Source organism: Aquarana catesbeiana, linkage group LG03 (genome assembly GCF_042186555.1).
Source record: "Aquarana catesbeiana isolate 2022-GZ linkage group LG03, ASM4218655v1, whole genome shotgun sequence".
Lineage (NCBI taxonomy): Eukaryota > Metazoa > Chordata > Amphibia > Anura > Ranidae > Aquarana > Aquarana catesbeiana.
This window is the reverse complement of record NC_133326.1, coordinates 691,817,289-691,923,621: the sequence shown is the minus strand read 5'-3', so window position 1 is coordinate 691,923,621 and position 106,333 is coordinate 691,817,289. Positions and strand designations below refer to the sequence as shown.

Genomic DNA, 106,333 nt, shown 5'->3' with positions numbered 1-106,333 from the left:
CTGGAAATGTTGGTGTAGATTTGGTTTTCGATGCTTGATGGTTGTTCACAATTTTGAAATGGTCTCTCCATAAAATATTTGAAATAATCTGGTAATAAACATTGATGAAATAATGTTAGGAACAATGGTGCTAGTTATTCATGAAGCATACAGCAGTACAGATATGCTTGAAGTATACTTAGTATGCCTAAAGGAACCTCAGAATGCAAAAGGAGCTAGTTCCTGCTGTCAATGGTTGTGAAGGATGCCAACGGGTGCAGGCACCTCTAGGTCCTTAAAAGAGAAGTATGTTTTTTTTTTTCCAGTTTCATACTTACCTAAGTGGATGCAGCATCGGTCTGATGCTGCATCTGTACCGGCGCATCTAAACTGAGAACCGAGCGCCGATGGCTCGGTTCTCTCAGCTCCCCAAGCAGAAAGCTGCTGACTGTCAGTCAGCGGCTCTCCGCTCTGCCCCGTCCTTGCTCACTGGAGCGTGGGGCTGTGGAGGGGCAAGACGTGGCCCTCTCAGGCTCTCAGTGGCTCACTGAGACGGGTATCAGTCCAGGCACCTGGCGGATCCAGACATTATTGTCATGATGACTTGGTGCCTGGACTGATATCTGTGACGTCAGCAGAGAGCGGACTTAGGTGCAAAACGAATTGCCCTCCTGTGACCCATAGGAGAAGCCCAGCCAAATGAGCTCAGGCTGGACTTCTCCTTTAAAGTGTTTTAAAGGCTCACGTTTTTTTACCTTCATGCATTTAATGACGTCATTGACCATACATTAGGGAGACCCTCCCCCATTGTGTATAATGGCTGTCATCCACCAAACTTTCCATTCGGTGGATGATATGTGAATAAACAGGACGGATGTAAAGGCAGCTGAGGTTTTTTTTTTTTTTGGTGTTCACATGGAGCTGCATTGCTGGATGACATGATTGACAATATATTTATATTAAGGGAGTTTTGGGGGATTTTTAATTTTTTTTAAATAAATTACTTATCAAATGTTTAGGCGTCTTTGTTTCTAGGGTCACAGGTTTTTCTTTTGTGAATGAGATTGGTATCATCTATTTCATACTCATCGGGAAGATGGAAGTCACCATCAGAGGTCTTAAAGAGGAACTGCAGTTTGCTCACATAATTTGTAATAAAAGCATCTTTGCCATTCTGAAGCTTCCCTCCAACCACTTTGCATATTATTTTATATATACTGTGATTCTGTACTTGCCAAATATGCTGCAGAAATCTCCCTCCACTGAGTCTGGCTGCATCCATTTTAATTGTGGGCAGCTGAAGCTGCTGCCTCTTCACTTCCTGGATTTACACAGACACACAGAGGAACATCTCCAGCTCTACAGCTCTCATTGGCCCTCTTATGACTCATCCCCCCTCCCTTCCTGACAAACTCTCACAAGAGTGAGAGAGAGAGATCTGTGAATGATGTCATAAGACTAGGCGCTTTACCAGACAAGAAACAGGAAGTGGGCTGTATAGAGTATTTACTGGCAGAAAAAAATGTATTACTATCCAAAGTTAAAACAATCAGGGCAGAAGATTTACTAGATGAAAAGTTGAAAAAATGGTCTGAATTTCTGCTTTAACTCTCCAGCAGCCACCAACAATGAAATCTCTGTTTTAGACTGAGCTAAATGAAGCCTGAGATTTCAAAAATGACACCAAGAAATGAGTTGTGTTTGACTAGAAGGTGTAGAGTGAAATTTAGACTCACCCCTGTAAAACAGGCAAAGCCCAATACGCCGAGAAAGACACCACGTTTCTTCATCTTCTTCAAGTGAGGTTTACAAGCGTTATTAGTCCATAACATTCATATCTATGACAGCTTTGTAGGACTTTTTCCTGTTAACATAGTGATAAAAAAGAGAATGAAAGTTAATATTAAGTTACCGTAATATTGCCATCAGCAATCTCAGAGGCAAGCGGGTGTAGATAACTCCCCCATAACAGAGGGAATCATGGAACTCTGGTAAGAGTTCATTTCTGCTGATAAGGTGGTGGATTCAACACAGCCTTTTACTCGCAGTGTTTCTGAGGATGGCTTGTTCACAATTTATGGATTTTTATTTTATAATGCACTGGTGATTTTCATTTGTTTGTTCGCCATATTCTGTTTTTTAATTGTATTTATTTTTTTCACAATTCATGGACTAATTTGTTTACATTGATATATATAATTTTTCATCTGATCACTTATGGATTTATTAAGTCTGGTTTATATTGATTAAGTTGTATATGCACTATACAGTTTTTGGTAACTTTTTTGATTTTCATTATCAACATTTTTTTATGGTTTATATATGATTTTTCACAACCATTGTGTGTATTTATGACACTAGTTTGATTCTTGGTCAGAATTTTATGGTTAGCGCGATTCTAATTTTTCGAAACTTTTTTTCTATATTGATGTCATACATGAGAATTGCAGCTCCCGAGGGGTTGCACTCTTGGAAGTAATCTCTTCTAATTTTTATTTTTCTATCTTAACGCAGTTTTTTATTCTTTATTCATACACCAAACTTTTACTAACACGAGATTAGCGGAAGGAGCCCAAAGGGTGGTGCACTTGGTATTGATCTTCCTCTTTCTAGTGCCGTCGTACGTGTTGTACGTCACCGCATTCTTGACGTTCAGAATTTCCGACCAACTTTGTGTGACCGTGTGTATGCAAGACAAGTTTGAGCCAACATCTATCGGAAAAAAAAACATGGATTTTGTTCTCGGAATGTCCGATCGTGTGTACGAGGCATTAGGGGGCCAGCAACAAATGTGTCCACAGGCAAAGGTGGACGTGGTATTCAGTCCTCAGGCAGGGCATCATTTCCTCTGTTTAGTGAGTTTGCCCATGCTATCCAGCCACAGCATGCAGAGGAGGTGGTGGACTGGCTTACTAAACCTTCCTCATCCTCCTCATCCTCTGTCATGCAAGCAGAGACAAGTGTGTAGTTCCCTGCAGTTGCCAGAGTGGATAAACCTGCTTCCTTGTCCACATATATTTCAGCCATAGCCCCAACTTCAGCCATTGAGGAGTCAGCTGAGTTATTTGACCACAGCATCACTTGCCTCCTTGATGATGCCCAGCCATTACTGGATTCAGATGGTTCTGAGGTTGCGGATGACAGGAATATGAGCCTAGAGAGAGGGAGGAACACTGGTAGACAAATTGGCATTCATGTTCCCCAAACCACAGTGTATTGCCAAGTTGTCTCCAGTGGTAATGATGACGATGGAGGAGATGGAGATGATGATGATGATTATGATGATGATGATGATGAGGTCACTAATGCGACTTGGGTGCCAGATAGGGCAGAGGAGGAAACTGAAGGTGAGGTAGCACATCCCCAAGGAGGCCGAAATCAACAAAGAGTAGAGAGCAGCCACCCTATTCCATCACATTCTGCAGCTGTTATCTCCCGGCCCACTCCCCAAAGCTCAGCTGTCTGGGCCTTTTAAAGCACATCTGCAGCAGATCGCACTGTTGCTATCTGCAAACTGTGTCTCAGGCAATTCAAATGTGGCAAAAACACCAACCATTTGGGTATTTAACATCCAACCATTCAGCCCGTTGGCAAGAGCACCTAAAAGCAACACAAAAGGGGCACAAATATGTCCCTCCTCCTCCTCCTTACCCACTTCAGTCTGCCCCTGCTATACTGAGTCATTACCTCTCAGCAGCCTACACTGACAGGGATGATGGTATAGCACAGGGTGTCCCAGGTCCTAGCAGCACATCTGCCAGCAGCACACCACCAGCTGTAGACTGTAGCTGGCAAATTTCTCTGCCACATCTGCTGCAGTGGAAAAAAAAATACAGTCCCTGCCACCCACATGCCCAGCGTCTAAATGCAAGCTTGTCAAAGCTGTTGGCTCTCCAACTTCTGCCTTTCAGCCTGGTAGATTCTGCCCCCTTCTGTGAATTCACACAATGTGCTGTACCACAATGGCAGGTTCCCAGTTGCTACTACTTTTCACATAAGGCCATTCCATCTCTCTACCATCACCTGGAAGGGAATGTTCTGGCATCGTTGGGCAAGGCAGTAAGCCGTAAAATCCACCTTACTGCTGACACGCGTGGTCCAGCAAGGATGGACAGGGATGATATATTTTGTTCACAGCACACTGGGTAACGCTGCTTGCAACTCAAAAGGATGCAGGACAGGGCTCAGTGCTGCAGCTTGTTGTGCCCCCAAGTCTCCATACAGCTGGTGGTGATGATGCCAGACCTGTGAGCTCTACCCCCTCCTCCTCCTCCACCCCCATGCCCTCCTCTGCAGAATTGTCCTATGAACATCAGGTACCCCCTATGCGTTCAAAGGGCTATTTCTAGAGACAAGCTAAAAGGTACCATGCAGTGCTTCAGCTGGTGTGTTTAGGGGACAGGAACCACACCAGAGCAGAGATTCTTGCAGCTCTGCAGGGACAGGCCCAGAGGTAGTTCACACCACACCAGCTCGAGCCAGGAATGGTGGTGTGCGATAATGGCTCAAACCTCCTGGCCACCCTTCGACAGGGAAAGTTGACACATGTGCCATGCCTGGCACATGTCCTCAATTTGGTGGTGCAGCATTTCTTAAATACATACCCAGGGTTGCAAGATGTGCTAAAGCTGGCCAGAAAAGTCTGTAGCCATTTCAGGCGGTCATACACAGTCAGTGCTCTGTTGGCTGAAATTCAGCGGGAAATCCACCTGCCCGTAAACCGCCTGATTTGTGACATGCCCACCAGGTGGAACTTGACTCTGTTAATGCTGCAGTGGCTATACATGCAGCAGAGGGCTGTCAATGAGTACCTGTGCGAATATGGAACGACAGGCTCAGGCCGCCTCTGCTTTTTTTCCCCACGCCAATGGCTGATCATTAAGGATGCATGCACTGTATTGTCACCATTTGAGGAGGCCACAAGGATGGTGAGCCGGGACAGTGCATGCATCAGTGACACAATCCCTGTTGTGTTCCTGCTGGAGCAGACTCTGCGTGGCATTATGAACAGGGCACTGGAGGCAAAGCAGCAGGAGGAAGAGGAGGACTTCCTTTCCTCTCAAGGCCCACTTTATCCAGACACCATCATTCCTATGTCACAGAACACACAGGAGGAGAGAGGGGAGAAGGATGAGGAGGAGGATTCTGGCACTTTCATAGGCTTCGAAGAAGAGGAAGACACATGTCAATCTGTAAGTGATGGCTTTCCAACCCCAGGACCCTTGGGAGTAGTACGTGGCTGGGGGGAGGAAGTTCCAGATGCTGTCATCCTGAGTTACCCCGAAGAGTCTGCTTCTCAAGCCTCTGCAAATTTGAGGCACATGGGCAACCTCATGCTTCAAAGCCTGCAAAAGGACCCAAGAACATGTGACATAAAGGAGAAGGATGATTACTGGTTGGCAACCCCCCTTGGCCACCTTTATAAGGGGAAGATCTCAGAACTCATCCCGTCTCCACAGAGAGTGCAGAAGATAAAATCTCTTGAGGACACATTAAAGAGGATTTTATTGAACATTTTTCCTGACTACAGTAGGTTACAGTATCCTGGAAAATGTCATTTTGAGTCTTCTGTTGGCCAAGAGAGGAGCGTTGGAGAAGGCGCCCGCCTAAGTGAGGCATTTTGGAATTTTTTTAGTCCTTGCTGCTCAGGGCTGTCAGCTTCCACATCCCATCGGCAGTGCCTGAATCACATGGTGGACGATTACCTTGGGGCCAAAACAGAGACGGAGAGCTTTCCAGCTGACGATCCACTGACTTACTGGGTCATGAGAATAAACCACTGGCCAGAACTTGCCCAGTATGCTATTGAGTTATTTGGCGGCCCTGCATCCAGTGTGCTTTGAAAATGGGCATTCAGTGCTGCAGGAGGTTTCGTTACTGATCATAGAATGCGTCTGTCCACAGACTCCGTGGACTGTTTGACTTTTATAAAATTGAATCAGTCCTGGTTTACCAGCTATGAAGCCCCTGATGCTGATGTCACTGATTAAGTCTTTTTGGGATGTGGAATCTCTGCAGGACTTCGAGTCTGCCTAGCTTTTAGGGTGTTCAATCATTTCATCTGGAAGAATGTTTTTGATATAGGTTCCATTGGCACAATTAACACCCAAAGACCAATTTTTCAGCACCTATTTGACAGGTGCATATCATTGCAATTTTTTACAGCAAGGCCAATTCCTTTCATCAAGATTACCTCTATAGTGTTACGGTGGGAAGGCGTCACCAACACCCAAAGACCAATTTTTACGCACCCGTTACTTCTACACAAAGTCAAAGTGACACCAGAATGTATCCAAAAAATCTCTAATCTTGTTTCCTGTGCACTACACTGTGGCCTCATCATACACACTGGCTCTCCAGCTGTTGCTGAGCAAAGCCAAGGCAGCTTGCAGGGAAAATGTCATTTTTTTTGGCTTTATAAATGCAATTATTGCTGCAGAAGATTCTAGATATGGCACAGATCTGCCACTTTACAGGTAGACTAAGGTGACCCCACAGGCACTATATTGGAAGAAGTTTTTCATTTTTAGGCTTTCACTTTAAAAATAAAAAAATCACTGCTCATTTAAAAATGACGTTTTTCACAAACTTTTTTTTTATTGATACATGTCCCCCGGAGCAGGACCCGGACCCCTATAACCATTGTATGCCCAATTATTTACATATAAGCCTTCAAAATGGGCACTTTTGATTTTTGACGTTCGGGTCCCATTGATTTTAATGGGGTTCGTTATTCAGTCCGAACTTTTGCGGTGTTCAGAAGTTCTGGTGCGAAACGAACAGGGGTCCGTTCGGCCCATCCCTACTCTCTAGCTCCTGTCTGACCTGCCAGTCCAATCATTCTGTCCTTTGGATACAAGAACTTTAGGTTTCATAGACTGCAGTGATGGTGTCATTTTTCTGCCCCCTCTGCCCTCAGCCATTTACGGAATGCTGTTCATTTTGTGAATGACCAAGGAGTGGGGGGCATTACATGTCCACTAGTGACATGGCAGGTATTGTTGGGTAGAGGGGATGGAGACCAGCGAATTTCCCTTTGCTGATCTCCCCCAGCTAGAATGAATGTGGGAGCATCGCTTCTGGATTCGGTTTTACTTTCCTTGGCCACTATTGGTGGAGAACTCCATTAGCTTCAGTGGAAGGCAGGAGAGACATCATGGGCTGAACAGACCTCTAATATCTCAATAAAGAGAATCTGTCGTACCAAAATGCTATCAAAAACAATCCCCGATCACTTAATGCAGCCAGATGGCACCCCTACCAATTACCCCCATGGTATGTCTAATGCCACGTACAAACGGTCGGACTTTCCGGCGGACCAGAGTGTGCCGGACAATCCGCCCGTGTGTAGGCGCCAGCGGACTTTTCCGGCGGACTTTTTCCCCAAAGTCCGCCGGACCAAGATTTGAAACCTGTTTTAAATTTATCCGCCGGACTCAGTTTCGGGCGGAAAGTCCGCTCGTCTGTGTGCTGGTCCGACGGAAAGCCCGCTCGTGTGTATGCTGGTCCGACGGACCAGATGCGACGCGAGGGCAGGGTATTGCATCTCGCGCTCGCTGCAATAGGAAAAACAGATTTTCCTATTGCGGTGAGCGCGGGGCATACCAGGCCCCTAGGTCTGGTATGGATTATAAAGGGGAACCCCCTACGCCGAAAAAACGGCGTGGGGTCCTCCCTAAAATCCATACCAGACCCCAATCCGAGCACGCAGCCCGGCTGGTCAGGAAAGGGGGTGGGGACGAGCGAGCGCCCCCCCCTCCTAAACCGTACCAGGCCGCATGCCCTCAACATGGGGGGGGTGCTTTGGGGGAGGGGGGCGCCCTGCGGGGCCCCCCACCCCAAAGCACCTTGTCCCCATGTTGATGAGGACAAGGGCCTCTTCCCGACAACCCTGGCCGTTGGTTGTTGGGGTCTGCGGGCGGGGGGCTTATCGGAGTCCGGGAGCCCCCTTTGATAAGAGGGCCCCCCAGATCCCGCCCCCCCACCCTATGTGAATGAGTATGGGGTACATGGTACCCCTACCCATTCACCTAGGGAAAAAGTGTCAATAATAAAACACACTACACAGGTTTTTAAAATAATTTATTAAACAGCTCCGGGGGGTCTTCCTCCGGCTTCGGGGGTTCCTCCGGTTCCTCTTCTCCCGGCGTCCGGTTGGTTCTTCTCCCGGTGTTCCAGTTCTTCGGCCGGCTCCTCTGCTGTCTTCAGGTAGCTCTCTTGCCAGCAGAGGTCCGGACTTCTGGGCTTCTTGGCTTCTTCCCTCTTCTCTTCTCCAGATGTTGACACGACGCTCTCTCCGGCTGGACTGCTCTCTGAGGGCTCCGTTGTGACTTATATAGGTGGAGACCCCGCCCCCTAATGATGTCACAGTCCCTGGGCATGCGGGACTGTGACGTTTTAGGGGGCGTGGTTACCGGGCGATGACCCATCGCATTATTAAATTCGGATTATAAAATATTTCCAAAAATTTGAGCCAACAGACTTTCGCCATTATTGCCATCATTGATACACAGAGATCAGGTAGGCTTTATTCCAACAAGACATGCAGAGGATAACACCAGACGAACGATAAACATGATAGACCTCCTAACTAAGACGAAACGCCCTGCCATTGCTTGAAGTTTCAATGCACAAAAAGCCTTTGATCGCTTAAGCTGGCCATTTATGTTTGCAGTCCTTTCCAGATATGGGTTCTCGGGCCCTTACATTGAGGCTTTAAAGGCTCTATACTCAAAACCTTTTTCCCAAGTGTGGCTGTCTTCTCATCTGTCGCGGACGTTCCCCCTGAGCAATGGCATCAGACAGGGTTGCCCTCTGTCGCCTTTGCTTTTTATTCTCGCCTTTAACCACTTGCCGACCGTATAACATAGATGTACAGCAGCACGGCAGCCCTGCTGCACCTGATCACGTACCGAGTACGTGATTTGACACTTCTGGATGTGGTCGCGTGTGCTTGCCGCCGGTGACTCGGCTCTGCTGTGATTTTACACAGCAGACGCTGATCAGTGGGTGCCATTCAATAGATTACTGGAAACACCCGCTGATCATCTGGAACATACAGGACAAAGCTCTGCATCCCTGCTGACAGGCTCTGTCCTGTCAGCAGGGATATAATAGATTTACCTTCCCCCCAAAGCAGGGAACTAAATCAATTACTTCCCCTAGTAAAAGCACCGCACTGTGTTCACATAAACACTGGCTAGGCACACAGTTAACCCTTTGATCACCCCTGATGTTTGACCCCTTCCCAGCCAGTGTCATTAGTACAGTGACAGTGCATATTTTTAGAACTGATCACTGTGTTAGTGTCACTTGTTCCCACAAAGTGTCAAAAGTGTCAGTGTCAGATTGTCCACCGCAATATTGCAGTCCTGCAATAAGTCACTACCTTTACTAGTAACAAAAAAAATACAAATGCTACAACTTTTGCACAAACCAATAATTATACGCTTATTGGGATTTTTTACCAAAAAATATGTATCAGAATACATTTTGACCTAAATTTATGAAGACATTTTTTTTTTCAGTTTTTTTTTTCTTATTGGATATGTTTTATAGCAGAAAGTAATATATATATATATATATATATATATATATATATATATATATATATTTTTTTTTTTTTTTTTTTTTTTTTGTTAATGGTCTGTCTTTTCTTGTTTATAGTGCAAAAGAAAAAATGTAGAGGATCAAATACCACCAAAAAAACCCCTCTATTTGTGGGGAAAAATGGACATAAATGTTATTTGTGTACAGTGTCGCACAACCACGTAATTGTCAGTTAAAGTAACGCAGTGCCGTATCGCAAAAAATGACCTGGTCAGGAAGCGGGTACATTTTCCGGAGGTCAAGTTACATAGTTGGTGAGGTTAAAAAAAAGACACCAGTCCATCCAGTTCAAGGAAGGGAATTTCACATGCTTACCGCTCTGACAGTAGAGAACCCTCTACGCAGTTAAAGGTTAAACTGCTTCTCTTTTAATTTTAGTGAATGGCTGCATGTCTTTTTAAATTCCCTTTCGCTGAAAAGTTTGTTCCCTATGCTGAGAGTCGCTAGTACGGTATTTGTACATTAATATCATATCCTCTCTTAAGCGTCTCTTCTCCAGCGAGAATAAGTTCAATGCTTGTAGCCTTTCCCCATAGCTGAGGTCCTCCAGTTCCTTTATTAGCTTTGATGCCCTTCTCTGGACTCTCTCCAATTTCAGCACATCCTTCATGAGGACTGGTGCCCAGAACTGGACAGCATACTCAAGATGCAGCCGGACCAGAGAGGTTGAGGTGCAAGCCACCCTTAGCATCTAAGATGTACATCCATGAATGGCAAGCTCTGTGCTTTTTAAAGCCAAATCATTCCATTAACCACTTCCCGTCAGGAAGGAAAAAGTGTGGAGAAGGCTTGGAACAGCTCATGATCCAAAGCACACAACGTCATCTGTAAAACATGGTGGAGGCAGTGTGACGGCATGGGCATGCATTGCTTCCAGTGGCACTGGGTCATTGGTGTTTAACCACTTCAATACCAGGCACTTAGACACCTTCCCGCCCAGACCAATTTTCAGCTTTCAGCGCTGTCGCAATTTGAATGACAATTGCGCGGTCATGCTACACTGTACCCAAACACATTTTTTATCATTTTGTTCCCACAAATAGAGCTTTCTTTTGGTGGTATTTGATCACCTCTGCGGTTTTTATTTTTTGCACAACAAATAAAAAAAGACCGAAAATTTTGAAAAAAAACAAGTTTTTCTTTGTTTCTGTTAAAACTTTTTTGTAAATAAGTACGTTTTCTTCTTCAATGACGGGCACTGATATGGCTGCACTGACGGGCACTGACGGGCACTGATACGGCGGCACTGATGGGCACCGATGAGGTGGCACCAATGAGGTGGCACTGATGAGGTGGCACTGAAGGGCACTGATGATGGGAACTGATAGGCGGCACTGATGGGCACTGATAGGTGGCACTGATGGGCACTGATAGGTGGCACTGGTATGCGGCACTGATGGGCACTCATAGGTGGCACAGATGGGCACTTATAGGCGGCACTGATGGGCACTCATAGGTGGCATTGATGGGCACTCATAGGTGGCATTAATGGTTACTTATGGGTGGCACTGATAGTTGGCACAGATGGGCATGGATGGGCACTGATAGATGGGCACTGATGGGCACTGACAGGTGGCATGAATGGACACTGATGGGTGGCACTGATGACACTGCTTGTTTGCAGTGATGCCCCTAAGGGTGGCATTGCTGGGCATCACTGCAACATAATGGTGACAATCAGTGCCCATTTGTGGGCACTGATTGGCACAGATTTGGCACACTGGGCACATGTGGATGGCCATGGGGTACATACCTGGCCATCCACATGTTGCCCCTTCCCTGGTGGTCTTAGTGGCGATCCCTGGTGGTCCAGTGTGGTGATCTGCGGGGGGTCTGCGCTGATAAACAATCAGCGCAGACCCCCCCTGCCAGGAGAGCCGCCGATCGGCTCTCCTCTAATCGCGTCTGGCAGACGCGAGTGAGGAAGAGCCGATCAACGGCTCTTCCTATTGACAGCGTGATCAGCCGTGATTGGACACGGCTGATCACGTGGTAAAGAGCCTCCGCCGGAGGCTTTTTACCAAGATCAGTTAGCGGTGTGTCAGACTGACACACCGCTCCACCGATCGCCGCGATGCGCGCCCCCGGGGGCGCGCTGCGGCATGTTATCCTGCTGGACGTCATATGACGTCCAGTCAGGATAACAGAACCACTTCCCGGACGTCAATCCGCTATAGGGCAGGCGGGAAGTGGTTAATGATGATGTGACAGAAGACAGAAGCAGCCGGATGAATTCTGCAGTGTTTAGAGATATACCGTCAGCCCAGATTCAGACAAATGCAGCAAAGTTAATTGGACGGCGTTTCACATTACAGATGGACAATGATCCAAAACACACTGCAAAAGCAACCCAGGATCTTTTGAAGGAAAAGAAGTGGAATATTCTGCAATGGCCGAGTCAATCACCTGATCTCAACCCAATTGAGCATTTCACTTGCTGAAGGCAAAACTAAAGGCAGAAAGACCCACAAAGAACAACTGAAGACAGCTGCAGTTAGAACCTGGCAAAGCATCAGAAAAGAGGAAACCCAGTCCTTGGTAATGTCCATGGCTTCCAGACTTCAGGCAGTCATTGCCAGTAAAGGATTCTCAACAAAACATTAAAAATGAACATTTTATTTATGATCATATTAATTTGTCCAATCACATTTGAGCACCTGAAAATGGGGGGACTGTGTAAAAAAATGGTTGCAGTTCCTAAAATTTGTACTTGATATTTATGTTCAACCCCTTGAATTAAACCTGAAAGTCTGCACTTCAAATTCATTTGGATTGTTTCGTTTTAATTTTATTCTGGTGGCATACAGAGCCAAAAGTATGAAAATTGTGCCTGTGTCCAAATATATATGGACCTAACTGTATACTGCGGCAGGTCGGCTCTATTGCTCCAAACGACGTACCTGTACGTCATTTCGTGCAATAGATACTGTGGGCAGAAGCGTGCGCCCACTCCATGGAGTGGGAGCCAATCAGCGGGTCTGGCGGACCCGATGTCCGCCTACCACCCCCGACAAAGCAGATCCCCGTTCTGACAGGGAAGTACACAGAGATCCTCTGTTCCCTGTAAGCACACGAATCACTGTGTTCTTCCTGTCAGTCCATCCCCCACACAGTTAGAAAACCCTCCCAGAGAACACACTTAACACTTTAATCGCCTCTGATGATTAACCCTTCCCTGCCAGTGCCATTTATACAGTAACAGTGCATTTTTAAGCACTGATCACTGTATTGGTGTCACTGGTCCCCAAAAAGTGTCACTTAGTGTCAGATTTGTCGGCCCCAATGTTGCAGTGCCGCTAAAAATCGCTGATCGCCACCATTACCAGTAAAAACAATAAAAATAATTAAAAGTCCATAAATCTATCCCATAGTTTGTAGACGCGATAACTTTTGCGCAAACCAATCCATATACGCTTATTGGGATTTTTTTTACCAAAAATATGTAGAATACATATTGGCCAAAACTGATGAAGAAATTAGATTTATTACATTTTTTGTTGGATATTTATTATAGCAGAAAGTAAAAAATATATTTTTTTTTTCAAAATTGTCGCTCTTCATTTGTTTATAACGCAAAAAAATGAAAACCGCAGAGGTGATCAAATACCACCAAAAGAAAGCTCTATTTGTGGGAAAAAAGGGGCATCAATTTTATTTTGGTACAGCGTCGCACAACCACGTAATTGTCAGTTAAAATAATGCAGTGCCGAATTGCAAAAATTGGCCTGGTCATGAAGGGGGGTAAATCTTCCGTAGCTGAAGTGGTTAAGGTGTTGAGGTCATAAGCCGTCATGTACAAAGTAGGCCAAAGTGCAAACAAACATCTCTAGAAAAATTGATGACAATCAGTGCTTGTATAGACAGAATGTGACTGCACATCAAGGCTTTCAATTGCCGTTCATATCCCTTCTGTCTTCCCTGTGTTACACATGGCACTGGCAACATTTCAAAGGATTTAAGAACCTTGGAGGTCCTTCACTTGAGCTTACAGCCTAGTTCTTTTAAAATGCATGTCAGGGCAGAAATTCAACGTATTCCATATATCATTGCAAAACAAGTACATCTCCCCATGTTTTATCCTTTTAACTTGTTCCCCCATAGAAAACTTTTTATAATTTACACCCATGTTAAAAACAAAATTTTTGGGCCAAAAAATACTTAAAATCCCCACTAAAACATTAGAATATTAGTGTAAGCAAACACCCATTTTTTTGTAAAATAGTAAAATATTAAATAGGGAGTTTCAAGTAAATTGATACAAAGCATATCAAGTATTAAAATTTGGTACCCAAAAAGAGACCTCCACCATGTCAGATGTAGAGTATGGTGGGCCCATCCCTGGTGCAATAGAACAAAAAGAAATATCCCCTGAATGGAACTTTGAAAGACCACCAACTATAAAGTATAAAAAAGTATCTTTTAATTGAATATGGTCTAGGATAAAAAGACGTATAACGTCTACACATTGCATAAATACATCAAACAAAAAACAGAACACCAAATACATAGAATGAAATACAAATTGACATATGTACTCAGATGTGGAAATACGGGGCAATTTAGGTAACAGCGATCACAGGTCAATTAGTTTCAGTATAAATCACACAAATAGGAAACATGAAGGGAACACAAAGACACTGAATTTCAAAAGAGCCAACTTCCCTTACTACAAACCTTGCTAAAAGGCATAAATTGGGATAAAATATTAGGAACAAAGAATACGGAGGAGAGATGGGTTTGCTTTAAGAGCATATTAAATAAGGGCATTAGCCAATGTATCCCATTGGGTAATAAATTTAAAAGAGCGAACAAAAATCCTGGATGGCTTAACTCCAATGTAAAAATGCATATAAAAGCAAAGGAGAAGGCCTTCAAAAAATACAAGGTTGAGGGATCATCCTCAGCATTCAGACTTTATAAAGAATGCAATAAGAAATGTAAGGGTGCAATTAGGACGGCTAAGATAGAACATGAAAGACACATAGCGGAGGAGAGCAAAAAAAATCCCAAGGAATTCTTTAAGTATGTAAACAGTAAAAAAGGGAGGACAGACCATATTGGCCCCATAAAGAATGAGGAAGGACAGGAAGTCCAGCTTGAAAACAACAGAAAAGGTACAAAAGGACAAAAAAGAAAAAAGATATCCAAAAATGAAGGGAGTGGGGTGCTCTATTGTTCAAGACCTAATTTCGTTTTAGCCTGGAACTCGGCTTTAATGACCTGTAAAGGCTTTTAAATCTGCGCCTATGGAGAATTTTGGAACAAAAAAGAAATACCCCCTGAATGGGACTTTGAAAGACCACCAACTCTGAAGTATAAAAAAGTATCTTTTTTCCTGTCCTACCTTGCCGCGGCGAGGTACGTAATTTCTGTGATTGCATCGGCCCCTCCACCTCCTCCCCTCTGTCTTCTGGGACCTGTGTGTGTCCTAGAAGATGACAGGACTATTCAGAAAGCACAGTGCAACTCTCGCATGCGCAGTAGGAAACCCTTACGTGCAATGCCGGCGCCTGCACCTGAAGCCAATGAGCGAATCGGCTTGGGGTGCCGCCCTGGACAGATAAGTGTCCATATATTAAAAATTAGCAGCTACATTATTTGTAGCTGCTGACTTTTAAAAAAAAAATTTTTACCGGCTGGAACTCCACTTTTTAATTTAGCGTTACCAAGAATTATGGCCCTAGAATTATTGCTTTCACTGTGACGTTTGTGGCACATCTGTGATGCAGTTGCGGTTCACGAACACGTGCGCACTCTGTCGGGTACTGTTGTATTTATAGGGGTGTGAAGGGTAATGAGGTTAAAGCGGAGTTCCACACAAAAATGGAACTTTTCGGAACCCTCCCCCCCCTCCGGTGTCACATTTGGCACCTTTCAGGGGGGAGGGGGGTGCAGATACCTGTCTAAGACAGGTATTTGCACCCACTTCCGGCATAGACTCCCATGGGAGTCTATGCCTCTTCCCGTCCCCACCGTGCTGTCTGCTGGGAACACACAGCTCCCAGGAGAGAGCGGGAACCACCTGGGACGTGCAGCGCGACTCGCGCATGCTCAGTAGGGGACCGGGAAGTGAAGCCGCAACGCTTCACTTCCTGATTCCCTCACCTAGGATGGCGGGTTCTCGGCGTCGCCTGCCGACATCGCTGGACCCTGGGACAGGTAAGTGGCCATGTATTAAAAGTCAGCAGCTGCAGTATTTGTAGCTGCTGGCTTTTAATATATTTTTTTTTTGGCGGTGTGGGTGGACCCCCGCTTTAAGTTTATTTTTTTTATTTTTTTTATTATATATTTGTGGCTGTTAATGGTTGCTAAGGAAGCAGCTGCTGCTTAAGGGTCTGTTATGTATTTTGGGGACATTTGGAGGGATCTGTGTGCCATTTTTTTTTAAAGAAGCCAGCAAGGAAATGTATCTTGCTGGCAATTAAAAATACCCAACCGATTCGAAGGGAATAAAAAAAAAAGGTTGACATTGTAACATGTTCCCCAGGGCAGTGCCCATACACCATGCTATTTTATGACAACCCTTCGCCTATTAGCCTAAAATATGGAAATTTTGATATTGACAGATTTTGCTACCATTAATTTTGATGAGGTTCAGGTTCGGCATCTGAATTTTTTTTTTTTTTTTTAATATGTTTATTTGGTTTTTAAATGGTAAAAGGTACATCAATAACAACGCAGTTGCAGCCACTTTGATAAGATAATACCAGTATAGGTAACTATATTAGTGTAAACATAGTAAAACGAGTAAATTCGTACTGATATGGTGCAATGTTCCAAGTATAGAGAATACAAAAGGAATACAATGCAATACAATTACATCGAGAATACCAATATGGGTATAAAAGGGGAGTACAAGGCACAAACTGATTTTTTATCAGAGAAGGGTGTATATACCAGGTCAAGGCATACATTGGAGTCACTTGGTTACAACAGTTAGGTTTGAAATACTGAGAACCTATGAGGGGTACCCAAGGTTTCCATATGAGGTCAAAGGAACGGAATGACTTGTGTTGTAAGGCGAGAGATTTCTCCCATAGGAAATGTTGGTGGGTGATATTAATCATTTCTGATGGCTTAGTGGAGGCATCTGAACTTGTTTGAAGTTCACCAAACCCTGCACAAATCAAACCCAGGGCAGTTCTACTCATCACTATTCCTTACTACAAGAATAAGGTAAAATAAGAAAATAATCCTAGGACATGACTTATGCCGCGTACACACGGGCGGACTCTTCGACCGGACTGGTCCGACGGACCGAGTCCGTCGGACAATTCGACTGTGTGTGGGCTTCATCGGACCTGCAGCGAACTTTTTCGGTCGAAAATCTGACGGTCTTTAGATTTGGAACATGTTTCAAATCTTTACATCGGAACTCCGCCGGACCCAGTTCCTATCGAAAAGTCCGCTCGTCTGTATGCTAGTCCGATGGACGAAAACCGACGCTAGGGCAGCTATTGGCTACTGGCTATCAACTTCCTTATTTTAGTCGTGTGTACGTCATCACGTACGAATCCATCTGACTTTGGTGTGATCATGTGTAGGCAAGTCCGTTCGTTAGGAAATTCCGTTGGAAGTCCGCCGAAAGTCCGTCGGATAGTCCGTCGGACCAGTTTGGTCGAAAAGTCAGTTCGTATTTACGCGGCATTAGAGTGGACAATGGAGATTTGGGGTAACATTTGCCTTGACATACACTTTACCTTTAAAGGATGCTTCAACTTCCATGTATTCTGTCATTGGTCCCAACATGAACCAAGACAATTCTCAGTAATTTGTATTACACCACCTAATTCAACTTGTAAAATATGTTTGGGTGGTCAAACACAGAACTGGACTTCCTTTTCTGAGACCCGGCTATAAATCCCACTGAACACAATAATCCAGTATCTGATCACCTTGAGTCATCCTTACCAACCACATTCACTAAAAATGAGCAGGAAACTACTACCAAGGCTGTCAATGTTCCTCAATGTTGCACATTTTTTCCTTCAGATCTCTAATGTAAATTCCATAATGGAAACATAATTTGCCACCACTCATCATCCCAATTACAGCCTACACACATTATTTACAGAAAAAGAAAACTTTTACTTACAGACGGTAAGCTCCTGCATTTTAACTTTTGACTCCCACTTTGTCCGCAAACCAGTATGTGAGTAAAGTCCCTTCAGTTCAAAGCTGCTGAGCACACCTAACCCCTCCCTTGTGTTAATGTAGTCAGGCAGTGAAGAAAAAAATGAGCTTTAGAATGTAACATGAGAGTGAAAGATGAGAGAGTGAGAGATGAGAAAGAAATAAATATATTTTAAAAGGGGAAGTCCCTGATTCACAGCTTGTGGCCCTTTGGTACTTGCATGGCCCTTGGGTCACAGCAGTCTGCAGAGGCAGTGGGATGGAGAGTGGAAGCATTGATTTATAAATGGATAATAGCAGTGATCACTAATAGTCTCATGCAACATGTACTGTACTTCACTGTCTTCTGCAACATTTCTCTAGTTTCCAGCAATACATTCTCTAGTATGTCTCATTCATCCGATGGCAATTTCTAGTATTACATATACTTTACATAATGTGCTGCAATTTGGTCAGGGGCTGCATTTGAGGGTGACTATACCTCGAAAAGTGGGGTTGAAATTCATGTTTGGGTCTAAAATGGTTTTAAGGTGAGCTCAACACAGGGCCAGGGCAGGATGAGGAGAAGGCGCACTTGCTCTGAACGCTAATGTAATTTAATATGTAAAAGGGGAGCCCCAGTGGTATCACTGCATGTTCCTTGCATCTCCTGTGGGGTGTCCTGAGTCCATGACACTGCAGCAGCTGGAATCTTCCCCAGTGTTGTAAATGTCAGAGCCAAGGGAAGCTTCCTCCTCAGCTCTGGTGTCTCTTACGGCAAAATATGAGGAGGAGCCTGTGAGAAAGGACAGCTCCTGCACTGAGAGAGAAGCTCCAGAACTATTTTTGGAGCGGCGCATGGTGTGCAGTTTTCGGTGCGTTTCCTCCACTTGGGGTGCCTTTAACATGTTATGACAACACAAACATGATGCACAATTGCAGCATTTCTGAGACGCACGGCAAAGCACACGTTTTCTGTGCAGTTGTATTCCACTTAAGAAGTTGCCCACTTCTAAGGAACTGGCTTCCATTTTTGCTCTGGAGATCTTTCGCTTACATGGGCTACCCAAGGTGATTGTCTTGGACAGGAGTAGTCAGTTTGTGTACCAGTTCTGACGAGCAGTTGGGAATTCAGCTTGCTTTCTCCTCTGCGTATCACCCACAGTCTAATGGGCCCACAGAACGAGCCAATCAGTCCTTGGAGCAATTCCTAAGTTGCTATATTTCTGACCATCATAACAACTGGTCAGACCTCTTACAATGGGTGGAGTTCGCTCACAATAGTGCCTTGAATTCTGCTTCCCGATTGTCCACGTTTATGGCGAACTATTGTTTCCAACCTTCCATGTTACCTGACTCATTTGTTCCGCAGAGTATTCCTGCGTTAGAGGAGCATCTCCGTGGTCTTTGTTCCACTTGGGCACAAGTCCAGGAGGCTTTGCGACATGCTAATGATATGTACAGACTCCATGCTGACCGCTGACACCTGCCTGCGCCTTCCTACCAAGTTGGGGACAGGGTCTGGCTGTCATCTCGCAACCTCCGACTTTGTGTTCCCTCTCTGAAGTTCGCACCTCGGTTTATTGGGCCTTTCCATATTCTTTGCAGGATTAATCCAGTAGCTTACACATTAGACCTTCCTTCTTATATGAGTAGTTCGAATTTATTTCATGTCTCCTTATTAAATCCTTTGGTCTGCAACCGCTTTACCACCTCGGTGCCTCGTCCTCACCCTGTACAGGTTGAGAACCATGAGGAGTATGAAGTACAGTCCATTGTTGACTCCCGTAGGTTCTGTGGGCGCATACAGTACCTGGTGCATTGGAAAGGGTATGGTCTGCAGGAACACTCCTGGGTCTCATCCTCGGACATACATGCCCCTGTCCTCCTCTGTGATTTCCATAGGCATTTTCCCTTCAAGCCTGGTGGTCCTCTGAGGGGGGGGGGGTCATTGAGGAGGGAGTACTGTCAGGGCTGGGCTCAGCCCTTCCTTCTCAAAGCTGGCCGCTCAGCTGTCTGCTAATTGCCAGCTCCTATCTCTCCACAGTGACTCCCCTGTTGATGATATCCTGCTCGTCAGTCCTGCCTACTTAAGCCATCCAGTCCAGATGATCTCTGCTTTCATGTAGTCACATCTCTAGAGACGCTCTCCTGTATTCCTGTTTAAGACTTGCTTGACATACCTTCTGGCTCAAGATCCTGCTTGCTGTTCTACTACGTGCATCTCTGGCTCCCTGACGTTTTGGCTTGTCTGACTATCTTTTCTGGTTGACTAAGTTTACTCTGTTTATCTTTTTTTATTATTATTAAACAAGTGTGATTTAACCACTTGCCGACCGCCGCACGACTATATACGTCGACAGAGCGGCACGGGCAGGCAAAAGGACGTATATGTACGTCCTTGCCTGCCCGCGGGTGGGGGGTCCGATCGGACCCCCCCCCGGTGCCTGCGGCGGTCGGCAAATCTCCCCCGGCGATCGGAGGTGAGGGGGAGGCCATCCATTCGTGGCCCCCCCCCTCGCGATCGCTCTCAGCCAATGGGATCATTTCCCTGCCTCTGTATTGTACACAGAGGCAGAGGAAATGATGTCATCTCTCCTCGGCTCGGTATTTTCCGTTCCGGGCCGAGGAGAGAAGACTGCAATGTAAGTGCACCAACACTACACACACAGTAGAACATGCCAGGCACACTAAACACCCCGATCCCCCCCCCGATCGCCCCCCGATCCCCCCCCAATCACCCCCCCCCCCCTGTCACAAACTGACACCAGCAGGTTTTTTTTTTTTTTTTTCTGATTACTGTATTGGTGTCAGTTTGTGACAGTTACAGTGTCAGGGCAGTGAGTGTTAGGCCCCCTGTAGGTCTAGGGTACCCCCCTAACCCCCCCTAATAAAGTTTTAACCCCTTGATCACCCCCTGTCACCAGTGTCGCTAAGCGATCATTTTTCTGATCGCTGTATTAGTGTCGCTGGTGATGCTAGTTAGGGACGTAAATATTTAGGTTCGCCGTCAGAGTTTTATAGCGACAGGGACCCCCATATACTATCTAATAAATGTTTTAACCCCTTGATTGCCCCCTAGTTAACCCTTTCACCACTGATCACTGTATAACCGTTACGGGTGACGCTGGTTAGTTTGTTTATTTTTTATAGTGTCAGGGAACCCGCCGTTTATTACCGAATAAAGATTTAGCCCCCTGATCGCCCGGCGGTGATATGCGTCGCCCCAGGCAGGGTCAGATTAGCGCCAGTACCGCTAACACCCACGCACGCAGCATACGCCTCCCTTAGTGGTATAGTATCTGATCGCATCAATATCTGATCCGATCAGATCTATACTGGCGTCCCCAGCAGTTTAGGGTTCCCAAAAACACAGTGTTAGCGGGATCAGCCCAGATACCTGCTAGCACCTGCGTTTTGCCCCTCCGCCCAGCTCGGCCCAGCCCACCCAAGTGCAGTATCGATCGATCACTGTCACTTACAAAACACTAAACGCATAACTGCAGCGTTCGCTGAGTCAGGCCTGATCCCTGCGATCGCTAACAGTTTTTTTGGTAGCATTTTGGTGAAATGGCAAGCACCAGCCCCAGGCAGCGTCAGGTTAGTGCCAGTACCGCTAACACCCACGCACCGTACACCTCCCTTAGTGGTATAGTATCTGAACGCATCAATATCTGATCCGATCAGATCTATACTAGCGTCCCCAGCAGTTTAGGGTTCCCACAAACGCAGTGTTAGCGGGATCAGCCCAGATACCTGCTAGCAACTGCGTTTTACCCCTCCGCCCGGCCCAGCCCAGCCCACCCAAGTGCAGTATCGATCGATCACTGTCACTTACAAAACACTAAACGCATAACTGCAGCGTTCGCAGAGTCAGGCCTGATCCCTGCGATCGCTAACAGTTTTTTTTGTAGCGTTTTGGTGAACTGGCAAGCACCAGCCCCAGGCAGCGTCAGGTTAGTGCCAGTAGCGCTAACACCCACGCACGCACTGTACACCTCCCTTAGTGGTATAGTATCTGAACTGATCAATATCTGATCCGATCAGATCTATACTGGCGTCCCCAGCAGTTTAGGGTTCCCAAAAACGCAGTGTTAGCGGGATCAGCCCAGATACCTGCTAGCACCTGCGTTTTGCCCCTCCGCCCGGCCCAGCCCAGCCCACCCAAGTGCAGTATCGATCGATCACTGTCACTTACAAAACACTAAATGCATAACTGCAGCGTTCGCAGAGTCAGGCCTGATCCCTGCGATCGTTAACAGTTTTTTTGGTAGCGTTTTGGTGAACTGGCAAGCGCCAGCGGCCTAGTACACCCCGGTCGTAGTCAAACCAGCACTGCAGTAACACTTGGTGACGTGGCGAGTCCCATAAGTGCAGTTCAAGCTGGTGAGGTGGCAAGCACAAGTAGTGTCCCGCTGCCACCAAAAAGACAAACACAGGCCCGTCGTGCCCATAATGCCCTTCCTGCTGCATTCGCCAATCCTAATTGGGAACCTACCGCTTCTGCAGCGCCCGTACTTCCCCCATTCACATCCCCAACCAAATGCAGTCGGCTGCATGAGAGGCATTTTTATGTCCTCCCGAGTACCCCTACCCAACTAACCCCCCCAAAAAAGATGTTGTGTCTGCAGCAAGCGCGGATATAGGCGTGACACCCGCTATTATTGTCCCTCCTGTCCTGACAATCCTGGTCTTTGCATTGGTGAATGTTTTGAACGCTACCATTCACTAGCTGAGTATTAGCGTAGGGTACAGCATTGCACAGACTAGGACACACTTTCACAGGGTCTCCCAAGATGCCATCGCATTTTGAGAGACCCGAACCTGGAACCGGTTACAGTTATAAAAGTTACAGTTACAAAAAAAGTGAAAAAAAAAAAAAAAAAAACACAAACAAAAATATAAAATAAAAAATAATAGTTGTCGTTTTATTGTTCTCTCTCTATTCTCTCTCTCTCTATTCTCTCTATTGTTCTGCTCTTTTTTACTGTATTCTATTCTGCAATGTTTTATTGTTATTATGTTTTATCATGTTTGCTTTTCAGGTCTGCAATTTTTTATACTTTACCGTTTACTGTGCTTTATTGTTAACCATATTTTTGTCTGAGTACAGCATTCACGACTTTGAGTGGTTATACCAGAATGATGCTTGCAGGTTTAGGTATCATCTTGGTATCATTCTTTTCAGCCAGCGGTCGGCTTTCATGTAGAAGCAATCCTAGCAGCTAATTAGCCTCTAGACTGCTTTTACAAGCAGTGGGAGAGAATGCCCCCCCCCCCCCACCGTCTTCCGTGTTTTTCTCTGGCTCTCCTGTCTCAACAGGGAACCTGAGAATGCAGCCGGTGATTCAGCCAGCTGACCATAGACCTGATCAGAGACCAGAGTGGCTCCAAACATCTCTATGGCCTAAGAAACCGGAAGCTACGAGCATTTTATGACTTAGATTTCGCCGGATGTAAATAGCGCCATTGGGAAATTGGGGAAGCATTTTATCACACCGATCTTGGTGTGGTCAGATGCTTTGAGGGCAGAGGAGAAATCTAGGGTCTAATAGACCCCAATTTTTTAAAAAAAGAGTACCTGTCACTACCTATTGCTATCATAGGGGATATTTACATTCCCTGAGATAACAATAAAAATGATTAAAAAAAAAAAAAAATGAAAGGAACAGTTTTAAAATAAGATAAAAAAGCAAAAAAATAATAAAGAAAAAAAAAAAAAAAAAAAAAAAGCACCCCTGTCCCCCCTGCTCTCGCGCTAAGGCGAACGCAAGCGTCGGTCTGGCGTCAAATGTAAACAGCAATTGCACCATGCATGTGAGGTATCACCGCGACGGTCAGATCGAGGGCAGTAATTTTAGCAGTAGACCTCCTCTGTAAATCTAAAGTGGTAACCTGTAAAGGCTTTTAAAGGCTTTTAAAAATGTATTTATTTTGTTGTCACTGCACGTTTGTGCACAGTTGTAAAGCATGTCATGTTTGGTATCCATGTACTCGGCCTAAGATCATCTTTTTTATTTCATCAAACATTTGGGCAATATAGTGTGTTTTAGTGCATTAAAATGTAAAAAAGTGTGTTTTTTCCCCAAAAAATGCGTTTGAAAAATCGCTGCGCAAATACTGTGTGAAAAAAAAAAATTAAACACCCACCATTTTAATCTGTAGGGCATTTGCTTTAAAAAAATATATAATGTGTGGGGGTTCAAAGTAATTTTCTTGCAAAAAAAAATAATTTTTTCATGTAATCAAAAAGTGTCAGAAAGGGCTTTGTCTTCAAGTGGTTAGAAGAGTGGGTGATGTGTGACATAAGCTTCTAAATGTTGTGCATAAAATGCCAGGACAGTTCAAACCCCCCCAAATGACCCCATTTTGGAAAGTAGACACCCCAAGCTATTTGCTGAGAGGCATGTCGAGTCCATGGAATATTTTATATTGTGACACAAGTTGCGGGAAAGAGACAAATTATTATTATTTTTTTTTTTTTTGCACAAAGTTGTCACTAAATGATATATTGCTCAAACATGCCATGGGAATATGTGAAATTACACCCCAAAATACATTCTGTTGCTTCTCCTGAGTACGGGGATACCACATGTGTGAGACTTTTTGGGAGCCTAGCCACGTATGGGACCCCGAAAACCAAGCACCGCCTTCAGGCTTTCTAAGGGCGTAAATTTTTGATTTCACTCTTCACTGCCTATCACAGTCTCGGAGGCCATGGAATGCCCAGGTGGCACAAACCCCCCCCCCAAATGACCCCATTTTGGAAAGTAGACACCCCAAGCTATTTGCTGAGAGGTATAGTGAGTATTTTGCAGACCTCACTTTTTGTCACAAAGTTTTGAAAATTAAAAAAAGAAAAAAAAAATTTTTTTTTTTGTCTTTCTTCATTTTCAAAAACAAATGAGAGCTGCAAAATACTCACCATGCCTCTCAGCAAATAGCTTGGGGTGTCTACTTTCCAAAATGGGGTCATTTGGGGGGGTTTTGTGCCACCTGGGCATTCCATGGCCTCCGAAACTGTGATAGGCAGTGAAGAGTGAAATCAAAAATGTACACCCTTAGAAATCCTGAAGGCGGTGATTGGTTTTCGGGGTCCCGTACGCGGCTAGGCTCCCAAAAAGTCCCACACATGTGGTATCCCCATACTCAGGAGAAGCAGCTAAATGTATTTTGGGGTCCAATTCCACATATGCCCATGACCTGTGTGAGCAATATATCATTTAGTGACAACTTTGTGCAAAAAAAAAAAAAAAAATAAAATAAATTGTCACTTTCCCGCAACTTGTGTCAAAATATAAAATATTCCATGGACTCAACATGCCTCTCAGCAAATAGCTTGGGGTGTCTACTTTCCAAAATGGGGTCATTTGGGGGGGGTTTGTGCCATCTGGGCATTTTATGGCCTTCAAAACTGTGATAGGTAGTGAGGAGTAAAATCAAAAATGTACGCCCTTAGAAATCCTGAAGGCAGTGATTGGTTTTCGGGGCCCCGTATGCGGCTAGGCTCCCAAAAAGTCCCACACATGTGGTATCCCCATACTCAGGAGAAGCAGCTAAATGTATTTTGGGGTGCAATTCCACATAGGCCCATGGCCTGTGTGAGCAATATATCATTTAGTGACAACTTTTTGTAATTTTGTTTTTTTTTTTTTTTTTTTTTCATTATTCAATCACTTGGGACAAAAAAAATGAATATTCAATGGGCTCAACATGCCTCTCAGCAATTTCCTTGGGGTGTCTACTTTCCAAAATGGGGTCATTTGTGGGGGTTTTGTACTGCCCTGTCATTTTAGCACCTCAAGAAATGACATAGGCAGTCATAAATTAAAGACTGTGTAAATTCCAGAAAATGTACCCTAGTTTGTAGGCGCTATAACTTTTGCGCAAACCAATAAATATACACTTATTGACATTTTTTTTACCAAAGACATGTGGCCAAATACATTTTGGCCTAAATGTATGACTAAAATTGAGTTTATTGGATTTTTTTTAGAACAAAAAGTAGAAAATATCATTTTTTTTCAAAATTTTCGGTCTTTTTCCGTGTATAGCGCAAAAAATAAAAACGGCAGAGGTGATCAAATACCATCAAAAGAAAGCTCTATTTGTGGGAAGAAAAGGACGCAAATTTCGTTTGGTTACAGCATTGCATGACCGCGCAATTAGCAGTTAAAGCGACGCAGTGCCAAATTGTAAAAAGTGCTCTGGTCAGGAAGGGGGTAAATCCTTCCGGGGCTGAAGTGGTTAACTGTACTTCTGTCTCAGTCTGATTCATGGTTTCTGACACTTCTCTCAAGAGGCTACTCCCACACCAATTTAAGTAAAAGCTTTTAACCAAGCTCTAGCACGTTCCAGAAGCTCATTGCTTTACACCACCCCAAAACCACAACAAGCCGATACATTACAAAATACTCTGCCCACCACAAACAACTCAGAAAGATCCTGTCCAACCATTGGCATCTACTTACTGACCACCATGTTCCTCAATAGACATGTGAGATCCACCTCTGAACTTGTGTTCCGGAGAGCCTCCTCTCTAAGAGACCGTCTGACTCATAGCCACTATAAGATTCCAGAGTGACCTGTGACCGGACCATGTGGAACTTTCCAATGAGGCCTATGTCCATGTTGCCCTTGGATTCTTGAGGGTACTAAAAACAAGTTACCTAATGGAGAAACGTTTGTCCCATACATCCCCTCTAATTGTGGTACAATGGGGGTAATTTACCTACTGACCTGTAGATGCAATGCCTTTTAAGTGGGCAAAACAATTCAAGAACTCCGACAGAGAATTGGAGATCATTTGGATTATTGCAGTAATGGCAAGCTGACTACTGTTGACCGCCACATGGGATTACACCACCGTTTTGATCTAATGGCAGTCAGATTCCTGGTCCTTGGGGTGGTTTGTCAGAGCCCAAAGGGGGGTGACTGGGATAGGATTATCCTACAATGAGAAGCAATGTGGATTGAACATCTCAATGCCACTATCCCTCCAGGTTTAAATTAAATGATTCCCTATAAACCCTTTCTGTAAGGTCTATATCCCCTCCCCCCTCTTTCCATCCCCTTCTCTCGTTTTCCTCTCCCCTCACCCCCCCTTTTTCCCCCCTCTCCCCATTCCCCAGTCCAATCCCTTTTTCCATACTTGTATGGATTGGTTCCACAGATGTCCCCTGGCCCTCCACATCTAGTGTTCACCTATCCGTCCATTGCTTAATAGAGGCCATAATTTTGTTAAACCATAATTCTTTCCTCTTTTTTATTTCCTATATAATCCTATGTGTTAGGAATTTGATGTTGTCTCCAAATGTGTGTATTATGCCTTTATTTAATTGTATTTGCCTTGAACAATTTGTATTTGAGCATGGGTCCTGTCTTTCTCTGATGGTCCTCATTTAGCCATGCTTGCTTTGTCGCTCTTTTTTCCCAAACCGGAAGATATGTGACTACCCTGGTGGGAGCGTTTCTCTCCTCTGAGGGCCACCCCACACTCGTATCGTCCTTGTATCGTCCACCCATTTGACACATACAATGCATATCAGCGTGGTTTCACGCACACGCAGTGCGTGGAGCAGAACCCCGTGACGTCACACGCCGCCTCATGGTGTCATCGGGCATCTTCCAGGTTGGGGAGCTCCTAAGCGGTCCCTTCACCCACAAGTGAGCATTGCGGACTCTTCTCCAAGGTGGGATGCCTAGCTGATGTAATGGAAATTTGTAAGTTCTGTATATAATTGTATTGTATTTTGTATGTATTGCACTCTGCCCTCACTGTGCACACGGCACTAATAATGTTTTCAGTAAATGTTTACATTCTTTTGAGTCCTGATTAGAATAAGCCTGCCTATGTAACTCCCCTTGTTACCATAAACGTACAATTGTAATATTAATGTGATACCTACGTAATCATGTGCATAAAAACCTTCAATTGCGTCATAATAAAGCAGAACAGTAATTTGGAAAGATGCTGAGCGTATCTTTTGTGTCTGTTCCCTACTGCAGTAGATATTATTAATTTGGAACCACTAATCAATATGAGGATAGGAGTTGCCTATCATCAATTTAACCGAGTCATGCATGGCGAGCTTTGCCTTAGGAGGGGATTCCAGGTGAGCCTGAGTATCCGAAACGAGGAGCTTGAGACGATCCGGGAATTTCTGATAATCAGCCGGCTGAGGTAAGCCTTTTGCTTACATTTGAGTTATCAGACTTCCTTGATCGGTAAGGCATTTTCGGGACAAAGGGTACCTATTTTACTCCCCTTAATCGAACTGTATTGATTGGTGGTTATATGTTATGTTGTCCCTGTCTATTGTCCATTGGAGTGTTATAGATAAGAAAGGGAAGAATAGTGCTGTTCACAGGTATATGTAGTAAATCTGCTAGATAAAGTAGTTTAGAGGCAAGAGAGTATAGGCACAAGTAGAGAAGAGAGAGAAGACTGGCCAGTCATTATGGGCATTAAATTAAGTAAGGGAATGAAGGGTAAGAGACCCTCAAAAATGCCCAGCGCAAGAGGAGCGCTATATATGAACCAAAGGTGCGGTTCCGCCTATACTGAGCCCCTAGATTAATGGTTAGAGTGGACAGGGATCCACATTGGGTAACTGGGTTACCAAGGTCCACAGGGACTAAGAATCGTGCAGAGTAAATAGCTAAAGAAACAGTTATCTATGTGAGCAGGATGGATCAAGGGTGACATTAACACTAGACAGAAAGGGACATTTTCATGTTAAGTTGTGGGATGAATTCGGGGTCAGGCACTACAACTATTAGAGTCAGAAACAGAGAAATGAGAGGTAAAACAGAATACTTTATATGTTGTCAGAGAGAGAAGATGGGATGAGTACTCTGGCTGACCGTCTGATCATAGAAGCTAGATATAAAAGTTATCTGAACAAAAATAAAGAAAGTAGAATTTAGGCAGGGAAATATTAAAGAGTTAAAAGAAATTCAGAGAATGATATGCATGTGTTGTGTACAAATGGGAAAAATGTAAGCGATTTTAGAGAGATATTGGTGTACGTGTGTGCGAATGCTGGGACCTTTAGTTCTATTGCTTGTGTGTGTCATGTACGCAGATGTGACCCCCTCCTTTGTGCTCTCATGAAAGAAATGTGGCTGGGATGAGAGGTTAGTGATAAGCTGGAAGGACATCATGCCAATTCCAGTTTTTTAGACAAAACATTTATAACAAAATGTGCCGGGTTAACGAATCTAATGGTAAACAATGTGATCACAATTATTTTGAATCTGTTTTCCAAACATGGTAAAATGAAGGTTACATTTAACCGTGTATTACACAAATTGAATATCCTTTGATAGTGGAAACAGTGCATTTAAAAAAGGGAAATTAAGTAAAATTAAGTAATAATGAGTATTAATTTCTAATATGAGTTTAACAATTTTATTAATAATATAGATATATTGAAACTGGTTTAGACAACCTTTGGTTGGAAATGAAGTCAAGGTTAATGGGGAAATTTGTAATGAATGAGATTAGTTTAGATTAAGATAACAATTTTGTAATTTTACATTTATTCAATAAGCCCTTATTGAGAGAAAAAAAGATTAAGATGAGGTTGTTATTTGGAATAAAGCTGCCATAATATTTAACAAAGCCAAGATGGATGGGATACATAAGAAGTTTTTCTACAAAAATGAAATTTTAAGGTTTTTGATGAAAACCTGATGTGCGGTCCATGATGTAAGAGTAATAATAAATAAAATTTAAATATAACAGACCCATCACATCAAGTCCACACACCCTGTTAGGATAGATGCCGCCTGCAGCCAGTTGTTTTATAGTTTTTGATGCTTTCTGGTCCATCATACAGATTCTTGGTCCTTTTGTTTTTATTTATTTTTATTTTTGAAATCCAAAGCAGAATGTGTGGATTGTGAAATGATGTGCCCATTTTTCTTGTAAGTGCAGTGGTATAAGCAGAAGAATAGTTTGGATTTATGGGCATCTCTCCATGACCGCAGGGTATTGTTATCATTTATTATAATATTGCCAGGAAAAAGTTGTCTTTTGAAACATGAAACTGGAGTTCTTACACAAATAGTGTGATAGAAAACAAGACATTGTAATATATTTATGCAAGCTGGACCCAGTAATGAAGGGTTCACCCCGATATATCAGAGCTGTAGCTTTTATGCAAAGGTGCTATTAGACAAAGTTAGATATTGTTTTGGTCAATGGTCCGACATTCTGTGCAGCAAATTTACAGCTAACTAAATGTTTGTCTAATGAAAGGTTTAAAATATGAGTTTGTTTATGTACAAATCTAACAATGAAAAATGCGTACATTTATTCAAAAGAAAGGAAAAGACGCATGTGTTAAATTGATGACATAGGAATCAGCTGCTGTGAGTCCAGTGCAGGACACACTCCCTGAAGACCCAAATATTACATTTTTTGTAGATTTGAGTATGCAGTTTATCACCCAGAAGGATACCCTGTATTCAAAGTCATTGGATCCTTTTTCCCCAGCTCAAGAAGCAGAGCTCCATGTTTTAGCAAAGCCTGTGAGCTATAAAAAGAGTGTATATTTATATAGATAGTCGAGATATAGAGAGCTTTTGGTTCCATTTAAAGGGCCAGAAGTTTGTTTTTACTTCGGCAGGTAAACCAACCAAGCATGCCAAGTTAATTTGATCGGCTGTTTTCAGCCTTCCAGGTTCTTGCTGAGGTAGCCATATTAACTTTCACACATGGAAGTAGACCAGGTGACTCTAAGGATGCTGCATTTACAGCCCCGGACACTTGATGGGTCTGTGCAACTCACAGATTCCACCCTAGTTCTGGCCCAGTATAGCTGGGATTAATAATTCAACTTTAAGGACCCCAGAACGAGAAGAACAAGTGGTCCACAGGGGGCAACTTCTTATGAAACAGGACTTTGGAAAAGGTGATCATTTATGTCTGCCAGCCACTCTTTTCCCTTCAGCTTGACACATGGACAGTGTCATCAGTCACAAGCAGTTATGGCTGCCTTAGTAAATGAGCATGGGATAGAGCCAGGGTTCTCCACAGTTGTTTTTATAACATACCACTTCTTGTTTTACCTGTTACCAAAGGTGTTACCAAAAGCTGAACATCCCTCCCAGAGATTACAAAAAGATATATCCAGATGCCCAAGTTAGGATCTTACGAGTATGCATTTTGTCTGTATGGACATGTTTTTTGGATGTCCAGTGGCAAATGCTACTGCAAAGGCCACAGTAAAAAGTGTTATCAGAAGTAGTTTGTAAGTACAGAGTGCCAGGGAGTACAGAGAGTAACAGAGGAAATCATTTTTTATAGGAGAGTCCTTACTAGAAGTTTTGAGGTTTTATTTTTACACCCCCTACTGTCTACAATATAGCGGACAAAGTAGAGTAAGAAACTAGAAAACTTTTGCCTGAATGTTTTCTTAAATTTTATGAAGCCCCTAAGGGGGATATTGGACTCTCTCCCTATGGGATTTGGTTTGGGAGTGTGTTACTCACTTGCTTATATTTTGTCTCAGCAGCTGAAGTCCTCCATTCGGATCTCACGGAGAATGTTGCTGATCTTTTAAGGTTTTTTACAAACTCATTTATGTGTTTTCTCCCTAATTCCAGATCCTAAAAGTTTGGAAGGATCTAAAACTAAAGCCAGGTGACTTGTGGATTGTTAAGAGACATTTATATATAAGGAAATGTTTGGAGACTCAATACAGCATCTATTTCATGTACAGTTTTTGCAAAACTTGAAGGAAAAGTCACCTGGATCCACACCAGACACTGCAAAAATGACTTAATTAAAGAAATCTCTGTGTTTGATTTGTTTCCCTCTTGTGATCACAGTCTAGGGTACTTTTTGATTCAGTTACTTTAATTGTAAGGGATATATATATTTGAAAAATAGTTTAGCCATGTTGAAGTCATATTTGTCTTTTGTACGTCTTCCATTTTATGTAGAATTGTCTGTGTTTACATATGCTGATAAGTCAGCATGCCAACAATTAAGCTAGAAGGCCATTCTGGCCACAGGAGTGTACAGCCAGTACTCTGTAATTATGTCTTATCAATCATTTGTTCTTCACAATGAAAAGTCATTTTGTAATGAAAAAGTTGCTCAGCTATTATTTTCTCCACAATGGAGTTTTTTTGCCTCTTTGGCCAGGACTATCTCCACCTTAGCATGTGGAGGTTCCAGGTTAAAGGTGATAGCAGGTATGGTTAGTGATCAAAATATTGATCAAAAGAGGGGAGACTGTAATGGAAATTTGTAAGTTCTGTATATAATTGTATTGTATTTTGTATGTATTGCACTCTGCCCTCACTGTGCACACGGCACTAATAATGTTTTCAGTAAATGTTTACATTCTTTTGAGTCCTGATTAGAATAAGCCTGCCTATGTAACTCCCCTTGTTACCATAAACGTACAATTGTAATATTAATGTGATACCTACGTAATCATGTGCATAAAAACCTTCAATTGCGTCATAATAAAGCAGAACAGTAATTTGGAAAGATGCTGAGCGTATCTTTTGTGTCTGTTCCCTACTGCAGTAGATATTATTAATTTGGAACCACTAATCAATATGAGGATAGGAGTTGCCTATCATCAATTTAACCGAGTCACTGAATTATCCACCAAGGCAATTATTGATCCACCAACCCTGGCTGTCCCTTGTCATTTGACACTGTACAGCGCAGTGCCATTAGTGATGGACTCTGTGTTTACCCTGTGCCCCCAGACTTAACCGGTTGGACCTGGACCCGTTTGGAAGTGTATAGCAGGAACTGTGAACACATTCTTTCATCTGACCCTTTATCCTATGCGACTATCGAAACAAGTCTGTGATAATTTACCAATGCTTTACATCAGCACAGCCTACCCTTTCTTGCCTTATGAGAGATTTGCTTCAAACCCTCCATTTCTCTTCCCCCCTTAGTATTACTGGTATTTTTTAACACACTTTACAGTGTGACATACCAGGTAGGTTGCCTGGTTGTAGGTTGCCATATGCCTACTATAGTACAAGCACCATCCGGCCTGTTTCTACTTGACTCTTTGACTCTTCCTTTCCTCGCCTTTCCCTTTCCCCTACTTCCCCTACCCATTCCTTTTCCCTCTCCCCCCGTGCTACCCTTCCCACCCACCCACCCCCCCCATTTCCTCTTCCCCCTCCCTTTTTCCCCCTCCCTTTTTTCCCAGCCCCCCTTCTCTTCCCTTTTCTCCCCCTTCCTCTCCCTTTCTTTCCCTTCCTTTCCCTTTCCTTCTCCCCCTCCCTCCTTTCTCCTTTTTCCCTTCACCCCTTTTCCATCCTTCTGTTTTCTTCCTTTCACTTCCAACAGGCTTGGTATTATTACAACTCACTTTTGGGCTCCCTTTTGCCAGCAGTTTAGACATTAATGGCTGTGTGTTGAGTTATTTTGAAGGGACAACAAATTTACACTGTTATACAAGCTGTACACTCATTACTTTACATTGGAGCAAAGTGTCTTTCAGTGAAATTTCTTCAGTGTTGTTACATGAAAAGATAGAATAAAATATTTATAAACATGGTAGGGGTGTACTCACTTCTGTGTATATTTACATTTTTATCTAGATATATTATCCACATAAATCCCCCTTGTTCGTTGCGGGGGTATATTTTGGTAATTAAAGCTTGCCTCTGGCTTTGAACTCATGGGTAAGCGACCGCACCTAGGCTTTTTGCTGTTCTTTGCTGTATTTGTTATATACATGTTTTTGATATATTTCTAATGTAAACTTATTTTTCTATGTTGCACTGTTACCTTTTGTACAGGTTTTCAAATATGTAATTTATCTTATAGATTTATCCTCCTGGCGAAGCAGTCTTTTGATTGCGAAACTGGTAGAGGATTACATAATCTGTGAGAAATTTCCATAACCAGCAATTCTTCTGGAAGTCTACAAGTATATGTATACTGTATCCACTTTCTTTTATCATTTTTATGTTTTGACTTTTTGTAATCATATGTGTTTTATATGTAATAAATAATAACTTTTATTCAAAGTTTACTTGTGTTCATCAGTACCGAGATAGTCCACTTTCCCCTGTTGTTGTAGGAAGACAGCTTTACTAACTGTCCCTACCTTTTTTCCTTTAGCAGCAGGAATAAGAGGAGGACTTGCTGCTGTCTTGGTGCCAACAGGATCCTTTTCCTACTGCCTCCATCCCTGTAAGGCAGAAGCAGCAGGGGGCAAGGAGAATTATAAGATGGAGAAGGACTGGGGTCCAGGCAGTAAGTAGGAGCAGGAAGTAAGATGGGCATCAAGGGGGAAATTTCATCCCCTAACCCCCAAGAGCTGTATGGGGATGGGTGAGGTTTGTTTAGAACAGTGTTGTCCCAGGTCTTATTGTCCTCTGCTGCTGGAAATCCTTGGAAATCCTTGATGAATGGCCTTTTTCATGCCCAGGTGCTTGCACATGTACTCCAAAACTCATGGCATGAAAGGAAAACTTTTGGATGACCAACCTACTGGATCCCAGACACAAGGGAGAAATGACAATCTCATGCCGCCATCCCATGAAATAGTACACAAAATAAAGCACTTTTAGGAGCTACTGTGTAAGAACCTCTTGGCTGAATTTCCTGATGGTGTCAAGATCCCCACTTATGACTAATGTGCCTCTGATTCTCTGATCCCTGAAAGGAGGTGCAATCGTTGTGGACAGGTCCGACCGCAGGAAGCACTCACAGGCAGCACCTGAACCACATGATTGTCAACTTCATCAGGTCCAGGACTCATGGAGTATTTGGTGTTCAGGCTGGGCCCTTTGCTGGAGCTTTTACAATTTGCCCTAAAGATTCTGACTTGCCCTGAAACCAGTGCGCTATCTGAGAGAAACTTTAGAGCAGCTGAGGCTCTGGTACTTGTGGTCAATATGTATGTTGTCCTGACACTGTGGACCTGTGGATCTTTAATTAAAATGAAGCTGTTCTACCCCCCCCCACACACACACACACACACACACACATACACACACACACACACACACACACAAAATGATACCTGCCACCCTTACCAGTTCCTGCCACCTTTCCTGACCAGTTCCATTGTTCCGGCAGTTGGCATTTGGTTCAGTTGGTGTGGGAACACACATCAGTGTTTAGCAGCAAGCCCAGTAATATAACAGTCTGATACATTGATAGAATATCATAGTAGTGTGGTGTTTTTTGTGCATATACCTTAATGTTTATTTCAACATACAACATCACCCTCTCTTACAATGCAACCTCATCAAGCTGCTCACATACTGTCGAGCCACTGTACAATCTTTTTGACTATTGTCCCTGAATAATACACTCATATTTACTTTAAGATAAAACTTGCCTTGTCTCTCCTTATTAAATAGGGGCCTTATCACACTGCTTATATACTGTACAGCTGCTGTACAATGTCTGTGGCTATTTTCTCTGAAATATTACGCTCTTGTATTAATTTTCAGTTAAAAACTTCCTCTTACATTGCAGCCTTACCAAGCTCCTTAAATACAGGCAATACTTGTGACTACTCCTTTGTTGCCTGTCTGCCTTTTTGTTCACAGCTTTCAGAGTTAAGATCATTCAAGTCTGGTATAGATTTTAAGGGGGGACAAACAAAGATTTTTTTTTATACCAAAACCTTATCTGAGCAGGCAGCCACACAGGCCGGGAAAAGGGAGAACAGGCATGCATCCCTCCTTCCCAACCATACCAGGTTACATGCCCTCTACATGGGGAGGGTACCTTGCCAGGAGGGACCATACTAGACCCAGTGGAAAAGCACTGTATCTGCTTATTCATGAGGGCTAGGGCCTCTTCCCTGCAACCCTGGCCATTAGTGGTATGAGTCTGTGGGACAGGGGGCTTATTGGAATCTGGAATCCCCCTTTAAAAATAAAGAAGACTCTAGATAATTTTTTTAACAAACACTGAAATTTTGGATTCAGAACAATTGCATTCCATTTTGATGATGTTGGTGAGAATCTCTCCTGAAAAAGCCCCCCCCCCCCCATGTTGAGGGTATGTGGCCTGGTATGATTCGAGGGTGCCCACTTTTTAACCCCCCCACTTTCCTGGCTGGGCTGCATGCTCATGCTGTTATGAATTTTGGGGGAACCCATGACATTTTTTATTTGGTGTGGGGTCCACCATTAAATCCATACCAGACCTGAAGGGCCTGCTATATTGAGGGAACCGTCAGATGTTTTGTTTACATCGTGCTGTCAGCTTGGAATCCCCCGCTGACAACAATGATGACTCATCAATGTTAGGAATCCAGTGAATTTTGGCTCCTTAAAGAGGAGGTCCAGCCCATAAAAAAAAAAAAATGTAAAAGTAAGCAGCTACAAATACTGTACTGTAGCTGCTGACTTTTAATATTAGGGCACTTACCTGTTCAGGGAGCCCATAATGTCGGCACCCCAGCCGGTCTTCGGATCGACTCCCAGGTGCTGCCGCTGCCATTCCTGGTAAGGGAACCAGGCAGTGAAGCCTTTTAGCTTCACTCCTGGTTCCCTACTGTGCGAAGCGAGCTGCACTTTCTAACTGGCCCAGCTGCGGGGGAAAGAGGATGGGGCCTAACTTCTGGGACATCGGGCCGTGACTCGTCTCCCGGAAGTGGGACCTGTCGTAAACAGGAGGGAGGGACAGGGAGGAAGCATATAAGCGGTAGTTCCACTTTTGGGTGTTGAGTCACTGTAGGGTGCAAGCGGGTGCCAGCTTCTAACAACCAGCACAAGTCACATTCTAAAACGGATCAAAAAAGCATGCAGATGCGATCCATTGACGTTTATGGACCACAAAATCGCATTGCATCACTTCAAATTTGCACAGGACCCTTTTCAAGGTTGGATTCTAGGGCTTTGTAGAAACTGATGTTATTTCACTTGTCATGTGAGTCACAGCGATCCAAATCACAATGAAATTTCATCAGTGTGAATTGGGGCTAAGTGAAGATGCTATTTTTATTTTTAAAGGAAGCTATAATTCACCTTTATGTCAGTGTGCACTGCGAATTCTCAGTTCTGTGGGGATTCCACACAGCATGCAAATCGCACCCCGTTCGATGCAAATCGATGCGGTGTGTATGTTAAGTTAACGACACCCCGAAATCGGTTCGCAAAGCACAGTGCAATTTGCAGAATCGGATCGCATTGGTGTGATTACCTATGCGCTCCGTTTCTGGTTCGGCCAAAAAAAAAATGTCCTGCACGAATTTGGTGCAATTTGAGCAATACAGAATAATGGCTCAAATCGCACTGCTGAAGATTCACATGTGATTTAAACAGGAAGGCGGTGCGGTTCCCTGCAATGCATAGTATGAACCAGGGCTCAGAGCTGTCTGTAACCCACCTTCTCCCTGGGAATGCAAGTATAAATGCAAACAGCTTTGTGAAACAACAATTGATGTTGCAGCAAGCACTGGTCTGCTCAGATAAAGAGACAGCAAAGAGATTGTGCTTGTATGTCCAGCCAGCCTCCCCTGCAGCTTGCCAGGCTGAAGCAGTTAATATTTCACTTATTTTTTTTATTTTTTATAACCCCCATATACATTCTTTTGTTAGATAAACCTAAACAGTAAATGCTACTTATTTAGTGGACCTTGCCATTAGAGAAGTTATATATTTCAGAGATGAGATAACAAAGGCTGCGTACACAAGGGCGGACTTTTCAACCGGACTGGTCCGACAGACTTTCCAGCGTACTTTCGACAGACTTTCGACGGACTTTTGACGGACTTCCGACGGACTTTTTAACGAACGGACTTGCCTACATACGATCACACCAAAGTCCGACGGATTCGTACGTGATGACATACACTGGACTAAAATAAGGAAGTTGATAGCCAGTAGCCAATAGCTGCCCTAGCGTCGGTTTTTGTCCGTCTGACTAGCTTACAGACAAGCAGATTTCTCGGTCCGGCGGAGTTACGACGTAAAGATTTGAAGCCTGTTCCAAATCTAAAGTCCATCAGATTTGCGACTGGAAAAGTCCGCTGAAGGTCCGGTGAAGCCCACACACGATCGGATTGTCCGCCGGATTTGGTCCGTCGGCGTCCGTTGGACAAGTCCGGTCGAAAAGTCCGACCGTGTGTACGCTGCAAAAGGGTAACTCCACTTTTGTGGGGGAAAAAAAGCAAAAAATAAATAAATTATAAAATCACTCCCATTCACATTCACCTTGCCCATGGACACAGACAAGCAAATGGCTAATGCCGCGTACACACGGACTTTGCAGCATACTTTGCCTGGCGGACTTTTCGACGGACTTTCTGAATGAACGGACTTGCCTACACACAATCAACCAAAGTCCGACAGATTCGTACGTGATGACGTACGACCGGACTAAAACAAGGAAGTTGATAGCCAGTAGCCAATAGCTGCCCTAGCATGGCTTTTTGTTCGTCGGACTAGCATACAGAGGAGCGGACTTTTCGACCGGACTCGAGTCCGTCGGATAGATTTGAAACATGTTTCAAATCTAAGTCCGGCAAACTTTTGAGAAAAAAAAGTCAGCTGGAGCCCACACACGATCGAATTGTCAGACGGACTCAGGTATGCCGGAAAAGTTTGCTGGAAAGTCCGCTCGTGTGTACGCGGCATATTTCTTTAGAATAAAAAAAAGGTAGGAATCTGCAGCAATGTTTGTAAAAATTCCTGCAATGTACATAGATCACCCAGAGTGATGTACACGTTATTTAGTAGACGCGTGCACTTCTGAAAAAAAACAGAAAAAAAAATTTGGATCACTTTTATTCCTATTACAAGGAATGTAAACATCCCTTGTAATAGAAAAAAAATTATGACAGGACCTCTTTAATGTGAGATCTGGGGTCAAAAAGACCTCAGATCTCATATTTACACTTAAATGCAATAAAAACATTTTTTTTTTTTTTTGAAAATTTTTTTTTTCCCCTTTAAGGCCATTGGGTGGAACTGACCTTTGATGTTGCTTCCATCATTCAAGGTTATGGAGCCGAGTGGGGGCCATATTTCCCTCACTCGACTCCAGGCCTCTCAGGGGAAAGGATTGGATCGTCTCCGCCGCTACCAGCGGCTTCGGTAAGCAGTGGAGATGACCAGGATGCGGCAGGCACCTCTCCCGCCGCCGATAAAAGTGATCTTGTGGTGAGTCCACTTACTGAGGACCGCCCGCCATTTAAGAATATACTGGGGTTATGGCAGCTATCTCCGCTGCCATAACCCCAATATGCTATGACAAAATACCAACGTACAACGACGGCGGTTTGCGGGAAGTAGTATATATATATATATATATATATATATATATATATATATCATACTTGCCAATAGTCCCGAATTTCCCGGGACATGCACGAATTCGGGGGCCTTGTCCCGATTTTTTTATTTCCCGGGATTTGTCCCGAATTTCCGTGCTTGTCCCGGAGGATCGTATATTCTTTTGGGCAATAAAAGGGTTAATTAGCATCGCCGCAGCCTCGGTATCCTCCCCCCTGCCTCATTTTGTCCTCCTTGTCCTCTATTGGACAAGGAGGACACCTGCTCCTTCTGCCTGCCTTGATTTGCCAAGTATGGCAAGCAGGGGCGTGGCTACTTCGCAGTCGGAGCACATGGATGGATGGGGGAGGAGGTGCGCACCGCTGTGTCAGTGCCAGAACTCTCACTCGGAGGAGGAAGAAGTTTGCCTCCTCCTGTTTACACAGCACCAAGGAGGAGAACGTTAAAGGTCCGGGGGAGCCCGAGGCCGGGACCACCAGGGAACAGTCGGCGCCACGTGGGGGGGAGCTAGTGTGTCACTCGGTAAGTCAAAGTGCTCCCAGCTTCTGTTTGAGGGGGAAAAAAAATTCTCCCTCCCCTCCGCTGCAATATCTGATGTAAGGGGGGACTCCGCTACAATGTCTGATGTAAGGGGGGGACTCCGCTGCAATGTCTGATGTAAGGAGGGACTCCGCTGCAATGTCTGATGTAAGGGGGGACTCCGCTGCAATGTCTGATGTAAGGGGGGGACTCCGCTGCAATATCTGATGTAAGGGGGACTCCGCTGCAATGTCTGATGTAAGGGGGGACTCCGCTACAATGTCTGAAGTAAGGGGGGTTTTGCTGGCAATGTCTGATGTAAGGGGGACTCCGCTGCAATGTCTGATGTAAGGGGGACTCCGCTGCAATGTCTGATGTAAGGGGGGACTCCGCTGCAATGTCTGATGTAAGGGGGGACTCCGCTGCAATGTCTGATGTAAGGGGGGCTTTGCTGGCAATGTCTGATGTAAGGGGGACTCCGCTGCAATATCTGATGTAAGGGGGGACTCCGCTGGCAATGTCTGATGTAAGGGGGACTCCGCTGCAATGTCTGATGTAAGGGGGGACTCCGCTACAATGTCTGATGTAAGGGGGGACTCCGCTACAATGTCTGATGTAAGGGGGACTCCGCTGCAATGTCTGAGGTAAGGGGGGCTTTGCTGGCAATGTCTGATGTAAGGGGGGACTCCGCTGCAATATCTGATGTAAGGGGGGTTTTGCTGCCAATGTCTGATGTAAGGGGGACTCCGCTGGCAATGTCTGATGTAAGGGGGGCTTTGCTGCCAATGTCTGATGTAAGGGGGGACTCCGCTGCAATATCTGATGTAAGGGGGGTTTTGCTGGCAATGTCTGATGTAAGGGGGACTCCGCTGGCAATGTCTGATGTAAGGGGGGACTCCGCTACAATGTCTGATGTAAGGGGGGCTTTGCTGCCAATGTCTGATGTAAGGGGGACTCCGCTGCAATATCTGATGTAAGGGGGGTTTTGCTGGCAATGTCTGATGTAAGGGGGGGCTTTGCTGTGGACACCTGATGGCATCTGGTGGCAGGTGACACGCTCAGGGTTCCCACTGATTTCTGCATTATGGTGAGTTAAATAATTTCATTTTATATTACAATGTAATAATAGAAATAATGCGCTTCAATCATCCTGACACCATTACAACCATGGTGCCGGAATGATTGAAGTGCTAACACCAGGTGTTTAGAGTATCTTTATCTGCTGATTGTTAAACTTTCTAGAATACACATATTTTTATTGTGTAGGATCTAGGGCTGCTGTCCCGTCATTCCCGTCATTCCCCCTCTCCCCCTCTCCCCCTTCCCTCATTCATCTCAGACTCTAACCACACCCTCTTGAGCCACGCCCATTTAAGCCATGCCCACTATTCCACGTAAACCACGCCCATTTTTTCCACGTCGCGCTGCGCGCGCTGCACTTGTATTTTTTGCTAGGCCACGCCTACAAATGAATGCCCCCCCCGATTATTGTACAGCTCCGCCTACAGCCAAAAAAGTGTCCCACAGTTTTTTTTTGCAATGTTGGCAACTATGATATATATATATATATATATATATATATATATATATATATATATATATCCATATACAGTAAATACATATACAGTATATACACTATATTGTCAAAAGTATTGGAACACCTGCCTTTACACGCACATGAACTTTAATGGTATCCCAGTCTTAGTCTGTAGAGTTCAATATTGAGTTGGCCCACCCTTTGCAGCTATAACAGCATCAACTCTTCTGGGAAGGCTGTCCACAAGGTTTAGGAGTGTGTTTATGGGAATGTTTGACCATTCTTCCAGAAGTGCATTTGTGAGGTCAGGCACTGATGTTGGACGAGAAGGCCTGGCTCGCAGTCTCCGCTCTAATTCATCCCAAAGGTGTTCTATAGACACGTACGTTCAACTCGAACATCGGGCTCATCCCTGATATACAGTATATATATGGACTTGAGTAAGACACCACATCCTAAAATCACATTATAAATGAATACCTTAGAAATGGAAGGTGCCAGGACATTGACAACAAAAATTGTCTTAAAACTAAATCTAAACCTTTTATTTTTTTACATTACAGCTCCCCTATGTACTTACTTTGCAGAGATGACAAAGCTTTCTATTTATTCTACACATGCTTACCTCACTGTCTTCATGGCATTACAACCACTTTAAGACTATTTCATGTATGTAAAAGGAACACTAGATGGTGCTAGTATACAGCGTATCCGGAAAGTATTCACTGAGCTTCACTTTTTCCATATTTTGTTATGTTACAGCCTTATTTCAAAATTGATTAAATTCATTATTTTCTTCAACATTCTACAAACAATACCTCACAATGACAACATGAAAGAAGTTTGTTTGAAATCTTGGCAAATTTATTAAAAATAAAAAAAATCCCATGGACATAGGTATTCACAGCCTTTGCTCAATACTTTGTTGAAGCACCTTTGGCACCTTTTACAGCCTCAAGTCTTTTTGAGTATAATGCTACAAGCTTGGCACACCTATTTTTGGGCAGTTTCTCCCATTCTTCTTTACAGGACCTCTCAAGAGCTCTCTGGAGCAGGTTTTCATTAAGGATGTATCTGTACATTGCTGCATTATACAGCGATCAGAGCTAAAAAATAGCCACTGATGACTGTATAAATGTCACTGGCAGGGAAGGGTGGTTAACACTAGGGGGCGATCAAGGGTTTAAGTGTTCCCTAGGGTGGTGTTTCTAACTGTGGGGGGTAGTGTATTGACTGGGGGTAGAGAGAGATCGCTGTTCCTGATCACTAGGAACAGCAGATCCCTCTCTACTCCCCTGTCAGAACGGGGATCTGTTTGTTTACATACACAGATCCCCGCTCTGGCTCGCTATGGAGCGATCACGGCCGCCGGCCACACGCATCGGCACCGGCGTCGCACGCCCCTATACCTCCTAAAGCGGCCAATGTACACCTACGGCAGTTTGCGTAGCCGTGCCAACCTGACACCGTATAACGATGGCGGCTTGTCGGCAATAGGTTAAATAGCCCATCTGGCACCAACATGGATTGTGTGTGCGCCCGTGCGCATTCCTGTGTGCATGTGTGTGCCTGGTCAACATTCTGCGCACATGCACAGTTCTGCGAGTGAAAGTCTGTATGAAAGTATGTTTTGCTTTGAGCGACAGTACCTGGAAAGGAAACACAGAAGAGGATAGGTGGAGGAACTTTAAAGGAGAAGTTCATCTTTAAAAAAAAAAAATAATAATTTTTTGCAGGTAAAACAAATGTGCATTTTTTTATTTTTGTTAGGAGCCCATAAAGCATTCATCCCTGTAAAGCATTCTGACCCCTCTTCCCCCCATCGGCGGGGAGAGGGGTCACATTCTGAACATGTTAAATGTTATACCCTAAGTTTGGGTGTAACATATAACATGTTCAGAAAGGTGAACTTATCCTTTAACAACTTCACATCCTTACGTCATTTATAAACGGCCTCAGGTTGAAGTGGTTATACGGGGATCATGACTGCAGCTATATTTATGGCCCTGGTATCTTTTTTTGCAGCCAGCAATTATCTTTTTAGTAAAAGTAGTAATCTGAGCAGCTTTACAGCCACTAGATTACCATCACAGGTGGCAGAAGGGGGTCCACCCCACCCCTCACCCCACCCCACCCCACCCCCCAGATTAGGGAGTTCGGTAAGGTTGTGACCGGTAGCATTTGTTACCTGGGACACAGTGAGAGGAACTGATGGTGTTCCTACCACTGTGCATGGGCGGCCGCATGGGGGGGCAAGTGCCCCCCCCCTTTAGTAGGGTGTCTGCACACGCAACCCTCAAAATTTCCACTCACCTGCTCGCATATGGCGAGTGGAAATTAGCGGAGGGCGAGTGTGGAGCAGGGGTGGACTGGGCTGACAGTTTCCTGGCTGATCGCTTCTGGCAGAAGCGGTGCAGCCATAAGAGTGGCCTGGAGCGGGGCTCCTTTCCCCCGGGTCACTCTGATGGTCTGTAAAAAAGGCCGCACCACTTCTGCCAGAAGCGATCAAACAGTTAGAAGGATCAGGCAGCCGGATGACACAGATCAGGGATCTCCCGCTAAGATGTGGCTTGTATGTGAATAGCCAGCCGCTGTCAAACAAAGTCCCGCCTCCTGGACCGGCATTGGACCAGTGTGCTGTCTTGTTAGAGTAGCCGGTCTAGGAGGCAAGACTTCGTTTAACAGCATGGCTATTCATATACAAGCCGAAACTCAGCGGGAGATCCCCACTCTGTGTCACCTGGCCGGCAGACCCTCCTGATTCCTCCCTGATGCATTACTGGGCACTGATGAAGCTGCACATATGGGCAATGCTAGGCTGCATTGATGGATACTGATATGCTGCACTGATGGCCAATGATATGCTGCACATATGGGCAATGATACGCTGCACTGATGGGCAATAATATGCTGCACTGATGGGCAATGATATGCTGCACTGATAGGCAATGATATGCTGCACTGATGGGCAATGATACATTGCACTGATAGGCAATGATATGCTGCACTGATGGGCAATGATATACTGCACTGATGGGCAATGATACGCTGCACTGATGGGCAATGATATGCTGCACTGATGCCCAATGATAAGCTGCACTGATGGGCAATGATATGCTGCACATATGGGCAATGATATGATGCACTGATGGGCAATGATACGCTGCACTGATTGGCAATGATATGCTGCACTGTTGGCCAATGATACGCTGCACTGATAGGCAAAGATACGCTGCACTGAAGGGCAATGGTAAGTTGCACTGATGGGCAATGATACGCTGCACTGATGGGCAATGATACGCTGCACTGATGGGCAATGATACGCTGCACTGATGGGCAATGGTATTCTGCACTGATGGCCAATGATATACTGCACTGATGGCCAATGATATGCTGCACATATGGGCAATGATACGCTGCACTGAAGGGCAATGGTAAGCTGCACTGATGGGCAATGGTATTCTGCACTGATGGCCAATGATATACTGCACTGATGGCCAATGATATTCTGCATTGATGGGCAATGATATACTGCACTGATGGCCAATGATATGCTGCACATATGGGCAATGATACGCTGCACTGATGGCCAATAATTTGTTGCACGTATGGGCAATGATACGCTGCACTGAAGAGAAATGATACGCTGCCCTGATAAGAAATGATACGCTGCCCTGATGGGCAATGGTATGCAGCACTGATGGACAATGATAGGCTGCACTGGTGGGCACTGATAGGCTGCACTGATGGGCTGGATGTTTTCAAAGGTTGGAGGTAAAAGATGTTAGTCTTTATTAAGCCCTTACTGTATTCTGTTGCAATTTTATTAACATAGATTGCTCAAGCCCCGAAGAAGGGGAGGCTTGTTTCCCTCAAAACATGTTGAATGCATTTGACGCACTTAACCGTTAAATGTTTCAAAAATCCTTTAAGTCAGATGAACATTTGCAGCAGGTGCTCCTCCATACACATCCAAGAATTTACCATCTGGCGTGTTCTCCCTTTGCCACTATCAGAGAAGTCTCAGCCTAGGACCAGAACAGGACCCTTCCATGCTATATTTTATTCATGGGTCTGCTTCTTTGAGGTAAAGAGCACTTTACGTTATATCCATCAGAACCAGTTTTCACTTCTATCAGTCTAGCGCTATCATACACACATGAGGCAGCTAACAGGATCTCGGCCAGTTCCACATCATACTGCACATGCACACCGAGGCCCTATTCATTTTTATGGGCTTAATTACTCACAGCGGTATCCATCAGTCCCTTTAAGTAAGTGAATAAGATAAAAAAAAAAGCTGTGTGGCCACAGAAAAGATCACTGGATCAGGGAGGACAGTTATTATTATCCTAGGTGGGCTGCACATAGGGAGATGGGGGAAATACAACTTTACTACAGGTTGTCCTAGAAAAAGGTCCACTTCTGCATTATCCTATTTGCCTGATCCTAATGAAATTCACTTTAAATAGGCCAAATAATAGAACGCATTACATTTTAATTTAACAATCGAGTTTACTCTGAGTAGCATATGGATAAAAACTGCAGTCTGATCAAGCCACAGTGGGCTGGTCTACATTTGAATATGTTTGCTATTTGCTCAGAAGATTTGTCCATCAGCAACCAGAGCAGTTCATAATATTATGTGTTCTTTCTATAGCAGGTGCTACTAAGTTCTGCAAGAATGTCCTCCAAACACTATTAAAACATGGTTCTTACTGAGGACATATAAATGAAAGCATCAAGTCTACCTCATTTTTAATAATTATCTTTGGGGGATGAATATTTTCAGGTTCTCGGTGGCAAGAGGTCATCTGCCAAACGTCAAGAATGGTGACTGGTAGCTTAGAGAACATAGCCCTCATTAATGTGTCCAGCTGCAATGATAACCAGTCACTTCCATGGTGAAACCGGTAGCCAGTGTTGGCCGATTTGATGATGATCTTCGTTTCAGGGCTGCGCTCTAACAGCTGAGCTACTGCTTCTCGAATGTGATATAGCCGTCGGATATACGGTCCAACAGGGTAGGTAACGAAGTGACTCCAGCATGGTATCACAATGACCATCCCTTTCCGGATCCCCAACTCATCCAACTCTGAAGCAATATAGTGTATGTCACGTACTCCAATACGTGCCATGCGTAAAGGTTTCTGGTGGGCTCTCCACTGGACCAAATAATTGAGTTCTGCATCTGTGGCTAGAGCTGGACCTATTGCTTGAGGCGCATGAAGACTGATCACCTTCAGAGCTAAGATTTTGAAAATAAAATAAAAGGCATCATTAACAAATGAATCAAAATTAAAGGGGTTGTAAACCCTCTGTGCTTTTTCACCTTAATGCATTCTATGCATTAAGGTGAAAAATCTTCTCTCATGCTGCAGTCCCCCAGCCCCCCCCCCCCCATTTTACTTACCTGAGCCCGGTCTTTCTCGCCCTGGGTACGAGCACACCAGCTATGGCTGGTGTCTCGTGTCCTGATTGGATAGATTGATAGCAGCACAGCCATTGGCTCCCGCTGCTGTAAAACAAATCCAATCACGTGGGCACCAGGGGTCGAGTCGAGTCCTGCTTTTTATGTCAATAGACACGGGAGCGCGCCTGCATAAGTGTCCCGAAGGCGCTTCTCCGATGGGGCACTCGAAAACAGGAGGAGCCACCAGCGCCGCTGAGGGCCCCAGAAGAGGAGGATCGGGGCCACTCTCTGCAATACCAACTGTACAGTGGAGTTAAGTATGATATGTTTGTTATTTTAAAAAAAAAAATGCGGGTTTAGCAACCCTTTAAGATAATGATTAAAGTGCATTATTTTTTCCTATTCATTGTCCTGTTTGGGAAATTTTTCACCACTCATCTAACATGCACACAACTGAAATAAAAAAACTTTATATGTAGTTTCAACTTTAGAAAACAAAAAAAACACCATCACATGTGCCGCACACAAAACAATGGCATAAAATATATGAAATTAATTTTACAATATGTGACAATACACTTAAAATCACCTGGGAAGAGTGTATGAACTTTATAAATTATAGTATATATGGTACAATAAACTAAATGCGGTGAAACCTGCATCCAATTCGCATAAATGTAAACCCAGCCTAAAGGTCAGGACACACTTGTTCCCCTTTAGTAAGCAGAGATCAGATGACTACAGCCATCTCTCCATGTGGATCACTCCCCCTTCTCTTAGATGAATTCACCATTGAAAGCAGCTACAAAACATATAAAAAAGGGACCCAATAGTGGTTTCTGTTTTGAACTGTAGGTCACTTTATTAAAACATTAAAACCACTACTCAGCGTACATTGTTGTGCATGAGATAAGAAAAAACACACATAGAGGGGTATCCCCATAGCTCGTCACCGCTATACAGGAATGTCCCACTGACAGCTCAGGGAGCCGATGGACACTCTGTAGCTACCATACCTGGGGAACCACTGTTCTGGAGGCACAAAGAAAAAGTCTCAGCCCTACGCGTTACGTCCAAAAATCAACTTAATCAAAGCCTGAGCCTTTTTGTTTGTGCCATCCAGAGCAGTGGTTCCCCAGTCATACCATCTACAGACTGCCCATCTGCTCCCTTAGCTGTCAGTGAGAGATTCCCTTATAGTGGTGAGCCACGGGTATACCCCGCTCTGTGTGTTTTTTCTTATCTCATGCACACTTATGTACTCTTAGAAGTGGTTTTAATGTTTTTAAAAATTAACCCACAGTTTAAAAAAGGGATCACTATTGGGTCCCTTTTTTATATGTTTTTAAACTCTTTTTGATGGTGAGTTCATCTGAGAGAAGGGGGAGAGATGCATATAGAGAGATGGCTGCAGTAAGCTGATCCTGGTTTACTTAAGAGAAACAAGTGTGTCCTGACCTTTGGAATTAAAGCTTTATGGTTAAGGTGAGCGGATAATATGTGTAGTGGTGGTTCCTTCCCCAGCACGTTTTGGAGGTGATTGATCCTATTTTACAAGATGTTTTAAATCTACTTCAGGACTTGTTTCTATGTTTATGTTTCAAGGAGGTGGAACTTTCATATACTCACATTGGTGGTTCGTTTACATATACTTCCAAACCAAGCCAATTCTGGCATTCCTCTTCTACATGTAAAAACCATCATTTTTTTTTTGCTAGAAAATGACTCAGAACTCCCAAATATTATATAAACATTCTTTATCAGAGACCCTAGGGAATAAAATGGCAGTTGTTGCAATTTTTTATGTCACATGGTATTTGTGCAGCAATTTTTCAAACGTGATTTTTTGGGGGGAAAAAAAAAAAAACACTTTCATGAATTAAAAAAAAGACACAATATTTAACCCAATTTTTGTATAATGTGACAGATTATGTTATGCCGGGTAAATAGATACCTAACAGGTTAAACTTTAAAATTGCGCCAAACTTCGGTACTTAAATGTCTCCATAGGCAACACTTTAAAAAATGTTTACAGGTTAACAGTTTAGAGATACAGGTCTTGTGCTAGAATTTTGCTCTCACTCTCACTACATTTGTGGCAATACCCCACATGTGTGGTATGAACGCTGTTTACATATGCGGGTATGAACTACTTACGCGTCTGCTTCTGCGTGCGAGCACGAGGGGATGGGGGCGCTTTCAATTTTTAATTTTTTTTTCATTTATTTTATTTTTATTTTTTATTTTTACACTTTCACTTTTTATTTTTTTGATCACTTTTATTCCTATTACAAGGAATGTAAACATCCCTTGTAATAGGAATAGGGAATGACAGGTCCTCTTTACGGAGAGATCTGGGGTCTATAAGTCTCCTCATCTCTCCTCTATGCTGAAAAGCCTGAGATTAAAAAAAAATGGATTTAAGGCTTTCCCGACAAAAAAACGGCAGTGTTTACATCATGAGTCGGAAGTGATGTCATGACGTCGCTTCTGGCCTCCGAGGGTCATAGAGATGGCTGGGGACCATCTAGTCCACAGCCAGCTCTATGGTAAACCGCTGCCACCGACAAATTTATTCTCTGGCTCCCCAATTGCACGGAAGCAACCAAAAAAGCACTGTAAAAGCAATCAAGCGGCTAAACAGCCACTAAGATGGCTTTAACACGTGAGGGAATTGCCAGCTGAAAAAAAGATATCTGGATGATGTCTGCAGCTCCAGCCTCCACTCAAAGTGCAGGACTTCATTTGACGTCCACCCAAAAAGAAGCAGTAGTTTAGAACACAATCAAAGACTTTTGTTTGAGATGCAAGCACATTATACATTATACCTTATATAATTTTAATGTATTGATGTATTGTCATGTATTGTAAAATAATTTCACACATATATATATATATATATATATATATATATATATATATATATATATAATTTATTTATGTATTTATTTTCACTATTTTGTTGCACATGTGATGGTATTTTTTTTCTTTTTTTTATAAAGTTGGAAACTTTATGTGCTGTAGCCACATTTTTTGGTCTTTGTGATTGTTATACTTTATTTGATAGATGAGAGCAGGAGTGTTTTGCATTTTATTTAGGCACATTTATCCACTACTCTTTTTCAGCACACCATGAATGCATTGAGATATATATGTAGTGTGGGAGAAGGTTGGAAGCAGTGGTAAATTGTCATTGCTGTATGTTTCCCTATGGGAGATGTGCCCTTATTTCCTTCCGCAATGACAACTTTGTTACTAGGTCAGGAAGCAAAGGGAAATCTACACAGCAGGACACAAAAAGTGCGAAAACCTGACAGGGGATCTACTTGTTTTCTGTTGTATAACATACTTGGTATGAAAGCCACAAGGTATTCCCACCACTGTCGCATTGTGGAGTCTCCAAACATGTAGACAATCTTCCCAGCAAGGCATTTTGCTGCTTCAATATGATTATCAAACTGTTTATTGGAGCAGACCAGAGACTTCCAGACATCTTGGTAATAGAATCCTGAGGGGTTTGGATTCTTTAGTCCAGGATTACATGCAACTTTTGTACCTAGAGCAAAAATAATAACAATCACTATTGTCAAAGATGCCATCAACATCAAATATTTATATTTACTACTGTGAATGTGGCTAAGGCTCACAACCTGAAAGCCGTGTGTGACTTGCGGTGCGACTTTGCCAGGCGACTTGAGTACTACTTTGATAAAAAGTATGGAATAGAACTCACATAGCAGTCACCTTGAAGGAGTGCAGGAATGCCTTCAGTAGTGCTAATTAAGAGAGCTTTCATTGATGACTAACTTTGAATTTGACATGTCATTCAACTTTGGGTCTCACAAGTTGGATCCCAAGTCTAACACTGGTTTTTACCATTCCCTATTTAATAAAAACAGAAAAAAAAAAAAGAATAAAATATTATCTTTGAGCATGGAGACTTGCTTTAATTGGGAAAGCTCCTTTATGCACATGAATTGGCAAATATGATAAAAAAAAAAAAAACTGAAGGTTTGATAATAGTTTGGCACATGGTTCAAGCAAGTTGGATTCAGTTGCATTTCGTAAGAAACATGTTTTTGAAATTAAAAAACATACCTTTTGTGACATTCTTCCTAGGAAGGACGTTAAGCGACCCAAGTTTTGATGGGATTTCTTGGTCAATGAGTGACCTGAGAGGGTTGAAGAAATAAGGTTCTTAAAAGTTGAAACTGTGGCATTTATTCCTTAATAAATCGTATGGTGCCATTAACAAATAAAAAATGTTGGACAGAAAACTAGTACTGTATGCCTGTTTGAGTATTTTTTAAAGATATTTTTTTTTTTAGTTTGCGTGAAAAAAAAATGAACCTGCGTTAGTGACCTGCTTCTCTTAACTATGTTTCAGCCTTTTGCCCAGTATCCCTTCATTGGGGTTGGGGGTGCCTGTGCTTGCTCAATGTGATATTCATTTTAGACATACCTGGGATGTTACTTCAGTGCCTTTCATCACTTCCAGAGCAAACAGCCTATGAATGTTTGTGTGAGCTAACTGTCCCATCCTTCTGCCTGGTTTTAAAGTAGACTTGTCTGCTGTCCAGCCTGATCTGTAGCCTGAACCTAACCACATCTCTGTATTATTTTGGCACTTTCCTGGCTTGCTGTCTATTTGTCATTTGTTCCCCAAGAAAGCCAAAGAGCTGTAACCTCACAGTTTCCAAGCAGGTCTAACCAATCACAATTTTGGAAAGGTTACTGTTGAAAGTTTTGTGGGTTCTTAACTAATTCATGGGATTTACCTTATACTGTACATCTATTATTTTTCCACACTGGGTGCAAAATGCCAGGATCCCCTATCAGCTTGACACCCAAGGTCTAGATCTGAGCAGCTATGGAGGAGCCCTGGGGCCACCCTAAACTTTTTTAAACACAATTCTGAGTTTCAAAATCAGAATTCTGAGATTAAAAGTCAGAATTCTGAGATTAAAACTTTGGGCGAAAAAAAAAATATTAAACACAATTGTGAATTTGAAAGACAGAATTCTGAGATTCCCATGGAAGCCAAAGAGCTGTAACCTGAGATTTGCCAAACAGCCATGACCAATCAACTTTTTTTGGGGGAAAGGTTACTGTTAAAAGTTTTGTGGACCCTTAACTCATGCTCTAGGATTTACCTTGTACATCTACTATGTTTTCACACTGGGTGGATAGTGACAGGAACCCCTGTCAGCTTGACACCAAAGGTCTAGATCTGAATAGCTATAGAAGAGCCCTGGGGCCACCCTAAGAAATTTTTAAACCCAATTCTGAGTTTGAAAGTAAGAATTCTGAGATTAAAACTTTGGGCTGTACAAAAATGTATTTTGATACAATTTTGAGTTTGAAGGTCAGACTTCTGAGATTCAGACTTCGGAATTCTGACTTTGAAAGTCAGAAGTCTGATTATCAAAGTCAGAATTCTGTCTTTTAATCAGAGAATTCTGACTGTCAAACTTAGAATTGTGTTTGATGCATTTTTAGATGGCCCTATGGCTCTTCTATTGAGTAGCAGAGCCACTGTGTGGATCTTTTTTCACCAACTGCTGTAATAGCATTTTATTGTATAGTTTCTTGTTAATATGCAAACAAAAAATGTTGCAATGCAATTAGCTGCAGTCGTAAATTGCAGAAAACTATAATGTAACTTTTGTTTGATCTGGAAGATGGCCAGCCCTGGATCGCAAAACAGCAAGTCAACAGGAGACAGCACAGGGTGAGTATTGCAGGGAGTGGTTTATTTATTTATTATTTTTAAATGTGAAACACATACAATTAAAAACATGGGGACTGGAGTTGGGTTATAACTAAACTTTATATATATCGTGGCTAAAACCACTCAATGGTTAATAAACAGTATTGCAGAACAAGGTGAAATTAGAAAAAAAAAAGTTACATTGAGAAGAATGGTTTCTCTTCTTTGCTTAGGACATCGCGAATTCCTCCCATTGAGTGGTAAAAATAGGAGTCACATGGGAGAACTTTTGGCCGCTGACACACCCACTTTTCTCCATTGCGCTGATCATAATATTCACAGACGTCCTGCCCAGGCAGATCAAAATTGCATTCAACCACTTCCTGGGTCCCATTTTTCTCAAAGTAGCCATTAAAAAACACCTGTAAGCCAAAAATAAAACACATTAGGGGAGATTTACTAAAACTGGTGCACACAGAATCTGGTGGAGCTGTGCATGGTAGCCAATCAGCTTCTAACTTCAGCTTGTTCAATTAAGCTTTGGCAATAAAACCTGGAAGCTGATTGGTTACTATGCACAGCTGCACTAGATTCTGTGTGCACCAATTTCAGTAAATCTCACACAGTCTAACAAAATATTCATGAGGATTTCCAGTAGAAATAGAAAAATAACTATATGACTGGGATCTATCCTTGTAGTAAAATAGAACCATCCCTACCTACCCTTACAATTTCCGAAGGAACAAAAGTGAAACTCCCATTACATTGTTTTATATATATATAGATATATATCTATATATCTATATATAGATATATAGATATATATATCTATCTATATAGCTATATATATATATATATATATATATATATATATATATATATATCTATATATCTATATATATATAGCTATATATATAGCTATATATACACACACAGTTGTGCTCATAAGTTTACATACCCTGGCAGAATTTATGATTTTTATGATTTCTTGGCCATTTTTCAGAGAATATAAATGGTAATACAAAAACTTTTCTTTCATTCATGGTTCGTGTTTGGCTGAAGCCATTTATTGTCAATCAACTATGTTTACTGTTTTTAAATAATAATCACAACAGAAACGACCCAAATGACCCTGATTAAAAGTTTACATACTCCCTTAATACCGTGTATTGCCCACTATAACATCAATGAAAGCTTGAAGTCTTTTGTGGTATTTGTGGACGAGGCTCTTTATCTTCTCAGATAGTAAATCTGCCCATTCCTCTTGGCAAAAAGCCTCCAGTTCCTGTAAATGCTTGGGCTGTCTTGCATGAACTGCACGTTTGAGATCTTCCCAGAGTGGCTCAATGATATTGAGGTCAGGAGACTGAGGTGGCCACTCCAGAACCTTCACTTTATTATGCTGTAGCCAATGACAGGTCAACTTGGCCTTGTGTTTTGGATCACTGTCATGTTGGAATGTCCAAGTACGTCTCATGAGCAGCTTCCTGGCTGATGAATGCAAATGTTCCTCCAGTTTTTTTTGATAACATGCTGTATTCATCTTGCCAACAATTTTAACCAAATTTCCTGTGCCTTTGTAGCTCACACATCCCCAAAACATCAGCGATCCACCTCTGTACCTTTCATAGGCCTTGTTGACTCCTCTCCAAATGTAGCGTTTATGGTTGTGGCCAAAAAGCTCAATTTTGGTCTCATCACTCCAAATGACTTTGTGCCAGAAGGTTTGAGGCTTGTCTCTGTGCTGTTTGGCGTATTATAAGTGGGATACTTTGTGGCATTTGCGTAGTAATGGCTTTCTTCTGGCAACTCGACCATGCAGCCCATCTTTCTTCAAGTGTCTCATTATTGTGCATTTTGAAACAGCCACACCACATGTTTTCAGAGAGTCCTGTATTTCACCTGAAGTTATTTGTGGGTTTTTCTTTGCATCCTGAACAATTTTCCTGGCAGTTGTGGCTGAAATTTTAGTTGGTCTACCTGACCGTGGTTTGGTATCAACAGAACCCCTCATTTTCCACTTCTTGATTAGAGTTTGAACACTGCTGATTGGCATTCTCAATTCCTTGGATATCTTTTTATATCCCTTTCCTGTTTTATACAGTTCAACTACCTTTTCCCGCAGATCCTTTGACAATTTTTTTGCTTTCCCCATGACTCAGAATCCAGAAATGTCAGTGCAGCACTGGATGAAAGATGCAAGGGTCTGTCAGGAGTCCAGAAACTCATTAACCTTTTATACACACACACTAATTACAAGCAAACAGATCACAGGTGAGGATGGTTCTCTTTAATAGTCATTCAATCCCCTTTGTGTCAATATGTGTGCATGTTATCAGGCCAAAATCACCAGAGTATGTAAACTTTTGATCAGGGTCATTTGGGTAGTTTCTGTTGTCATTCTGATTTAAAAAATAGTAAACACAGTTGATTGATAATAAATGACTTTAGCCAAATACTAACCATGAGTGAAAGAAAAGAGTTTGTGTTATCATTCATATTCTCTGAAAAATGGCCAAGAAATCACAAATTCTGCTAGGTTATGTAAACCTATGAGCACAACTGTATATATATATAGTATCTCACAAAAGTGAGTACACCCCTCACATTTTTGTAAATATTTTATTATATTTTTTCATGTGACAACACTGGAGAAAATAGTGAGTGTGCAGCTGTATAAAACAGTGTAAATTTGCTGTCCCCTCAAAATAACTCAACACACAGCCATTAATGTCTAAACCGCTGGCAACAAAGGTGAGTACACCCCTCAAAAGTGAAAATGTCCAAATTGGGTCCAAAGTGTCAATATTTTGTGTGGCCACCATTATTTTCCAGCACTGCCTTAACCCTCTTGGGCATGGAGTTCACCAGAGCTTCACAAGTTACCACTGGAGTCCTCTTCCCCTCCTCCATGACGACATCACAGAGCTGGTGGATGTTAGCGACCTTGCGCTCCTCCACCTTCCATTTGAGGATGCCCTGCAGATGCTCAATAGGGTTTAGATCTGGAGACATTCTTGGCCAGTCCATCTCCTTTACCCTCAGCTTCTTTAGCAAGGCAGTGGTCCTCTTGGAGGTGTGTTTGGGGTCGTTATCATGTTGGAATACTGCCCTGTGGCCCAGTCTCCGAAGGGAGGGGATCATGCTCTGCTTCAGTATGTCACAGTACATGTTGGCATCCATCGCCTGGTGATTTCAAAGGGGTTCTGGTTTGGCATCCAAACTACTTTGAACCCTACTTAAACCAGTTTTACCCATCTCTGTCAATTGCTTTATTGAAGTATACTCCTAAGTGGAGAGCTGGACGTGCACCTGTCTGTGTAATGTGGGCAAGTGGGGACCAACAGTAGTGGTATTACTGCTTTCTGTATTTGAATTATCATTATTATTATACAGGATTTATTTAGCGCCAACAGTTTATGCAGCGATTTGCAATGTAGAGGAACAGTACGATTACAACACAGTTCAATACAGAAGGAATAAGAGGGCCCTGCTCATGGAGCTTACAATCTAAAGGGAGGTGGAGATGGTACAAAAAGTAATAGCTGTGGGTGATGATCTGATGGAGGTGGCTCGGGTACAGTTCTTAGGTTGAGATGGGGTAGGCTTCCCTGAATAAGTGAGTTTTCATGGATTGTCTTAAGGCGGACAGGGTAGGGGCTGACCAGACATACTAGGGCAGGGAGTTCCAGAGGATGGGAGAGGCTCTGGAGAAGTCCTGGAGGTGAGCATCGAGGAAGTAACAAGGGAGCAAGAGAGCAGGAGGTCTTTGGAGGAGCGGAGAGGACAATTTGGGTGTCATATGCAGATGAGGTTGGTGATGAAGGTGGGGGCGATGTTGTGGATGGCCTTGTATGTTGTGGTTAGTATTTTGAATTTTATATGGTGGGGTAGGGGAGGCCAGTGAAGGGATTGGTTGAGAGGGGGAAAAGTCAGGGATCGGTTAGTAAGGTGTATTAGTCTGGCAGCAGCATTCATAATAGACTGAAGGGGGGATAGCCTGTGTAAAGGTAGGCCAGTAAGGGAGTTGCAGTAGTCAAGGTGGGAAATAACTAAGGAGGGAATACGTTGTTTTGTGGTGTCAGGAAGGGGCGAATTCTGGAGATGTTGCGGAGGTTAAGGTGGCAAGATTTAGCCAGTAATTGGATGTGGGGGTCGTAGGAGAGGTCAGAGTCAAGGATTACACCCAGCACCCTGGCATGCGTGGAGTGACCAATGGTTGTGTTTTTGATCTCAATGGTAAAGTCATGGGGACGGGATATTATAAGCTCAGTTTTAGAAAGATTGAGTTTCAGGAAGTGGTATGACATCCATACTGATATAGTTACATAGTTGAAAAAAGACACAAGTCCATTAAGTTCGACCAAAACAAAGAAATACAATCCCTTATACACAAACCTACACCCACAGTTGATCCAGAGGAAGGCAAAAAACCCAGCAAAGCATGCTCCAATTTGCTACAGCAGGGGAAAAAACCTTCCTGATCCCCCGAGAGGCAGTCAGATTTTCCCTGGATCAACTTTACCTATAAATGTTAGTACCCAGTTATATTGTGTACATTTAGGAAAGAATCCAGGTCAATCGACTGAGCTTGCCAGAACCACCTCTGGAGGGAGTCTATTCCACATTTTCACAGCTCTTACTGTGAAGAAACCTTTCTGTATTTGGAGATGAAATCTTTTTTCCTCTTGTCGTAAAGAGTGCCCCCTAGTCCTCTGGTATGTCGCTCAGTAAGTTTGTGATACATGAGTAATTCCACATTTATATGCACATTGAATTAGGCAAGGCCTGTGATGAATATACTACAGAGCAGATACAGCAGATAAGCAGCTTAAAGCAGAGTTCTGCCCAGAAATGGAACTTCCATGGATCGGATTCCTCCCCCCTCAGGGGGGAGCGGATACCTGTCAAATCCAGGTATCTGCTCCCACTTCCGGTGAAAGATCAGCGCACTCTGTGCAGCGAACTACGCAATGTTCAGCCCCTCCTCCTTCCCCCCGGTGCCTTCTGGGAGACACACAGGTCCCAGAAGACAGCAGGGAGTATTCACAATGAGGCTTCACTTCCTGTTCCCCTTAGTAAGGATGCCAGCGCCTGCACCCAGAGCCAAGGCACGGGTCGGCTTCGGATGCCGGCGCCTGCACCCGGAGCCAAGGCACGGGTCGGCTTCAGATGCCGGCGTCTGCACCCAGAGCCAAGGCACGGGTCGGCTTTGGATGCCGGCGCCTGCACCCGGAGCCAAGGCACGGGTCGGCTTCGGGTGCTGACACTGCGGGCTCTCTGGACAGGTAAGTGTCCTTATGTTAAAAGTCAGCAGCTACAGTATTTGTAGCTGCTGACTTTTTTTTTTTCCCAGGCAGAACTCCGCTCTAATAAACAAAAATAGGAGTATCTGCTTTAGCACAATTTTTTCAACATCAAAATTTATTTAGATGAAAACGCTCTGCTCATCGCTGTAAGCAGAGGTAAATGCTGCTCTTTCTTGGAGAACCCTTTCATTATTATCTTAACCAACCATGCGTTGCATTACCTTGTCTGGTCGAGTATCCCTCTTCTGATGTAAAATTGTGATAGCTTCACTGGAATGCATGAGTCTAACAGAGATCATAGTTTGTCCAGACCACTGAAAAATAAACCTTGCTGTATAGGAACCATTATTATGGTCTGTAACAGAGCCACTCACTCCGGCTTTCAGACTCAAAGAGTGAAGCTTCACATGAAATAAATCCCCGCCATAGTTTTTTGGCCGACCTTTGTGGTCCTTAGCTATAATTAGAACCTCCAGTGATTCACCAATCACATAAGTAGCCCGAGGATTGATGATAAAATATTTGGAAGTCTTTGAATGGGTGGAAAATTCCAGGGATACATTGGGTGGAGCCAGGGGCCATTCAATCATCTTCAGCAGATTGTTAAGCTCTTCACTTTGAGGGCTGGTCACTGGAAATGTTGGTGTAGATGTGGCTTCCATTGTAACTGGATGATTACCCACAATATTGAAATGGTCCCTCCATAAAATATTGGAAATAATCTGGTAATAAACATTGTTTAAATAATATTAATAACAATTGGTGCTAGTTATTCATAAAGCATAAGTACCGTTTTGCCTGACAGGTTACTTAATATGAAAAAGGAACCTTGATATGCAAAAAGAACCAGCTTCCTGCTGTCAATGGTTTCTAAGGATGCCAACGGGTGTAGGCACTTACCTAGCTAGAAATCCCCAGTCATCTAAATGAATGTTGCCAGTGACTTTAATGGTCATTATAGACACTGGTTGTGCAGGCACCATCGAGTCCTTCACTAATAGTGATGTCACCAACCCCACTGACTTAAATTGACAGGAATCCCAGTCATGTAAGCAACTTCATATAGGAGGGAGACCCTGCCCCGTTGTGTATAATGGCTGCCATCCACCAAAATTTCCATTCAGTGGATGATATGCGAACGAGCAGGACATGTCTCATCAGCTAAAGGTTTTATTTTTCTTTTGGTGTTGACATGGATCTGCATTGCTGAGCAACATGATTGCCAATAGATTACAACAAGGGAATTTTGGGGGCTTTTTTTTTTTTTTTAAAAAGGACTTGTCAAATGTTTGGGCGTCTTTGTTTCTAGGGTCACAGCTTTTTCTTTTGTGAATGAGTATGGGTATTATCTACTTCATGCTTATCAGGAAGATGGAAGATACCATCAGAGTTCTTAACTCTCCAGCAGCCACCAAACATTGAAATATCTGTTTTAGACCGAACTAACTGAAGCCTGAGATTTCAAAGATGACACCAAGAAATGAGTTGTATTTGACTAGAAAATGTAGAGTGAAATTTAGACTCACCCCTATAAAACAGGCGGTGCCCAATACACAGAGAAAGACAACTAGTTTCTTCATCTTCTCTAAGTGAGGTTTACAAGTGTTATTAGTACAGAACATTCAGATCTTTTACAACTTTGAAGACTTTGTCCTGTTAACATAGTAAAAAAAGATAAAGTAATGAAGTAAATATTGCAATCAGCAATCTCAGTGGAAAGCCAGAACAAAACAATGTCAGTGTAGTATATAATGCAAGCAATAATGTGTAGCTAGCATAATCCAGTTACAGAATGACAAGTGTATCCAACTGGTTTGTGTTATTTACTAAACCTGAACTTCAGGTAAAAAAGTTGAACTCCCATTTTCACCTACCAAAGAATTTACTCAGCTCTGCCAGTCTTGTGACCTAGGTATCCCTGCCAGACAGCATTGCCAGATTCTTGAATCCCTGAGGCCTCTCAGTCTGTATCTGAGTAATGCAAACTGGTCTACGGCCGGTGTCTTGCCGAGAAAGTTCCCCTGGCGGATAAGGACCCCCCTGTACTGCGCAAGCGCTGCCCTTGCGCAGTACGAATGACTAGGAGCCGCTGAAAATAGCCGAAGAAGAAAAACTTCAATCAACTGTACACGGCGCCTGTGCCCTAGGTCCAGGTTCAAGCCCCACCATCCAAGTGGACCTAGAGGGAGGATAAAAAAGTGCTGAGCGCAGCGAGGCTGTGCCCAAATTGCGGCGAGGGGCCCTCTCACAGGAGCCGTGTACAGCTGATTTCTTCTCTATTTCACTTTGGCTATTTCCGCTGGCTCCTACTGCGCAGGCGCTGTGCCTGCGCAGTAGAGGGGGGTCCTTATCTGCCGAGAGGAACTTTCTCGGCAGAACACCAGCTCCAAACTTTGAATGGACTTTTGATAATTGTTTACACAGGAACAGCAGTCCATCAACTATTATCATTCTACTCCTGTCAGGAAGCCTCCAGTGTTAAATGGACAGCACTGTGTAATAAAATTGAGACTGACAATAGGTGCGCGCACAGGGTGTGCTGGGTTTGTCCTGCTCCCTGGTGCCACCTGTTTCCCCCTTGCATAGCAATCAGCTTCCCCCCTCTCCTCTCCCACTGGCTGCTGCGGGGGAAGTTTCAGTATGGAGAGTGGAGAGTTCCTTTTCTGTTTAGACACTTGATATTTCACCAAAGCACCCCCATGGTGCTCTGAAAAAAAATAGAAAAAATGATATTGTAAAAAATCATTAAAAAAATGCAATTGTAGAAAATGATACAAATAAAAACTACTGACACCAATCTCTGCTCTACTAATATACATGCAGGGCATTCTTTCAGAGGGAATGCGGGGGAACGCAGTTCCGGCACCTCCAGGACTCACTGTAGGTAATGGCATGTAGTGCTGGGGTTTGCTGCAGGGTCTATTGATGCTTGCTGATGGGGGATCTATTCTAACTGGAGGGGATCTATTTTTACAGGGGGTCCATTGTTTCTGAGGAGGTATATTGTTCCTGGTGGGGGACCTCTTGTTGTTGGGGGTTGGTCTTACATTGCTGGGGGTCAGTTGTTGCTGGGAGAGACCTACTGTTAAGGGAGGGGTCAGTTGTTGCTGGCTGCCAAAGAGTCTATTGGTGCTGGCTGTGGGAAAATGTTGTTGCTGCCGGAGATCTATTGCTACTGGGGGGGGGGGGTTGGTGTGGGTTGTCCATTTTTGTTAGGGGGATCTATAGTTACTGCCTGCAGGAGATCTATTTTATTCCTTTTCTTCTTATCATTACCAAATTCCATACAAATTACTTAGCACCACAAAATGTTATGGGGGGCAGTACTGGGAGGTAGGTAGAGGACAGAGCCAAGGAATGGTGCTGAGAGGTGGGTGGGAGCAGAGAAAAGGGAGAATTCCTGCACCTATTCTCTGAGAAAAAAAGCCCTGTATGTGTGTTTGTGCTCTGGAGTGCACACCCTAATTCTATAGGCTGCGCACACCAATGAGACTGACCTACAGTCCTGCTCCTCCGCTACACATTCCTATTGGCACATCACTATGGTGAACATGCAACTTTTACTTCCCAAAATAGCCACGTGACCATACTTGGTCAGTGAAGCCAGAGCTATTCCTGTCCCTTTGCTTATATGGATGGGGATTATAAGCAAATAATAGAGTTGTAAAAAAATGTTACTATATACAGTATCTCACAAAAGTGAGTACACCCCTCACATTTTTGTAAATATTTTATTCTATCTTTTCATGTGACAACACTGAAGAAATGACACTTTGCTACAATGTAAAGTAGTGAGTGTACAGCTTGTATAACAGTGTAAATTTTCTGTCCCCTCAGAGTACAGCTTGTATAACAGTGTAAATTTTCTGTCCCCTCAAAATAACTCAACACACAGCCATTAATGTCTAAACTGCTGGCCACAAAAGTGAGTACACCCCTAAGTGAAAATGTCCAAATTGGGCCCAAGTAGCCATTTTCCCTTCCCAGTGTCATGTGACTTGTTAGTGTTACAAGGTCTCAGCTATGAATGCGGAGCAGGTGTGTTCAATTTGGTGTTATCGCTCTCACTCTCTCATACTGGTCACTGGAAGTTCAACATGGCACCTCATGGCAAATAACTCTCTGAGCATCTGAAAAAAAGAATTCTTGCTCTAAATAGATGACATAGGCTATAAGAAGATTGCCAAGACCCTGAAACTGAGCTGCAGCGAGGTGGCCAAGACCATACAGTGGTTTAACAGGACAGGTTCCACTCAGAACAGGCCTCGCCATGGTCGACCAAACAAATTGAGTGCACGTGCTCAGCGTCATATTCAGAGGTTGTCTTTGGGAAATAGACGTATGAGTGCTGCCAGCATTGCTGCAGAGGTTGAAGGGGTGGGGGGGGGTCAGCCTGTCAGTGCTCAGACCATACGCCGCACACTGCATCAAATTAGTCTGCATGGCCATCGTCCAACAAGGAAGCCTCTTCTAAAGATGGAGCACAAGAAAGCCCACAAACAGTTTGCTGAAGACAAGCAGACTAAGGACAAAGATTACTGGAACCATGTCCTGTGGTCTGATGAGACCAAGATAAATTTATTTGGTTCAGATGGTGTCAAACTTGTGTGGCAGCAACCAGGTGAGGAGTATAAAGACAAATGTGTCTTGCCTACAGTCAAGCATGGTGGTGGGAGTGTTATGGTCTGGGGCTGCATGAGTGCTGCCGACACTGGGGAGCTACAGTTCATTGAGGGAACCATGAATGCCAACATGTACTGTGACATACTGAAGCAGAGCATGATCCCCTCCCTTCAGAGACTGGGCCGCAGGGCAGTATTCCAACATGATAACGACCCCAAAAACACCTCCAAGACAACCATTGCCTTGCCAAAGAAGCTGAGGGTAAAGGTGATGGAAAGATATAATAAAATATTTACAAAAATGTGAGGGGTGTACTCACTTTTGTAAGATACTGTATATAACGTTTGGCTCTCACAGAATGAGCAAGAAATCTTGCGTTCGAAGAACACCAAACAGGCAAAGGTTGGTCCAAACCTGTGTTCAGCCTGCACTGAAAGCTGATTTTTAACTTTAACTTTGAGTAATAAATACATGAAAAAGAAAAGTGCCAGTACTATATAGGAATCAATAGAATTGTTTGTAAGTGAATAAATCTCTTCTATGTCCTGTACCTCCAACTTAGTGACAGGCAAGTCTCCTGCTGCTGGTTTAGGCACTCCTTCTGCTTGTGATCGATGATACATGCCAGTCAGGGTTTGGAGGCATCACAGGGACTCTTTATTGTTAGCAGAAAAGTTAGTAAAACAACAGGAAAGACCCTAGGAAGAACAGAACACCAGAAGGAATGTGGAGTAGCTGGAGGGATACAGGGAAGAAAATTGCATTAGAAACCAAAAGCTGTATTTTCATAGCAGTATGTGCACCCATATATTATTCCACCCACAATGCCTCAGCTCCAGCACACACTCTTTAGACAAGGTCATATTTAAAGGTCACTTTTAGATCACTGCTCAAGCACAATCAGACATCACCATCATTTTTTTTTTAAACTGTACCTCTAAAAGAAAATATGGCCAGGGATTTTGAAGTGGCTGTAAAGGCTCAAGGTTTTTTTTTACCTTCATGCATTCTATGCACAAAGGTAAAAAAAAAACCTTTTCTGTGCAGAACCCCCCCAACTCCCTCACCTGAGCCCCATCTCGATCCAGCGATGTGCAAGAGCATCGGTTCTCTGAGGACTATCACTCCTCATTGTCTGAGGCAGCAGCAGGAGCTGGTTGCAAAACCATTACACAGAGCAGGTAAGTATGACTTTTTTTATTATTTTTCTTTTTAAACCGAGCCTTTAATATCACTTTAACAGCCCAGTCATGTAAAGAATCAAGCCAAGTTTCTGCAATACCAATTAAAGCATAATTTTGTTCATACAAAAACGTTTCCTGCTCTCCGGTGTTCCATACTATTCAAGTTTGTAAAATATTACATTTACTCTATAATTTTTCTGTATATTTAGAACTATACCTGTCAATGTTTATTTGTAACATAGGTATATATTTCTTTTTAACCTGCAATAGACCTCATTGCATTTATCCCATTTCACTGTCCAGTACTATCTAGCTTCTGTCTGACCTAAAACAAATCAAAAAGAAGAAAAAGAGTGTGCAAAATAACCACTGCAAATAGTGATAAATATTGATACTAAACAAAAAAAACAAATCTCACTAAAATATATGAAAAATGATGACATATGAAAAATTATCAATAAATATGTGTATCAAAACACACCAAACATAACGAAAAAAAGTCCATATGTTATGTGAAAAATAAACCAAAGTCCCAAAGTGAATCTCCAAAATTAATAAATAAAAAGTCCTTAAATAAATCTCCAGAAAGCAGGACACATATTCATCACTTCAACCCTCTGCGATACGGTGCACGATGTACAAATACAAACTGCTTACCAGATAAGTTGGATCTCAGATGATAGAGATCAAAAGTGCCTATGCATTAGCCTGCCAGCAGGTGAACTTGCGATTGTTAAACAGCAGGGAGATATCCACCCGTTATCAAGGAACCAGCAAAAGAAAGGCTCATCCCCGGGATACTCTTATGAAAGCAAGGATCTGGAGATTCTCATGTAAGGAGGAACAGAAGAGGGCTTCATGGTGCAGTATATTCTAGCAAAGGTCTTTATTTCCAAACAGGTCATACAGATAAAAAATAAATAAAATCAAAGCAGGTAAGAAAGGTTGTTTGAACTATACGGTGTATACCAATCATCTGTTCAGCGTGATGACGTCACAGGACCATGCTCCACCCGACGCGTTTCCCCATAAAAGGCATCCACTGGGAACGGAGAGTGTCACGGGAGTGAAGCTTTCTTTTTGCTGGTTCCTTGATAACGGGTGGATATCTCCCTGCTGTTTAACCATCGCAAGATCACTTGCCGGCAGGCTAATGCATAGGCGCTTTTGAACTCTATCATCTGAGATCCAACTTATCTGGTAAGCAGTTTGTATTTGTACATCGTGCACCGTATCTCAGAGGGTTGAAGTGAGGAATATGTGTCCTGCTTTCTGGAGATTTATTGAAGGACTTTTTATTTATTAATTTTGGAGATTCACTTTTATTTTTCACATAATATATGGACTTTTTTCTTTATGTTTTGTGTGTTTTGATACACATATTTATTGATAATTTTTCATATGTTATAATTTTTCATATGTTTTATTGAGATTTTTTTTTTTGTTTTGTATCAATATTTATCACTATTTGCAGTGGTTATTTTGCGCACTCTTTTTCTTCTTTTTGATTTGTTTTAGGTTTTCAGTATTTAACCTATAGAGGTGCAGCATTTAATCACATTACCTGTACACACAGTCACACTACCTGTGCACTCATATATTTTTCACTTTGGATGTTATTTTTGTGGTTAGCGCAAATATCCCCCCTTTGTCCTTTTAATCTGTCTGACCTACCTGTCCCATTATATTGTCCTTTGGATACAAGCTTTCATAGACTGCAGTGATGGCATTGTTTTCTGCCCCCTCAGCCATTTACGGAATGCTGTGAATGGCCAAGGGGTGGGGGGCATTGCATGCCACCCAGGAACTTGGTGGGTATTGTTGGGTAGAGGGGAGGGAGATCAGTGAACTTCCATTTGCTGATCTTCCCCAGGTGGAATGAACATTGAAGTTTCACTACTGGATTCGGCTTTCACTTCACTTCAGTGGAAAGCAGGAGAGACATCAGGGGCTGAATAAACCCCTGATGTCTCAATAAAGAGAACCTGTCATACCAAAATGCTATCAAGAAAAGTGTAAAAAATGTAAGTTACATCCAAGCACCTAAATCACCAACAAAAAAAGTTAAGCCCCCTCCCCCCACATACACGGGCATAGGAACATAAACAAACACACACACATGAGTATAAATATAAAAACATTGATTGTGATACCCATGTTACCTATCATATCAAAGTGAGACTCGTAAACCACTAAAATAGTTGTCATGCGTTTGAGAAATAAATTCCCGAATGATAATTATAATGAGTTGTTTTTATCAATCAAATTTCTTTTTAAAGCACACATCAATTAATTTGAATACAGACTAAGACCCCTTTCACATTGAGGCACTTTTCAGGTGCTTTAGCACTAAAAATAGCACCTGTAAAGCTCCTGAAAAGTGTCTCTCAAGCCACCCCAGTGTGAAAGCCCAAGTGCTTTCACACTGGGGCGGTGCGCTTGCGTGACGGGAAAAAAAGCCCTGCAAGCCGCATCTTTGGGGCGGTGCGGGGGCGGTGTATACACCGCTCCCAAAACGCCCTGCCCATTGAAATGAATTTGGCAGCTCCGCAACACAGGTGCTTTTAACACTTTCCTCGGCCGCTAGCGGGGGTTAAAAGCGCTATAACATTGGTAAAGCGCCTCTAAAACTAGCGGCGCTTTACCACTAACACCCACACCGCCCCAGTGTGAAAGGGGTCTAAATATAGAAAATTTATTCACTAGATATGTATTCACAATAAATAGTTAGATTATGGGTGACAGAAATAAAATCTTACATAAAATACAAAATTATTCGCAATAATCGCTGAGTTTTGATACAATGTGAATGAAACAAAAGGACACATACAGTATGTGATAATTGCATGTGAACAAAGGATAAAAAACAATCCAAATATACTTGAGAGTCCAAAGGTGAAAAAGATTATTTATAAGAATTATTAATAAATATTGCGCAGTTCAAAACTTTTTCCTAAATCTTGCAGAAGAAAGCTCCAATTACCGTGCTCCTGGTCTTTAAGATTCCTCAGATACTCCTCATATAAGTGTTCCACCACAAAGTGTACAAAATGCATGCTTACCAACAGCATCTATGATATGCGCCTTTGGTGTGATAGGGTACCACCCTTTTTGTACGTTCTTTTCAAAATGTCCCACCTTGCAAATGGTATATGGACAACCACCACCAGCTGATCTCTTCAAACATCAATAAGACCCAGGGAGAGATAACAATCAGGATATTGTAAAACCGTTTTTATTAAAAGTCAAAACAAGGATTAAAAATATAATTTTGCTACTACTTGAGGTGGAAGGATAAAAGGGAGGTGCATATGATGTCCACCATCCATGTCGACACTACAATTGAGGTACAAAGAAGACGAGGTCCCATTGAAAAGCCAACATGTGTCCAAGATTATAATCTCTACATGGGGGGTGGATTTCAATGATCAAATGATTCAGCCCTATTTGTCAATAAGGAGGTCCCGATTCTGGTACAAGAAGGTAGCAATTTATCTCATCCATTTGCCCATTTATAATTCCTACGTAGTCTACACTAAATCCATGGAAAGCCCCGCCCCCTTCCTAAAATTCATAGAAGAAGTTGTCACGTCCCTCATCTATCACCAAAGACCTCCCCCCGAACACCTTCGCTCTGAGGCTGTTTGCCGACTTCATGAGCGCCACTTCCCCTTCAGCATTCCACCATCTGAAGCAGGCCGAAGAAAATGTCGTGTGTGCACCAAAAGAGGATTTTGAAAAGATACCAGCTACCATTGTCCCCAGTGTCCCTCCCAACATGGCCTTTGCATTGGATAATACTTCCAACTTTATCATACATCCCTAAAATATTAGCCCATATTTTTAACAATGGGGAAACCATTTTCATCATCTGTGCTGACCATTTTCCATTCTTCCCTAAATAACCACTGCCTTCCACGTGAACTGACCCTGGCATGTTTTTTGACTATGCTTCTGCCTACCGTTTGGACTGCTTCCACGTGAACTGACCCTGGCCTGTTTTGTGACTATGCCTCTGCCTACCATTTGGACTGCTTCCATGTGAACTGACCCTGGCCTGTTTTATTAACTATGATACTGCCTACCGCTTGGACTGCTTGCGAACTGACCCTGGCCTGTTTTATGGACTATGTTTTTGCCTACCGCTTGGACTGATCTGTTGCCCTGCTACTGTAGTACACAGGGGTCTCACATATGTGAGGAGCTCCAGAATAGTTTTTCTGGATGGAGAAAACAATTTTTTTTTTGTTTTCTCCGGCTTTCATGATTTCCAGATTAGGGTCTGGAGTCCGGAGGCTTCATAGAGATTTGGGTGGGTCGAAGCCTCTACCCCTGTGCCCCTGTGCACAGGTCTTACCTGATTGTGGCCCTCACCCTGCTGCTGACTTACTGCCACCATGCCTCTGCCTGCCGCATGAATGGACCACACCGCTACCTGGACTATGCAAATAATTAGCTGTAGCAAGAGGCAGTATGTTTATAAAGGGCTGGAGAGCAGTACAATAATAGGTGTCTGCAGGTAACAGTGTACCAGGACCAATATTATGGCTGTGCTGGCTGTCTCTGCCTGGACAATTTCTATGGACTGTGCTGTAATGACAATATCCTTGTGCTGACTATAGACAATATTCCTGCCTGCTGCCTGGATAATTACTATTGCTGTCGCTAAGCACATCCCTGCCTGCTAGCTGGATCAGTGCTCTCCTCTGTGGATACTACTAAAAGCACAGGTAATGCTTTTTTTTTACCCTTCCCGCAGTAGAATATATTTTGGTTTGTCATTCTTGGTATGTACTTACTATGTGTTAGAAGTATGAAGGGCTTTCAAAAATGATAGGTTTCCAAGAAATTATATATGTCATTTATGCTCCTAGAACACCTGATGGTGCTGCTTCAATGTTGGGCCTTTGTATGTGGCCAGGCTGTGTAAAAGTCTCACACATGTGGTATTGCCATACTCAGGAGGAGTAGCAGAATGTATTTTGGGGTGTCATCTTTGCTATGTACATGCTATGTGTTGGAAATATCTGATAAATGGACAATTTTATGTAAAAAAAATGTGTTTTCATTTTTTTTCCACATTTTCCAAAAACTGGAAAAAAATGAACCTTTCAAAAGACTCATTATGCCTCATAGATTATACTTTGGGGTGTTTGCTTTCCAAAATGGGGTCATTTTAGGGGCAATTCCATTGTGCTGGTGCTCCAGGGCCTTCAAAAATGTAATAGGTGGTTGAGAAATGAGATGTGTAATTTATGCTCGTAGAATGCCTGAAGATGCTACTTCAATATTGGGCCTTTGTATGTGGCCAGGCTGTGTAAAACTCTCACACATGTGGTATTGCCATACTCAGAAGGAGTAGAAGAATGTATTTTGGGGTATCATCTTTGCTATGTATTTGCTATGTGTTGGAAATATCTGATAAATGAACAACTTTGTGTAAAAAAAATGCGTTTTCATTTTTTTTCCACATTTTCCAAAAACTTCTGGAAAAAAATGAACCATTCAAAAGACTCATTGTGCCTCATAGATTATACGTTGGGGTGTTTGCTTTCCAAAATTGGGTCATTTTGGGGGCAATTCCATTGTCCTGGTGCTCCAGAGCCTTCAAAAGTGTAATAGGTGGTTGAGAAATGAAATGTGTCATTTATGCTCGTAGAACGCCTGAAGATGCTACTTCAATGTTGGGCCTTTGTATGTGGCCAGGCTGTGTAAAAGTCCCACACATGTGGTATCGCCATACTCGGGAAGAGTAGCAGAATGTATTTTTGGCTGTAATTTGTTGTATGCATGTGCTCTGAGAGAGAAATAACCTGTTAATATGACAATTTTGTAAAAAAACAAAACAAAAACAAATCTGCATTTTGCAAAGAATTGTGGGAAAAAAAACTTTAAAAAATTCACCATGCTACTTACTTAATACCTTGGAATGTCTACTTTCTAAAAAGTCATTTAGGGGGTATTTGTACTTTCCTGACTTGTTAGTGCCGGTTCACACAGGGGCGACTTGTCAGGCGATCTAGCCGCCTGACAAGTCGCCTCCCATTCTGTACAATGGAACCGTTCTAATAGAAGCGACGCAAGTCACTCCGACTTAGAATAAGGTTCCTGTACTACTTTGGGGGCGACTTGGGGCGACTTGCATAGACTTCTATACAGAAGTCGTTTTGCAAGTCGCCGTGGCAGTCGTGTGCAGGTCGCCTCTGTGAGGCGACCTGCAAGTCGTGCCACCCCTGTGTGAACCGGGGCTTAGTGTCCCAAGAAATGAGATAGGCCGTCAGTACATCAGGTGTGATCAGATGTGATCAATTTTCAGTGATTGGCACCATAGTTTGTAGACTCTATAACTTTCACAAAGACCAAATAATTTACACTAATTTGGGTTATTTTTACCAAAGAGATGTAGCAGTATAAATTTTGGCCAAAATTTATGAAGAAAAATGACTAATTTGCAAAATTTTATGACAGAAACAAAGAAAAAGGCATTTTTTCACAAAATTTACGATCTTTTTTATTTATAGCACAAAAAATAAAAAACCCACTAGTGATTAAATATCACCAGACGAAAGCTCTATTTGTGTGAAAAAAAGGACGCAAGTTTCATATGAGTACAGTGTTGCATGACTGAGTAATTGTCATTCAAAGTGTGAGAGCGCTGAAAGCTGAAAATTGGTCTGGGCAGGAAGGGGGTGTAAGTGCACTGTATTGAAGTGGCTAATGTCTAAACCGCTGGCAACAAAAGTTAGTACACTCCTAAGAAAAAATGTCCAAATTGGGCCCAGTCAGCCATTTTTTCTCCCCGGTGTCATGTGACTCATTAGTGTTACAAGGTCTCAGGTGTGAATGGGGAGCAGGAGTGTTAAATTTGGTGTTATCGCTCTCACTCTCTCATACTAGTTACTGGAAGTTCAACATGGCACCTATTGGCAAAGAACTCTCTGACATTATTACAATGATCAGAGCCAAAAATTTGCACTGATTACTGTATAAACTGGCAGGGAAGGGGTTATCACTAGGGGGTGATCAAGGCATTAAGTGTGTCCTGTGGGGGGAGTGTATTGACTGGGAGTACAGAGAGATCATTGTTCCTAATCAATAGGAACAGACGATCTCTCTTTACTCCCCTGTCAGAACGGGGATCTGCTTTGTTTACATTGGCAGATTACTGTTCTGCCAATGGAGGAGCCAATGCTCTGTTCTGCCAATGGAGGAGCGATCTCTGTGTAGCAGGCGATGGCGCACCCACAGTGTCTCGTGCGCGAAAGGATGTACGGGTACGTCGCTTTGTTGAATAGGGCTGCCCTGCCGCAGTATTAAGTGGTTAAAATAATGTCTGAACTGTATGAAATTGTTACAAGAGAAAAAAAAAATGTTCTTTCTATGAGGAAATTTTTGCTCGGAGATAATGGCTTGGTCAATAGATAACTAGATTTGTTTATCCTTTCCGTAAATAAGCCTACCTGGATATACAGTTGATGTGTACTGTTTATTAGGGTTTTATCACTGGTGCAAGGGTTTTCAATAGGGATGAGCCCGATGTTTGCTCGTTCGCCGAATTTAGAACATTATGGGGCATTCGCGGCAAATTCTAGTGCGGCGGAACACCCCATAATGCACTGCGAGATTGCAGTTCATTGGTGTTCTATGATTGGCCAAAGTATGCACCTGACCTGAAATGGCGTGGGGGTCCCCTCAAAATCCATACCAGGCCCTTCAAGTCTGGTATGGATTTTAAGGGGAACCCCGTGCCAAAATAAAAAAATGGCATGGGGCCCCCCAAAATCCATACCAGACCCTTATCCGAGCACGCAACCTGGCAGGCCCCAGAAAAAGGGAGGGTGAGAGAGCGCCCCCCCTCCTGAACCATACCAGGCCACATACCCTCAACATGGGGAGGGTGCTTTGGGGTCCCGCCCAAAACACCTTGTCCCCATGTTGATGGGGACAAGGGCGTCTTGCCCTCAACCCTTGCCTGTACTAAAAAGTAAATAAGACAGGAGACAGTTTTAGACAATTCCTTTATTAAAAAAAAATGTCCGGCGATGTAAATCCATCTTCAATCACGGGCACCGACGGTCCCGAGAAAAAAAAAAACTCTGCCTCCCCGTGATTGAAGATGAATGTACATCGCAGGACAGTTTATTCTTAATAAAGGAATTGTCAAAAACTGTCTCCTGTCATTTTTACTTTTTTGACACTTTTTTGGTGAATCAGTAGTGGTACAATGTGCCCGATACCCATTTACATAGGGGGGGGCAGGGATCTGGGGGCCCCCTTGTTAAAGGGGGCATTCAGATTCCTATAAGCCCCCCGCCCACAAACCCCCACAACCACCGGGCAAGGGTTGTGGGGAAGAGGCCCTTGTCCACTGTATTACCTTAAGAAAGTGTTATTAACACTGCTACTATGCTCACTATCTTACCAAAAAGGCAACTAAGGATTAAAGGTAAAACATATGTTATTTATTATAAAACGAATATGATACAGATTATATCTTATACTTTAGAGTCAAAGCATTCATATGTAAATCATTAAGAGTAAGCATCAATACATCACCGGATATTGTAGCATCACTCTACGTTTCGATTGGGGGACTTCCATCAATCACGAAGAGGAACCGGGAGTTCACCGCAAGACACGTCTGTCGCCTTAAGTTGAGTCCCAGACCCTTTTCTTATATATCTAAAAAGTATCAAATCGTTCCTCTCGCACATGCGTAGTGTATCCTGTTATAACACTATCATGCAGACGCATGCGTAGTCAGATTCTGCACGTGGACACCTCATGTGTTCATGCGCAGTATGTTATTTTCAAAGTATCAATATATGTTCTAGCTTATGACAATGAATCGTCAATCTAGTTTAAACTGGATTTCTCCTCTTCTGCACAAACAAGTATGAACACTAATAACCTCTATGCAACTTTGAAAGACAAAGGACTCAATTACCTTAACACATTCATTCTATACAAGCTTGTCACACTCGTATCACAATCGGTCCTTAATTGAGTATATAGGTCTTATATGTTGCTATCATAATTTTAGGTTTTCTACAAAAAAGTTTGTAAGCCATAAAACAATTCCACAATGATAACAATATCACCACTATGGAAATAACTAACACAGGATGTATCAGAAAATTCAAAGCCTGTGTTGCAGAAGGAGAGTATCCAGTGAACAAATCCCACCAATGATGAGATGTCGCTTCAGCTATGCTAGATCTTGATAACTTTATCACTGACGATAGTGGTGGCTAAAGTGTGCAAAGCAATAGATTGATTTAGCAGCTTAATATGATCTTGCACATCTTCAGATTGTTCAATTATATGTTGCAACTTGGTTAAATTAAAATCCCAGTTGGGAATAGTTAGCGGTGTATTTTGCCAGAAAGTGCGTACACCAACTTCCTGTTCCCCAGATAAAACAAAAGAATCATCAAACCATTGAAGAAAGGTTAAATTACTAATACATCCAGAGAAAGGGACCAACATTCCCGATAGTACAGGAGTGTTTGTCACCATACATACTACCTGAGGCGCTACTTCTATCATCATTGCATAAGATATTGGCAATATGTTCCATTTACACATTTACAGTGTTCTGCAACAAACATGGTTCATATACAGAAGACTGTACTTTACATATCTTTCCTTCTAAAGTATTCTCACAGAAAGAAAGATCATGTGTTCTATTAAGTATGTCTATGTGGGTACCATATATTTCTGGGCTCCAATAATGCTGAGCACCAGGTTCCCCAATAATCAAAGGCATAACCACAAATTTACACATTACTGTACTTTGAGACATTGAATATAGTCAAAGTCCCTAAACAGAGTGTCTTATTACAGATCATCTTCTGAGCTTCCAAATGTATCCAATCATTGGGGAACACAATTTGTTTATTGCCCATCATTAACATGGCCTGAAAATTAGACTTTTGTTGCTCCAGATAGATAGCCTGCAATGTACACACTGTCCAATTGACAAATTTTGTTATTTTAGAATCAAACTTTAAATTAAACATGTTAGAAGCATTTTCTATAACTTCATCTACTCCTGCAGCCACAGATACTGGCTTAAAAATAGTAGGCATCCATTTAGCTTGATAAGTCAAAGCATTATTGACATTACTTCCTGCATTATGTAATCTATTAGCTAATGTTTCTATGTCAAAGCCATTAAGAGTTCCAGTAAGAGATCCATACCAATTCCACTTGTGCCTGTACTACAGTTTTCTGAGCTTGCTGTCCAATTCTTTCCCAGGTAGAAGGAAGTCTCGTTATGTGTCCTGGATCTATCTTTGAATCTCGAATATTTACAAAACTAAATTTTTTGCCCACCAAGTTCAATTTTTAATTTCTGTGCTGTTAGCACAAGTAATGACATCTGTCTCATTTAGCAGAAAAACAAAAGTGTAACCACTATTAGTACAATTCTTATAGAATAAGTTCTAGGTACTAATATTTAAATATAGAAAGTCACTCGGTCTTTGACAGCAGGAAACCTTCACCAAAGAAGTCAAATTGATTTGTTCTTGTTCATTGTGCACTGTATATGTGGGCCGATATCCTCCTCGGGAAGCTACCGGGGCTCCCGCTCACATAGTTCCTTCCAAAGTAATGTTTACAATAATACAACGCTTGTTGGCTGAGCAGGTGAAGTTCCTGACTCCGTATCTTTAAGTAATTTTTCCATGACAAGAAAACCTGATTAACCCCGGTATTATTCACTTTAACACCAGGTGTCCAGGCATCACTTCCAGTTATAACCAATAACACGATACCAAGGATTCCAAGGCTTGTGTAAAACAGGGGCTTGTTCTGTAAGTGGCTTTTTCTCCAAGATGTCCACTTTGCTGGTGAGCCCAAACAGCCGTACCTTGAAGCCATGTTTCCTTTTCCTCTGCGGCGGTGGGGTCATTGGATGTTTTGGATATGGCTGCTGCCGCATCTGCTTGTGAATTAAATAAGCGCTCCAATGAGTCAAGAGGCATATGAGCATCTACATGAAAAACTGAAGTCTTAGTAGTTTTTATAAATTCCTCTATGTCTTGCCACAGTTCTTTTCCCCAAATTTTTTTACCATGAACATGCCAATAATGTTTCTTCCAACCCATAATCCATGTAGCCACACCATTGGCTACAGACCATGAGTCAGTATAACCATGACACTCACTTCCCTGTTCCTGTCTTAGGGCCATAAAAACAGCAAACAATTCTGCATATTGACTACTCTTTCCATCACCTTTCATGGTTAAAGTTTTTGGCATTTTAGGATTGAAAGCTACAGCTTTCCATTTTCTTTGTCCTCCTACATATCGGGACAGACCCATCCGTGAACCATGTGTGTTCCTGTTCTGGTTCCAATAACTCCGAATAAGACTTTCCCCATTTTACAGGTGATTCCTCTATCTGTGGTGCAGCCTCCAGGGAGTTACCTTCTTCTGAAGGTAGTTCGGCTCTTTTCTCATGTAATGTTGCAACCCCCACTTTCTCCCTTCTTGGCTCTTTCAGAGATATACCACTTCCATCTAAATACACTTTGTTCTTGAGCATGTCCTATCCTATTAGACTTTGGATTAGACAATACCCATTGCATAATAGGTATTTGGGGTCTTAACAATACCACGTGTCCTACAGTTAGTTGTTCCATTTCTACCAAGGCCCAATAACAAGCCAACAATTGTTGTTCCAAAGGAGTATATTTGGTTCCGGCCTCGGGCAACTTCCGATTCCAGAAACCCAAAGGTACTCTCTTCCCCTCCTGTTTTTGCCACAAAGACCAGTTAGCATATTCATGTTGTACTGAAACATGAAGTTCTACTTCCTGATCCTTTATGGGCCAAAGGTCTACAGCTTGCTGTATGGCTTCCTTTACTTTTTCAAAAGCAATTTTCTGTTCCTCTCCCCATGTAAATTCTTACTTTTTCTTAATGATTTTGTACAATGGAGCTAACAGCTGTCCCACATGTGGAATATGCTGTCTCCAGAATCCAAACAATCCTATGTAAGATTGTGTTTCATGTTAGTTCTTTGGTGTTACAAAATTCAAAATTTTCTGCTTAGCCTTAGGGAGAATTTCCCTGTGACCTCTATTCCACTGAATCCCTAGGAATTTAAAAACTTGTGCAGATCCCTGCACTTTGTCCTGATTAATTTCCCATCCCTTACTTCTCATGTGGGTTAACATTATTTGAAGCTGTTCCTCCACTTGTTCTTGTGTGTCGCCCTGAATCATTATATCATCAATATAATGAGAAAACTGCACGTTTTTGGGCAATTGGATTTTATCCAAGTGTTCAGCCACCGTCCGGTGGAAATTGTGGGACTATGTAACCATCCCTGGGGCAATCTAGTGAAGGTGTACTGACGTCCTAGCCAGGAAAATGCAGATTGGTCCTGTACTTTTTCCTCAATGGGAATAGCAAAGAAAGTATTTGCTAAGTCTATAACAGCATACCATTCCCCTTTGTGACTTTGTATTTGTTCTACAATAGTGATGGTATCGGGAACTGCTGCTGTCAAAGTAGTCAACTGTCATGCGCCAACTGCCATCACTCTTGCGAACAGGCGAAACTGGGTTATTCCAAGCTGTAGTTGTTGGTTTCATAACCCCTACATCAATCAAATCTTTAATGGTTTCTTCTATTTCTTTGTGTCCTCCTGGAATTCTATATTGTTTCATAGAAATCAATTTAGTGGCGGAAGGAACATGTACAGGGGGCATTTTTACTTTCCCTACTATCACAGGTCTCATTTCCACATTAGTCTTTTTGACCCCGAAAGAGAATTTACCTGTTTCTAAATGTAAAGTTAAACCTTTTAATACATCTATGCCAATGATGTATTCTTTAATGGGCACAACTAAAACTGTGTGCTTCCTTAAGGGCAAATTCCCTATTTTCAATGTAACCTGGGTTTGTACCCCTTCTGTAACCTTTCCTCCCAGTCCTGATATTTTTGCTTTCGGTCCTTTGAATTTATGTGGATTCCCATAAATTAAGGTAGCCTCCGCCCCGTGTCAATTAAGGCAGGTACTTTTTGAACATCACCCCCTTTGCAATGGATTCCCAGTTGTACATACGGGCAATCATCTTTCCTAATCCATATGGGGGCTTGGCTGGTTACCTATGCTGAGTCCTCCTCCTCCCCTCGAATGTAGTTGGGGCAGAGGGTTGCATGGCTATTTGAACCTTATTGGCCACCATTGCGGCCATCACTTCCCATGAGTAGATTTTCTGGAAATCCTCCCACTTGGGATAAGTTCCTGAATTGTCCTGTTTAGGAGGAGTGTCCCCCTGGGGCTCCTTTTTATCCACCCTCCGTCCTGACAACACTTTTTGTTTATACAGTTTCCACAATATCTGCGTGTCTTTACCATCTATCATCTCCTTGTCAACTCCTGCTTTAATTAATGCTAGAAACATGTCTTTCCGAGATACACGGGGGGCTCCTCCACCCATTGGGTTCTGTCTTGGAGCATTATTCCCTTTATAATCATTTCTAGGCTCCCTTTCTTGGGGTCTCCTATCTTTTCTACACTTAGGATCCCAATCTCCCATTCCTGCAATTCCCTCATTCTATCAGCCACTTTTTGTACAGAAGCTTCATTCAAAGACAACAATAGAGTCAGAATCACATGTTTGTATGCCAGTGGTGCTGTTTTGATAATCTTATTTCTGATACCCACTGTCATTTTGGTATTATTTAGCTCAAAGTCTCTTTCCAGGATCGCCATGTATTTCATGGCTTCCTCTTTTAGCCGTTCAATGCCATCCCTCAGAGTATACCAAGGTTTGCCATTGTCCGGCCAATCTGATTCAGTAGGATACTTATCGTTCATTCCCATTATTACCAATGCGAACAAATTTTGTGATTCTCCCTGATGATTATTAAACCAACTTCTAATAACTCTCTGATTTATAGGGTCCCGGGACAACGTGACGAATTTAAATGAGTCTCCCACATCTAATTCTACCCCTGTAGCTCCATAATCATATAGACGCACCTTTCATTAGGCGTCTGATTCTGCTGGTCTTTGTCTAAATCGGGATAAGATATCATCTACCTCCGCCTGTGTATAATCCTCCATCCTGACCCTAGCATGGGTTCTTTCTGTGGGTATCATGATAGGAATGGGGGAGCCCACATCATCTAATACTACTACCAAATTAGCATCCCTTTTAACTAACCCATACCCATCCAGACCTCTAGCCTGGATCAAAGAACCATCATTCTCTGTAGTCATTTCTCTCTTTTTTACTGGTTTAAGACTTTTAGATGGATCGATTATGGGATCCGGACAATCAGGTCCCTCTGGGCAATCATCCCAATCAAATGAGGATGAGTCCCATACATCTGCATCCCACTTATTAGGATCCCAATCAATAGATGCTGCAGCTATTACTTTAATGGACTTTTCCCTTATTTATTCTCCCTTTCCGTTTTTTGTATTTGGTTTGTGCAACCTTCACTGCAGCTTTTTCTGCCACTGTTTGATAATGTTCCAATTTGTCCTTTAACAACTTTTGTCCACATTGCACATCACCAACTTGCCCTCTTGTTCAATAGTTTTTTGTTCTAACTGATGGAATTCTCTTAAGACTTTTTGCAACTTCTGATGAACCTTTCTATACGCAGTTAGCAAAACCCAACCGCGCCCGCCCATGGCAACTACATCTCCAGCCTTAGCAGGGACTGACTCGAGTACTTTTACTACATCGAGTGGATCAATACCCTTAAATTTACCATCCCATGACTCTGCTAAACCCATCGTGGACAATATTTGGGCTAGGATGCTATAGGGAGCCTCGGTCCAGCCAGGGATCTCCACAGCATTTTTATTTTCATCTTTATTTTTCTTTCTAAACATTCTGATTAGGTTCTTGTAGATACTCTGAGTCTTTTATTTCTTGGCAAAATGCCAATAAGCACTCCTTATGGCCAGAGGTTCCCCTGATCATAAGCAAGCTTTGTACATTATTACTTTTCTTATTTTTATAACCGAACAATTTTTATTTATATTTCAAATTTTTTGGCAGAGTGAAAACAGTTTCAAACAGTGCTTTCAGTTGCAGTAGTACTAATGCAGTAAACAATTCCCCACTATCTATTACTATCTATTGTGGTTAGGGAGATATTAGCACTTGAACCCTGTTGGCAAAAAGCCAAATATCCAAATTTTGCACCTGACTTCCCCTGCGCAAGAGATGTCAGTAGCAAAAAGAATTATTCAAATAGCATGTTTTGATCAAAAGTTAGCCTCAGAGTATCCTGCCGACTACGCCAATTTATGCATTACCTTAAGAAAGTGTTATTAACACTGCTACTATGCTCACTATCTTTCCAAATAGGCAAATAAGGATTAAAGGTAAAACATATGTTATTTATTATAAAATGAATATGATACAGGTTATATCTTATACTTTAGAGTCAAAGCATTCATATGTAAATCATTAAGAGTAAGCATCAATACATCACCGGATATTGTAGCATCACTCTACGTTTCGATTGGGGGACTTCCATCAATCACGAAGAGGAACCGGGAGTTCACCGCAAGACACGTCTGTCGCCTTAAGTTGAGTCCCAGACCCTTTTCTTATATATCTAAAAAGTATCAAATCGTTCCTCTCACACATGCGTAGTGTATCCTGTTATAACACTATCATGCAGACGCATGCGTAGTCAGATAGATTCTGCACGTGGACACCTCGTGTGTTCATGCGCAGTATGTTACTTTCAATGTATCAATATATGTTCTAGCTTATGACCATGAATCGCCAATCTAGTTTAAACTGGATTTCTCCACTTCTGCACAAACAAGTATAAACCCTAATAACCTCTATGCAACATTGAAAGAAAAAGGACTCAATTACCTTAACACATTCATTCTATACAAGCTTGTCACACTCGTATCACATCCCCATCAACATTTGGACAAGGTGTTTTGGTGGGAACCCCAAAGCACCCTCCTCATGTTGAGGGCATGTGACCTGGTATGGTTCAGTAGGGGGGCCGCTCTCTCGCCCCCCCCCCCACTTTTCTTGCAGCCTGCCAGGTTGCATGCTCGGATAAGGGTCTGGCATGGAATTTGGGGGAACCCCACGCCATTTGTTTTTCATTTTGGCGTGGGGTTCCCCTTAAAATCCATACCAGGCCTGAAGGGCTTGGTAATGGACTGGAGGGGGTGGGACCCATGTTGTTTTTTTCAATGCTTTTTATCCATATTGCCAGGATCCGACAGTACATCCACGAGCAGTTTTAAATTACATTTTTTCCTTTAGAAATGTAATTTTGCTGTGGTACTGTTATGAACTGGGGAAAGAATCGCTACTTTACCATAGACCCATAGTGTCCCATAGACTTTAACAGTGTTCACGTGTTCTCACAAATTTTTTGCCTGTGCACATGTTCTGCTGCAAACCGAATCGGGGGACGTTTGGCTCACCCCTAGTCCTCAAATAAATTATGTTTATGTAGCACTACCCCCGAAGGAGCTGCTAATGAATGTTTGATTCTGCACCCTGCCTCTCAACCCCAAGAACGGTCTCAACCCCTCTGGCACACCTGCTTGGTAATATTAGTGTGGGAACCAGCAATAGAGAGAAACACAGTAATGATAAACCATAAAGTATATTTACCATAGCCCTGGATCCCGTCACTTCAAATGCTGTAGTAGTAAATGGAGACTCACACAGAATAGCAATTAACCACTCAGAAAGTTTACTAAAGTGGATATTAAACACGATGAACAATGTGACAAATCAGAAACAATAAATGACAGTAGATAAAAGTTAGTGTATATGTGTAACAGTGAGTTCAATAATCACAATAGGGGATATATGCAGACAGGTGTATAATGGAACAGGCGTTCAATATGCTCCAATTCCCATATTAAACACCTTCCCACGGAAACCCAATATACACACACACCAAACTGTTATAATATAATGTTACTTCTGTGGGACTACAAGTCTCACGAGCAGTCTGTAAATAACTCGCACAGCAATTAGTGCACTTTACTGCAATGGGCAGGTGTCCTCTCACCACAACAGACCCAGAGGCTGTGAGGCTCTATCCAGTCTCCCCTCTTGATGTTTCAATCTGATGGAAGATGGCGCCGCAGCACTGTACCGTGCCGCTGGATGGCTGGGATGCAGGAAAACTTCCAGATTTTCTGGCACTATATCTGCTTGCTAAGCTGGCCGGGCTGTATCCAGAAGTCCCTCAGAGGCTGGCGATCCCGCTACATGCCGTGGAAGCCGCAGTCTTTTGGTCACATACACACAGACCTCCCTGCTGGTTGTTGAATGGCGTCATGAGAGAGAGCAAAAGCAGGTCACGTCTGTCTTTTTATCTGTTTACCCAGCAGGCTGTTCTGTGACTTGGCATTGTGGGTCTGTGACTTGGCATTGTGGGTCAGTAGTTCCCAGACTAATTTAACAACATGAGTCACTTCCTCATCAAACTACATTCCCCACAATGCATAGTTGTTTGCTTCTTAAAAGAAAGAAAGATCCTGGTAAAGTTTCAGCGGTTACTAGAGGGAGCCAAACCCTTAAGAAACAACACATTACTTAACATGATAAATTTTGGCAGCAAACCCCTGTGGCTACACACTCCCCCCACTTGAAATCTTTGGTACCCAAAGACAGTAAAAGTTTGTGAGCTGTTACATGCTTTTATACACAAGCGGAGATATAGGTTGATGCACACATGACAACAGACAAGTTGCATTTTCATGAGAAGAATTCAAACTCAAACAGCTCATATCATGACACCAATTGTCATAAGAAGGGAGGCTGTTCTGTCCACTTGCCACTGACACCGAAGTGTCCTGTATAGATGTGCCAGGGGGTGAGATGGGGTTGTACTCCACCAAATCAGCGGTGGAAGGACCAGGCACTTCCGGAGTCCTTTTTGAAGTAAGAAAAATCTCCTTGGAGCATTCACCCAGGGTGTCATAGGTTAGTCTCTTGGGTGGGTGAATAATTCACTTCGCTCTCTATTCTTTAGGTTCTGGTGTTAAAGGCACACTGGTATCGTCTTCATCCATGGCCACTTCTTCCTCCTGTACATCCACTTCAGCTTTCTGTATTTCGGTTTCTTGCATTTTAGCTTCCTGCATTTCCACTTCAATGAAGGAAGAAGAACCCTCAGAGTCTGTTTCTATCAAGGAATATTGGGGGTCTTCCAGATCTTCCCTAAATCTATCCTAAGGCACAAACTCGGGGGCCTCTGGTTGGAGAACTCCATTGTCTGTCACTGTGGGATGAGAAAAAGGGGTGGTAGCAACCTCTGGTGTGTGAGATGGCCACAACCAGTCTATTCCCATCTCTTCATCTTCACTGTCCTCATCATCTACAGCAAGAGGCATAGACTGAGATCTAGTCACTGGTCGGGATCTCTGAGAGGTGGTGGATGTGGACAGTGAATCTTGCTGCGGTGGTACACGAACTGCCTCCGACAGAGGCAAACAATGATTGCAATGCCAAGTCTTTAGTGGGCTTGTGCATGCCTTTGGCCTAATCTGGTACACTGGCAGCCCTGGGAGTTGTTTGCAGATAACATAGGGCTGTGACTTCCAGTGATCAGCCAACTTGTGTTTCCCAGGTACACCTAGATTCCCCAGTAGCAGTCTATCGCCTGGTTGTAAGTCCTGTACTCGCTCCCTGAGGTCGAAATTTCTTTTGTTCCTCTGTCCTTGGGCATCTGAAGCAGCTTGAGCCTTATCATAAGCAGTCTTCAGGCTTCTCCGCAGTCAGTCCACATACCCTCTGTGAGAAGTTGCTAAGATATAGTCCGGGGATGTGCCAAAGGCTAGATCTACTGGTAGCCGGGCCTCCCGCCCAAACATCAAGCGATAGGGAGAGTATCCTGTGGCATCATTTGCAGTGCTATTGTAAGCATGTGCTTGCTCCAGTGTTGCTTTTGCTCTGAAGTTAGAGTTCTGAGCATATTTAAAAGAGTTCTGTTGAATCTCTCTTGTTGACGATCTCCCTGAGGATGGTATGGGGTTTTAGATTTCTTGATGCACAGCAAGTCTAAAAGTCTCCTAATGAGGCTGCTCTCAAAGTCTCTCCCTTGATCGGAGTGGAGTGGGGCAGGCCATAATGTAATGTACAAAGAACTTCTAAGATCTTGGCCACCGTGGATGCCTGTTGATCCTTTGTGGGAAACGTCTGGGCATTATGGGTGAAATGGTCGGTTATCACCAGGATATTTCCCTGCCCACTCAGATCAGACTCCAAGCACAGGAAGTTAATGTGCACCAGCTCCAGTGGTCCCTGGCTCTGAAGGTGGCCAATTGGGGCGGCTCGGTGAGGCAAAGTCTTCCTTTGGATAGATCTAAGGCAAGAGTGGCAGTAGCCCTCGACTTCAACCCGCATGCGGGGCCAATAGAATCGGTCTCTCACCAGTTGGAAAGTCCTCTCGGACCCTAGATGGCCATGATGGTCATGTAGAGCAATTAACACTGTCTCCCAATGCTTTTCTGGTAGGAATAACTGCCATTTTTCTTCGTGATCATCAGAGGGGCCTCTTGGGTAGACCACCCCTTGTTGCAGCTGCAACCGATCCCACTCCTTGTGCAGCAAGCAGGCTTCCTTTGAAGAGTTAGTGAGGAGCAGGTTTGGGCACTGGCTCTCCCAAGCCATTAATGCCAGGCTACAGAGGGGATCTCCCAACTGGTCCCTTCGCAGGTCCTTCTTGGAAAGCTTTGGCAGACCTTCATCCCCAACTTGAGTGATGTTGCAATAGCATCTGGGCACCCCAGCGGCTGATACTCCAACTTCCTCAGTCCTGGCTCCACCTCTAACTTGCTGTTCTGCTCCTTGACAAAGGGATCTCACCCCCTCAGGGGTCAGCTGAGTCCATTCTTCTGGGGAGTCTCAGGAACAGTGGGGTCTTCTCGACAAAGCATCTGCATCCTTGTTCCCGATCCCTGGCCAGTACTTCAGACTGAAGGTAAAACCTGATAGGGCAACCAACCATCTGTGACCCATGGCATCCAACTTGGCGGTAGTGAGTAGGTATGTGAGGGGATTATTGTCGGTCTTAATTACGAACTCTGCTCCATATAGGTAATCCCTCAGTCTATCCACTACTGCCCACTTCAAGGCAAGAAACTCGAGTTTGTGTGTGGGGTAGTTCTTCTCAGCGGGTGCCAAACTCCGACTCACCCTGCCTAACTCTTCTCGGCTGGCATCTACATGTGTAAACAAAAGTATAGTAACATACATTGATATACAAGGAATAGTTATATACTGAAACAGCGCTACTGTTGAGCAAAATTAAATAATTGTGTGGCCAACTACACACAGAACAATGTCCATACAGGTGATAAAGTGATAGAAGTGGTTCAGAGGTAGTTCAAGGCAGATCATAAAGTTGTCACAGCATGCACCATCCACCGATTGATCCACTCCACCAGATGTGAACACACTCCCCTCAGGGGGTTAAACTCACCAGAGATAAGTAGATCACAAGCCTCCAAATAACAAATATCCTGGGATAAACACATACGCTTTTCTCCAAGTGATGAATAGAAGGATTCCAAAACAATAAAAACAAAGGAGAGCGCACACAGCGTAATTCCATTTATTGTTAAAACAAATCCATCATAATAGATTCCCCCATCACTAACTACGTACTAGATATATACAGTCAACAAGCAAAAAGGATAATATCACCGTGCACCACAGCGTAGGAACTCCGGTCACCGCCTCAGCTCACAGAGAGAGGAGTCACTTCCTAGTTCCGGGTCCACCACGATGGAGCGCACGTGTCACTTCCGGCGTCGTGTAGGTCACGCCCTGACGCGTTTCGTCATATCCTGACTTCAACAGAGGGCGCCCTCTGTTGAAGTCAGGATATGACGAAACGCGTCAGGGCGTGACCTACACGACGCCGGAAGTGACACGTGCGCTCCATCGTGGTGGACCCGGAACTAGGAAGTGACTCCTCTCTCTGTGAGCTGAGGCGGTGACCGGTGACCGGAGTTCCTACGCTGTGGTGCACGGTGATATTATCCTTTTTGCTTGTTGACTGTATATATCTAGTACGTAGTTAGTGATGGGGGAATCTATTATGATGGATTTGTTTTAACAATAAATGGAATTACGCTATGTGCGCTCTCCTTTGTTTTTATTGTTTTGGAATCCTTCTATTCATCACTTGGAGAAAAGCGTATGTGTTTATCCCAGGATATTTGTTATTTGGAGGCTTGTGATCTACTTATCTCTGGTGAGTTTAACCCCCTGAGGGGAGTGTGTTCACATCTGGTGGAGTGGATCAATCGGTGGATGGTGCATGCTGTGACAACTTTATGATCTGCCTTGAACTACCTCTGAACCACTTCTATCACTTTATCACCTGTATGGACATTGTTCTGTGTGTAGTTGGCCACACAATTATTTAATTTTGCTCAACAGTAGCGCTGTTTCAGTATATAACTATTCCTTGTATATCAATGTATGTTACTATACTTTTGTTTACAGATGTTTTTTTGGTTTTAAACAGCTGCTTATACCATTACCTTTGAAGTGCTTATTTAGGGGTGTTGGTCGTTATTTATTTATTTATCTACTTATTATTCATTTAATTTTTTATGTCATTTCTTATTTATGCTGTGATTGAGTTTTTTGAGTTCTCTAGCGCTGAGTGGTGTATTTAGGCCTTGGTATACACTGTTTGTTTCTTGGCATCTACATGTAGTTTGTATGACTTAGCTGGGTCTGCATAGGCCAGGACTGGAGCAGTTGTAAGGCCCCACTTCAACTGCCTAAAGGCCTCTTCACACTGGGCGGTCCACTGTTCCTGAATGGACTCTTTGGGCTTCCTGGGACCTCCAGCTAGTCTTACAGGCTTAACTGAATCTGGATCATCATCTTCCTCTTCACTTTTCAATAGCTCATTGAGTGGGCGAGCTATTTTAGCAAATCCCCCGACGAATCTCCGGTAATACGAGCAGAATCCCAGAAATGACCTAAGCTCGGTCACATTAGTGGGTCTTGGCCAAGAGGTGATGGCTTCCAGCTTCTGAGGGTCTGTGGCCACTCCATCAGCAGACACAATATGGCCAAGGTAGTTGACCGAAGGTTGATAAAACTGGCACTTGTTCATGGAGAGCTTCAAGCCTTTTGTCATGGAGTCTCTTCAGGACCTTTTCCAGACGCTCTTCATGCTCCTTCAAAGTCCTGCCAAACACGATGATGTCATCTTAGTACACCAACACCTCGATCAGGTTCATGTCACCCACGGTCCTCTCCATCAGCCTTTGGAAGGTGGCCGGGGCGCCAGACAGGCCTTGAGGCATGCGATCAAATTCAAAGAATCCAACTGGGGTAATGAAAGCGGTCTTCTCCCGATCTTCAGGGTGCATGGGGATTTGGTAGTACCCACTCTTCAATTCTAACACGTTAAACCATTTTGCCCCTGACAGGCTCTGTAAGGTGTCTTCTATCCTTGGGGTGGTATATTGATCAGGAATGGTCCTTCAGTTTAGCGTCCTGTAGTCGATACACAACCGCAGCAACCCATTCTTCTTCCGCACCACCACTATTGGGGAAGTGTATGGACTCCGAGACTATTGGATGACACCTGCTCTCTTCAATTCTGCCAGCTGCTCACGCAGGTCTTTCAAGTTCCCTAAAGGGATCCATCTGACTCTTTCTCGGAATGGCTTATCCTCTTGAAGGCGGATCCGGTGTTGGGCACTTTTTGCCCATCCCACGTTAAACTCGCTCTTTGAGAATGCAGCTTGCCATCTTAGGAGCTGGGTCTTGGCCCTTTCCCTCCAGGCAGGTGAGAGAGGAGTATTCTTCAGATAGAACTCCTCTACAGGAATTTCATCTTTCCCTCCTCCCACTAAATCACACGGTGCGACCGGGGTGGCTGGGTTTACTTGCCCCAACAACATCCGAGATGGCATCTTCACATGTTCACTGTTGTGTTGCAAACACTAACTGAGATCTTCCCGTGACTTCTCTGTAATGCCTTAGTTGGGACCACTTTAGGAATTATTTCCAACCCCATGTCTTCTTTCTGACCGCCCGCTTCAAGGACAATGAAAGGGCCTGGTTGCTCCCAACTAAGCTTGACGGATACTCTCAAACAAGCTACCTCACCGGGCTGTAACACTTTCTTACTCCGGTCCAAGCCCCAGATCTTTCCCACTCCTTCAGCTGGGGCCTTTTGTTCTTGCACCAGGCGCTGATAGGCTTGTCTCAACATGGGGTGCACACTTGTAGTTGAAGTGCCCTGCTCTTGGACAAGAGGTGTTAACAGTCTTCTGACGAGGTCAGTATTAGTCCCGATGATGAGGGAACTTTTACTAGCCCCTGGTGGACGAGAAGAGACCACTGCCAAAGTATTAAAAGTCTCAGTCTTCCCAGCTACAGACGGGTCAAAGGTCAGTTTGACTGGTAGATAGCCATCATAGGGGTAATTCTGAGTCCCAATACCCCATATCTCCAGCTCTTCTAACTTCTGTAATGGCAGGTGTTTGGGGTGCTTGTCATAAATGTCTCTATAGAGAAGGGTCACTTGAGCTCCAGTATCCAGGAGGGCCTTGGTGTAGATTCCTTCCACTTGGATGGAGACAACTGGAGAAGGTCCCACTAACTTGGGAGGTAATTTGTGAGAAGTGGCAGGCTGGGCCTGTTCGGTGGCTTGTATCTGCACTCTTTTCTTATGGGAAGCCTGATTCTGCTTGAGTTTCCGTTGGGCCCGGGGAGTCTGGTGTGTACTGACTTCCTGACACCGGGCTGTATGTGTCAAAAGGAGTGGGTTATTAGGTCACTCAGAGGCAACAATGGAAGCCCTCTGTAAGGATTTTGACTTCCGCTGCTGTCTGATTGCGTTGTCGTTTTTGGGGTGAGCCACTGTAGATGGGCACCCAGTTGGCTCCTTCACCAGGGGCCCCTGGAGTTTTCCGCTGGCTTCTTGGCGGATATTTTCTTCAATGCTTTGGCAACTTCCACTGCAATATCTGCCAAGTCTTCTCCATTTGGGCACTGCGCGATGAAATGTCCTACCTACCTACCTGTACCTACCCACATTGATATCATTTCGGAACATTTCTTCTTCCAACTGTAGAGGTGGGCTCGGCGTGTTTCATTTCTGAGAGTGACTTTTGCATATCAGCTTGGGCTTTCATCACTTGCCCAACTGTCTGCTGAATCTCACTGAAGGTTTTGTGTAAAACAGTCTGCACTTGTGCCAGTTGAGAAACCATAAAATATATTTATCCTTGACTTTTATATATCCAGTTTTGCAAACAGCTTGTTTGAAAACATTCAACACATTGATAAGAACACAGGATGTTCTGTTCGAAGACCTATGTGAGAGTCCTAAGTTTAACTTTTTTTCTGGGGCTTATTCAATTTTAATCCTCCATATGAAATTTATAAAAATGTATCTATTTCTTCATCATAGTTCTGACATTGTGAACTACCTTCGATTTTTATTTCCATGGTCTCTGCTTTCATAAAATATATAATGTTGTTGGAGTTTTCATTAGTTCTTAGTCCTAAAATGATTTTTTAAAACACCTCTGGCGGCAAAAGGGTACTAAGTGATCATTCATACATTACAACTGAGCAGAACAAACCTTTGTCTATACATCAACTTATCAAAATCTCTGTTCCCACCTTTAAGGTCCAAGTCATTCTTAGCATCCAAGATGTGCATCCATAAATGGTAAATAGGGATGAGCTTCGAGTTTGAGTCGAACCGATGTTCGACTCGAACATCGCCTGTTCGACCGTTCGTCGATTTGTGAATGTTATGGGCCGTTCGCGCCAAATTTGAGCATCGCAGTGCATTGCTGGGTGATGATTGGCCAAGCATGCACTATGACACACATGCTTGGCCAATCACAATGCTGTCTGTAAAGAGAGCCGTAATTGGCCAAAGCCACAGTGGCTTTGGCCAATTATGGCTCAGGAGGTTTAGTACACGCCCCACACTATATAAGGCCGCCTGCGTGGCGGCTATGTGTAGTGTGTTGCGGCGGAGATAGACAGAGAGACAGTGTCATTTGATTTAAGTTAGACAGTGTAGGCAGGCGAGTCAGTTAGATGCACTTATAGTGTATTGTGTATATATATGCATCCTAGGTGTTATATATATATATATATATATATATATATATATATATATATATATATATATATACTGTTTAGCTAGATCCGTTCCTGTTATTCTCTTCCTACTGACAGGCAGGCAGGTGTTTTTACAGTATTTACAGTTAGTGTACTGTGTCCTTTGCACAGTGTGCACCTAAAGCTACCTGAAGAAAATTGCTGGTGTTCTTCTGATCCTATTAGTACCACAGGCAGGCAACTGCAGTATGTACAGTTAGTGTACTGTGTCCTCTGCACAGTGTGCACCTAAAGCTACCTGAAGACAATTGCTGTTGTTCTGATCCTATTAATACCACAGGCAGGCAGCTGCAGTATTTACAGTTAGTGTACTGTGTCCTCTGCACAGTGTGCACCTTAAGCTACCTGAAGAAAATTGCTGGTGTTCTTCTGATCCTATTAGTACCACAGGCAGGCAGCTACAGTATTTACAGTGAGTGTACTGTGTCCTCTGCACAGTGTGCACTTAAAGCTACCTGAAGAAAATTGGCGGTGTTCTTCTGATCCTATTAGTACCACAGGCAGGCAGCTTTAATATTTACAGTTAGTGTACTGTGTCCTCTGCACAGTGTGCACCTAAAGCTACCTGAACACAACTGCTGTTGTTCTGATCCTATTAATACCACAGGCAGACAGCTGCAGTATTTACAGTTAGTGTACTGTGTCCTCTGCACAGTGTGCACCTAAAGCTACCTGAAGACAATTGCTGGTGTTCTCATACTAATACTACTACAGGCAGGCAGTTCATTCTGCTAGCTGCAGTATCAGTATATATATATATATATACATCCCAGCTTTGTGCAGCTACATCTCACTGCAGGCCATTAGTGTGTCTGGAAGGCCAACAAGGAGAGGCAGGCAGTCACAAGCCAATAAAAGAGGGCAAGCAGGTTCTGTGTCTAGAGACAACTGGTCAGTGCTGGTCATGGAGACGGTGCATCCTCATCAGCACGTGGCCGTGGGACACGCTTGTCCTTTTTTTCGGCAGCTGGCCGTGTTGAGACGCAACATGCGGAAGACTTGGTAGAGCGGATGACCAAGCCATCCTCATCCTCTCTCACCCAGGCTCAGGGTACTTTGTCTGGCAAAGCAGCTGCCAATGCGGCCTCTTCCCTCGGCTCAATGGCATCAGTCACTCCTTCCCTAGCCCCACCATGTCCTCCTGAGGAGTCCCCCGAACTGTTTGACCACAGTGTTGGGTACATGCTCCAGGAGGATGCCCAGCGTTTTGAAGGCTCTGATGATGGTACCCAGCTAAAGGAAGGCAGTAACGTGAGCCCAGAGAAAGGGGGTGCCCAAGAAGGACAGCAATCTGGCATTCATGTTCCCCCAGCTGCAGCATACTGCCAGGTTTGCTCCAGTGATGAGGAGGGAGGGGATGATGAGGTCACTGACTCCACGTGGGTGCCTGATAGGAGAGAGGAGGAGGAGGAGGCACATCTCCAACGAGGCAGGATGCCCTCCAGGGGCCAGCTTAAGGGCAGCACACCAACTGTATCACACCACAGAGCTCCGCATGTGCAGGGAGCTGCTGTTTCTGCGCATTATTCCAAAAGTTCTTTGGCGTGGGCCTTTTTTGAGACAAGTGCATCAGATCCCACCGCTGCTATTTGCAACAAATGTCTCAAGCATATGTCGTGTGGCCAAAACATCACCCGGTTGGGCACCACATGCTTGACCAGACATATGTCGACCTGCCATGCAGTTCGTTGGCAAGCGTACCTAAAAGACCCACACCAAAGAACAAAGCAGACCTCTCCTTGCTCCTCATCAGCTGGGATCTCTAACCCCACTATACCTTCAGTCCTCTCTGAAACCTGCACTGAGAGGAATGAAGGTGTAGCATTAGGTGTGTCACAGCCAAGTACTTGCGGGCAATCTGCTATGGGTACACCGACGTCAGATTGTACCAGGCAAATTTCCCTGCCCCAGCTGCTGCACCGCCGAAAGAAGTTCACTCCCAACCATCCACATGCCTAGCGGTTGAATGCTAGCTTGGCTAAATTGCTAGCACTTCAACTGCTGCCTTTTCAGTTGGTAGACTCTGCCCTCTTCCGTGAGTTTGTGGAATGTGCGGTTCCTCAGTGGCAGGTTCCCAAACGCCACTTATTCTCACGGAAGGCGATTCCAGCTCTCTACCGGCATGTGGAAGGCAATGTCTTGGCCTCGCTGGACAGGGCTGTCAGTGGTAAGGTGCATATTACCGCTGACTCATGGTCCAGCAGGCATGGACAGGGACGTTACCTATCTTTCACCAAGCACTGGGTGACTCTTCTGGCAGCTGGGAAGGATGCAGGACAGGGTGCAGTAGTGTTGGAGGTTGTTCCGCCACCACACCTCCAAAATTCTACTAGTGGTGATTCTGCCACACCTCTCTCCTCCATCCCCTCCTCTTTTTCTTCCTCCATGGCCTCTTCCTGTGCTGATTTGTCCTCAGAACCAGCTATGCTCCATAGGCGTTCAAGGGGCTATGCAAGCACGCAGGCCAAAAGATGCCATGCGGTGCTTGAGCTGGTGTGCTTGGGGGACAGGAGCCACACTGGGGCAGAGATTCTGTCAGCTCTGCAGGGGCAGGTTCAGAGGTGGTTGACGCCACGCCAGCTTAAGACAGGTATGGTGGTTTGTGACAATGGCACCAACCTCCTCTCCGCCCTCCGACAGGGACACCTGACCCATGTGCCCTGTTTGGCTCACGTCCTTAACTTGGTATTGCAGCGGTTCTTGGGCAGGTACCCAGGCTTACAGGATGTCCTGAGGCAGGCCAGGAAAGTCTGTGTGCATTTCAGCAGGTCATATAATGCCAGTGCTCGGCTGGCTGACCTCCAAAAGGAATTTAACCTGCCCAAGAGCCGCCTAATCTTTGACATGCCCACCAGGTGGAACTCAACATTGACCATGCTGCAGCAGCTGCACACTCAGCAGAGGGCCATCAATGAGTACTTGTGCGACTATGGCACCAGGACAGGGTCAGGGGACCTTGTTTTTTTTTCCCCACACCAGTGGGCTATAATCAGAGATGCATGCACTGTCCTGTCACCATTTGAGGAGGCCATGAGGGTGGTGAGCAGTGACAGTGCATGCATCAGTGACACTGTCCCTCTTTTCCACCTGTTGGAGCACACGCTGCGTGGAATAATGGACAGGGCACTTGAGGCAGAACAGAGGGAGGAAGAGGAGGACTTCCTTACCTCTTAAGGCCCCATTTATCCAGACAGTGCTCCTGCGTGCCCGCCGATCACACAGGAAGAGGAGGAGGAGGATTATGTCAGCATGGAGGTGGAGCCTGGCACTCAGCATCAGCAGCAGTCTTTAAGGGATCATTTACAGTCCCAAGAAACCCATGGACTTGTATGTGGCTGGGAGGAGGTGGCTGCGGATCATGTCGTCCTTAGAGACCGTGGTATCAAGGGGAGGGATCATTACTGGCTGGCAACCCTCCTTGATCCACATTACAAGGGTAGGGTTACAGACCTTATCTTGCCGTCGCAGAGGGAGCAGAGGATGAAACATCTTCGGGAGGCCTTGCAGAAAGGTTTGTGCAACGTGTTTCCAGAGCCTGGGAAGTTACAATTTCCTGATCCTCCTGGACAACATGTTGCTGAGGCTTCGGTCAGTCACAGAAGGAGCGGTGGAGAAGGTGGCCGTCTGACCGATGCGTTCAGACAATTTTTTAGTCCGCAGCCCCAAGATCTCATCTGTTCCAGCAACCATCGCAAGCATCTGATTCACATGGTGCAGGATTACCTAGGGGCAAGATCAGACCTGGACACCTTTCCCACCGAAAATCCTTTGGGTTACTGGGTTTCGAGGATGGATCACTGGCCAGAGCTTGCACAGTATACAATTGAGCTACTGGCCTGTTCTGCATCCAGCATTCTTTCGGAACACACATTCCTGCGCTCCAACTATAGTATCAGTGAGGGTTTGCAGTGTTGTGGCACCAGCACCAGTGCCCAAGGCCCAATTTTTCAGCCCCTGTTTAACAGGGGCGTATAATTACAATTTTTGCTGCAATACTTTGCAGCAGGGCTGATTCCTGCGCTCCAACTATAGCATCTGTGAGGAGTTGCAGTGTTGTGGCACCAGCACTAGTGCCTAAGGCCTAATTTTTCAGCCCAGGGGTGTATAATTATAATTCTTGATGCAATACTTTGCAGCAGGGCTCATTCCTGTGCTCCATCTATAGCATCTGTGAGGGGTTGCAGTGTTGTGGGACCAGCACCAGTGCCTAAGGCCCGATTTTTCTGCCCCTGTTCAACAGGAACATGTAATTACAATTCTTGATCTAATATTTCACAGCAGGGCCCATTCCTGCGCCCACCAAGACTAACTGTGAGGGCTTACAGTGTTGTGGCAAAACCACCACCACCACCAAAGGCCCAATTTTTCTGCTCCTGTTCAACAGGTGCATGTAATTACAATTCTTGATATAATATTTCACAGCAGGTCCCGTTCCAGCACCCACCAAGAGTAACTGTGAGGACTTACAGTGTTGTGGCACCAGCACCACCACCACCAAAGGCCCAATTTTTCTACCACTGTTCAAAAATGGCATGTAATTACAATTCTTGATATAATATTTCACAGCAGGGCCCGTTCCTGCGCCCACCAAGAGTAACTGTGAGCGCTTACAGTGTTGTGGCAACACCAACACCTAAGGCCCCAATTTCTGCAGAGTATATAGGGCAGGCCCCTACTTTCAAACATCCGACTTAAAAACGACTCCTACTCGCAAACGGAAGGAGTCAACAGGAAGTGAGATGAAATTTTGTGCAGGGACTGTTCTAAGCACGGGAAACACGTGCCACTTTACAGGCATACTATAGACACCCCCCAGGTATGATATTTAAAGGAATATTTTACTTTTTTTTCACTTTAAGCATCATTAAAATCACTGCTCCCGAAAAAATGGCCGTTTTTTAAAACTTTTTTTTGCATTGATACATGTCCCCTGGAACAGGACCCGGGTCCCCAAACCCTTTTTAGGACAATAACTTGCATATTAGCCTTTAAAATTAGCACTTTTGATTTTGAACGTTCGAGCCCCATAGACTTTAATGGGGTTCTAAGGTTCGCGCAAACTTTCGGTCCGTTCGCAGGTTCTGGTGCGAACCGAACCGGGGGGGTGTTTGGCTCATCCCTAATGGTAAACTGTGCTTTTTAAAGCCAAATCCTTCCATTTTACATCAAGGCTTTCAATGAACTATCCTATCCCTTCTGTCTTTCCTGTGTTACACATGGCACTGGCAACATTCCAAATAATGTGAAGGACCTTGGAGGTCCTTCGCTTGAGCTTACAGCCGAGTTCTTTTAAAATGCATGTCAGGGCAGAAATACAACATATTCAGAATAGCTTGCAAAACAAATACATTTCCCCATGTTTTATCCTTTTAACTTGTTCTCTCTAGAACATTTTTTATCATTTGCACACATTTTAAAATATGTATTTTTGGGTATAAAATTACTTAAAATCCCCACTAAAATATTAGAATATTAGTGTAAGCAAACACCCATTTTTTATGCAAAATATATAAGAAGGGGTTTAATCAAGTAAATTCATACAAAGCGTGTCAAATCTTAATATGGCACCCAGAATTCTCCATGGGCACAGCTTTAAAAGCTTTTACAGATCATTAATTTAGGTTTAACCATGAATTATGGCTCTAGAATTATTGCTTTCACGCTGATGTTTGTGGCAATACTTCACATCTGTGATGTAATTGTGGTTCACATGCGCACAACCTCTGGCACTATTGCATTTACAGGTGTGTGCAGGGCAATAGAGTTATGCTTTAAATAATAATATAAATATAAAAAAAAATCTGGCTGTTAAAGCAGTTGTTGCTTAAGGGTCTGCTATGTATTTTTGGGACCTTTGGAGGGGTCTGTGTGCCATTTTTTTTAAAGAAGCCAGTAAGGAAATGTATCTTGCTGGCAATTAAAAATACGCAACCGATTTGAACTGGATAAAAAAAAAGTTGACATTGTAACATGTTTCCCAAGGCAATGCCCATACCCCATGCTATTTTTGACAATTCTTTGCCTATTAGCCCAAAATCTGGAAATTGATTTGGCAGATTTGACTACCAATCATTTTGATGGGGTTCAGGTTTGGCATCTGAACTTCTTTGAGGTCCGCCAAACCCTGCTCAGACTGAACCCAGGACAATTCTACTCATCACTATTCCTTACTATAGGAACAAGCTAAAATAAGAAAATAATTCTCAGTAATTTGTCTATCTATTCCTCCACTTTCTCTAAACTTGCAAAATTTGTTTGAGTGGCCAAACACAGAACCGGATTTCAGTTTCCTTAACCCAGCTACAACTCCCTCTGAACACAGTAATCCAGTTTCATACCTGACCATCCTGAGTCATCTTTACTAACCACATCCACCAAAAAATGAGGAGGAAACTACCATCAAGGCTGTCATTTTTCCTCAATGTTTTTCCTTCAGATCTCTAATGCAAATTCCAGAATGGCAACATTATTTACCACCACTCATTATCCCAGTTACAGCCTATACACATTATTTACAGAAAAAAGAAAACTTTTACTTACAGACAATAAGCACCCGTATTTTAACCGTTGACTCCCACTTTGTCCGCAAGACAGTATGTGAGTAAAGTCCTTTCGGTTTAATTCAGGTCAAAGCTCCTGGGCACACCTAACCCCTCCCTTTTATTAGTGCAGTCAGGCAATAAAGAAAAAAATTAGATTTAGAATGTGTCATGAGAGTGAGAGAAGAGAGAGAAATACATACATTTTAAAAGGGGAAGTCCCTCACAACTCATGGTCCTTTGGTACTTACTTGGCCCTTGGATGACAGCAGTCTGCAGTGGCAGTGGGATGGAGAGTGAAAGCATTGATTTATAAATGGATAAAAGCAGTGATTACTAATAGTCTCATGCAACATGTACTTCACTGTCTTCTGCAACATGTCTCCAGTTTCCAGCAATATGTTCTCTTTAGTATGTCCCAATCATCTGATGGAAATTTCTAGTATTATATATACTGTACATTATGTGTTGCATTTGAGGGTGACCATATCTCGAAAAGTGGGGTTGAAATTCGTGTTTGGGTCTAACATGGGTTTGAGGTGAACTCAATACAGGGCAAGGACAAGAGGAGGGGGGCACTTGCTCTGAACACTAATGATTTAAGGTCAAAAGGGGGGGCCCATTGGCATAACTGTATATTCCCTGCATCTCTTGTGGGTTGTCCTGAGTCTCTGAAACTGTTGCAGCTGGCATCTTCCCCAGTGTTGTAAATGTCGGAGCCAAGGGGAACTTCCTCCTCAGCTCTGAAGTTTCTTATGGCAAAATATGAGGAGGAGCCTGGGGGAAAGACAGATCCTGCATTGTGCAACTATGCATCTGAGGTCTGTCCTGGGAGGGGAGATGGGAAGGGGGGAGTCAAAAGGGTTTGTTATAGAAGAATGGCTTTGTATGTCAGGGAGAATTTATAAGAGGGGGGGTGGGGGGGTTGAGCTGGGAGGGGGATTTGGGGGATAAGAGGATATATATATATATATATATATATATATACTGAGCAAAATTATAAATGCAACATTTTTGTGTTTGCCCCTATTTATTATGAGCAAAGATCTACGACTTTTTCTATGTACACAAAAGGCCTATTTCTCTCAAATATTGTTCACAAATCTGCCTAAATCTGTGTTAGTGAGCACTTCCCCTTAATTTCCATACCAGACCTGAAGGGCCTGGTATAGATTTTGGGGGGACCCCCATGCAATTTTTTTCAAACATTTTGGTTCAGGGTTCCCCTTAATATTCATACCAGACCCAAAGGGCCTGGTAATGGACTGAGAGGGGGACCCATGGTGTTTTTTTCAATGAGTTTTATCTATATTGCTGAGACCCGACAATTCATTAAAGCCGCAATCAGTTTTAAATGACTTTTTTCCTTTAGAAATGTCAGTTTGCTGTGGTACTGTTCTAAACACGGGAAAGCTGCTCAACTTTACAGGCATACTATAGACACCCCCCAGGCACGATATTTAAAGGAATATTTCATTTTTATTGTTTCACTTTAAGCATTATTAAAATCACTGCTCCCGAAAAAAAACTACTGTTTTTAAAACTTTTTTTGCATTGATACATGTCCCCTGGGGCAGGACCCGGGTCCCCAAACACTTTTTATGACAATAACTTGCATATAAGCCTTTAAAATTAGCACTTTTGATTTTCCATGTTCGTGTCCCATAGATTTTAACAGTGTTCGCGTTTCGCGTGTTCGTCCAAATTTTTTGCCTCTTCGCATGTTCTGGTGCGAACCGAACCAGGGGGGTGTTCGGCTCATTCCTACCAGTGAGTATGCTGGCCATGCAAGTACTGGGATGTTTACAGTTTCCAGGAATTGTGTACAGATCCTTGCAACATGGGGCCGTGCATTATCATGCTGCAACATGAAGTGATGGTCGTGGATGAATGGCACAACAATGGGCCTCAGGATCTCGTCATGGTATCTCTGTGCATTAAAAGTGCCGTCAATAAAATGGACCTGTGTTCATTTAGATGGTATGGTATGGTATGGGCATACGCCTGCCCATACCATAACCCCACTGCCACCATGGGCCACTCGATCTACAACGTTGACATCAGCAAGCTGCTCACCGACACAACACCATACACGCTGTCTGCCACCTGCACTGTACGGTGAAAACCGGGATTCATCCATGCAGGGAACAACTCTCCAAAGTGGCAGACGCCATTGGATGTGAGCATTTGCCCACTCAAGTCGGTTACAACGATGAACTGCAGTTAGGTCGAGACCCCGATGAGGACGACGAGCATGCAGATGAGCTTCCCTGACAGTTTGTGCAGAAATTCTTTGTTTATGCAAACCGATTGAAAAATTAAAAATTTACACCGCGCTGACGTTTGGTAAAAATGGTATGCAGAGCAGCCAGCACAACAAAAGGACAATTTGTGAACAATGGATCATAAAATAATATGCAGCGCTCAAACATACGACCCAAATAATATTATAAATCTGAATGACCAAAAATAAAACAAGTAAAGGGTTTAAGGGTTAATAAACCCTGCAGTAATAATATCACCAACGTGAAAAAACAGAGTGCTGTAAGCGAATACAAAACAAATCTATGCTAGACATAAAAGTCCTGTGATAAAGGAAACAAAAATCCATAAAATATTGTTGATCAAAGTGCAAAAATCAGCTGAATGATTCCACTGAAAACACACTGGAAAGAAAACACACTGGAAAACCGGTGAAGATATAATTGCAATCAACCACCGCCACCGACTGTGCAGAGGCTTACTAGAATGTATGAACTTAAAGGGGTATGCACCTCTTAAGTCATAAAGGCTTGTGGTGTTAAACACCATATTCACGGGGATGTGACATCTACGATCTTTAGCCTGGATCAAGATTGAACACTCCTCATCAACGGATTCCCAGTATGATGTACAGAAATATATTCCATAGGTGGAGAGAGGACTACAACGAATCTGAGCATTCATAAGGTGTAACCAAAAATTAAGAAAAGGTTCCACATAGTGTGATATCGTTGAATTTTCTGCCTTGCGGGAGCGTGCCCGCAGGTCGATGTGCAATAATCATGCTGTCTAATCAGCATCTTGATATGCCACACCTGTGAGGTGGATGGATTATCTCGGCAAAGGAGAAGTGCTCACTAACACAGATTTAGACAGATTAGTGCTCCATTCAAATAATAAAATTGTACATGATGTCGCATAGGATAAAAAACCCTAGGCGGAGTTGGAACACACGTCACTGTGCATGTGTGAACCAGCTGAGGCCATCTTGATTTTTGGCAAACTGACTACACATGTGATATAAAGTGTTTGTATACCATCCATCTATTGTAAGTGCATTTCCTCTATTAAATTAGTGTATACTCTACTGGTTTACACGATAGAGAGTGTTTTTTTTCCTTTTATGACATCATTCCTATATTGCGTTTTGTTGCGTACTGATTGGTACGCAACAGAGAAGTTGGAGGTTTCTAGAGTACAAACTAGGCATTGTTTGACCTTTCTTTATTGAGGATCATCTGCTTTTGGTAAGCCAACACCTTTTCAAACACTGTGCTGGTTTGCAGTCCTATTGCTGGGAAGCTTAAAGGTTGTTGGGATCCACATCTGTTCTCCTCTTGTCACATATAGAGAAAATTGCTTCATCTTTTTTCTGGCTCTTCATTGGGACTCTTTTGCTCACCACTTTTATGCACTTATTTGTTTCACACAATTGTTTATTTTTAAATATTTGTGTTATGTAGCACTGACCCCCGAAGGAGCGGCTTAGAATTGGCTATATCCGTAATTCAAGTTTACTACTCAACCCTCGCAGCCCATAGATTCAAAGTCACAGTCCTTAGTGCTTTTTTTAACGCTTTTTTAACACAAACTGGGATAGGAGAAGGACTTCTTTTGAGATGCTCTCTTTGTTGCATTGTCATCTTAACACGGTTCTTACAGGAAACATCAAAGAATAATTGCGGATGGTCAGACAAAACATTTCAAACGATCTCTTTGATCAGGGAAGATGGAAGTAGATTTAATAGAGAATTAAATGATAAAGAGTCACTCTGAATAACTTCTTCATCTGGATGACTTAAAAGGAACAATCCATTTCTCTATGTGTGTGCATGCAGCTTCACCGCTACCTCTTTGCCACTACTTCCCACTTGCTTGGTATTTTCAGATTAAATTACAGGAGAGCCATTCTGGTCACCTCCTCGCTTGACTGATTGGAATCCCAGGGCAATTTTGAACTCTAAGTCATGGGCCATAACCACCCATCTCACCGACTTGTGCATCAACAACCTCAGTCTCTGACAGTACCCTTCCCTTGGGCTTTCACTCACTTGATCAATAGTCCATGTGCCACTCATAAACAATCAATCGCCCAGTTTCCTTCCATTTTGCTGCCACTTCATCCAAAATGATTCCCGGTACCTCTGTCTGTCTGTGGCCCCCCTCCCCGCAGGGGCAGCCTACGACATCCATAACTACATGCTGTGGGATGTCGTCTGTTCCTCCATGAGGACCAGACCTCCACCCCTCTGGCTAGGGTGAAGCTCCGTTGGCTCCCCGGAGGGGGAACATCTCCCCTCCGGGAACCAGGCTGGGCCTCTCCAGCTCTCACGGCGAACAGGAAAAATCTCTCTCCCTGACTATGTGACTCAGCTTTTATATGAGAGTTCCGGGGCCTTGTCCAACGAATCAATGATTGGTCGGGACTCGGATACAAACACCTGCCACTCAAATATAGAAATCAACAAACAGGCCTGCTGTAATAGCACAAGCCTGTCTAAATTTACCTGACATAGGAAACTGACAATAAAGGTCACCTATCTAAAAGTAGGTGCCCGCTACAGTTATATACAATTTTATTATTTGAATGGAGCACTAATGTGATCCCTAGAGTGCTGCACTGTTATTTTCTATATTTTATGTACACCATGTATTAGGGTATTGTGCTAGCTGCAATCTCTTATTACATATTTTGGAGTCCTATCACGGTTTCTTTCAAGTTCAGGGTTTTTATGTTGGTGGAAGTATTTTTTTTTTTTTTTAATGTCTTTTTTTTGTTTAATTTATTTGGGTGTCTGCAACATTCAGCTGTTACTGACACAAGCATAGCTTCCTTTTGTTTGCAGCTTGTCACCGCATACTTGTTCGGTGACATGCACATGCATGGAAGAGAGCACCAGCACCATAAGGCAAGGGGATATCATGCAGGAAGCAGCAGGAGGCAGGGTTGTTCCTGCAGCTGGATCTTATTGCCAAGTGGGCTTTAACACTGAGGAAGTTGATGAAGTGGCACACCCATAATTGGTCCCACTGATTGGAGAGGAGGAAACTAAGGGGAGGCAGAACAGCAAGAAAGAAGATTTTTGTCCTGAACAGCACTTCCCCACAGGTATAGGCCACTGCTCTCTCCAAAACTAGTCTATAAAGTTATTTATTGTGGGAATTTTTAACGTCTGCTGCCAATAGCACTGTTGTGGTCTGTAGCCTCTGCCTGCAACATATCAGTCATGGTAAAAGTTCCATATTATTACCACATGAATGAAGAGACACATGGCTCACCACAAGTCTCAGTAGGAGCAATAAGGGCTTTTGTATAAGAGTAATATAAGGGTTTTTTTTGTGCTGGTAATAATTGCATGTGGAAGCAGAGATTAGTTTTAAGGGTAAAAAGAAAGGGAAAAAAGTATAAAGAGAGCCTGGGGTATACTAAGAATTTATATATGAATAAAAAATAAAATAGAAACCGTGGAGACAATGGAATGGAAAAATGGTCAAACATGGGAAAGAGAGTAAAAAGCTGGACAATGGGGACTACGAATGTATGATTTTTATTTCAGAAAATAGTGTTAATTTCATTTTCTTTGTTCAAACCCTTAGGAGCTAAGGTGTCCAGGGTAAAGATCCAGTAGGTTTCTGGCCAACACACTCTCTGGAAATGCTCTGCCGGTGGTACAGTTTCTGGTATAGACTCTAGGACCCCTATTTTGAGTTCTTTGGAAGACTTTTTCTCATACTCTAAAAAATGGCATGGCACACGCTTGGGGTTGCCCTCCTCCACAAACCTGCAATGCTCTCCAAACCTTTTGCACAGGGTTCTGACAGTGAGTCTTACGTATAGCATGCCAGAAGGGCAGGATAGGCAATAGATCACATACATGGTAGGGCAATTGTGGAATGCATTAAAGTGGTAGGCTCTCCTGTTAGTGGTAAAAAAAACTTCTGTCCATGCTGCACAAGCGCACACGTGGGGCACAGAGGTTTTTTACAGCAAAACATGCCAATTAGTGTAATTTTAACATTATTGTGAATTGGATACTTTTTTTGTAGGCACTATGGGTTTAATTTATGCGTATACTGTTTATAGATCCTCCAAATATACCTTCTAAGCTATTTAATGTATACACACACTGGATATTGCTTTAATGAATTAATTCATGCCTTATTCCTGTTTTTTTATTTTCTTACTGTATTCATAGATACAAGCAGAGTTTCTTACACATCAATTTATTTACAGTATATACCACTTTACATATACCTATCTTTATGTCATATTTGTCATTTTGTTTCTTCAATTGCATCGTCTCTTGACCCACTTGCTGGTTAGGCTAGGCATTAATATGTATTTCTCATGTATTCACACCCATTGTCGGCTGGTGGTCAACATTTTTGGGGAGGGAGGCATACAGACCTGGCCCCCTCATTCACACCCCCCCCCCCCACCGCATGCGCAGCTCCCAATCAATTGATCAAGACAGGGCGATCCGCTGGCACTACACATACCACCCCGGCCATGATCCTCTTGGACTAGTGCCACCCCTGTGTGCGATCGATGGCAATACCTTACTGCGGTAGAGGTGTGGGGAGGGGAGGAGAATGGGGCGACGAGGCTCTGCTTCATCTGGGGTAGGAAGAAGAGACTGCTGCTGCTGGGGCTTTGTTTCTCCCCTGGCCGAACAGGAGGCAGGTCCTGAGACCCATCCTAAGACTGCCAAGACTGTGACATTAGTGAATGAATATTCGCTAATTTCTTTCTGCTTCTCCTCCCAGCCAATCAGGAAGCGGCTCCTGAGACCCGATTGGCCGGGAGGAGAAGCAGAAAGAAATTAGCGAATATTAATTCACTAATGTCACACAAGTGGGTGGGCTCATGGTGCAGCCTTTTTGAAGCCAATTAGAGCCTCCGACTGTAATCACTTGCTTAAAAAAAAAAACCCCAAAAAATTGAAATACATGCGTTCGGCGCCCTGCATGGAGATTAGGGGACGGGTGCATGGATAGGGGGGGGGGGAATCGCCCCTAATGGACGGCCGCCACTGTTTATACTGCTAATTCAGCCACGGTGTCAGGAACCATTAATCAGACTGAGACAGAATTGCCGTAAAAATCACACTATTTAATGAAAGGGTAAAATGGTATAAACAGAGCAAACGTACTCAAAACATAGCCAGAGTTCGGTAACCAGGAAGAGTTGTCAGAACAAGCCAAAGAAACAGGAGTCCAGAGATCAGCCGGGTCCAGCAAACAGGATCAGGAACCAGAAGGGAAGTCAGCGAAGCAAAAGTCTTTCACTGGAAAATAAACAGCAGAGTCCGGATATGTTGACTAAGGCAAAGGCACAGAAGATCTGATCCATGCAGTTTAAATAGCTACCAGAGCTAGCTGACAAGCAGGAAATTAAGACCAGGTGAGTCACTGTGGAATGAAGAGTGCTGGCATTTAACTGACAGCTGAGAACAGAGCTCTGAGACTGAAGGGCTGAGCCCAGCCCTGACAGTACCCCCTCCTCAACCACCCCTCCCCCTCGGAGGACCACCAGGTTTGAGGGGAAAACGTCTTTTGAAATCACGAAGGAGGACATGAGCATGTACGTCTGAGGATGTGACCCAAGAGCATTCCTCCGGACCGTAACCTTTCCAATGAACCACGTACTGTATGTACCCACGAAACCTACGGGAATCAATGATAGATTGTATCTCATAATCTCATGGTTCTCAACCTGAACAGGGTGAGGACATGGTACTGAGGTGGTGAAGCGGTTCCATACCAAAGATTTTAATAAGGAGACATGAAATACATTTGAAATACGCATATTAGAAGGAAGGTCTAAAGTAGGGATATGCAATTAGTGGACCTCCAGCTGTTGAAAAACTTCAAGTCCCATCATGCCTCTGCCTCTGGGTGTCATGCTTGTGGCTGTCAGAGTCTTGCTATGCCTCATGGGACTTGTAGTTCTGCAACAGCTGGAGGTCTGCTAATTATATATCCCTGGTCTAAAGCGTAAGTCACTGGGTTGATCCTATGGAGAATATGGAAAGGCCCAATTAACCATGGTGCCAGTTTTAATGGGGGAACACAGAGTCGGAGGTTGTGAGTTGACAGCCAGACCCTGTCCCCAACTTGATAGAAAGGTGTAGGTAAGCGTCTGCGGTCAGTATGGAGTCTGTACCTATCATTGGCACGTCGCAAGGCCTCTTGGACCTGTACGCAAGTGTAACGAAGACCATGGAGATCCTCATCTAATGCAGGAATGCTCTGAGGAACAAATGAGTCAGGCAACATGGATGGTTGGAAACCATAGTTCGCCATAAATGGAGACAATCTGGAAGTGGTATTGATTGCACTATTGTGAGCAAACTCCACCCAGGGTAAGAGGTCTGACCAGTTCTTATAGTGGTCAGAAATGTAGCAGCGTAAAAACTGATCCAAAGACTGGTTGGTTCGTTCTGCATTCCCATTGGACTGCGGGTGATACGCAGAGGAGATGGAAAGCTGAATTCCCAACTGTGAACAAAGTCTCGCCAAAACATGGACACAAACTGGCTACCCCTGCTCGAGATGATAACCTTAAGTAGCCCATGTAAGTGAAAGATCTCCCAAGCAAAAATGGAAGCCAGTTCTTAGGATGTGGGCAACTTAAGAGGAATACAATGAGACATTTTTGAGAACCGGTCAACCACCATAAGGATAACTGTGTTGCCCTGATAGTTGGGTAACTCCACAATGAAATCCATAGACAGGTGGGTCCAAGGCCTCTCTCCATTAGGTATGGGTTGTAGGAGGCCCACTAGAAGGTGTTGTGGTGTCTTACTCTGAGCACACACGGAACAAGCAGCTATGAAGGCGGCTACATCAGCATGTAGAATAGGCCACCAGAATTGTTGGGAAAAAGCCCAAATTAGTTGATTCCTACCTGGGTGGCCAGCAGCCTTGAGAGAATAGTAAGTCTAGAGACTCTCAGGAACAAAGCAGCGGTCACAAGTTTATCAGGAGAGGAATGGATCTGAGCGGCAAGAATTCTGTCACCCAAAGGAAGGTGAAGTGAGGCTGGTATGAACCATAGCCAGAATACAATCAGGAGGAATCACAGGAACAGGAACTGACTCTTGGAAGCAGAGGAAAACTGTTGTGACAATGCATCAGCCCTTACATTCGTAGTACCGGGTAAGAATGAAACTAAGTAATTGCAGCTTGACAACAAAAGAGTCCATTGCACCCTTCTGGAAGAGAGGCGTTTAGCCTCAGAAAAGAATGTGAGATTCTTATGGTCAGTCAGAATAAGAACCAGCACAGTGGTACCTTCAAGGAGATGCCTCCATTCTTTAACCACTTCAATACCAGGCACTAGGGATGGGTGAACGATTTGGCCCGAGCTTAAGTTCGGGCCAAACTTTTGTTGTTCGAACTTTCGGCGAATAGCCGAACAAACGAGTCATTCGACCGTTTGTTCAGCCCCCAAACTGACCACAATGCATTGCGGCACTGAAAAGTGCATTGCAAGTCTTGATTGGCTGAATCAGTGAAAGCTTCAGTCAATCAGTATACTTTCAATAGTAGCCATTTTCAGTGTGACTTTGGCGTGGAGAGAGATAGAACAGGGCTCTGCTCAGTGCTGTTAGTTAGTTAGTGTGCTATACTGTGCTATTTTGCTTCAATTGTCAGTGTAGAATATTAGTTTTGTGTGCGTTACTGCCAGTTTAACTCCATATAGTTCTGTGTGCGTTACTGCCATTTTAACACCATATAGTTCTGTGTGTGTTACTGCCAGTTTAACGCCATATCGTTTTGTGTGCATTACTGCCAGTTTAACACCATATAGTTTTGTGTGCCATACTGCCTGTTTAACGCCATATAGTTTTGTGTGCGTTACAGCCAGTTTAACGCCATATAGTTCTGTGTGTGTTACTGCCAGTTTAACGTGAGCCCGCCATCACATAAATCCTGGATGGCCTCCTACCTATGATAGATAGCACACATGTCCCGGCATTGGTCAATTGTGCTATCTGTCAAAGTAGAAAACCAGGAGGCGGGACTTGTCCCCCCCAGTGAGTGGCACCCGGGAAGGACAACCCCCCTCTGCCTCAGAACCTGCCCAGGGTCAACCTGTACCTGTTGCCCCTCCAATCTGGGGACAGACAGGCTCGGGAACAGTGTCCTCAATCTGGGGACGTCTGGTCACACTAAGCTAGAGAGCAGGAGAAACGAAGAGAGGATGATTTAGTTTAAATTTTGAGACTAGGTTAGTGATGTAGGTGGTGGCTGAGTTGTGGGTGGCTTTGTATGTAGTTGTTAGTATTATGAATGTCATTAGTTGGGTAAGTGGCAGCCAATGGAGGGATTGGCAGAGAGGAGTAGCAGACGCTGAGCAGTTTGTAAGGTGGAGGAGCCTGGAAGCAGTATTCATGATGGACTGAAAGGGGGATAGCCTATTTATAGGTAGGCCAATGAGGAGGGAGTTGCAGTAGTCAAGGCGAGAGATGCGAACTAGATGCTTTGTGGTTTCATTGGTTAGGAAGGGACGTATTTTGGAGATGCTGTGGAAGTTAAGTCATGGAAAGCGATTGAATGTGGGGCTGACAGGAGAGCTCAGAGTTCAGGATAACACATTTAGCACCCTGGCATGCGGGGAAGGGTTGATGGTTGTGCAATTGCTCTGAACAGAGAAGAGAGGGAAAGAGGCACGTGGGGGAGGAAATATTATGAGCTCAGTTTTGAACAAGTTGAGTTTGAGGAAGTGATGTGACATCCAGACAGATATGTCTGAAAGTAAATTAGTGATGCGTGAGGAGACTGATGTTGTGATCTGAGAGACAGAGAGATAGATCTGAGAGTTGCCAGCGTAGAAATGATATTTAAAGCCATGGGAGGCTATTAGTTGACCCAGGGAGGAGGTGTAGTTTGAAAATAGGAGAGGTCCAAGAACAGAACTTTGGGGAACCCAAATGGAGATAGGAAGGGGAGAGGAAGAAGTAGAATTGTAAGTGACACTGAAGGTGCAGTGGGATAGGTAGGATGAGAGCCAGTGAAGAGCACAGTCACGGAGACCAAGGGAGTAAAGTTTTTTTTTTAGGAGGGGGTGTTCAACTGTATCAAAGGCACCCAAAAGGTCCAGAAGTAGGAGTACA

General features: G+C 43.5%; 1 protein-coding gene across 1 annotated transcript; it reads right to left on the bottom strand.

Moving 5' to 3' along the window:
- Window positions 1-45,561: 45,561 nt before the first annotated feature.
- Window positions 45,562-95,032, bottom strand: LOC141133582 (NXPE family member 3-like). Its single transcript, XM_073623044.1, has 7 exons — window positions 94,951-95,032; window positions 58,970-59,096; window positions 57,665-58,165; window positions 52,336-52,556; window positions 50,523-50,596; window positions 49,774-49,980; window positions 45,562-46,259 (listed from the first exon to the last, which is right to left on the bottom strand). The coding sequence occupies exons 2-7, from the start codon at window positions 59,063-59,065 to the stop codon at window positions 45,727-45,729; spliced, it is 1,632 nt and encodes a 543-aa protein (XP_073479145.1). The 5' UTR covers window positions 59,066-59,096; window positions 94,951-95,032; the 3' UTR covers window positions 45,562-45,726.
- Window positions 95,033-106,333: the final 11,301 nt, after the last annotated feature.

Excerpts from the sequence above, each read along its gene's own strand:
- LOC141133582 (XM_073623044.1), bottom strand. The coding sequence starts at position 59,065 with ATGTTCTGTACTAATAACACTTGTAAACCTCACTTAGAGAAGATGAAG. Across the intron at positions 52,557-57,664 it reads GGGATACTCGACCAGACAAG|GTGTTTTTTAATGGCTACTT; the intron begins GTAATGCAACGC and ends TTTGGCTTACAG. Across the intron at positions 49,981-50,522 it reads TAGGAAGAATGTCACAAAAG|GTACAAAAGTTGCATGTAAT; the intron begins GTATGTTTTTTA and ends TTTTTGCTCTAG.